This window comes from Pelodiscus sinensis, chromosome 1, assembly GCF_049634645.1.
Source record: "Pelodiscus sinensis isolate JC-2024 chromosome 1, ASM4963464v1, whole genome shotgun sequence".
Taxonomy (NCBI): Eukaryota; Metazoa; Chordata; order Testudines; family Trionychidae; genus Pelodiscus; species Pelodiscus sinensis.
The window spans coordinates 174,069,493-174,213,671 of record NC_134711.1 but is presented as its reverse complement, the minus strand read 5'-3'; the positions used below and the strand labels follow the sequence as shown (position 1 = coordinate 174,213,671).

At 41.1% G+C, this 144,179-nt stretch overlaps 1 long non-coding RNA gene across 1 annotated transcript; it reads left to right on the top strand.

The window, feature by feature from the left end:
• The first annotated feature begins 64,977 nt into the window (after positions 1–64,977).
• LOC142826931 (uncharacterized) lies at positions 64,978–127,422 on the top strand. Its single transcript, XR_012901210.1, has 4 exons — positions 64,978–65,047; positions 81,382–81,462; positions 83,172–83,282; positions 126,921–127,422. It is a non-coding gene; the product is annotated as an uncharacterized LOC142826931 (long non-coding RNA).
• The last annotated feature ends 16,757 nt before the right edge of the window (positions 127,423–144,179 follow it).

The window sequence follows — 144,179 nt, the reverse complement described above, 5'->3', positions numbered from 1 at the left end:
ACCCGTCCATCCCCCGGAAGGGGAAAGCTTAGAGGCTACGGTTGTCACTGCCGGAGGGAAGTGACCTAAAAGGCGACGTGGCGACGAGAGCCACCCGCTACAAATGACATTGTTGAAGATTTACCTGACTCAGAGACAAGAGGACAAAATAGGCTGACAATTTTCAAAGATGCATTAACTATAACTCCTGTTAACAGACAACCAAAATCAAGTGAGTTCATTGCTAAGGAAAGGTACTTGCAGACTTATCTTGAACCTGAAAACAAGGAACTTAAATAGATGAAGTTGGCCATAGAGTGAGTTACTGAGTCTGTCCAAGAGAAGATGGTGCTAGAGATGGGAAGGGAGCCCAGTAAAGCCTGAGGCAGTGATTAGCCTTGCCTCCCCTCCCTACCACCTTTTTTAGGGCAAACACACTGCAGCCCCTGATATGAGCTTTGGATGTCGGCTCCCTGTCAGTGCCCTACAGTTGGACTTGAGGAGAAATGCTAAAGACAAGTAGTAATTAGACTTAGAAAGGACATTGGAAGTGAGTTCAGCTCCTGCAGGGAACATTGAACATGCCCAGGAATGAGGGTTGTTCCAGGACAAGAGATGAAAAGGGACTGATGGCTGAGCTCAAACTGAGAGCCAGCTTACTACTGGCTTACTTTGTTTACAACTGCCTAATTGGTGCTGCTGAGTCAGCATCTCTTTCTCCTGTGTGAGTTCGTGCAGAAAGAGTTGTGACATGGGTCTGAAATGTCCTCAGATGATGACATATGAGTTTCTGATAATTGCCAGCTAGTTCTTCATTTCCCTCAGTGAAGCCTAGGAACAAGAGGGAACAGTTCTGATTTTTCTTGTTGTGTACAGGGAAATCATAGAATCATAGAGTTTGAAGAGACCTCAGGAGGGCATCAAGTCCTACCACCTACTAAAAGCAGGACCAATCCCAATTAAATCATCGTAGCCAGGACTTTCTCAAGCTCTTGGGATGAAGATTCCCTTTTTCTTTAACATTCCTGTGTGATGAAAAGCCTGCCTGTAGATGGTTACGGTATATACACACAGGCAATTAAAAAAAATACTCTTACTGGAAGGTTACAACTGTCTTATTATTCAGAAAAATAACACACAAGAACCTCCAACAGAAGGTGACAATAGATTACTGCCTGAGTCAGCAAGGTACAACTCATCTTATTTTTTCTTTAAACTGTTTTCCCACCTCTACACTGACTCATATCACATGCTTTGCTACAGGATCCTAGCTCAGAAGAAAAGGCAGGACTAAAAACTCTCTCTCCCCACGTGCTACTGCTCATTTCAACACGACTCTTAATGTACCACAGTCAAACAGGTTACTTCTCTCCCATATAGATGGGGAACCCTCCATGTGAATGCAGGAGCCTTCTTTCTGATTAACAGATCCAGAGCATTTTTTTTTCTAAGTAACTACAAACCTTATTAGAGGAAAAGTCTAAACAGTAGTGTTTTGAAAATATATATATATGTTGCTTTACAGAATTCTTAGAAAAAAATCATTCATGGGACTGGAAAACCAAAAACTATTCTGCCATAAAAAAAACCCAAATGGTCTGATAGCACTACATAGACTAACAAAACATGTAGATGGGATCATGAGCTTTCGTAGGCACAGCCCACTTCTTCAGATGACCAGAGTTGTGAGTTTAGGATGCGCAGACCCAAAATAAATAGGAGCAGGGGGGAGGAAAAAAATGAGGGGGGGGAGAGACAAGGAGCAGAGGGTATGGAAAATGAAAGGGAAAAACAGGAAGGTAGAGCTGAGAGTCAGTAAGTATGTGAAGACTGGGTAGTTAAAACGAAGCAGATAAGACTCAAAGTCAATTGATAGTATCCTTCCTGACATATGAATCTACATAAAGAGCTGTTTGCACCTTCATTGACTGTTAGGTAGAAAGTGTCCACACCATCCTTCATCACAATTGAATCCATTACCATGAGAATTGAATTTGTGGATGAATTCTAATTTCAATGCTTCTCTCTGCATCTGGCTAGTAGAATTGGTTTGTGACAACACAGCCACTTTAAGATCTTTTAAACAGTGATTAGGAAGATTAAAGTGTTCCCCAACAGGTTTCTAGTAAATGTAGTTATTATGAGGGATGAGTTCACATCCTAACTGAAGGTTTGCTATTAAACTGCAGGTCACCATTTAGATGTATGAGACCTTTTTTCCTGACAACATGTCTTGGGAATAGTGTAGGGGAAAACTGGATGGAATATTGAAATGTTTTATTCTAGGTACAGTAACAAATGTTGAGCATATGTAGAAGAAATCATTGGAATGGGCTGGAGAACAATGTTGGCAGGATGAGATGTCTGGGTCATTAAGATAATAACAGAATCCCATTTAGAATCAATTTTTTTAACGGGCTGTATTTTATTTTGCTGTTGAGTCAAACTGCATTTCTTCTGTAGTATAGTGTATATCGATTTAACACACCCATATAAACATTGGGGTTTATTCTTACTTCTAAGCCTGGGGATTTGTTTTCTCCACATGGCCGACAATGCAAATTAATTCCCACTATACATTTAATTTTTTTGTCAATCTGTATATTTACTACGATCTAGCAAATTATAAAATGAACCACAGTCCTATCAAGTCTACTATCTATAATGGGAGCAACGGAGATTTTTGTAAAGTCTGTATAATGTTTATATTTCAGAAAACAATTATATTTAAGATCTATAATTTTCCATTGTATATATTTTACATTAACCTAGATAAATCTTAAGAAGCACATTATGAGCTTTTAGGAAAGAAATTCACCTGATTTTCTCTGAAATTTCTTTTTCCCTTCTTGGCTAAATTACCAAAATGCCATGATTACTTTGTATGTGATACAAGATATTTAAATTACGTTGTTCTTACTTATAATGTAAAACAGCACGAATTATTATTGAAGATTAGTAATGAATAAGCCTACAAATGACTTGCAAAGGTTAGAGATGAGTTAAACTTAATGTTTTGTTAGTTACACATTGTATCTGCCTCATTGACTTCTCAGTGTGTCTGCTAATGAACTACATGATATTCTAGCAGACCCTGAGGCAGAAGCTGGGAGGAGTAACAATCTTATGAATAAATGTTATTAAAATCATTACATGACATGTTAGCCTGCCATGATGTTAATTTGTTTGGGAAGGAAATTAAGCTATGAAGGCAAGGGAGTGTTGAAGTGTTTCAGCAAATGTTGTAAAGAACAAAATCTGAATTGAAGGACAAATGGCTGTCAGAAAATAGATGTAGTCAGTAATCATTCATTGTACAGAATGCTCAGTTTTCAGCTTGTATTTTGTTGAAAAACATTTGGGGTATGTCTACACTACAAAGTTAATTCGAACTAACAGCCTTTAGTTCGAATTAACTTTAATAGCGGTTACACATGCAAACCGCTAATTCAAATTTAATTTGAACTAGCGGAGCGCTTAATTCGAATTAGGTAAACCTCATTCTACAAGGACTAACGCTTAGTTTGAATTAATTAGTTCGAATTAAGGGCTATGTAGCCACTTAATTTGAACTAGTTGGAGGCTAGCCCTTCCTAGGTTACCCTGGTGGCCACTCTGGTCCAAACCAGGGAAACTTTTCTGCCCCCCTCCCGGCCCCGGAACCCTTAAAGGGGCACAATCTGGCTACAGTGCCTGTGCTAGTTGTAAGCCTGCCAGCACCCAGGCAGCAGACCCTGCACCTGGCACGGCATGAACCAGCCACCCACTGCCACCCAGCCCTCCGCCTCTTCCCAGGACCAGGCTGGCAGCTCCCAGGAGCCTTCCTGGGGCCGCAAGAGGTGGCTGAAGAGCCAATGGGGATACACTGCTGAAATTCGAATTTTATTTAGAAGCCTTGCTTGCTCTCTTTGAAAAAGAATTCTAAGTTAAGGGCTGAAGAGAGTAGCTGCAGTAAGCAGAATTACCATGACTATAAGAATTATTGGACATAGGAGTGAACTGAGCCTTGAAGTACAGATCAGCATAGATTGTGAGTAAAGGGAAAAGGTGTATTTAGTCACAATTGAGGTATTTTCTTTGTTTTGGTTGTTTGGTTAAACTTCTTTGTGTGAATCTACGCCTTCTCTCCACCATTCACTAGCTAAGAGCTTACCCAGACATACTCTCTGTGTTTTGTTTTACTCAGTTGCTCTGTAACACTTAGCAACTAAGTGTGCTTTATCAAGTATATCTTTTTGTTAATGAAATCATCTTTTTAAAGCAATGATTCGAGTCTTGTGTCCTTGAAAGTCTTGTGTCTGTGTGTGTGTGTTTGCATGTGTGTATGCATGCCTCAGACAAAGAAGTGAGCTACCAGAGACTGCAGTTTATTTTCTCTTTGATTTTTCAAGCTCTCTTGATGAAAGAGCCTGGGTACCCCTGCGGAAGGAATTCAAGTGTTCCTGCCTGGTTTTTTAAGGCTTAAATCACTTTGTTTTTCTAAGAGCTAGTGCGTCTGTGACTCAGGGAAATTTTTGTAAAGAGTCTATGGAAGCAAGGTATTTAAGGTCTCTTGTGGGCCCCCATCTTCTGCACTCTGAGTGGAGAACAACCCTGGCAATACCTCTTGAAGTTTGATGTGGCCTAAAAAGCCCTTTTTATAGCTCTAAACATTTGTTGGAACTTTGCACAACTTGCTGTAGTATTTCTCAACTATTCCTTCTTCTTCTCCCAGGACCAGAAACTATGGACAATGAGCACTGCAAAGTAGGAATGGTTTATGTCAAATGGCATAGGCTCTATGTATTGTAAATTATTTCTTTACCGTTGGGAAAAATTAAAGAAAAAAACCTTGTTTGAAACAGATTGGCATATTATTGATATTCCACAATGCCCCTTTATGGAGCAGAATGATGGAAATCTAGGATGGCAAGTGCCAGCAGCAGATATTCAGAGTTCACTGGAAATTCTAAGTAGAGAAAATCCAATTGAGAATACCAAATGTACTAGAAAGATGATCTTCTATATATTAAGACTGCTTTAAGGATGCCACATCAAGGCTGTGTCTAGACTACAGACACAAGTAGCCTTTTTTCAAAAAAACTTCACCTGCGTCTAGACTACAGCTGCGTTCTTTTGAAATTAAATCAAAAGAACGTGGCTTTTCTTTTGACGGCGGTACTCCTCATTTCACGAGGAAGAACACCTTTTTTCGAAAGTGCTCTTTCGAAAAAAGGTGTTCTTGAATGCAAACAGGGCTTTTTTGACAGAGAACATCCAGACTGCCTGGGTGCTCTCTTTGGAAAAAGCAGATTTCGAAAGTACCGCTTGCAGTCTAGACGCTCTTTTTCGAAAGAGGCTTTTTCAAAAGTATCTTTCGAAAAAGCCTCTTTCAAAAGAGGCTTGCAGTCTAGACATAGCCCAAGTGATAAACTGGACACCATTTGGGAAGGGAAAAAGAAGTTGATCTAAAAAAACACTATGTAGAAAAATAAAGAAAAGTCAGCTCTAGCAACAGGACATTTAGCAGCCTGAACAAACCTGCACAAATCTGAAATAAAGGGCACAGTCTGGTGGACATGCTGTATAGTAAATGTGTGGGAGGATAAACAAGCTGCGATGTTGGGGCAAAATAATTTATACCTAAATATCTAAGGGCTCAAACCTACCAAGTATTGTGTGAGCTACTGATTTGCTCTACTTAGAATTTCCAGTGAACTCTGAAGATCTGCTGCTGGCACTTACCATCATCATTCTGACCCATTGTGATATTCTGAGCTAGAGTAGGTGCATAAAATACATGGACATATGTATGGTTATTTTATGGTCCTTGCAATTCCCTTATATATATATGTTACAGTCCTGAAGTGTCTGTATACATTTTATTAGTCTACCATCTTGGTTAGCTCTGTAGTCTTCATCTGTACATTTATCTAGTGTATAAGGCACCACTTGCACATACTTCTACAGGTTGAACCTCTCTATTCTGGCACCTTTGGGACCTGACTGGTGCTGAACAAGAGAATTTGCTGAAATACGGGAGGTCAATATGTCTAGCAGAATTACAAACACTTCCTCTCCTTAGTAGGCTCTTAAAAGATATTTGGGGTAAATTAGAGCTAAATATCAGCATAGAACACTCAGGGTATGTCTACACTACCACCCTAGTTCGAACTAGGGTGGTAATGTAGGCAACCGGAGTTGCAAATGAAGCCCGGGATTTGAATTTCCCAGCCTTCATTTGCATCTCGCCGGGCGCTGCCATTTTTAAATGTCCGCTACTGCGGACTCCATGCCGCGCGGCTACACGTGGCACGGAGTCCGCACTAGCGGACATTTAAAAATGGCGGCGCCCGGAGAGATGTAAATGAAGCCCGGGAAATTCAAATCCCGGGCTTCATTTGCAATTCCGGTTGCCTACATTACCACCCTAGTTCGAACTAGGGTGGTAGTGTAGACATACTCTCAGAGACAGAACTGAAATCATTCCAGACTATGCATGTTGGCGGATTAGAGGGGTTCAGGCTGTATTATTAACTTTCACTTGCCATATGTTTCTTGAGAGCAGCATAAACTGTTAGCACTTTTAGCTTCCAAGACTCCAGGAGTGGGTGGGTGAGATTCTGTGGCCTGCATGGTGCAGGGGGGTCAGACTAGATGATCATAATGGTCCCTTCTGACCTTAAAGTCTATGAGTCTATGAGTCCATCAATGTATGATAATACTTCTGTCATCTGAAGAGGTGGTCTGTGCCCACGAAAGCTCATGATACCATCCACATGTTTTGTTAGTCTTTAAAGTGCTACTAGACTATTTGTTGTTGTTTTTAAAGTTTTTCCTGCTACAGACTAACTCGGCTACCCCGCTGAAGCTATGCATCTTCTTGTGAGGTCTACCTAGAATTTAGGCATAGCAGTGCTCTAAATGCTTACATTGTATCTGTTTTTGCAGCTGCTGTACACTTTCCTCAAGAGAAGAGTCAGTACTTGTCTCTAAGGCTACGTATAGACTGCAAGCCTCTTTCAAAAGAGGCTTTTTTGAAAGATACTTTAAAAAAAGCCTCTTTCAAAAAAGAGCATCTAGACTACAACCAATACTTTTGAAAAAGCAATTCGCTTTTTTGAAAGAGAGCACCCAGGCAGTCTGGATGCTCTCTTTTGAGAAAGCCCTATTTGCATTCAAGAATACCTTTTTTCGAAAGAGCACTTTCAAAAAAAGGTGTTCTTCCTCATAAAATGAGATTTACCACGGTTGAAAAAACCACTGTGTTCTTTCAATTTAATTTTGAAAGAACTTGGTGGCAGTCTAGATGTAGGGGAAGGTTTTTCCAAAAAAGGCCATTTTTTTTTCAAAAAAACCCCTGTAGTCTAGACACATCCTAAATGTTTATCACTGGTTCTAGGTATGTTTTTAGTTAGATCAATGGATGAGCTACTTAATGCTTAATGTTGTATTGATTACAGAATTCCTTATAAATCATGTCACTTACTTAATAAAGCTTTATTCTATAACAAAAAAATAACTATCTAGTTCCTTTAACTATTTAAGTAGAGTGTTAATATATTATTAGTTGCATTTAATATGATTTTATACGGTAAAATATCTAGTAATGATTGGGTTTCAAGATTAAGGTACACTACTTAATATGCTGAAGCTAATTAGCTGTGGTTGTAAAATCTTACATGATTATTTCAGAACCATGGGTATTGAACATTGTTTGGAAAAACTGTGGAGAAATGTGAAATTTACCTGCTTTTAGGGGTTATTAACAATTAAATCCACCTCATGTTGCTGAAGATTCTACAAAAAAAGGCTGATAAAGCTCTCCCTATGCATTATCAACAAAAACAAAAACAGCCCCTCATACCAGACCAGTTTTTACATTGGCCAACTCTTACTGAGTTTCTCATGTGAGGTTCTGTGTCTGACTAATGTACCATTTCAAATTTCTCCATTGGTTCATCAGAACCAAAAGTAGGACTATGCCTCAACCTTAATGTGGCAACAGAATTCAGAAAGGAAGGAAATGGTTCATATAGTAAATTTGGGCTATAATTTTTATTAAGGCTTTCAATAAATCACATTTATCTCAAGCATTTAACAAAAATCAAATTAACCAGATTTTAAAAGTTGCAGTTAATCACATGTTTACTTGCACCGTGAATAATAGAATAGCACGTTACATTTATTTTAAATATTTGGGGATGTTTTTCTATATTTTCAGATATTTTGATGTTAATTACAACATAGACTAGAAATTATACACTGCTTTTATTATTTTTATTACATATATTTGCACTCTAAAGAAGTTCACCTCATACAAATAGGACAGAGAAATCTCTTTATTGTAAAAATGCCATGTACAAATATAGATTTTTTTATTACATAATGGCACTTAAACAAAATAGAGTGAAACTTTAGAACCTAGAGGTCCTCTCAGGCCTACTTCTTTAGACACACAAGAAGACAAGCTAGCTTGTTTGCATTTACCAGAGCTAATGCTTCTTACTTCTAATTTACAATACTAAGAGGGATAGCCTTGATAGTCTGTAACTTTAAAAACAATGAGTAGTCCTGTAGCACTTCGTCAGGTGAGTTCTGCCCACCAAAACATATATTTTTGTTAGTCTCTAAGGGTACGTCTAAACAGCAGTGCTATTTCAGAATAACTGATGTTATTCCTAAATAACATAGTCCACGGCTACACTACAAGCACTTAAAACTGCGATTAATCACAACTATGTTTAGTCTTGTGATTAATAATGATTATTTGTAATCATTTGACAGCCCTAAAGAATATATGATCCACCACATACAATAACAATAGTTCCCAATGACTAGGTTACTGTGTGTGCAAGAAAGTGTCAGTGTTCTTCTGCTGACCAACTTTGTTTTCATTTGCTCAAACCAACAATTAAGCACCTACTGGCATACTGTGGGAGGTGCAGTTCAATATTTGTATTTAAAATTAAAAGGAAGTGAAAGAAACTCGTTGGAGTGATAGGAAATAAGGAAGATATGATAGAGAAAATTATGTAGAAGACACCCTTGGAATGACTAAGCTTAGAAAGGACCACTAGCATGAGATTTATATTGGGGTGGTTTTATTCAATTTCCAATAAAATAAACTTCAGAAAAGGTTTTTTTTTTTCTAAAAGATATGCTGTAGTTCCAAAAATAACTAACATAGGGATGTTATATAGCCTATGATAGGTAGTAGATGATCAGAGGAGAGGATCACGGTGATTCTGATCTAATGGTCTGACTCTATGATTTTGGACACTAAGACTAGGTCTATAGGGCAGAAAAATTCAATGCAAGATACCCAAATCCAGCTACATAAATTGTGTCACTGGAGTCGAAGTATCTTGCATTTATTTTCTGGGGTGGCCCTACAGATAGAGGTCAATGAGAGAAACTCTCTCTTCAACTTCTCTTACTTCCTGGAAGTATAGATCTGCCCAAACGCTGTATGTTGTGTGACACATAGGATAGAAATCCAAAGGAGACATTGGAGCTAGATTAAAATGATTTTCTATTTGCTTGTTTTACCCCAGATTGATCAGAGAGTTTAGATAGAGTTTAGATACTCAGATTTCTCTGCGAGGCTATGTCTAGATGACAGGCTTCCTTCGGAAGAAACTTCTTCCGAAAGAGAGTGTCCACACTGCAAAAGTGCATCAGAAACGCAATCTGCTTTTTTGAAACAGAGTATCCAGACTGAATGGACACTCTCTCGCATGTAACACTGATCTACAATTTTTTGATGTCATCTGCTTCAGAGATAAAATGTGCTACTTATTATGTATTTTGATGTGCAGAATTCAAATATGACAATTAAAACAACTGATTGGCTACTGTTTCCAAGATATTTAAGTTTTTACATTTTAGGTCTATGTATATTGTGTAGATAGTAGAGTTTTAATCATAAATTGTAAACCTAGGTCTTTTCATGTGTTTATGGTTGTTTTACTTGATAATATTTTACCTGTCCTGTTTATGTAACACTTTAAAAATCAGCAAAAGGGTTATATAAATAAAATTTATTATGAAACAAAAGGTAAAAAACTATTCTGTACATAGTTTAGTCCTATTCAGTGTCTTCTCGGTGCTTCTTGGCTTGTCTCTTGTATTCATTAAATGGAGCATTTCTTGTCACTGTCCAGCAATAGTCTGCAAGCATTGATGGGCTCCATTTGCCCTGATAGAGCTTCTCCATTGTTGCAATGTCCTGGTGAAATCGCTCGCCATGCTCATCACTCACTGCTCCACAGTTCAGTGGAAAAAAATCTAGATGAGAGTGCAAAAAATGTATCTTTAGTGACATGTTGCAACCAAGGCTTTTGTATGCCTTGAGGAGGTTTTCCACCAACAACCTGTTGTTGTCTGCCTGGTTGTTTCTGAGAAAATGTATTGCCACTAACTGGAAGGCTTTTCCTTGCCACGCAGTGCATGGTCAAATGCATCATCTCGAAGAAGTTCACAAATCTGAGGACCAACAAAGACACCTTTCTTTATCTTAGCTTCACTTAACCTTGGAAATTTTCCATGGAGGTACTTGAAAGCTGCTTGTGTTTTGTCCATGGCCTTGACAAAGTTCTTCATCAGACCCAGCTTGATGTGTAAGGGTGGGAACAAAATCTTCCTTGATTCAACAAGTGGTGGATGCTGAACACTTTTCCTCCCAGGCTCCAATGACTGTCGGAGTGGCCAATCTATATGTAGTGGGAATCTCTTGCATGACTATCCCATTTGCAGAGAAAACAGCAGTACTTTGTGTATCCAGTCTGCAGACCAAGCAAGAGAGCAACAACCTACAAATTGCCACAAAGCTGCCACTGGTGTTGGTCATAGTTTATGCACCTCAAAAGTTGTTTCAGGTTTCCTTCATATGGACTGCATGACCAACTTGAATTGATGGCAAAACATTGTCATTATGCAGCAAAACATCCATGACCTCTAGGAATAACATGATGCAATTCATATCATGTATGAGGCAATACCAGCTTCAGATTGCATCATTCATTGTTTTGCCTAAAAAGCAAGTACCGGCCAAACCCAGTCATAGATTTATTCATAGATCCAGTCAAAGATGTATTTTAGTCATTTCTGGTTTAAATTGAGATCCCTTCCCTTTATCCTCTGCCATTCACAAGTCGAGGGTCGCATATACTGTCCCAATAGCATATCTTGAAAACTAGAGCCAATCGACAATTTTAAGCATCATTTTCATTCTCAGTGACCCAGAATTAGTAAAGTTTGACTACATTTATTTCAGAAGCATTTTGGCTGTAGAGCAGTGTAAGCTGAGATTTCTATGGATGGAATGGCCACCAGGGCACCTGTGCTTTTTCCTCTTCCCTCTTTTTCCAAAAGTACTCCCTCTTCCCCATCCACAAATGCCTTTTTCCGAAAGAGCTCTTTCTCAAAAAGGCCTCTTCCTCCTGGAATGAGGATTACCAATGCTGGAAAACCCCCTCTATTCTTTCGATTTTCTTGTGGAATAATGCAATGGCAGTGCTTTACATTCCTCAAGTTTTGTCAGAAAAATGGCTGTAGACATACCCTGAAGGAAAAATGAAATTTAAGGGGGAGAAAAAAAAACAAACCCTTCTGGCTCATGGCTGAAACTGAACTGAAATCAAGGATAATTTCAAGTATGTTAGCAGATCAGAACAATGAGATATAAACCTTTGCTTCTAACCAGAATAGTAGAATGAAATAATTCATTGCTCTGAAAGGATTTAGCACTATTTCTTGATATTTTCTTATTATTGTCATTGCAGCAACATCTAGTTTTATAGCATTCCTAAAGCAATTATAGTCATAACAGCATGTCTGAATGTACAAATATGTAAAGGTGAGACATTGCGTAAAGCTAGCCACAAATAATAGCATTGAAGTACTTCTACTTACACCAGAATTACATTGATAACATAATTGTCAGGACTAAAATGGAACAAAACTAAATTGATAACCATTTCAATGAAACTGAGTGTTATGAGTAAATACATAACATAGTATTACAGAGGGAGCTGGTAATGACCCTACTTTTTATTATAAAGGATTCTCACTCCTTTTCTTTGAGACACTCACAATATTTTTCAACATATATTTGTTGCTCAGCAAAAGGATAACAGACAGGCTATGAAGTTCCCTATTTTTTGTCCCATTAAATTCTGTTGAGGTAGGGGCATTTCAAAGTGGGGATACATCTCACAACACTGCAGAGGTTTCAGACAACACTATACCTATAAGGCAGTCTTAGCCTGCTGAGATTTCAGTAACTTAGATCCCTAGGACTGTCTAAATCATGCCAGGGTTCTCTTCAGCCCCAAGTGCGATCCAGAACCAGGAAGCACAAGGGTGATTTATAGCCTGCCTCCACTGTTTTGCAAGTTCAGCTCTTCACTTCTTTCACCCAATGATACACTCCTTTTTAAAGCTCTTAAGAGGTGAAGGCATAAGAAAGGAAAAATGGGAGCTTTGTTGTTGTTTTCCCTTCATTTAACAGGTTAAAAAAATGCTACAAACAGAAGGGAGCAGGAAAGAATTAAAAGTCCAGGATTGGCACTGGCTTTCAAAACAAGCCAACGGCAACATTTCTACTGAGAAAATGAAGTTGTCCTTTCTATCTTACATCAGAATGCTGAGCTGACATCAGAACTGAAAAGATTGTCAGGAAATCTGGAAAGAGAAGGAAGTCAGCATCAAAATGTACCAAATTTTAAAATTAAGCTGTATAAGCATCACATGGTAAAGTTTACAAAAGCGGCGAGGAGTCCTGTGGCACCTTATAGACTAACTGAAGTGTTAGAGCATAAGATTTCATGGGCAAAGACTCACTTCGTCAGATGCAGCGCACGAAAGCTTATGCTCCAACACTTCAGTTAGTCTATAAGGTGCCACAGGACTCCTCGCCGCTTTTGCAGATTCAGACTAACGCGACTACCCCTCTGATACGTGGCAGAGTTTGGCCTTCAGTATTAATGGTCTTTCTGAATCATAGAACAACAAATGAGAACTGCAGAAACTCTGATTTGATTTCTGCTATGTTTCTTTATTTGCTGTGAAATGCTCCAGTTCACTGGTGGAGTTTATCAAATAATAATAATCATACACCTGAGGACTTCATGCGTTGTTTCATTAACAGTTCTGTTTTTCCTCCTTTTCCCCCTCAGTTTGCCTTACCACAATAAAATGAATTCTTTAAGGAAGATTGATGGGAGCCTAGTGGGAGAAATAGTTTTGAAAGCAAAACAAAAACTTTCCCTTTGTTTGCCTAGTGAGAGATGAGCATGGCAGACAGGTACATGTTTTGTTTATTTCTGTGTTGTTTGGAAGCTGTTCTGTTCCACTGACATAGCTGTTGTGGTTCACAAAGAGCCGTTAAGGGCTACTGGGAAAAATAGAAAAAAAATATGGCATTTAGAATAATTAGTTTAGTTGTGATTAGTCTGTATCTGCACAAAGAGGAATATCTGTTATTATACATGTTCTTTCTGATAATCTTTATAGAACAGCTACATCTTGGTAATATAATGCTTCTAAGTTTTAATTTTAAAAAGCCATTTCATGATATCCTTGGATTTGTAGCTGATGATATTGGTTTTTAAATTAAATACCGTTGATCCATGACCAGTGATATCTGATACAAGTCCATTAATTTGTATTACATTTCCAAAGCAAGTCCTGACATTAGCCTTTCTGTCCACTATCCCTTTTTTCTGAAATGATGCCCACATTCTTTATCAAACATGAAATGTAATAGTGAGTGTAACGATATGTAGCTTGGAAAGGAAATTTCCATATAATCTTAAAAGAAAGGGTGTTAATGTCTCCAAATCTACTTGATCTAGAGTATCTTACTTGATACTGACTGTAGATTCTTACAACGAATGTCAAGTGACTTGAAATTCGCTGTAAGAGAAAATAGATATTTATACAGAAATCTTATAATAGCTGACAATAGCTATCACATTGTAATTCTTTTTTCATTCATACATCATAGAAATGTACAATTGGAAGGAGCCTCAGTAAGTCAGCTAGTCCAGTCTCCTGTACTGAGGCAGGAAGGCAGGATTAAGTATTATCTACACCATCCCTGACAGGTGTTTGTCTAACCTATTCTTAAAAAGCCCCAGTGAGGGAGATACCACAGATTCCCTGGGTAATTTGTTCCAGTGCTTGGCTACCCTTACAGTTAGAAAGCTTTTTTCCCCCTAATTTCTTCCCTAAATCTCCATTGCTGCAATTTAAACCCATTATGTCTTGTCCCATCCTCCATGGTTAAGGAGAATAATGTATTACCTTTGTCTTTCTATTAACCTTTTACATATTTGAAGACAGTTATTTTGACCCTGCTCAGTTTTCTCTTCTCCAGATTAAACAAACCCGGTGTTTTCAGTCTTTCCTAATGGGGCATCTTTCATCATTTTTGTTACTCTTGTCTGGACTTCCTCTAATTTGTCTACATCTTTCCCGAAGTGTGGTGCTCAGAACTGACCATAATACTCTGTCTGAGGCCTTATTAGTGCTGAGTAGCATGGAAGAATTGCTACTTGTCTCTTACTTATAATTCTTCTATCAATACATCCCAGAATATGGTTTGCTTTTTAGCGACAGTTTTACACTGTTGACTCGAATTTAGTTTGTGATTCAATGTGACCCTCAGATCCTTTTCTGCAGGGCTCCTTTCTAGGCTGCCGTTTCCCATTTTGTATTTGTGCAATTGGTTATTCCTTATAAGCATAGTACTTTGCATTTGTTCTTATTTATTTCAAATAACTTTACAAAGGTGGCCTGAGAATTGTAGTTCTCAAGACTAAAAACTGAGGGTTGTTTCACTGACTGCTTTTAGCTGACCATCACCAATGACTCCTGGAGAATTGTGAGCTGACTGCTCTTACTGTGACCCAGTAATCTTAACATGACTATGTTTTAATAGATTTTTTTTAATATATTGATTCCTATTCTGTTTCCTTTTCGCTGCTCACAGTCTGTGTCAAAATGAACAAACTATGCAGTAACGACTTTCTGTGTAGACCAATCTGAGTGTGTTGAGGACAGGGTTGGCAACAGATTTTGCTGGGTCCTGGACGGTGGTGGGGGGCTCAGATCCAGGTCCCCTGGAAAGGATAAGGCCTCAGGCAGAAGGTTAGGATTTGAGGTAGTTCAGTACTACACAGTATGGGGCTCTGGTGGTGAATTTAAAAGGCCCAGAATCACAAGGCAACTGCTTTCTTTGCCTCCCCTCTCCTTTCTCTCCCTCAGAGAGGAGGGGAAAGTACTTGGATTCCGTGCATGCCTCTTACTCCTGGCTGGTGAAGGGAGGGGGCAGAGGAGAAATTCATGGAATCCAAGTATTTTCCCCTCGCTCCCTGATAGTCAGGGGAATGAGAAGAAAAGCAAGCCACATTGAAGTATGCATGTATGCTGCTCTTCCCCTTTTTCCATCCGCTTTCCCAGAATGGTGCCATTGCTTCACAGAAGCAAAAGGGACCAGGAATGGAAGACAACTGTAGGAGGAAAGGGAATTAGAACAGGATGAGAGACACAGAAAGGATAAAGACATGAATAGATAAAGGAAAACCTAGAAAAATGACCAAAAATTTAAGGGGATAATGGCGAAGGAGAAACAATCAATGAAAGTGTGTCATAAATAGGATAAAGTAATGAAAGGCAATTAAGACACACCCTCTATGTTAGAAAAAAATATTTGTTAACAAATAAGTGCACTGCATTTTATATTTTCAAAGCATTGCTTGTGCTCATACCATCTCAGGTTTATTCAAATCAATGTTAATCAATTTTATTTATTATGTGAAAAATGGGCCATTATAGGTACACTTTTTTGTACTTTCATAGAATCAAAGAACTGGTAGGGACCTCAAGAGATTTAGGTCCAGTCCTCTACACTTACCACAGGACCAAGAGCCATCTAGGTCATCCCTGATAGATGTTTATCTAAATTTGCTCTTAAATATCCCCAGTGATAAAAATTCCACAAACTTCCTAGGCAATTTATTTCAGTTCTTATCCACCCTGGCAGCTAGGAAGTTTTTCCTAATGTCCAACCTAAACTACTCTTGCTGCAATTTAAGTCCCGGACTCAGGACAGGGGGAAGGGCTGGCCCAGAGTGGTGGTGTCTGCGCAGCTTGCCTGCTGATTTTTCCCTCACCTGGAACTGTTCCTTGAGACACGCTGGCGTGATGGGGACTCTGCAACCTGCTCACTGACTTCTTCCCAGGGATGTCCTGGGACCAGCGGGTGCCACACTGTCCACCCACCAGCTTCTTTCTGGGCCATCTGACCCAGGAAGCAGCTCCACCCTGAGGGATGCCCCAGTGTGGCAAAGGACATGCTACCTAGGTCGTGGCTGCTTCCTGTGGTAGGCTAGAGTGTTGGGGCCATACTGCCAGCCAGCAGCTGCTCCCTGGGGCTGGAGTACTTGAAGCCCCACTGTGGTCATGCTGGAGTATGACTATTTCCTGTGCTTGCTGCCCCCTGTAGTCATTCATGAATATAACTGTCTCTGCTATCATACCTCTCCCTTTCTGTTTGATGAGAAATGATCACATTCTATGCACATCCCACTGTCCTGGAACTACCAAACCCTTGACCTTGCTTTAAATTAGGATAAGAAGAAGCTCCATGCCACATTTGGTTGTCCTAGCTCTTACCATTTAGGAAGAGTTCTTGAACAATGGATTCACAGTTAGATGGATATAAATACAGACTCAGATATATAGTAGATGTTCTTAACTTTAAGTACCCTTTGAAATCAATGGCAGTAGCTACCTGATTCAAATTAAGCAGGTGCCTAAGTGTTTGCAGGACTGAAGTGTATCAGGCCATAGTCCCAGATACCTCTTTTCTAATAAAGAACATTAAGAAGATTATTGTCACATCTATCCTGTGCCATGTTCTTTGTCTTCTTAACTCAATTATTTAAAGCCTTATTCTTTAAACTTCTTGATCATCACAAGTCTTAATTGATTAATAGCACCAAGTTCTGCAACCTTCAGCCCAATGTTAAACTTTGTACATTTCATATCATATCCATAAACTCTTTGTCCTTTTCCAAGTTCATCAATGTTTGATTTATCACTTAAAACAAAATTCTAAAGACTCCATTCCAACACACACTGCATACTTAAAAAGCATTTCAGGGTTATAAATCATCTTCACTCTACATGTTTTTAAAGTTTCTGCATATTTCTATTTCAGTATGCTATCCTTGGAATAAATTGTCACCAATGTACCACACAACTTCTTTCTTTGAAGATTACTAATTTGACAGTAGATTCATCCTGTATATTTGTTTACTTTAGGCATTCAAAATAACCATAAGGGATGCCATGACAGTGGGATAGCTTCTACTGATTACTATGTGACTTTTTTTTAATTCTGAGCAAAGAAGATAAATTACTGGTTTCATTTCCTCTTATGCATAATTGGAATATCTTTTGCAAAAATGTTATGCAAAAATTTGCATAATTGGAAATATCTTTTGCAAATTAAGGAGGTACTGTAGATTAACAACAGTTCCTTTTTTTCTAAAATGCTAGTACTTTGTGTAGTTTCAGATATTGATCACTGAGAGATCCAAATCCACAAAGGGACCACACTTGCACCCAAATTGAAGTGTGTAAGCAGTTGTGTAGTGGTCAGCAAAAGCAGTTAAACTTATCTTACTGATGTTTTAGGCCAGGGCCAGGCATGATAGGCATGCAGGATATGTGCTATCTGTTAAAAAGTGGTTAATTTGTAATTATAGTAACCTGTGAAGACAAGCAACACTGTGCATGGGAATTGCTCACCTTCAGATACCAAACTCAGATTTGTTGACGAAATATTTTGTTTCTTCCCCCAGAATAAAAGCATGTGTGATTGCTGAAGCTTCATTTTCTACCAAATGAATGTGCATAATGTAAAGTTGTAATGAATGTCATATTCTTTGAATTGTCCACAAATGTATCAATCTACATAGTCAGTAGCATGGAATGGCTCATTGTGGTTTATTCAGGCCACAATTTCCATGACTGATCATTCTTGTTGAGCATAATCAACTAATATATCTTGTGCATTGCACTTGTAGTGGTCATGCAGCCAGGAGTGTCCAAAAGCTTTATTCTTTAAATGACAAATGAGTAAACACTGTATGCCCAAAATGAGAACTGAATTAACAATGCTTATCCATGTTTACCCTTGTGTACTTTACTGTGCTGACATCCCGGGTTTGGATACCATTGTGTTCCTCAGAAGCCATACTTTAACCCTAACCTTAACCCTAACCTTGATATCCAATCCTGAGGGTGCCTGAACTCATTTGGTGCCTAAGTGTCTGTCTCTGAGCATGTGCGATGCTACCTAACTCTAAGCATCTGGATACCTATATCATACTTAGTCCCCAGTGTTGCAGGGCCGAATGATGGATGAAGCTGGTGGAGTGGTAAGAGGTGATTTATTTGGTTACAGCATCCAGACCACTCATTCCCCTCCACCTCATGACCAACAAAGTGAGCCCTGAGTTATGGTTACAGCATCTTTTATCCCTACCCTTCTCTTGGTACCCACCCTATCCCTTTCTTTCTAAATCATCCTTTTGTTTCCTAATATGGTGAGGCTACCTTTCCCCGGACCCTACCTATTGATTCCTTAGATGGTGCATTTTGAAGCCTTATTTTACTGGCAGCATATTGGGTAACTGAATGGCCTAATTTATGGTAAGGCCCCAAATTAGGGAACTTTGTGGCTTAATTTATGAGAGGACTCTACTCCTGAGGCAATCCTTGTATTGCCCTTTTTCCTGTTACACAAAGCCCCCTACCCCATGCAGCTGAGGGTCGTCTTGCTTCCAAGATGTGTTTCTGCAAAGAATTATGAAGGCAGGCTCTTATGTCTAGATCCTGCTTTCAGCTCCCTGTAGGCCAGATCCAGCACTGAGACCCCCTTTATTCCTGCACTCACATCCAGCATAATGTTCATTCTAGGGGAAGATGGGTTTTCCTCCATCTGTCTTCACTACAGGGCATGATCTGGTATATGTTCTCAAAGCATGACCAAACTCCTGGGTGCAGAAAGAGGTAAATGACTGCCCTTTCACGTTGTGGTTAGGTAATTCACACTGGATATGGGTGTTCAATTTCCCTGTATGCCTGATGGGAAGGGAATTGAACTGGGAATTCCCACTGCACAGGTAAGTGCCCTGACAACTAGATTAGGGGACATTATGATCTGTGTCTTCCTTGATCTCTTTTGTTGAAGTCATTCCACTGGACAATGAGGCTTTTGTGGATCTCATTCCAGGCATCCATCCCTCTCCATTTATTGTAAGGCTCCACTCTAACTTTTGAATTCTTATGATTCTCAAGAGGCTTAAAATTGGACATTGAAGAGTCTGATTACTTATTGTACCCAGTCCTGAGTACAGCTTCTTTAAAAAGTTGAATTTATTAAAGCAATACAGGCAGTCCACGGGTTACGTACAAGATAGGGACTGTAGGTTTGTTCTTAAGTTGAATTTGTATGTAAGTTGGAACTGGTACATATTGTAGGGGAAACTCTAGCCAAACATTTCTCCAGAGCTCAGTTTTATTCTCCCACACCTCACTTCCCTCAGTGCTTTATTCTCAAGCTGAGGTGTCTGCTGAGAAAAGCCGCTCCGCATCTCCCTGGTCTGCTGGGGGGGGGGGGCGGGGGTGCTAGCTTCGCGTCTCCCTGGTCTGCTGGGGGGAAGCAGCTAGTGCGGGGTTGCCTCACCTCATTTGTAAGTAGGGATCAGATGTAAGTCGGATCCATGTAACCCGGGGACTGCCTGTAGTAAACTTTAGTGGTCTTCTAATATATAGTCATATTAATGTAAGGGAAATAAAACATTCATTTCAAGTTTTATCATTGCCAGTGGTTTTTATTGCAATCAATGTCAGTAAGTTTGACTTCCATATTTTTTGCTTTTGGTAAACTTTGTAGTTAAAAAAATCCAAATGGTTCACTAGTAGATAATTGCTTGAGAATTCTTTTATTTTGCTTTTTTTTTTAATGGCAAATAGTACCACGAGCATTTCCCTGATAAGTTTAGTACACTGAGAAATAGAAACAAGTGTAACACAAAACATCTTTGAATAAACAGAATATCTTCTATCACTCTGCTGATGTCATATTTGTAATTCAAAATGTTTTAGCAAGACTGTTAACCAAAATATTCATTTTAAAATCTTAATATTAAATTCATAATATGGAGGCAATATGATCACTGAATTTTATGTGAAAGATAATTTGATATGAAAGATACTTGTACAACTGGTCAAGTGGTATAGAAGCAAATTCATGAATATTCTTTCAAATATCAAAATTAATTTGATGTAATTGGTTTTCTACCCTTTTTATTCCATGGATATATTTCCCAACAGGTGCTATTTATTATACCATCTCTGAAATAAACAAACAAAAATAGTAATATTGTTGAAAAGTGAATTTCATTTTCTTAATTCTGAATATTCCTGCTGGCAGGCCTGATTCTTTGAATTATATCCATACAGTCAGAAAACAGAACATATCATGTAACGAGGGTTAACAGATGAATTTAGAAAGTTGAGGATTCACAGTAAATAGCTAATGAACAAACTAAATGCCACATATCGTTTGATGATGTTTGACATTGTTTGCTATTTCTACCTTTAACAAATAAATTTAAACAATTACCATTTGTTAGGCAATTCACACGCAGAAAAAGAAAAGAAATAATTAAAGGAAAAAATGAATTCATCCATATACATTCAAGTTCTTAACACTTCTCTCTAGGACTTGATATATACAGAACTTTATTTATATTGCAATTGTTATTATACTTCTCATTTGGTATTTTTTTAATTGTTCAGAAAAAAAACTTTTAAAGTAGATTGGTTTTGCTTATTAATGATTTCCTATAATATAAGTTATTGCTTTATTATAAAGATGGGCCTGAGGTACAAAGTTCAGATCTGTTATGAAGTAACCCCATATTTTAGGGCTTGGGGGTTAGCTCTATTAATTTTTGTCATTAGATATTTATTGAGCATGTCACAGATATGCATTGAGGAATACTCAAAAGTATTAGCATTTCATTTTTAATTCAATTGTATATAAAAAGCTTAGGGCAAAGTCCTACTCTTACTGATTGGTGCTTTCATAGGGTAAAATTATACAAAGGAGTCTGTATTGGTGTGAAAAAAAGCAATATGAACCTCTGCTTACACTGTGCTTTGACCACACTTCAAGTATGTAGATGACATCTCCTTGAGGGTAATCGTTATCTGAGGGTGAGGGCAGACTGTATTGGTCCGTATTGGGGTCTCTTTTGTGACCAAACTTATCTAACATATATCCAAATGACCTGGAGAAAGAGGTAATCAATGAGGTGGTAAAATTTGCAGATGATAAAGAATTGCTCAGGATAGTAAAGGCTACAGCAGACTGTGAAGACGTTCAAAAGGATTTCATAAAACGGTGTGACTGGGTGACAAAATGGCAGATGAAATTCATTGTTGATAAATTAAAAGTAATGCACACCAGAAAACATAACCACAACTGCACATATAAAATGATGAAATCTAAATTAGCTGATACCATGAGAGAGAGAGAAAGAGAGAGATATCTTGGAGTCATTGTGGATATTTCTCTGACAACATCTACTCACTGTACAGTGTCAGTCATCAAAACAAATAGAATGTTTGGAGTCATTAAGAAAGGGATAGATAATAATATAGGAAATACCATATTACCTCTATATAAATTCTTCATACACCCACATCTTGAATATTTGTGGCCTCATCTCAAAGATACATTGCAATTGGAAATGCTTCAGAAAAGGACTACAAAAATGATTACAGCTGCCATATAAGAAGGGGTTAATAAGACATGGACTTTTCATCTTGGAAAAGAGATGACTAAGGGGACATGGTAGAGGTGTATAAAGTTATGAACAGTGTGGATAAAGTTAGGAAAAGTTATTTACTCCTTCCCATAACACAAAAACTAGGGGTCACCAAATGAAATTAACTGGCAGCAGGTTTAAAACAAACAAAAGGAAGTATGAACAAGAGGATGTGAAGGCCTGGACTTTAACAGGGTTATAAACCAACTAGAATAAATTCATGGAGGATAGGTCCGTCAATAGCTATTAGCTAGAATGGGCAAGAATGGTTTCCTTAGCCTCCGTTTTGTCAGGGATAGAAATAGGTGATAATTATCTGTTCTGTTCATTCCCTCTGGGGCACCTGGCACTTGCCACTAGTCTGACCCAATATGGCTATTTTTATATTCTTATAAGAAGCAGGTGGGCTAAGCCTCTCCAAAGAGGATGTGTCAACCCTCTTTGGGGGCATGCTGGACATGTCTTTTAGAATTAGAAAATGTGCCTTAATCTAACTAGTGAGACTTTATGTATAGACCAGGACTGAACCTCAGTGCATGTCTACACTGTAGTCAGAGATATGACTGTGGTACACAATAGTAATGAAGCTGTGGCTGCACATGGTACACAAGTCTATCTGAAACCCTAGGTTTGTACTGAAGTGACTAGTCTACACTACCACTTGCGCTTCATTGCTATTGCTATTAGACGTAGACATAAGCATTGTAGACATAAGCTGAAAGCCAAAACCTCACAATAATTTGTTTAAATAACTATAGTTTTTACAACATAAAGTTTGCAAATCAACAAACATAGTTATCTTGAAGAAAAGCATTAGTGACCTCCCCAAAAGGCATGCCTAATACTAAAGGAATTGCAGTGCAACATATGGTCTAAGAGATAAGAGATAAGATAAGAGATACTAATACAGATAATTATACTTGATTAAAACCATCCCAAACAAATCAGAGGTCGTGAACCACTTTTGCTGCAACGGACTGTAAACCTGATATCTTTAAATTTTAAATAAACAATACAAGTTAACACAAAAGGGCTTATCACTAACATACAAGTCTTTGAACAGTAAAATCAACAGATGAGGAGCAAAAAGCAAAGTACATGTTCTGACCTGGGACAAAGAGATAGCTACAATATTAACACAAGCAGTCAATTTGGCAGATGGCTGCATCATCTTAGATAAGCACAAGAGAATCATTTCAAAATTCTGTGTCAGTGGTATCTGATCTCTTCCTCACTTCTGAAGATTTATGAGAGTGTCACTACACATGTCATTTGTACAATGTTAGTATTCATAAGAATATGAAGGAAACAGTTTAATTCCTTGATTTCACTGCTACAGTTCTGACCATTGTTCAAGATCTCCTCTTACACCACAGTAGTAACTGCAATAGGTCTCCCATTTAGTTCTACAGGTTTTCTCCTGGGATTACTGGATGAGCAGAGTTCTACAACATCAAAAATGTAAAATGACTTCTGAACTTCCATAGGTGGATCAAGTTGCTATAGCAACACCAAAAGAAAAAGCCATACAAATCCAATAATAAGACGTGGGTCATACTAGTCAGGAAAAGAACCAATGTACCTTAAATGAGAGGTAGAAAGAAGAATATCTAACATGGATTCTCCTGTTTTGATTTGGAGATATTCAACCAGGATATTCTAGCCTCACCTGCGTCAAATGTGCCCCATAAATCACTTATATAAGAAATTGTATGTGAAGTTGCTCATCAGCAACTGACATTGTCAGAATAAAAGTCTTCTGAGGAGTCACTTGCAGTAACTCTTTTTTTCCTGCTTTCTAGACTTGTTTTTTCTTTAGACAGAAGATATGCAAATGTGTGCCAAATTTGCATATCTTCTTTCTAAAGTGAAAGCAAGTGTAGACGTACCCTCAGTGATGGAATGGGATAGAAGGCAAGTGCAGCCAACTGTTACAAGGCTTTCTATCCAGTATGCAGACCTAACAGAGGGCATATGCTTCAGAGGGCTAGCCGAGTTAGTCAATAACTGGAAAAACTTCAAAAAAAACAAAAACAAAACAAAACTAATAGTCTTGCAGAGTCTTAAAGCCTAACAAAACTTGTAGATGGTATCATGAGCTTTCATGGGCACAATTCACTTCTTCCAACAATGGTTATTGCTATTCAAATGATTTCAGGATTTCGAATGCAAAGGTTGCATATTCCTAAGCGTGTGACTGCAAACGTATTATACTCCGAGAACTGAAGTTACAGCTCAAAAGTCATTCTTTTTTAACCTTATGAGGCTTACTCCCATTGGCTGCGTCTAGACTGGCATGATTTTGAGGAAATACTTTTAACGGAAAAGTTTTTCCATTAAAAGTATTTCCGCAAAAGCGCATCTAGATTGGCACGGATGCTTTTGCGCAAAAAGTGCTTTTGCGCAAAAGCATCTGTGGCCAGTCTAGACACGATTTTGCGCAAGAAAGCCCTGATCGCGATTTTAGCCACTGGACCTCTTGCGCAAGAATTCTTGTGCAAGAGGACGTTTCCCCAAGCGGGAGCATGAAAGTATTTGCGCAAGAAGCACTGATTTTGTACATTACAAAGTCAGTGCTCTTGCGCAAATTCAAGCAGCCAGTGTCAACAGCTGGCAAGTTTTTGTGCAAAAGCAACTGCTTTTGCAAAAAATCTTGACAGTCTAGACACACCGATTGACTGAATGTGCTTTCTGACTTTAAGATCTCAGAGGGTCCAATTCTGATTTAACCTATACTAGATGTACACGAGTGTATCTCAGGGCTTGTCTTCACTGCATGGTGGAGTGAAGCTGCAGCATTTGCTCCACAGGCGGTCAATTTATCATTTAGATGCAATAAATTAACTTCCAGGTGCTCTCCTGTTGACTTTGGTACTCCACCAGAACAAGAAAATTATTTACAGTTGATAGGAGAGAAGCCCCAACTGACCTTGCCACATGGAAAACACTATAGTAAGTATGTTGACGGAACTAGCATAGCTTAGAACTTAGATCAATGCGCAGGTGAGGAAGGCACAATGTGTACAATAAGGTCTCAGCTGACTGCTAATGAGTTAATATTTTCAGCAGTGTATGTGAGATCAGAATCAAATCCATACTTTATTTATTATTTTATTTATTTATTCATTTAAATATTTTTACCCCGCCTTTCTATTTAAAATGTTCAAGGTGGCTTATAAGAACAAACAAACACAAAAATACAAATATATATAAAAATTTAAAATATGAGAATTTAAAATATGAGACCTCAGAGGGACACACCCAGCTAAAAACATGTAGAGAGGAGGAACACACACATTCAGAAAACACACATACATAATTTCCATCAGAAAACTTAGTTTCAGTAGTTCAAAATAAAAAATTCTCTCCTCCAAATGGGAATTGTCTGCAGGAAGTGTCTGACCTTTCTACTGGTTCACTTTTTTCTCTTATTTTATTTTGCTTTTAGTTTGCTTCTCAAGAAAATTGGAAGTGAACATACAGGATTTATTTTCCAAGTAATTGGTGCCCTAGTGGGCTAAATTTATGTTATTGAATCTATTTCAAGAAAATTACTTCTCTTGGGAAAAATAAGGCAAGTTTCAAAGATAGAAAATATATTTTCATGTTAAATATCATCATTAATATTAAAATATGGGTAGGTATATAAATCAGTTGCTCTTGCACATTCATCCATCTACAATTATTAAAATTTTATAAAAATGCATTCCGGATGTTAGTCAATCAAGGACAATCTACATAAACCCCTCAAATCTCCATTAAATATTGCTTTTTCTATATTCAACATTACATAAATGTTCACAGCATACTGTATGTTGGAAGAACATTCAAAATATTCACATTTAACAGCTGCTAGATCTACATGTTGGACAAGCATGAACCAAATTCTATCAGGCACATATTCTCTATTCCAGAAAAACCAGAGCCAGCAACAGAAGTAGATAACATCTGGATTTTGCTGCCTGACAAGTATTCTAGAGCTGACACGCATCAGTTCTTTACAGTGACTTACATGGTGGACAAAATTTTTATACTATAATGGGGCTTATGCACGGATTTATTTCTGGTCAGCCAAATTATCTGCAAGAAATTTGATTGTATATTTAGGATGTTAAATATGCATTTTAACAAGGTATAGATTAAATGCAATATTAGTCAGTACTACTTCCTATCTATAAAATTCTTTTCAAATATTCAACCTTAAAATGATTTTAGTGGTCTTATTTTCACCTAAATTCTGAATGGTGTGAGTTTTTAAAGAGAGGTACTAAATGAAAAATGTAAAAAAATGGGGGAAAAAAGTGCACTTTGCCAAAATCTTTCCACCTGAAAATTCCATACAAATAGTATAAATCTTCACACACTCATATATTTCTTCTTATGATTCAATCCTCACTTAAAGTGTGTGTATTTAATTAAGGTGAATTAAATATGGACATCTTCAACTCATGCACATTGCCTTAAGATCCTACAATCTTTATTTACAGAAACTAGAATGAAAAGGTTCAGGGGTTCTTGCTTGCTGTTCATTCCTCTAATCAATATACCTTCTTCGACAGTAATGTCTTACTGTCCTTGCCCACTTTTTTGTTTCCCATATTTTTAAAATATTTATATTTCATTAGCCTTTAAATGAACTGGCAAATTTTAGATTAATTTCAAATTACTTCAGGACCACTCTGCTGTTAGTAGAAGAAACAAATAGCTCTGTTCATTGTACACTCATTGTTCTAAAATGTAATTTGAACAAAGAAATATAGCAGCATTTCCCATTTTGCATTCCCTGGAGACTTTTCAGTGACCATTAATCATACAGGGTATGTCTATACTAGCTTGTTAGTTCGAGCTAGGTGGGGTAATTAGGGAAAGCGGAGTTGCAAATGAAGCCCAGGATTTAAATATCCCAGGCTTCATTTGTATGTTCCTGGGCTCCGCCATTTTTAAATCCCCCTTAGTCCGAACTCCGTGCCTGCGGCTACACATGGCATGGAGTAGGTTGTTTGAATTAGGATCTTTAATTCGAACTACTTACTCCATGCCGTGTGTAGCCATGGGCACAGAGTTAAGACTAAAGGGGATTTAAAAATGGCGGTGCCCAGGAACATGCAAATGAAGCCTGGGATATTTAAATTCCGGGCTACATTTGCAACGCCGCTTGCCCTAATTACCCTACCTAACTCAAACTAATGAGCTAGTGTAGATGTACCCACACTGTGGAAGCAATTGCCTTTAAACTTACCTGGTTTCATAGGTCACATTGAGATCTAGCATACCCCTCATATATGCACAAAATTATATCAGCTATTTTCTCATAAAATGGATCCTCACAATATGTAGGATGGATAACGCTTTTGTAGGGAGCAGGGTTAACATACAGTTAACCCAAAAACATTTAAAGAGAACTTGTTGAAATGTCGCAAAACATTTGCTTTTGTACAAACATCAAGAAGAAGACATTTTAGCTCAAAATATATTTATTTGGATAGCCCTTAAAAAACTGAAATGGGGAAAATTGTAAGTTACATTACAAATTGCTGAGAAATTGCAGGTGTGCTTCTGAAAATTGGAATGTGCTTTCCATGCAAAATATGCTTTTAGGGCTTATCTATAATGGTACTTTATTGTACAATGAACCAGGGTGTCAAGAAACAGTGTATCATCTTGTCGTGAAGAAGCACCCCTGATGGACACTGATACAGCACAATGAAATCCCCAGAGTCCACTGTCTACTGTGCTAAGCTGCTTTCTCTCTAGGACTTACTTTCATGTAGTATTATCAACATGGGAATTGATTGTGTGGTAAGCTGGTACCGTATATTGTAGATTAACGTGTTGGCTTGCACACAGTAATGGTCGTATGTTCCTAATTTTAGGCATTCAAGTTTTAACATTTTGGACATAACGAATATGAGAAATATAGACATTGGCATCACAAAATGGAGTAATGGTAGAAGAAAGCTTAATTTCAACCCTAACTTTATCTTGCAGTACTCTTCCATGAGGGATTCATTGATTTCAATAATGCAGCAGTCCCATATTGAGCACAGAAACTGGAGGTAAGCTTGTGTAAGTGTGTCTTAACTCACGCACCTAGGGTACCTGCACACTGAAACACTCTTTCAAAATAACTAGCACAATTCCAAAATAACTTAGTCCATATCTACACAGAAGGTAGTTATTTCGAAATAGTATCAAACTATAGTCAAGCTGGAGGACTTCTTACTCCAACTCCTATAACCTTCATTGTACAAGGAATAAGGGAAGTTGGAGGAAGAGTACTCTATTTAAAAATAAATGATGTGTAGAAGCTCCCTATTTTGAAATAGGTTATTTCAAAATAAGATACACAATTGACGTAGGTCAATTTGCATAGCTTATTTCAGGTTAAGCCCTGCAGTGTAGACACTCCCCTACTGTGGTTCATGGCACTTAGATCACTGACAGCAAGCAATAACAACAGGGGAGCTCTACAGGCTAAGCTCGGGGCCAGCTGGCTTTATAGCTTAAGCAGTAGAAGCTCCTACATTAAGCTCCAGGTTCAAATCTGTCCCATAGTGGTTACATTTCCACAGTCCAGAGTTAGGGAATGTTGGTCAGTGGTGTATTTGCATGTGGGAGAGTGAAGGGGGAAGAAGATATTAATTTTGCACTCCCATTACCAGTGTTGTATAAATGGTTTAGTAGAATACTTCACTCTGGTACCTTCTTCAAGCACCATTTTAAATAAAAAGTGTGTCTATAAATAATTTTTATCACATAAAAGCATAAAAGAAGATGACAGGTTTTTTTCTCCAGCCTGAAGGGGGTGGGGAACCATGGGTTAAGGTCACTTTTTTTTCTATTTTCTATTCTAGTCCAGAATGCCTTTCATTTTGCAGCCCAGCAATCCATTCAGTTAAGTGTTCACTTTGTTGGTATAAAAAATCAGAGACTTCAACATTCAGAATCAAACACTGGACCCCTGCTCAAAGCCTGAGCAATTTGGCTTTGCAAAGTGGATCACAGTGGCTATGGGGGAGTGGGGATGGAAGAAAAAATGCTTCTTCCCAGAACAGAGAATTTCAGAAGCCATTCCACAGCTGCTTCTATGGAAACAAGGATTCATAAGTATCTAGAGGTATGGCTAGAGTGTGTTTTTTTTGGGGGATAATGGAAATATCCCCAAAACACTCCACACTGTCCAGGGAATGTGTATGCTTTTCCACTTTATTTTGCGGAAGAAAAAATGCACTCTTTCAGAAGCCCCTGTATTCCTCGTTCCCCAAGGAAGAAGGGGGCTTTCAAAAGAGGGTTTTTTTCGGCCAGTCTAGACAGGCCAAATTTTGGAAAAGCCTCTTCCAACAAAAATATCGGAAAAAGATATGCAAAATGCAGAGCACATTTTTGTATCTTTTTCTGATAGATCCTCACAGTCTCGACGTACTCTTGCTGACAGTCTCATCCATACCCTTCTGTACTAAGATTGTCTTGAGTGAGGAAAGAATCCTGCATCCATGTAACCTCAATGTAACATTCCCCTGCAGCATGGTAGAAGTTTGGCCTTTTCACTACTTTCTCTTCCACTCTTCTGCTCTTGCATAATCCAAGATCCAGTTGGGGAATCCAAGTATAAGTGGGAAGGAGTCAAAAAGCCCATGGAGATTTCCTTAATTCAGTCTTTTTTTTATTAACATATTTTAAGTCACAAGAGTAGAAGATCAGAAGAATATTCAGTATAGAACATTCTATACAATATTGAGATAAAAAATATTTATTTATTGAAAATAAATGGGAAACAAAATAAAAATCCAGTGATTTTCACATACTACTGAAACTTAACAGTTCAATCACAGGAAAGCAGTCATGTCAGAAGATTTTGTGTAAGTTTTGGAAATAATACAAAACTGAGCTACAAAAGCTGAGTGTTTGGGGTTAATGAATATTATGAATAGGACTTCAAAAATGCAAAGACAAACAAAAATAACTTAATAATGACAGTAATTCTGGTGAAAGGAAAGTATAATTCATTTTAGAAAATGGAATTCTCTCTGTCTTCTGACACTATGGTTCTGTTCATGGAAACCACACTCCTGTTGTTTCACTCTGGTGTAGTTTGGACTGTAAGCTCAGCGTCTATGATCCTGATCCAATAATTGGTTCCAGTCAGAGACAGAAGGCACCAGTGTGAATCCAGTTGCAAGACTAGGTTCTTAGTCCAAAATATTTATGTAAACAACAGGGGTTACATACTAAATGGGATAGTCAGGAGACCTCTCCTTATTGTTCTATAAATAACTAACACAAGCAAGTTGTTGATTTTAACCTAGGACCTGATTCATTTTCCAGTAAAAACAACAGAAAGATGCCCATTGACTTCAGCTGGATTTGGTTGAGTCCCTTAGTTCCTAGGGGCCATTTCTTCAAATACTACAAATCCAAGCAAGATTTTTTTACTTGAAAATGCTCAAGGGAGGAATGCCTGCAATACTGAGGTCTAGAATGAGATGTATAGCTAGAGCTAAGTGTGATATACAAGTTTCATCCTAGCTTAGAGCTGATAGCCTATGAAATTCATGCCCCCAAACAATTCAGACAACATAGACTCAAAATAGAATATGGAAGACTCAATGAAGTTATAAGAAAGCTGAGTGAAGGAAAACAGCACTTAAAAGATGAGAGCTAAGACTAATGCTATTTTTGACATACTAAGCATAATTTCTGTTCAACTGCTAATAAAATGAATCACATTACTATTACACTTGCAACACCACATTTAATATTGTAGTTGCATGCATTTTCTCTAGAAACCTTTATTTTCCTGGATTTATAACTTCATTGTGTACTTCTGATGCACAAGTTGTCAAAACATTGGTAGAAAATTTTTTGGTATTGTTGGGGATTGTGACGGGATGGGCGGCCTCCACCCCGCAGAGGCAGACCTGCCCCGCACTGACCCCGCGGTCGCGCTTGTGCTCCTGGGGGCAGACCAGTAAGTGCGGGCGGCGGGCGGCCCCTGTACTGCCTCTACCGCTCAGCTGAGAGGCGGGAGCCAGAGAGACGTGCCGGTTGGCGCCCCGAGAGAGGGTGGAGCTATGCGCCGGCCGTGATGTGGGCAGCCAGTGACGTCACGCCAGGGGTATGCCGGCGTGGGATTTTAAACTCGAGAGTAGGACGCCCGAAGGAGAAGGAGGCAACCCGGGAGTAGGAAGCCCAAGGAGGGAAACTCCCGGGAGGGAAGTCGCCCAGGGGGAGCCAGTCCCACTGGAACAGCAGCACGACCAGAGGAGGACTCGGGCGTAGGAAGTAGCCCAGGGTGGGGCTTGGAGCTGGTGAGCCGGTATGTTTCGGGCAGTAGCCCTGCCGGCTGGACAGGACCTACTGAGCCTGTTTTTAGGGTCCTGGGCTGGTGTCAGCTGACGGTCAGGGCAGTGAGTGGTGTGTGTGTGTTTTATACACCCGAGACTTCAACTGCTGAGACCGGGGTCCTTTCGCAGCGGGCAACCCGGAGAAGGTTGACGGGCACCCCAAGAAGTTTACAGGGAGAGCTTATTACATCTCAGATTTCAGATTCTAAGATACAGGATCCCTTCACAGTGGGCAGTCTAGGGAAGACTGAGAGATGCCCCAATGGATCTGTCACCTGGGAGTGACATGATCCAAAATGCCCAAGCTCTTCCTATACCTGTCCCTTATGACCAGCTGAAGTTCTTTTAAATTGTGCTTGGTTCTGTTACAGCAACTGAAGGAGTCAGGTTAAAGCTTAAACAGTTACTATTTTATTGTTACAGGGTAAACTTAGCTGTTAAATGCTACTACTGTGTTACAGATAACACAGCCACTACAAAGGACAGGACAGAAATTACACTGATAAGTCACTTACAGGTACCATGAAACCCTTTTGGTTCTCTGAGCTCTTATTAAATGCATGTAAAATAGACACCTAGCAGGTATATATTCTCACCCCTGTGTTCCAGACTTTGCGTGGCCAGCGTCTTTCTCTCAATCCCCCGGGAAGAAGTAGGACAAGATTGGGCGTCCCACAGACCTCGGGAGACAATCAATATCTGCCAGCAGATGTAGATGACTGGAGCTCACATGGGGTGGGCTACTAAACCCCTCTTTATACCCCTTGGGTCATGTAGGCTTCTTTCTGGTCTCAAGTAGCCAATTAGGAAAAATGGTTTTGAATGCCAAGTTTCCCACGAAGGGTGCAAAGCATTATTCACACCTGGGAAAATACAGACAATGGGCACCTCTGATATGTGATGGGCGAAGATTCCTCTCCTGGGACAGTGCAGGCGTGTCAATTACTGGTACTAGTCATCAGGATGGCGGGAGGCCCTGAGTCATCAGCTAGCCCATTTACTGTCTGGTTTCTGTTTATGGTAGAGTCAGGGACAGGCAGCACACCTGCGTTCCCAGGGCATCTCGGGGGGGGGGGAGGAACAAGATGGGGTTCATGACTGGCTACTGCTGGGGCCCGTGAGAGAGGGTGGGTTCAGGCCCCCCTACCCCCACGTCCTGGCGATAACAGCCAAACCAAGTGTCAGGCGCCAGGGGAGAGCAAACGAAGAGTACCGAAGACTGACCCTAGGTATGGAAACGTAAGGGGGTGCTAAGCATGCATCTGACTGGGGCGGGCTGGAACCCCACTCCTACAGGTGGTAGAGAATGTGGGCATGATCCAAAACCCCTAAGAACTCAAGGGGGTGTTAAAAAAAAGAAACTTGGAAAAGAGGAGGAAAAAGAGGCTCACAAAGGGGGAGCTGGCCAGGGCCGATACCCCAGAAAGGTGTGAGGAGCGAACACACCAGACAATGGAGGTCGCGGACGTGTTCAAGTGGCTGACCGAGAACCAACGGCAGCAGCAGCAACAGCAAATGGCCCTCCTGCAGCAGCTGTCCACCCAGCAGCAGGACCAGCAGAGACAGCTCCTGAAGGACCTATTGGAGCAGTACCAGGTGCAGCAGGAGCGATGGGTGACACAGTGGGGAACCCTGGGATGGGGGCAGCCCTTGACGCTGGGAGGGGAGGCGGCTGAAGGGGGGCCCCTGGCTCAGTTGCCGCTGTGACTAGACAAGACGGGGCCTTCAGGAGCTGTTTTGATCACCTTTGCAAGGGTGGCCACCGCTGTTAGGTGGCCAGAACAACACTGGGCCACACTTCTGGCTCCTTATCTTACGGACCCAGCTCAGTTGGCCTATTGGAGCTTAGATCAGCATGACGCCCTACATTATTTCAAAGTAAAAGAGGCCATATTGGACCAACTGGGAATAACCCCAGAGACATGCCGGCAATGATTCTGGCAGGAAAAATACACTACTGGGGCACGTCCTCTTCAAGCTACCAGCAATTCTTAAACTATGTGTTGGACCCTGAAGTAGAATGTGACTCCCTTTTCATGGAGCTGCCAGAGTCAGCATTAGACTTGTTGGGACCTGAGGCTGAAATGGAAGCCAAAGCTCCAACCCTACCTTGGGAGCCTGGACTTGGGTTCTGACCCATTCTCCCATTACTTGGGGCAGTAGGACTAGGGCTTAGGCTCCAGCACACCACACCTGGGTCATACAGTAATTTTGCTGTTGGAAGGGGGTCACAGTGCAATAAAGTTTGAGAATCTCTAAACAATGCAAATTGCAAATTCCTGTCAGCAACCCCTCAGAAACAACAAGAGGCATCTATCCTCAGGAAGGCACAATGATTTCCTGAGCTCCCCAATGTATTGGGACCCTAGATTCCTTTCTGCAATATTTCTTCCTAGACACAGAGGGGAGCCGTGTTAATCTGTAAGGGTATTTCTACACAGCACTGACCCCGTAGTCGCGCTTGTGCTCCTGGGGGAAGACCGGGAAGTGCGGGCGGCATGTGGCCCCTGTACTGCCGCCACCACTCAGCTGAGAGGCGGGAGGGCAGGGGCCAGAGAGACACACCGGCCGGCACCCCGAGAGAGGGAGGAGCTACACACCAGCTGTGATGTGGGCAGCCGGTGACGTCACACCGAGGGGATGCCGGCACGGTATTTTAAACCTGGGAGTAGGATGCCCGGGGGAGGAGGAGGCAACCTGGGAGTAGGACGCTCGGGAGAGGAGGAGACAACCCAAGAGAAGGATGCCCGAGGAGGGAAACTCCCGGCAGCACGTCTACAAATAAAGAGCATGTCTACACTGCAAGCTATTATTTTGAAATTATTGTGAGCTGGAGGATTTCTTACTCTGACTTCTGTAACCCTCATTTTATGAGGAGTAAGGGAAGTCAAAGGAAGAGTGCTCTTCCTTCGACTTCCTGCTGCGTAGATCGAGCCAAATGCCAAATTAAGCTCTTTCAACTTCAGATACACAATTAACATAGCTGAAGTTGCATAGCTTAATTTGAGTTTTGCCCTGCTGTGTAGACATGCCATAAACTTAAAAAACTTAAAAAACAATGAATGATCTTGCAGCATCTTAGAGACCATTTACATTTTTTGTTAATCTCTAAGGTGCTGCAGGACCATTCATTTTTTAAGGTTCTTCATAGACACTCATTTCTCATTCTGTATGTTGAATAGGGGTGGCCCGTGGCTATAGGCGGACTCGGCCGCCGTCTAGGGCGCTGCTGCCCGGGTTGCCTGATGATGACATCACTGGGGCAAGCAGGGCACCCACTGATGATGTCAGACCATTGACGGCCCTGCAGGCGGGAGCACCGATCGCATGTTCCACCTGGGACGCCAGCTGCCGCAGCAGGCCTCAGGCCACTCCTGACGTTGAAACCGATTGTTCCTCCTTAAGTAGAATACTTTGTATTTGGTTTGCCCATATCAAACTTCATCCTATTTAACTCAGATCATTTCTCCAGTTTGTCCAGATCATTTTGAATTATGACCCTATCTTCTTGCAAACCCTCCCAGCTTTGTATCATCTGCAAACTTTATGAGCATACTCTCTATGCCATCATCTAAATTGTTGATGAAGATATTGAACAGAACCAATCCCAGAACTGATCCCTGTGGAAGCAAAGGGCACTTGGTCCCTTATATGCATGGCAACACGATTGTCAACACCATCAGCTGAGGAGACTGCAAGTGATATCAGGGCTTCTAGCAGATCATTTTCCTGAAGAGACAATCAGAAAAGTTGAGAGAGGGCATCTTTGCCTTACACTCCTATACAAATGGAAGCCTAGTGACTTATCACCATTAACCCAACCTTTTTCTTTTGGGCTACGTCTACACTGGCTTGATTTTCTGAAAATGCTTTTAATGGAAAACTTTTCCATTAAAAGCATTTTTGGAAAAGCACATCTAGATTGGCAGGATGCTTTTCCACAAAAGCACTTTTTGCAGAAAAGTGTCCATGGCCAATCTAGACGTGGTTTTCCGCAAAAAACCCCGATAACCATTTTCGCGATCGGGGTTTTTTTGCAGAAAACACTACTGTGCTGTTTACACTGGCCTTTTTGCGCATAAGTCTTTCGGAAAAAGACTTTTGCCCAAATGGGAGCAGCATAGTATTTCCGGAAAATCACTGACGATCTTACATGAGATCATCAGAGCTTTTCCGGAAATTCAAGCGGCCAGTGTAGACAGCTGGCAAGTTTTTCCGCAAAATCAGATGATTTTGTGGAAAAACTTGCCAGTCTAGACATAGCCTTGGTGAATATGCAAAAGCCCTTGATCAGTCTTTTAAAATAGAGATCCCTGTCTTTTGATGTTTATATTTGTACATATTCTGTCACTATTTCCATGACTTTAATCTATCTGTATCCTTTTTATTTTATGTATTTATTTATTTGGTAAAATGCAGTTGTTTTCCTCTTAATGTGCTTTTCTCTTTTAATGCTGATAAGATTCTATGAAGCAAAGTATTTCTGAAATAACAAAATGATGTTAGCATCCACAGCTTCATAATTCAGCAGCAACACAATCACTTCATGAGACTGTGGGAAATGAATCACTTTAATATATATGATTCATTTCACGTATTGGTTTTTAGAGATCTCACATTGCAGAAAAATAAGTTGATACAATATGGAAAGATGGTGTTTACTATTTGTCTCAAAGTATGTGGCTGCCTCAAAGGAATAAAACCAGAGCAATTTACAAGACTTGATTGTATTCACAAGCAAAGATCTCACAAAAATATTACTAGTTGGAGAAGGTAGTTGTTTTAAGATGTGGTTTACCATGAGAATTCAATATTACATAATGCCACAGAATAGTTTTGAGGGGAGTTATAATATTTCTCTCAGAGTATATCAGTCATATTTTGTTTATTATGGTATCTTTCTATACATATTGCCAAGTAATAGACACACAATTCATAGCTAATTGTCAGAAGGTGGGGGTATATATACTTATTTATATAAAAAAAATTACCCTGGAATTATTCTGTAGCTGCAACTGCTTAGCCTTCAGAAAAAGACCTAGAAAATACCCCAGGAACAACCAGGATTTTTATCACCAGCATTTGCCCGTCCAACTGAGCATAAAAAAAAGAACAAGGAACTATGGGGACATAAATACAAAGTTTAAAGGGTGTCACATACTTGTTTAACTGAGTTGATGAGAAGGAAAATAACACTTTAAGGAAATAGTTGAACTATATTTGTCCAGTGATCTGTGTCTTCATGTGTTTGAAAGAGGATGCCACTGCTTAACAAACACATGGCTAACCTATCTCCTTAACTAGTACATATTTTGCTTTCATGATTGTCAGCTATACTTCTGAAATGATAATTGCACTCCTGTCTTTCCTTTCCCATACCAAGTTAAAATGGAACAGATTTTTTTTCTTGATATTGACTACCTATTATCAGACTTATGAGCAATGACACAAGCACAGATGAAGCTTTTGAGCCTGTCTGCATATTCTTTTGTAGAAACAAAATTGCCCACTACTTTTTATAATAGAGAGCAATGGAAAAACCTGAATAGATGTAGATTTTCAGTTTATATAAGATGTCAAGCATTCAGCTATGATCTGATATTTACCCAACATATTTGAACTTTTTAGGAACCTTCTCCATATACAACTTACCAACAACAATGCAAACTCCCCAGCTCTTTGATGCTTGGGGAGAGAAAAAAACATCTCCCTTCTTTTCTGATGGCATATTTTTGCAAACAGCATTCCATTTTCCCACACAGAGGAGGCTGAATAACCCACTTCCTAAATCTAGAGTTTCCTTTCCTACACCTGTTCATCTGTTATAGGTGCTGGCAGTCTAATGGCAAGTGATAATTGGTCTACAGGGCACATCTACACAGCAGAGCTAAAGCCAAAATAAGCTACGCAACTTGAGTTACATCAATTGCGTAGTTAAAGTCGAAACAGCTTATTTTGGCTTTTGGTGCTGTCTGCACAGCAGGAAGTCCAAGGTAGATCACTCTTCCTCCAACTTCCCCTACTCCTCATTAAATGAGAGTTACAGGAGTCAGACTAAGAAGTCCTCCCACTCAACATTATCTCAACATTATGTTGAAATAACTGCTTGCTGTGTAGACGTGGGCTATGTTATTTTGGAATGACATCAGTTATTCTGAAATAATGCTGCTGTATAGACATAGCCACACAGATTTCTCTAATAGGCTCAGCCCTTTTAACTTTCCCTAAATATGGAAGGTGATTGTGAGAGGATCTCTCTAAGCAGAAGAGTCTAAGGTTAGTAGGCTCTCTTGTGGGCTAATAAATCTAAATCTGTATAAAACACCTACTCCCACTTCCCGTTTATAGTGCAAGATAGAAAAAGTCTATATGAAGGGGTAGTGTTAAAAAAAGACCCATAAAGAAGTTTGAATCATGAAGGCAGCTGGTGGTGATGGTGGTGGTGGTGGAGGGTGTTCTCAAAAGTTAAATGACTGTTAAATGCACATCCTATTAGATTGGTTAGCCTATCGCCTGGATGTCAGCTTGTCTGTATCGTGTCTTGTGTTTTAGACTGAGAGTTTTTTGGAGCAGAAATAGTTAATTATGCATTTACACACTGCCTAGTGCAAAGGGGCTCATCGTGGCTGTGATCTTCAGGTGTTACTGTAATATAAATCTTTAACATCTGTTCAAAGTCAATAGGAATTAGGCACTTAGCTAATTTTCTATACTGGAAAATTTCCCCTCTTAGAATCAGACACTTAGAAGTGGACAATGAAGCTGGCAGTGATTTTGATCCCACTAGGGTGTTTCATGCCTTCAGCTCTTAATGAAGTGAATGGGAATTGAGTATGTTCAGTGCCTCACAGGATTTGTGCTAATTGAAGGTACGTCTACACTACAGTGTTATTTCAAAATATCTTATTTCGAAATAATTAATTTGAAATAAGATATTTTGAAATAATGCATCTACACACAAAATGCATTTCGAACTAGTCCACTGAGTGGATGCTGAATCGCATTTAAGGCCGGCCGGAACCAGGTCCGGCAGGGCATTGGGTCAGGAGTTATTTTGTATGGCTGCTGCCTGAGGCTATCTGAGGCCTGTGCCCCTCCCCCGCCTCACCACCCCCAACTGGTTCTCAGTTTTCCATGCTTGTTTGCCTACCTTGATGAGGGAGAGTAAAGCATTTTTGTCTCTGTGTGCTCTGGTTGTCCTCACTTGGGTGTTCTGGTTGTCCTCACTTGGGACTTCACAGCACTCTTCAACACGGAGCCTGAGCTGCCCCTGGGCACTCTGGTGCTTCTCTTGTACATGTTGCTGCGAGCCTGGCTGCACTTTCTGCAGGCTGCCATCTGGGAGGTCCATCAGGGGGCTGTCAGTATCCAGGGGGCCCTGTGGGAGAGCTCCCACCTTGAGGAGCACTAACAGTCTCCCTGATCTGCCCCACTGGGGGCTTGTGCTTCATTCTTTCTTCACATCCTTCCACTTACCCCTCCCTAACCCCCCTTCCTGATGTCAAATAAAATACATGTATTTTCATGAGCATAAACTCTCTTTATTTAACAACATGGGGGGGGGGGAATGAGTCTGGTGAGACTGGGGATAGTAGGCTGGAGAAGAGAGGAGAAAGGGTGGGAGAGGGGAGGAGGAAACCTGGGAAGAGGGAGCTAGAAGGGGGAAGCAAGGGAAAGAAGTGGGAGGGGAAGCTCAGGGCTCAGGGTTGAGGGTCTCACCGGCCCAACTGTCTCCCAGCACCGCGGGTATGGGGGTCTCGGCATCCCCAGGGGGATGGGGAGAGAATGAAGGGAGGGGAGGGGACAGAAGGTATGGAGGATGTGGAGGGAGAAATTGGAGGGGGAGAAGGAGTGGGAAGAGGAGCAGTAGCTGGGGAGGCAGCAGGCGCTGGAGTGGCAGGAGGCAGCACACCCTGCACCAGGGTCTGCAGGTGTTGGCAGATGGCATGGCCCTGGGCAAGCTGCTCCCACCAGAGCTTCAGGTCTTCTTGCACCCAGTGCTGGAGGGTGCAGTGCAGGGCTCGCAGTGTCCCCAGGTGCTGCTGTCGGTACCCCTCCACTGCACGGGTGGTCGTGTGGAGTCTTAAGGTGCAGGAGCATGTCTAGAGTGATGTGGTGTCTCTGTATGCACAGCTGGTGCAGCTGTGGAGAAACAAGAGAAGTGGTCAGTTATTCCTGGGGACACAGTGGGTGAAGCCCAGCCCCCCTCTGCAAGGTGAGGATGACCATTCACTGCACATCAGAGCTGATGTGCTTGCACAGAGGCCATGTTCAGAATGTCCTTCTATCCCCAGGAGTGTGAACTGCCATGAGACCGCACCCTTGCCCCTTTGCTGTATATAGTGTGGGTGAGGTAGAGGGGAGATTTCCCCTGCCTCTGTGTAGAGTGGCCTTGTGGAGGGAGGGCATCTTGCTGTGTCTCACCCAGAATTCAGGAGAATGTTATGCGACTTCACACACACACACATGTGGCTAATAGGATAAGGCCCCTGTGTGGCAGCCAGCTGGGCCCACATGACCAGGGGTGTCATGGCACATGCTCGCACATGCACAGGTTGTTGCATGGTCCATGGACAGCAAGGTCCACGTGTGCAGTCCCTGGTTTCCATCCCCCTCCTCTCCCTGCATAAGGGGACAGTGATGGCATTCACCTTTTGTTGCCTCCCTGGCTTCGGATGACACCGAGGACAGGTCCACTGGGGTGGCTCGGGGATCCTGGTTGCTCAGCACACTCCGTCTGGTCGGCTGAGGCTCCTGGCTCTCTTCCTCCTCCTCCTCGATGCCCTGGTCAGGGCCCTCTGCCCCACGGTTGATGACCACCTGGGGGGTACAGACCATCCCGCCCCCCCAGGATGAGGTCCAGGGCATTGACATAGGGGCATCTTGGTGTGTGTGCCCCTGGTTGGGAGCTGCCCTCTGTGGCCCTGGCATATGCCTGCCGAAGCTTTTTTATTTTCATCCGCACCTGCTCGTGGGTGCGGATATGGCCTTTGCTGGCCACGCTGGCAGCTATTCTGTCATAGATAGCTGCATTCCTCCATCTAGTGTGGAGATCATGGACATTGGAGGATTCCCCCAAACCTAAATGAGGTCCATGATCTCCGCACTGGACCAGGAAGGTGCCCACCTTTTCTGGGCCCTGGCAGGCTCCTGGGAGCTGGCAGACTGCTCCTGGTGAGTGATGGAGCTCTGGCTGCCGGTGGCTTGCTGGCTCATATTGGGGCCACAGGGTCAGGGGCAGAATAGACTGTTTGTCGGGCTTTCATGTTTGGCACTGGCACAGGCACTGTAGTCAGACTATACCTCTTTAAGGACTCTGAGGAGGGTGGGAGGGAGAGGAGTTTTCTTGATTGAGGCCAAAGTGGTCAGCAGGGCACCCTGGGAAGGGCTGGAGGCCCTCTATTTTGAAATAAGCATCTACACAGCGCTTATTTTGAAATAGCAATTTCAAGATTGGCATTATTCCTCGTGGAATGAGGTTTACCAATTTCAAAATAAGCCCTCCGCTATTTCGAATAAATTTACAGCTGTTATTTTGAAATAAATTTGCTGTGTAGACTTACCCTTAGCGAATTACATAACCCTACTTTCTGGAGTGAAAATAAGTGCTGTTCACTTTTTTAAATTATTTTTTAAAAGGTAAACTAATTATTCATGAGAAACAATTAAGCTGTCTCCCCCCATTTTAACAATAGTACTAGTAAGCTTTACTTAATGCACCAAATCTGCTAATATCTCAGATTATTTTGTACTGACTTTAATTGAAAAATAATTCTTCCCTGACTTGTTTTGTTTTAGGTTCATTGTATAAGTCCATCTGTAGGAGTCTAAATCCAAGTGTAGGAGCAATTAGTATTTAAATGCATATATTTTACAAAAAAAATCCATGTTGATATGATAGTCTTGATGTGTTTGGGGAAAATATTCACAATGCTGTGGCCATTCAACCCAACTTCACAGAAGATCATTTCCATGAATAAGACTTTGCACTATGGGGGGAAAACAAATGTCAAACCTGAGTGCTTTCTTGTGTGGGGGAAGAGCAGCTGTCTCTATCCCTGATTTGTTTTCTGCTTCCTCTATTGGAAGAAACCAATGGGTGTGGCTCCTCTTAGGAATGACTTGAAGACCAAAGATTGAGGGGAGTCAATTTACCTTAGAGTGGGACAAAGGGAGGGCTCCTGAAAATGAATGAATAGTCGAAGGGGTGTGTTTTTTGCAAGTTGGAGTGGGGATTGGTGGGTTATGGAAACTGTTCCATTGTACAAGTGTGGCTTCTGGGCAAGGGATCATAATCTGAAAAATCTTGATCTGTCTTAGGTTTGGCTTTTAGCCACTTGAATGTATTTCAAAAAAATCTCTTTTCTCTTCTTGTGCTTTTAGCATTTGGGTTGCTGAGGATGTCTCCTGTACTGATTTGTGAAACTTGCATTTTAATATCTGAAAAATAAAATAAATTCTTATAGAAGGGTAAATCCTATGTTGTAGTCACTTTTGGGGTCAGTATTGTCTATTTGCATACATTAAGAAGAACTAATCTCAAAGGGTACATCTACACGTGCACCCTAATTTGAACTAGGGATGCAATTGTAGATGACCAAAATTGCTAATGAAGCGGCAATTTAAATATCCCGTGCTTCATTAGCATGATCTTGCCAGTGCGTTACTCCGTATGCAGCTGTTTCGAAAGTGAAAGTGCTCACCGGAATGCATTAGTGTGAACCAAATCCTCAAAAAATGAGGAGTAACGTCAGTTCGAACAAAGGGGTTTGGTTCGAACTAACGCATCCTGGCACGAGCGGAGTAACGTGCCGGCAAGATCATGCTAATGAAGTGCGGGATATTTAAATCCCCACTTCATTAGCAATTTTGGTCACCTACATTTGCATCCCTAGTTTGAACTAGGGTGCAAGTGTATACGTACACTTAGAAACGGTATCAGGCTCAGATCTTAAAATGCAGCTAATGATTGACTTGACTGGAGCTTTTTGCACAGCTGAAGAGGATTCCACCCAGACAACCAAGTCAGACAGTCCTATCAACCCCAAAGGATCAGAGATATTACCTTCTAGGTCAATAACTATTTCGAAGCTCATCCCAAATACTGCTCTAACAATACAAGTTTGCATTTCAAAGTTCTATTCTCACCTAACTTAACAGTCCAACTATCATTTACATACCTTCCCAACATGTCTTTAAAAGGGGACCCCGGGTCATTCAGCCTCTGTGCTGGTTAAACTTTTCTAGCCATCTGCCATATTTTAATCAGATGTCTAATATTTCAGTGAGATAATATCAAAAGTCCATTGTCGGTCTTCAGTTTGGTTGGATCGTTGTGCAGCTGAGGTGAACACAGAAACAAAGGTCCACTTTCGGCTACACCTATAGTTGATATTAGAGGTATAATAGCAACTGGGTCTATCGGTACATCTACACTGCACAGCTATTTTGGGATAGTGGAGGTATCTTGAAATAGCTACACTGTACCTACACAAGCCTCCCAGTATTTTGAAGTATTTTTTTAAATAACAGATGTGCTATTTCGCCATCCCAGTAAATCTTGTTGTACGAGGGATAAGGATGGCTTGAAATAGAGCGTTATTTCAAAATTTGGTGCTGAGTAGAGGTGCCAAATTTCAAAATAAGCCATTTTGAAATAGATTCAAAATAAGATACACAATTTGTGTAGCGCAAATTGCATATCTTATTTCAAGTTTAAGGTGCTGTGTGGATGTATCCATATACATGAGCTGGCATTAGGTTTCATCAAGATAATGTGCTAAAAATAATATTGCAGCCAGTATAGCATGGGCAGTGGCTGGCTAGAAGTGCTGTTAAAAGTATGTGTGGGTTTGTGAGCCAACCCCATATCACACAACTAAGGGTATGTCTACACTACCACCCTAGTTCGAACTAGGGTGGTAATGTAGTCAACCGGAGTTGCAAATGAAGCCCGGGATTTGAATTTCCCGGGCTTCATTTGCATGTTGCTGGGCGCTGCCATTTTTAAATGTCCGCTAGTTCAGACTCCATGCCCGCGGCTACACGCGGCACGAACTAGGTAGTTCGGACTAGGCTTCCTATTCCGAACTACCTGTACTCCTCGTTCCATGTTCCATGAGGAGTACAGATAGTTCGGAATAGAAAGCCTAGTCCGAACTACCTAGTTCATGCCGCATGTAGCCGCGGGGCACAGAGTCCGAACTAGCGGACATTTAAAAATGGTGGCGCCCGGCAACATGCAAATGAAGCCAGGGAAATTCAAATCCCGGGCTTCATTTGCAACTCCGGTTGACTACATTACCACCCTAGTTCGAAGTAGGGTGGTAGTGTAGACATACCCTAAGTGTGTAGTTGAATCAGTCCTAAATATAACAGCCTGAGCTCTTATCATTCATTTTGTTCCTTGACAGATCAAAACTCTTTCAAAGAGTTTATTCAGATCCTTGTCCTTTCATGGACTCCATACAGGGGAATCCTTACACAGAGAACTGGTGACTTCAGTGAGCCTCCAGGAAAGCTTTGGAGCCAAGATGTGCAAAAGAACTGATTTGATTGGTTTGGTGGATGGTTTTGAACGAAAAAAGTGGGGTCAAATTGAATATTTTGTTCAACTTAAAATATTATGTTTATTTTTTTTTAAAGTTTAAAATAGTGAGGCACAATTCAACCCCCAAAGTTCTTTGTGAATCAAAAAAAAATGAAATGTTTTATTTTGAAAATATCAGAATGAAACATTTTGACTCAGAAATGTGTTTGACTGAAACAAGTGGGTGGGTTTAACACATCCAGGAAATGTCTTGGTAGACCCAAGTCTTTCTGGTGAGAAACATTTTCTATCATGATGGAGGAATCTTCCTGTGCTTCTCATTACAGGAAGAGAAGCCAATGTAATGGTCTGATACCTGTCATTTAAATGAAGGGTTTGTCATTTTCTATATGTTATAGGACAGCATCACATACTGATTTCATCATTTAGCAGTAGTATAAAAAGGTCAATAAATTCAGTTATAAAATTAGATTAGAGATGTGGTATCACAAGAGAGTGATTATGTGGCTCTGAAAGCATGGCTAACAGTAATATTAGCTTTGATGGGGTGGAACAGTTTCCTGCAAGTGTAGCAATGCATGAAAGTAAAGAATGTAGAGATGGTATCTGAGGCCAATGTAAAATTATCATGTTGGAACCTAGACGATTTTCCTATAGAACAAATTTGTAAGAGATCTTTACTGCTTTAAAATGATCAACGTCCTAGATAGTCAACTGAAAGAAACTACATTAAAATAACTTTTCCAGAGACATTTTGACATGAATGGTATGCATGAATTCACTATTTAGCAGAATCTATATGAGTTAGATGCCTATATCCATGTATACCACAATGTAAACTTATCTCAGAACACCTGAATAAACCATCAGAAGGAAAAAAAAATATTGTGAATGTTCCTAGTTTCCCCTTAATTTTCCATGAAGTTCCTCATTCCTTGTGGCTGCTTGCTTATCTTAGACCCCTACATTTCTGCACGTCTGGCTGACTAGATGAGCAAAGCATGCTTTGATAACTTAAAAAGCAATGAATAGTCCTGAAGTTATTTCAATTCTGTATTTACTTGTATTTGCTGTTTTCACCAGACTCCAAATTTGCCTTTAAAGTAGCTTTCTCCTGTATTAATCAGTGACGATTATCTGCTGAATCTATAATTATCGTTTTTAGATCCATGGTGACAAATTTGTGTGTCTGTCCCTTTTTGGGGACGGGGGGGGGGCGGAGGCAAGAAGAGCATGTCAGACTGCTTAAGTGATCCTCTACCATTATTGAACAGAGATAAATTTTAATCCACTGCAGAAAGGAAAAGGAACATTTGTGTGATAGAGTAGATATCAGCATAGTGAGAAAGAGAGATAACAGTTAAAAAAGCTGCCTGCAGGGGTTTTGTGATTCCAAGTCACCTGGAACTAGAGAAGCATTTGAAGTTTGTCCCTTAATTAAAGCAACAGCATGTGACAATTCAGCCTCCAAGAAGCCTACATTTGAATTTTATCTGACAAATGAACCAAAAGGTTTGCTTTTGCTGTTGCCGTGGTAGAGGGAAGGCAGGGATGGCTTGAGGAATTGCTGCATACTTAAACAGATTTGAGCGATTCAAGGTTAGAATTATCAAAGTGAGTCTAGTTCACCCAACCTGTTTTTCAGTCTGCTGTAATATCCGTGATTCTAAGACTCGTTTTTTTCTCAAAACCACTAGCAGGTTATTAGAGTTGTAGTGACTTCATGGTTTCTATTAAATTTCATAACAAGTATAGAGATCTGTTTTCAAAATCATTCATCTCTCTTTGAGGTCTCAATGCAATATGACAGCTCCCAGCTGCAAAAAGACTATTAGTTTCCAGCCTTCCATAGCCAGCATATATTTTAATCACATCAACTGTAGCCATCCAAATAACTTCAAGAAATCTATCTTTCATCTAGTCTCTCTACCAGAAGAATCAGACTTTAAATTCAAAGTCAGTGAATTGTGATGGGCTACAAAAATAATTAACTAAAAATGCTAGAGATCATTACATTTTTAAAATATCACCTCATTTAAGACTGAGAGTACAGTTTTAATAAACTACAAGAATCTAAAGCCCACCAATTTTGATCAGTCTCTGTTTCTGCTACTAAAAATAAGAAACTAAATATTTGGGACACATTGCAGACTCTATTAGTTCCCTTTGGCTATGTCTAGACTGCAAGCCTCTTTCGAAAAAGAGCGTCTAGACTGCAAGCAGTACTTTCGAAAAAGCAAGCTGCTTTTTCGAAAGAAAGCAGCGAGTGAGTCTGGATGCTCTCTTTCTAAAAAGCCCTGTTGGCATTTAAGAACACCTTTTTTTGAAAGAGCACTTTCGAAAAAAGGCGTTCTTCCTTGTGAAATGAGGTTTACCGCCGTCGAAAGAAAAGCCGCGTTCTTTCGATTTAATTTTGAAAGAACGCGGCTGCAGTCTAGACTCAGGTGAAGTTTTTTCGAAAAAAGGCTACTTTTTTCGAAAAAACCCCTGAGTCTGGACACAGCCTTTGTGACTATCTGGATTTCTTTGCTGGTGCATTAGCTGCTGAATTATGTTCCCATAAAAAGTGATAATTTGAAAGGTGTGTAAATGATACCTTTAATGTTATATAGAAGCATCAAAGCTGCTACAGCTACTTACCTACAGCAGGATTCATCTGCTCTCTTGCTTTTGTTGGTTAGCATGTAGGAAATGAAGGAATATCTAATGACATTCCAATATAAATAGGACCAGAATAAACAGTGCACCTAGATTCTAAGTATTGTTATTTGACAGGATAGTATCACAGCACTAATTTAATCATGAGTTCCTTTATTACATCCAAAGGCTGAATAGGATTTATACAATTATTCCAAACATGACTAAAAAGCCTAAATAATAAGCACTTTACTACTTCATCTTCCACATACACTTAATCTTTTCCAGACTTTACTACAATTCAACAAACTACCTACAGGGACCACTTCATCTCCCTTCAGAAGAAAAAGGACAATAAACTATCCAAACTGCTACATGCCTCAGGATCTCTCATTCCAGATACTTTCAACCCACCCAACAACATCATCAACCTATCTAAACACTCTCTTAGCCCAGCAGAGGATTCTGTCCTATTACCCCCACTAATATGATCCAGTTCTGTGGGGATCTGGAATCCTATTTTCGCTGCCTCCGCCTGAAGGAATACTTCCAACACACTGATATACAAAACACTGACCTTACTGTTCCCCCACACCAATCCTACAAAAGGAAGGCTTCTATATGGACCCCCCACTACTGGCCATAACGGAAGTCTTGATTTCTACATCGACTGCTTCCGCAAACGTGCTTGAGCTGGTATTGTCAGCAAACAACACCATATAACACACAACCTCAGTCATGCAGAACGCAATGCTATACACAGCCTCAAAAATAATCCTGACATCATAATCAAAGAAGCCTACAAAGAAGACGCTGTAGTCATCATGAACAGGACAGATTATGAACAGGAGACAAACAGACAACTCAGCAATACCAGATTCTACAAGCCTCTCTCCTATGGCCCCACTAAGGAATAACAAAAAAACACTGAAAAAACTGTTCATGAAGCTCCCTGATGCTGCCCAGGAACAAATTTACACTAACCCCCCCCCCCCCCAAATCTTGATCAGGATCTTTCTATCTGCTACCCAAATACACAAACCTGGAAATCCCAGACGGCCCATCAGCTCAAGCATTGGTACACTTACCACAGGCTTATTTGGTTATGTTGACTCTTTCCTTAGACCCTATACTACCAGCACCCTCAGCTACCTCCACGACACCACTGACTTCCTGAGGAAATTTCAAAGCATCAATAATCTACCTGTAAATATCATCCTGGCCAATATAGACGTAGAAGCCCTTTACACCAACATTCCACATGAAGATGTATTACAGGCTATCAGGAACACCATCCCTGATAAAAGCACTGCAAACCTGATTGCAGAACTCTGCGACTTTGTCCTCACCCACAACTACTTCCATTTTGAAAACAATTTGTATCTCCCAAGTCAGCAGCACAGCCCTGGGCACCCGCATGGCACCACAATATGCCAACATCTTTATGGCTGACCTTGAATAATGTTTCCTCAGTTGTGGCTCCCTAACTCCCCTACTTTACTTATGCTACATCATATGGGCATCTTCATCATATGAACTCACGGAAAAGGGACTTTTGAAGAATTTCACAAAGATTTTAACAACTTCCACTCCACCATCAACCTCAGCCTGGACTAGTCTACATAAGAAATCCACTTCCTGAACACTACAGTACAATTAAATAATGGAAACATTTCTACCGCCCTATACTGGAAACCCACCGACCACTACACCTAGCTTCATGCCTCCAGCTTCTATCCCAGACACATTTCTCAATCTATTGTATACAGCCAACCCCTAAAATACAATCAGATTTGCTCTGATCCCACAAAGAACAAACACCTACAGGATCATTTAGAGAATTCCTAAAACTGAAATACCCACCTGGAGAAGTGAAAAAACAGATTATCAGAGCCAAAAAAGTACCCAGACATGAACTACTTCAAGACAGACCCAAAAGAGAAAATAACAGAATTCCACTTATTACATATAGTCCACAACTCAAACCCCTCCAATGCATTATACACAATGTGCATCCCATCTTGGATAATGATGCCTCACTCTCAGAGGCTGTGGGGGAAAAGCCTATTTTTGCTTACAGACAAGTTCCCAACCTGAAACAAATTCTTTCCGGTAACTATGCTACACAACCACATCATAAGCATGAAGGAACCCAGCCCTGCATTCAGCCGCGGTGCCAACTCTGCCCACATATCTATACAAGTGAATTCATTACTGGAGCCAACAACATAAGCTACCAAATCAGGAGATCATTCAAGTGCAAATCCAGTAATTTGATCTCTGCCATCAAATGCCAGCAATGCCTTACTGCTATATAAATTAGACAAACTGGACAGTCCCTATAGGAAAGAATCAATGGACACAAATCAGATATCCGTAATGGGAACATACAGAAACCTGTGGGGAACACTGAAATCTACCTAATAACTCTTTAAAAGATCTCCAGGCGGCTGACTTGTCACAAACCAATTCTACAAGCCAGATACACAGAAAGGTGTTGGAATTACAATTCATCCACAAATTCAATTCTTACACTGATCATCATCTCCTCAATGGGACAGTGGCTGGCTGGGACATTACCAACTTAGCATTCAATGAAAGTGCCAACAGCTCTCTGTGTGGATACTTGTGTCAGTTCCCTTTGATCCTTATCTGCTTCCTTTTAACTATCCAATGCTTATAGGCACTAGAGGTATGTCTACACTACAGAGTTAATTCAAAATAACAGACGTTATTTCGAGTTAACTATAATAGCTGTCTACATACAAACCGCTATTTTGAAATAAATTCGAAACAGCAGAGCCCTTATTTTGAATTAGGTAAACCTCATTCTACGAGGAATAATGCCTAATTCTAAATATCTAATTCGAAATAAGTGCTGTGTAGACACTTATTTTGAATTAGGGGTCCTCCAGCTCTTCCCAGTCCCCCTTGGTAGCCACTCTGGGCCAAACCAGGAAAACTCCTCTCCTCTCCCCAAGCCCCGGGGCTCTTAAAGGGGTAGACTCTGGCCAGAGGGCACTTGTCAGAGCCAGGCCTGCCAGCAGTCTCTGTCCCTGACCCAGTGGCCCCAGGATGAGCCAGGCAACCAGTGGCAGCCAGCTCTCCCCCGCCCAGTCTCCCAGCACCCAGGGGCCAGCCAGGGGCCATAGACAGCACGCGCCCTCGTGGACTAGTGCGGAGATCATGGACCTCATTGAGGTTTGGGGGGAGGCCCCCAACATCCATGATTTTTGCACTCGGTAGAGGAAAGAGGCCATCTACGGCTGCATAGCGGCCACCATTGCCCAAAAGGAACACAGGCGCACCCAGGAGCAGGTGTGACTGAAAGACAAAGAGCTGTGGCAGGGTACACCAGGGCCACCAGGGGTGGCACCGCAGCAGGGGCTGCCACCTGCTCCTACTTCCCCGTTCTCAACCAACTCCTGGGGGATAGGGTGGTCCACGCCAGCCTGGGAGGCAGAGAGCCCCGGAGGGCCCCGACTTGGGTGCACCAGAGGGGCCAACGCCAGCTGTTCTGGCTCCGGAGTCAGCAGAGTCGTCCAGGGAGACCATACCGGCTAAGTGCCAGAACTGTCTCCTGCCCGGCGGGGAGTCGAGGAGGGAGACCAGGGACCGCGCGCATGCCTCCCACAGATCATGCAGCCACCTGTGCATGTGCGAGCATGTGCCATGCCACCCTTGGGCAGGTGGCTTCAGCTACGTGACACCCAGGGGACGTGGCCCAATAGACACATGCAGGTGTGAAGAGACCTGACACACTCCCGACCCCGGGGTGGGACCCAGCAGAACGCTCTCCCTTCACATGCCCCCTCTACACAGAGGCAGAGGACATCTCCCCCTGCCCCAGCCACACTATACACAGCACAGGGGCATGGGTGTGGTCTTGGGGCAGCTCACAGTCCTGGGGAGAGCCAGACATCCTGACCATGACCTCTGTGCAAACACATCGGCTCTGACAGTGCAGGGCATGGTTGCCCTCACGCCGAGGAGGGGGGAGGGAGGGAGCTGGGCATCATCCACTGCATCCCCAGGGAGAACTGACCACTTCTCTTCTTTCCCTATAGCTGTACCAGCTGCTCGTGCAGGGTGCACTACCCCGCCTGAGACATGCTCCCGCACCAGCGGCCTGCTCCGGACCACCAGCATGCAGCAGGAGTACTGGGACCGGCACCTGAGGGCCCTGTGAGCCTGCACCACACCATCCAGGCCTGGATGCTGGAGGACCTGCAGCTCCACCAGGAGCAGCTTGCTCAGGACCGAGCGCTGAACTCGAACCTGCAGAGCATGGTGCCTCGTGCCAGTCCTGCACCCTCTGCCACCCCAACTACTGTCCCTCCTCCCACTGCTTCCTCCTCAACCTCCACACCCTTCTCCTCAATGTCCACACACCCCACCTCATCCTCTGCACCCTCCTCCCCATCCCCCTGGGGATGCTGAGGCCCCCTCCCCTGCCGTGCTTGGAGGCTGTAGGCCCAGCGAGTCATCCACTCCTGAGCCCTGAGCTTCCCCTCCCCCTTGCTTCCCCCTTCCAGCTCCCTCCTTCCATTTTTCCCCCCTCCACTCTCCCACCCTCTCTCCTGCCCTCTCCCGCTTCCTTTCCCCCATCTCCCCAGAGTTTCATTCCCCCTCCCCAGTTGTGTTAAATAAACCCAGTTTATATTTTTGAAAATATGTGTCTTTTATTTGACATCAGGAAGGGGGGGCTAGGGAAGGGTAAGTGGAAGGATGAGAGGGAGGAATGGGGCACGAGCCCCCGGTGGGGAGGACTGGTGTGGCTCTGAGGGCTCCTCGGGGTGGACGCTCTTCTGCAGGGCCTCCTGGATCCTGACAGCCCCTCAATGGTCCTCCCAGATGGCAGCCTCCAGACAGTGCAGCCAGGCTGCTGGCAACGTGTCCATGAGATGCAGAACAGTCCCCGGGGGCAGGTCTGGTTCCATGTTGCAGAGTGCCATGGTGTCCCAAGTGACTCAGAGACACAAATGCTTTGCTATCCCTTAGTGAGGTAGACCAGAAAGCATAGAAACCTGAGAACTGTCTGTCGGGGATGGGGGGTCGGGTCCCTTTAAGCACAGACCTTGGCTAGTCTGAGGCAACAGCCCCAACACTAAGTCCAACCCTGATGCCCTTTTGGCCCTGGTTCTGGCCAGCCTTACCTTAGATTCAGGGTCCACTCAGTGTGGACGTGCTATTTTGAATTAGAAAACACTATTTTGAATTAGTTTTTGGGTCTAGATGCTTTATTTTGAATTAGCTTATTTCGAATTAACTAATTTGAAATAAGTTAATTCGAAATAATGCTGTAGTGTAGACATACCCTAGCTCTGCCTACTTGTTTTTCCCTTTGGGTATGTCTACATTACAAAGTTAATTTGAAATAGCAGCAGTTATTTCGAATTAACTTTAATAGCGTCTACACAGGCAAACCACTATTTTGAATTAAATTCAAAATAGTGGAGCCCTTATTTCAAATTTGGTAAACCTCATTCTACGAGGAGTAACACCAAATTTGAAATAGCTATTTTGAATTAAGTGCTGTGTAGACACTTAATTCGAAATAGGGGGCCTCCAGCGGTTCCCAGGGAGCCCTGGTGGCCACTCTGGGCACAACCAGGAAAACTTATTCTCCTCTCCCCCAGCCCCAGAGCCATTAAAGGGGTAGACCCTGGCCACAGTGCCAGCCCAGAGCAGCATCGGCCACTGGGGTGCCCAAAACATGAGCCAGCAAGCCACTGGCAGCCAGCCCTCCACCGCTCCCCAGGAGCAGTCTGCCAGCTCACAGGAGCCTGACAGGGGCTGGAGAAGGTGGGTGCCTTTCTGGTCCAGGGTGGAGATCATGGACCTTATTCAGGTTTGGGGGGGTGCCCCCAACGTCCATGCTCTCCGCACTAGACAGAGGAATGCGGCCATCTATGGCAGGATAGCTGCCAGACTGGTCACCAAAGGTCACACGCAAACCCAGGAGCAGGTTAGCATGAAAGTCAAGTTGGTCTGGCAAGACCCCCAATCCTGAGCTTCCCCTCCCCTCCCCCTTCTTCTCCTTGCTTCCCCCTTCCAGCTCCCTCCTCCCCAGTTTCCCCCTACCCTCTCCCATCCTCTCTTCTCCTCTCCCACCTCCTTTTCCCAGTCTCCTCAGAGGACCCCCCCCCCCAGTTTGGTTTAATAAACCCAGTTTCTATTTTTGAACATACATGTCTTTTATTTAACATCAGGAAGTGGGGCTAAGGAGGGGCAAGTGGAAGGATGTGAGGGAGGAATGGGGCACGAGTCCCCAGTGGGGAGGACTGGGGAAGCTCTGAGGGCTCCTCAGGGTGGACGATTTCCCTCAGGGCCTCCTGGATCCTGACAGCCCCCCAATAGATCCCCCGGATGGTAGCCTGCAGCAAGTGCAGCTGGGCTGATGGCAACAACCCCATGAGATGCATTGGCATGCCCAGGGGCAGTTCTGGCTCCATGTGTCCGAGTGCTGTGGTATCCTGAGTGTGGGCACTCCGGGCACTCCAAGACAGGACTGCTTTGCTGTCCCTCATTGAGGTAGACAAGCAAGCGGGGAACGCTGAGAACTGTCTGTCCAGGGTGGGTTTAGAGTCCCTTTAAGCACAGAGCTCAGTTAGCCTCAGGCAGCAGCCCCACACACTAAGTCCTAACCTGATGCCCTGCCAGCAGCAGCCCAGCTCTGCCCCGGGCTTCCTGCAGTCAGCCACTGATCAGTTTCAGCAGCGGCTAAATCAAGGACGCCTGGGGCAGAGCAGCTGGGGTGCTGCCGGGTTGGTCCCATAGCGCCCTCCTTGGTGCTGCAGGAACAACCTGGCAGTACCCCAGCTGCTCTGTCCTAGGCATCCCCAAGAGCAGCTGGGGTGCTGCTGGGTTGGTCTCGCAGTGCCAAAGGGCGGCGCTACTGGACCAACCAGGCAGCACCCCAGCTGCTCTGTCCCAGGTGTCCCCGATTCAGCCGCTGATGCAGCTGACCAGCAGCGGCTGAATCGGGGACGCCTGGGGCAGAGCCAGACTATCGGAAGGGGGGGCTATGAGAGGTCTGGGGTGGCACCCCACCCTAGGCCCCCTCATAGCCCCCCCTTCTGATAGTCCGGCATAGCTGATAATCCGGCACCCCCTGGGTCCTAAAGGTGCTGGATTATCGGAAGTTTACTGTAGCACTGTAGTACAGATATACCTTTTGATATTTTCATTCTTTCTGTTCCTTGTTTGCCGACCCCTTCTCTTTTTCCTTCCCTTCTCTCCCTTCTCCCCTATTTATTTTGGGCGTGCATATCCTAAACTCATAACTCTGGTCATCTGAAGAAGTGGACTGTGCCCACGAAAGCTCATTATACCATCTACATGTTTTGTTAGTCTATAAAGTGCTACCAGACCTTTTGTTGTTTTTTAAGTTTATTCTATACAGACTAACTTGGCTACCCTCTGAAGCTTCACTTCACTACTGTCAGAGTAACAAAGCATATTTAAGCATTTGATTGAGAAACTTGGAAATGGGCTAAAACCCTTTATTAACTGGCTAAAACCCTATAAGAATTTACTACTTCTACCCTTTAACAAAAAAGTAATTTTATTGTCAAATACTGAATGTATTTGAGACAGTTCACTCTTATTTCCAGTCTTTATTCAGATAAGATTTACCATCTCCATTCTTCCCAAGGCCTATCCTTCCTTCCTTCACACTGACTAACACATTTTCCTTTGGGCCTATGTTCATATAAGCTTTATTTTTTAGGTAATTCTGGTATGGGATGGAGAGATTCATGCTGACTCTTTTTAAACCAGATTTGTAGTCTTATTTAAAACTATCCATGACACTCCCTATTAGGGGCTTGGATCCTCCCAAGGCCATTGCTTTTGGTCTTATAGCTCATTCTTTTGAGGTCTTCCTTCTTGATGGTCAGGGCCTTTCTTTACAAATGGATATATTTCCTTAACTAAGTTTAGATTACCATTTTTTTTTACTTTCACATTTATTCTACAGCCTGGAAGTGTCTACTCCTGAACATATTGCTTCTTGAACATGAACACAAATTTGTATGTGGAAGGAGGTTTGGGGGGCATTGGTATTGTTGGATGTATTCCACTGCAATTTCCACTGCTGTTAATTTAGTTAATGTGCTTCAAGACCTCATAATTTTCAATGTAAATACATTGAGCACCAAAATGGCTTCCCACAGAAATAAACTGTGCTGTCACCATATGTTTGCTGTTCACTGTGGCAGTAAAATAGCTGAGGCAATACTGATACATATTAAATAGTGGGATTTTTTTCATTCTGTTCTTTAATTTTTTTTGCCTGATACAAACCAATTATCTTTCATCAGCAAATGCATTTGTGCTGGTATTTCCTCGATGTTCATTGAAATTGGAGCACTGAATAGCCTGTAAAAGAGTGACAACCACCTTCCTGTAGACAGTGGTATATTTCTGGTCCATGTTCCTAAAAGACTCTCGTTGCCAAGTCTATCTCACTACATAGCATTCATATCCAAAATCTGAAATTTCTCCATTTCTTCAAAAGTTTTGGGAAAGCATTATTGTGACTTACAGTGGATACTGACCATTCAGTGTTTGGCTTTAAGAACAGAGTCCATTTGCATCAATCACTAATATGTGATTTGATTTTCCGTGCAAGATGAATAAAGACAGTTTTAATAATTAAAAGCATAACAAAAGCATTTCTTCACTCTGAGTATTGAAAGGAGTGAGTATTCTGGCATTTCTCTGACAGCTGAAATCTTCTTTCAGTCACTAGAAAGTCTCCTCTTACAGTATATCTAAAGGAAAAGGTATAATTGCTTCTCCTTTCTTTTTGTTCTCTGTTCTGTCAATAGTACTAGAATAGATACTGTAACTCTTGTTCGATTCCTTGTCTTCCCCCTTCCACTAAGATAATGTTTCATTCACACTCTCCAACTTCTCATCCTCCTCCAATTCATCTCATTTCCACTTTCCAGCAGGACTAGCAAGAAAAATGCAATTCAGATTCCAGACAGCACAAGTTGTTAGATCAATCATCCCATCCCACAGGCTTCCTCGTGAGTTTTAATGTGTCATCGCTGTGACTTACAAGATTGTAATTTCTATTAAATGTATTGGAGTTTTTTTGCAGCTCCTTCTCCAGCAACAAGTTAATTTGCTTTCCAAGTGTTGGTAGTTACAGGAAAACTATGAGGGATGCTTTCTTGCAGCACCAATGCTTAAAAGTTCTTCTTTCCTTAGTTATGTTAAATCTCTCTATTTTGTTTCCTGTGATCATCCACTGTCCTGGATGCTTAGTGCGTGACTGAAGTTAACTGGCTACCTCTCATTTTTTTTCAAGATGCTTCTTTCCTTGCTAACTGCAGTACCCCAAAAAGCCACAAAGGAAAAGACAATCAAGTGACATTTGAGATAAATATGAATAGCCCTAGTGCAAAACAAAAGTGTGTACAGTTGCATAAAATAAAAAACCAAACTTCTGAAATTAAGCATTGAGGTCAGCATATATTGACTCCCTCAAACACCAAGAATTATGCATTAGGTTGGCCTTCTGGTCAGAATACAGGAGGTATATCCATGAGGAGAGAAATTATAAGGTACTCAATCTCTTATGGGCTGCTAGTTAAAAGGAAATCATCAGTTGCTTTGAGAGTAATCAGGCTGATGAGCTCAACCAAATGATCCTCTCTCATTTGCCAGCTGAAGAAAATAAAAGTGTAATACATGCAAGAGCACTTTCAAGTGACTGATGATGATGTATTCTATTAGGCAGATAGTTTGAGAGTCATGATGAAAGACCCCTACATAAAACACATTAAGAGATTAGAGAAGACCATCATTGCTACCTTTTTTAAATCCGCTGTGGTAAAGACTCTTAGCTACAATGAGCTTGTATAGCATCTAAGTAAAACTACAACTGACTCAGTGTTTACGGTTCAAGCCATAAAGAAATAAAGGAACCTGAAGTTCACGTTCAGAAAAAACATATAGTGATAATTATGTCGAAAGTGTAAAACATTTGTTGTGAGGGAAAAGTGGACATTTTATTGATTGGTGTTAGTGAACACTGAAAACTATCAACCCTCAAATCAAAAGGATGTAATTTTTCAGAGGTCTTATTATAATCAGCTCCCTTTACAACTCCTTTAGAATATATTACACTCATTTTCATCTTCAGATCAGTTTTGTTAGGAATGGATTCCTGGTGGCAGAATGTAATAAATGCTATAGGGTGAACTTGATATCCTTACAGTTTGAGTGCTGGATATTTATTTGCAATAATGGTATTATTTCCACAAATGATTCTAAGCACTTGTCTCGCTGCCAGTCACCAGGTTTGACACAAGTCGAGGAGAGAAGCAAATGGAAAAAACTGTTGTTTTTTTTAACTGAAACCAATGCACTTAGAAGGTACTTTTCATGTACTTTAAGACATGCTGCTACTATTTGAAATTAAGAATAATTTCTGATTCACTGCTGAAGTTTTTACCCTAAAATTATTTACAATGTTCCCTCATACTTTTCATTAGATGTAGCCATGAAAGAAAGTGATGAGACCAGTACTTTCTTTCTGACATTTTTTTCTACTTCCACAGCATCATTTCTTTCTTTATTGTCTATCCCCATGTCTTACTGCCAAAGCCCACTCCAGAGGGCTCATTGAAGCTGATACAGAAGTTGTCAACTAACCTTGGCTCTCCTATAGCTTTTAATGTGGGATGGTATGACCTAGTTCATTAGTGCTCAAAGTTTATTCTTCTCTTCTTCTTTCCATGGATAAATTGCATTAATAGGTAAAAGGCATTATTTTCCTAATCATGTTTTCCATGTCTGTATTGCAATCATACTTGTTCATGGAATGTTACAGGATCATGAATATAAGAAGAGAAGATCCACCAGAAAAATTCCACCATTACTGTGTGGCACCCCCAGTAAAAAAAATTGTGCTCATTTAGCTTATTGTGGTGTCACTACTGCATTTTTATATCTTTTGCCCAATAGCATGAAATGGAGGCAACATTTAGTATACAAATGTTATATTGTATACATTTTAGAGATATTTACAGTTTGATCAAGAACTCCTAAATGGTAAGCGCTAGGAATACCAAATTTGGTATTCAGTTCTTCTTATCATAGAACACTAGAACTGGAAGGGAACTCAAGAGGTCATCAAGTCCAGCACCCTGTCCTCATGGCAGGACCAAGCACTGTCTAGCTCATCCCTGATACATGTCTGTCTAACCTGCTCTTGAAAATATCTCCAGTGATGGAGATTCCACAACTCCCTAGGCAATTTATTCCAGTGCTTAACCACTTATCAGTTTTTCCTGATACCTGAACTAAACCTCTCTTGCAGCAATGTAAGCCCATTGCTTCTTGTTCTATCCTGAGAGGCCAAGGAGAACAATTTTTCTCCCTCCTCCTTGCTGTACCCTTTCAAACACTTAAAAACTGTTATCAGGTTCCCTCTCAGTCTTCCCTTTTCTAAGCTAAACGAGCCCAATTCTTTCAGTTTTCCCTCATAGCTAATGTTTTAAAGACCTTTAATCATTTTTGTTGCTCTTCTCTGGACCTTCTTCAATTTCTCCACATCTTTCTTGAAATGTGGTGCACAGAACTGGACACAATACTCCAACTGAGGCCTAATCAGTGCTGAGTAGAGTGGAAGAATGACTTCTCGTCTCTTGCTCACAACACCCCAATTAATGCATCCCAGAATCATGTTTGCTTTTTTTGCAAGAATGTCACTGTTAACTCATGATTAACTTGTTGTCCACTGTGACCCTTACATCTTTCAGCAGTACTCCTTCATACAAAATATTGAACAGAAACGGTCTCAAAACAGAACCCTGCTTAACCCCACTTGTTATGCCCTTCCAGCAGGATTGTGAACCGTTAATAATAACTACTCTCTGAGAATGGTCATCCAGCCAGTTATGCACACACTTTATAGTAGCCCCGTCTAGATTATATTTCCCTAGTTTATTGATAAGAAGATCATGTGAGACCGTGTCAAATGCCTTGCTAAAGTCTAAGTTTACTCCGTACACCGCTTCTCCCTTATTCACAAGACTTATTATCCTATTAAAGAAAGCTATCAAGTTGGTTTAATATGATCTGTTCTTTACAAATCTATGCTGGCTGTTACCTATCTCCTTATTTTATCCCAGATGTTTGCAGATGAATTGCTTAATTACTTGCTCCATTATCTTTCCTGGCACAGAAGTTAAACTGACTGGTCTATAGTTTCCTGGGTTATTCTTATTTCCCTTTTTTATAGATGGGCACTGTGTTGGTCCTTTTCCAGTCTTCTGGAATCTCTCTTGACTTCCATGATTTTTCAAAGATGATAGCTAAAAGCTCAGATACCTCTTCTATCAGCTCCTTGGCTGTGTCTACACTGGGCAACTTATTCCGGAAAATCAGCCGCTTTTCTGGAATAAGCTGCGAGCTGTCTACACTGGCCCTTAAATTTCCGGAAAAGCAACGATGCTCTACTGTATAAAATCAGCCGCTATTCTGGAAAAACTATTTTGCTCCCGCTCGGGCGTAAGTCCTTATTCCAGAACACTGTTCCAGAAAAGGGCCAGTGTAGACAGCCCAGTAGTCTTTTCCGGAAAAAAGCCCCAATCACAAAAATGACGCTCGGGGCTCTTTTCCGGAAAAGCGCGTCTACATTGGCCATGGACGCTTTTCCGGAAAAAGGGCTTTTCCGGAAAAGCAGCCTGCCAATGTAGACGCTCCTTTTCCGGAAATACTTATAACGAAAACTATTCTGGTTTAAGCATTTCCGGAAATCTATGCCAGTTTAGACACAGCCCTTGAGTATTCTAGGATGCATTTAATCAGTCCCTGGTGACTTGCAGACATCTAACTTTTCTAAGTAATTTTTAACTTGTTCTTTTATTTTAACTTCTAAACCTACCCTATTTCCACTAGCATTCACTATGTTAGGCATCCTGCCGCCATCCTTCTTGACAGAAACCTAAACAAAGAAGTCATCAAGCACCTCTGCCATTTCCAAATTTCCTGTTATTGTTTCTCCCTCTTCACTGAGCATATGGGCCTACCCTGTCTTTGGTCTTCCTCTTGCTCCAAATATACTTATAGAACATATTCTTGTTACTCCTTATGTCTCTAACTAGATTTAGCTCTTTATCATGATTTAAAGCAATTAAGGGTTTGGTTGTGCCAGGAAAATGGGATTGCTCTTCATAAAACAAACAGAAAAGAGACAATCACCAAATCAAGTATTGTTCTCAAAATGGGATAACTCAGGGTATGTCTACACTACAAAGTTAATTTGAACTAATGGACGTTAGTTCGAATTAACTTTCATAGGTGCTACACTAGCGCTCCGCTAGTTCGAACTTAATTCGAACTAGCGGAGTGCTTAGTTCGAACTAGGTAAACCTCATTCTACGAGGACTGAGCCTAGTTCGAACTTACTAGTTCGAATTAAGGGGTGTGTAGCCCCTTAATTTGAACTAGTGGGAGGCTAGCCCTCCCCAGCTTTCCCTGGTGGCCACTCTGGCCAACACCAGGGAAACTCTATTGCCCCCCTCCCGGCCCTGGACCCCTTAAAGGGGATGGGCTGGCTACGATGCCCGTGCCCGGTGCAAGCCTGCCAGCACCCAGCTAGCAGACCCTGCACCTGGCATGGCTCGAGCCAGCCACCCGATGCCCTCCAGCCCTTTCCCTCTTCCCGGGACCAGGCTGGCGGCTCCTGGGAGCTTGCCCGGGACTGCAAGAGGCGGGCACCCGCCTGGTCTAGTGTGGACATCGTGGACGTTGTTCACGACCTCCGCACTAGGCACAGGAAAATGGCCGGCTAGGGCAGAAGAGCTGCCAGCCTGGCCACTCAGGAGCAGGTGTGCAAGAGAATCAAGGGGGTCCACGGAGACCCCCGACCCTGAGCTTAGAATGGCCGTACTGGGTCAGACCAAAGGTCCATCTAGCCCAGTAGCCTGTCTGCCGACAGTGGCCAACCCTAGGTACCCTGGAGGGGATGGACCGAAGACAGTGACCAAGCCATTTGTCTCGTGCCATCCGTCTCCAGCCTTCCACAAACCTTTGGCAGGGACACCACTCCTTCCCCCTGGCTAATACCACTCCATGGACCCAACCTCCATGACTTGATCTCACTTCCCTTTAAACTCTGTTCTAGTTGTCGCCTTCACAGACTCCTGCAGCAAGGAGTTCCACAGGTTGACTCTTTGCTTTGTGAAGAAGAACTTTCTGTTACTAGTTTGAAGCCTGCTACCCGTTCCTTTCCTTTGGTGTCCTCTAGTCCTTCTTTATGGGAACTACTGAAGAACTTTTCTGTATGCACCCTCTCCACCCAACTCCTGCTTTTAGAGACCTCTATTCTGTCCCCCCTCGGTCTCCTCTTTTCTAAGCTGAAAAGTCCCAGTCTCTTTAGCCTCTGTTCATATCGGACCTGTTCCCAACCCCTGATCATTTTAGTTGCCCTCCCCTCTCCCAGGCTCTCTCTTCCCCTCTCCCTCCTCCTTTTCCCAGTCTCCCCCAGTTTTGTTCAATAAAGACAGATTCCATTTTTGAACACAATTGTCTTTTATTTTGTACATCAAGAAGAGGGGCTAGGGAAGGGTAAGTGGAAGGAGGTGAGGGAGGAATGGGGCACAAGCCCCCGATGGGGAGGACTGGGCTGGCTCTGCAGGCTTCTGGGGGTGGAAGCTCTCCTGCAGCCCCCCAATTGTCCCCTCTCCCCAGTGCAGCCGGGCTGATAGCCGAGTGCTGTGATGTGCCCAGTGTGGGCACTCTGGGCACTCCAAGCCAGGGCTGCTTTGCAAGCGGGGCACCCCTGAGAACTGTCTGTCCGGGGTGGGGGTCGGGACCCTTTAAGAACAGCCCTCGGCTAGCTTGAGACAGCAGCTCCACACTCTAAGTCCTCCTCTGATGCCCTTCCGGCCTTGCTTCCGGCCATCCTTAAGCCCGGTTCAGGGTCCACTTAATGTGGACATGCTAGTTCGAATTAGCAAAATGCTAATTCGAACTAGTTTTTTAGTCTGGATCCATTAGTTCGAATTAACTTTGTAGTGTAGACATGCCCTCAGTGAATGTTGAAAGAGACTGAAGCAAAATGAACCAAAAAAATAGGATGAACCTGGAATAGTATTGCTTCTCAATAACTTTACAGAAAAGAGATAGAACAGAGCAATGTTGAGTAGTGCTCTATTTTGGCACAGCTAAATCAATGCTTAAGGTTTGAAAACTAGAAGAAAATGTTATTGGAAACCAAATTGACTCTAGCCCTTTTTTATATATATAATATTACAATGGGTTTATAGGTATGAAATAAAAAGATATACTTGATGGAATTCCCATATAAAAATTTTACTAAAAATAAATAAAAATTTTAACATACGTTTTAAAAAAAATGCTAAATAAAAATTAAATTAATCAAAATAACACTTTTTTTGAAAAATACAATTATGTAAATAAAGCATGTATATATTCCTTGTATTTAAAAACAAAAACAAACAAACAAACAAACAAAAACCTTGATTTAAAGACCCAAGCAATGCTAGGTAAATATGCTAGTTAATTATATTTTAAATCTAAAACTTAATTCATTGTTCCTCTTTCTAATATGTAATATTTTCCCCTTCAACACTAGCATCTGCCATATAACTTAAAAATAGAAGAAAAAGTACTACAAGGTATATTAGTGTAGATTGATTTCAGTTATTTTAGCTCAAATTAGATTTATGCCACTCTTTTTCTTTTTAAACCTGAGAAAACTTCACAAACTCAGCTCCAATCAGTGTAATTTTAGTGACCAGATCCTACCATCATTGAAGGGAATGGGAGTTGCCAACTGACAAATACAGGTTGGTGAGGCGCTCTTGGGACCTGAGTGGTCATGAACTATGGAGTTCGCTGGACAATGGGGAGGTCAAGGCTCCTCTCTCAGGTATGGAGTCTCTGGGGCATGGGCTTTCCTCCCCACTGCTGGCCCCATGGGTCAGCCTCCTTGGGCTGGGATTCCCTCCACTCGCCTCTGATCCCTCTTTGCCAAGGTTGCTAGTCAAGCCAGGGCTTCCCACTAGATCTGCTGCTGCTGGGGTTCTGACCTGGGGCCAGGGCTTTCATAGAATCATAGAATAATAGGACTGGAAGGGACCTCGAGAGGTCATCGAGTCCAGCCCCCCGCCCTCAAGGCAGGATCAAGCTCCGTCTACACCATCCCTGACAGATGTCTATCTAACCTGTTCTTAAATATCTCCAGAGAGGGAGATTCTACCACCTCCCTTGGCAATTTATTCCAATATTTGACCACCCTGACAGTTAGGAATTTTTTCCTAATGTCCAATCTAAACCTCCCCTGCTGCACTTTAAGCCCATTACTCCTTGTCCTGTCCTCAGAAACCAAGAGGAACAAATTTTCGCCTTCCTCCTTGTGACACCCTTTTAGATATTTGAAAACCGCTATCATGTCCCCCCTTAATCTTCTTTTTTCCAAACTAAACAAGCCCAGTTCATGAAGCCTGGCTTCATAGGTCATGTTCTCTAGACCTTTAATCATTCTTGTCGCTCTTCTCTGTACCCTTTCCTCTGGCCACCACTGGTCCTGCTTCAGCCAGGGATCTTCCTGCCAGCCACCACTGCCTACTTCTGCTGGGGTTCTGGCTGAAGATTCCCTGCACCCACTGCTGGCTCAGATGTCACCTGGTTTCCCAGCCTGGACCAAGGATTCCTCCCAGATGGCACTGGCCCCGCTACCGCCAGGGTTCCTGGCCAGGACTGGGGATTCCTTTCAGCTGCCACAGGGGCTCCCTGGCCTAGGGCTCTCCAATGCTAAACTCCCCACCCACCACAGGAACAGCACCTGCCAGCCAAGCTGGGTCTCCCCAGCACCTGTAGGACTCCCAGCTGACTCATGAACCTTGCTTCCATGGCTCTCTTGTCCAGCAACATCCATGGTCCTTCCTTCTGGACCATGGATGTTGCTGAACCAGAGATTCCTGGATTTGGGAGGTTCAACCTGTACTGTGTTCTTAATTGGATATTGGCAAAGTTGTGGAGCATGTTAACTACATCATTCTGATTAGATGCAGGCATGCTCAGTCTCTTTCATTTTGTCATTTGCCTAACCAAGGAATATAATCTTATTTAAACACCTTTGAATAATCTGCAGAGATGACTATAGGCTTCTGAAATCATAAATTTCCTTTCAGTCTTCTAAGCTAAGAGCTAGTGGCATTATGAATTGTATACAAAGCCTGATGGGCTGATTTTGTTCCCATAAGTCATATGACCTCCACATGTAAAAACTCTAGTCATTTAAGGTATACAACAGAGATGATATTTTATATCTTTGCAGAATATTTCTATCCAAAGTAATCATACGATTACCTACTATCTTGAGCTTCGCAATCTCAGATGTATTTATTCTCGCAACCTTCTTGTGAGGTAGAGAAGTGTTATACCCATTTATGTTTTCTTTTTTATTGATAGTATTTATCAGTTTGCCACATTCTGTGCCAGTAAAAAAAAAAAAAAAAAGATTGCATTTTAGAATTAAATATTATAAATAACAAGTCATATTTTTTCCAGTTGACCTCTAGATATTACTTCCACTTCACATATTTACTTCTACAGTGCTATATCAGGACTGTCATACATGCTGGTTACAATTTCCAGTGACTCTTACATTGTTATCTTATAGCATCTTCACCTCTGTCTCTTAGCTGTGTTGCTTGAACACAAACAGATATATATACATTTAACATGAAGACAAGTTTACTTTGCTGTCATCTTGTATATCAGCAGAACTAAACTGTCCCATGTCATCTTCCTGCAAGAATGAGTACACAGTTGGTTCTTTTTGCTTATTATTTTTTAGAAGCTGGAAATCAGAACATGTTTCAAGCTAAATAGGTTATAATTAAATTTTATTTTAATGGGTTGTTTTAGTTTTTTGTTGCTGTTGTGGAATTAGCCTGAATTTGCACTGCCTCCAAGAATAGTATACTTTATACACTTGAACCCCTTTAATTCAGCAACCTAGGAAACAGGGTATGTCAGATTAAAGAATTTGCCATGCCACAGAGGATGCTGTTGGATCTAGGCATGAGGGGGACATGAGCTTATCCAGCACCCCCCTCCTGAGGGCACATGTGGCTGCATGTTCCCAGCCACTCCCAGGCACCGTCTCTCATCACTATGGGAGTGGCAGGAAAAAGCAGTGGTGGATACAGTACCCCAAAAAGTTACTTGAGTTAAAGTACTGCTACTTTGAAAAAAAATGTAACTAAGTAAAAGTCAAAGTATCTGTGATGGGGTGAAGCAACCCCGTCCCTGGCCAGCGCCGCAAGCCGCGGGCACCGGCGGGGAAACCGTTGCCGCTACCAGGGGGGACGAGGTGAAGCAACCCCATCCCAGTTCAGTGCCGCAAGCCACGGGCGGCGGTGGGGAATCCGCTGCCTTGGGCAGGGCTGCACTGGCACGGCAGGGAGACAGAGCCCGGGCTCGTCATCAGAACGCGCCCGGAATGGACGATGACGTCACCGGCATGCGCGGGTGCAAGGGGGAGGGGCACCCGGAAGTGAGGGGGGAAGCGAGCGTCTGCGGGGAGCCGGAGGATAAAAAAGACGAGCCAGCGGAAGGAGGGGGGAGGAGAGATGGAGAGCCAGGTACGGAGGAGGAAGCCTGGTGGGCGGGTGTAGGCTGGTAATCGACCGGCGGAGTGGAAGCGACCCAGGGCGGGCCACGGAACCCAAGAGCAGGTGTGTTTGGGGGTCGTCACCCTGCCTGCTGCCATCAGGAGTGCGACTCCTGACGTTAGGGCCCTGGGTCGGGGTCCGGAGAGAGGGTGGCCCAGACCCCCCACTCCGCCCCGGTGGGCTCTAAGTACTGGACAAACTGCCCGAAGGGGTACACGAAAGGGAAAAGGGGTGGGGGACATACCGTGACAGGGGGACATATCGTGACAGTATCCTTTTGGAAAACTACTTGAGTAAAAGTACAAAAGTATTGTATCTTAATAGTACCCAAGTATCCAGAAGTAAAAAATAGCCATCCTATGGAAATCTATGGTTAACCACCCGAGTTATGATAAGGCACCATTATTTTTCATACACACAATGTGCATTTATATATATGCATGTATATTTGTGTGTGTGTGTGTGTGTGTGTGTGTGTGTGTGTGTGTGTGTGTGTGTGTGTGTGTGAAACAAGAATAGCTGTTGATGAAGATAATGATCCTTCTGGAAAACTGTAGATTAGGAGTGGGGAAACCTTTTTTGGGTTGGGACCTACAGAAAAATCAGGTGGGGTCACACACAAGTGAGAGGCAACGCCTCCCAAAAACAAACAAAACCCCCTCACTGATTTAGCCCTGAAATCTGGCCAATAGGAGCAGCAGGGAAACTCTCACGAGCAGTTTCCAGCACCACATTCCCCCAGCCGGGGGAAACTTTGAGAAGCAGCACGTGGCCCTGTGCTTCTTCTCCCCCACACACTGGAACCAGCCCATGAGGCTCAGGGTTCCCCACTCCTGCGTACAGGGCTGGCCTTAGGGAAAATGGCATCCTAGGCAAACTTGCATTTTGGCACCCCGGCTTTCCCTACCCTGGGCATGGTGCCCCCCACATTTCCCTTGGAAACTGCTCAGTCCCTTGCTCCCCTTAGTACAGGGCTATTGTCTCTCCCCCTTGCAAAGGGAGGTGTCATAGGTTGTCATAGTCCTTGACCAAGCCTCCCTTTAAGAGCTACATGGGGAATGGATTATTGTAGCTTAAATCAGGGTTGGAGGACCTAAGGCCTGGGGTCTGGATGTGGTCCCTGGCATGCCTGGATTTGGTCCTTGAAGCTCAGGGCTTCCGCTCTCCCCCTCCACTCCTAGGACTGGGACCCTCTGCACCAACGTTCTGCCATCCCCCCATGGGGCTGGAGCACACAAAATGTTCAAGCCTGGGCTCCCCAAAGCTCTAGTATGTGAGGGGAATGTCTTTCTTCTTCTCAGCTGAGGGCCACATCAGTGAGGGTTCTGGGTTGTTTTTTTCCCTTCTCACTTGTGTGTGGCCCCCGACTGATTTTTCTGTGGGTCGGTGGCCCCTGACCCAAAAAAGTTTCCCCAGCCCTGGATTAAATATTTTCCCTCGGATATGACACACAGAAAGCACCTGCTGATTTTGAATCATATCAGTGAAATGAAATAGTGGGTAAAAAATCCTACGTGGGTAACTCGCCCTTCAGTGGGTTCTTCCTTGAGCTACTCTGAAGAAGCACTTGCAGCTCCCTTGCTGCACAGCCCTTGTCCTTTATGCCTGGTGGTTGGCCTCCTGCTCATGGCGAGCTCCCTGCTATCAGTAGGGGGCTGCATCTTGTGCATGTGGCCCTCCTGAAGCCCTCTGGCCACTCCTGACTTGCCAGGGGTGCCGGTTCAGATTGTGGTGGGGTTTGAGAAGGCAACTTTAACAATTCCAGAAGATACTTAGGCACCTGAAATCTGTAGGGATTTGAGTTTTGTGATTGTTTTGTTTTGTTTGTTTCTTTGCAAATATCTTAGAAATTAGCTGATTTCACAGAAATCAGAAATATTTCCATCAGTAATAATTACAGTAATAATTACTGTAATTACACAGAAATCCTGAAATATTTCCATCAGTAATAATTATTTACAGATAGGGAAATCAAGAAAAATGCTTCCTGAGCACTTGTTAGAGTTAAAATTCAATTATACAAACTTCTGAACTGGGCTCATCACAAATGGATGAGTGAATGAATATTAAATCAACAAATCATGTCTGGTGTTACGATAATTATTTTGTATATCTGGACATGTATCCTAACTGTGATGTGGTGGTTTTTGCTGTTTTGTGGTAGACATATTGGTGCCTGGATGAGAGTTACAAGGTGAGTGAAGTAATATTTTTAATTAGACCGAATATGGTTGGTGACAGAGACAATCTTTGGAACTCCTCAGAGCTCTTCTTCAGCTCTGTGAAGCTCAAAGGGCCTAATCTCTCACCAACCAAAACTGTTCCAAAATAATTTTAAAAAAAAGATATTACTTCACCCACCTTGTCTCTTTGTTTGGGTTTTAACAGCTTTAAAGATTGAACTCTTTGCATCTCCACTTTGTCATTACAAAATTATTGGATCTCTATAATTTTCCAATAACTGTGAAAATTATAAAAAGATGAAAAGCTTAAAACGTTTCACAAAGTTATAAAACATAAAGAGTACATTCCACCAAGACTTTTTATAAGCCAGAGCAGCAGAGGTGGAGCATTGCACAGGAGATGGGAGGATGGGAAAGAGCCTATGTTCTCACTGAGTTCCTCTGAGTTTAAGTGCCTCATTGAAACTGCAAGTCACAACAATCACAGCCTATCTTCAGATTCTCACACTAGGAACCCCAATGACTTCCAGGGCATGAAGAAGTTTTTCAGGTTAAGATGGGAGCAAAGAAAATTTCCTTATTCTTAACCTTAATGAAAGAACAACACTGCTCAGAAACAGCTTCAACAAGGCCCCCTGACCTGAGAAATTTCAGTGTATTGATAAATACAACTTGTAGTGAAAACATAAACAAAACCTGAGGCTGTGGATAGATCATTAAGAATTGAATGGAAGGTAAATGTGTTTCAGCCATCCCACCAGACATCACCCACTGTGACTCATTTCCCTAGGGGGCACATGGGAGAGCTGATTTCAGTAACACTCATCTCCTCTGCACCCACCTGCCTCACATTGGGGAAGCAGCAGCAGCAGCAGCAACTCCTCCCCTCCCCCATCCACCCCAAAAAAGTGAGCAAAACTTCTGAGCCAGCCAGGGAAGCAGGAGGACAAGACCAACTGCTCATGGGAGAGCAATTTAAAGGTCTCCACCCCAACAACTCAAGTGTTATACCCCCTCCCAAGCCAGTAGCCCAGTTCTCTTCAGTTGCCCTATGGGACTCTTAGGGGGAAAGGGGAAAAAGGAGGGGTGACCCACACCTGCTCCACACTGGCACATACCCAGATAGCAGGGTTGCTCCAAATCCCAGCCAGACAGCGCACAGAGGGAAGTTGTGCACACAAACACAATTCTTCAATCTCCACCAAACTCAGCTGCCCACCCCTAGCCTCTTCCAGCATAACCTGCCCCACCCTCTTGCCTAGGACTTCTAGGGGGGGCCCTCCCTGCCCTGGGAACCCACCCTGCTGCTGCTCCCACCAGAACAGAGGAGTTACCTGACACAAGTAAGTGCCTCTGTCCTCCCTGATATTGGCTGAGGTGACTGTTGGGTTTCCCCTCTATGTAGCTGGCTGGCCCCAGGTAAGGTCACATGATATTATTCAAAGTAGTGAATAACTAAGTGTTTCCAGAAATTGTAGTGTAGTAAAATGTATGATATTTTCTAAAAGAAACCCTACTTGAGTAAAAGTCTAAGTATCACAAAAATGAATTACTTGAATAAAGTACAAATACTGAAAAAATGTACTTGAGTAGTGTAACGAAGTATTTCTACTTACCGGTAATTACTTTCCACCTCTGGGGAAAAGCTTCATTGGAAATGCATCACTACAGTGCCATTTCCCTCATTGGCAGGGGGCTTGTGGCAGCATGCAGACCTGCTTCCTCCTCCTGCCAGGGTCTGCACCATGGATGTTCCCAGATTAGGGACACCCAGAATAGGGAAATTCATATGTGCCATTTATCTTGTGGTGGAATAGCTTTTTTTTTTTTTTTTTTTTTTTTTGAGCAGCCTACTTGACTTTCTTAAAAAGTTAAGAAATTCTGGTACTCAGCTGCAATGCTTTCAAGATTAGTTTGCATAAATATCTAATTATAATCTCCTAATGTATAAAGTTAATCTCTTCCTGTTTTAAAGTGTAAATAACACAGGTACTGCATATCACAATGGCTCATCACCTTGATAACAATTTAAAATTCAAATAAATGAAATATAATTAGATAATGAATACTCTAAAAGTGCAATGCATTCGGCTTAACATGTTCCTTGCAGAATGCCATTAGCATTCATATTATTATCCAATAAAAGTGTCATCTGTAATGTAGGACCATTAGGGTAACAATTAGAGTCTAATCCAGTAAACAGCTCAATATGTTTATTTATAATTGCTAAGTAATGAGATTTAGTTGACCATATAATATTATTACAGAATAAATTGAAATTTCTGGGCAATTAAAGTAGAACATAAAGCATTCATTGAATCTATCGGATACCTGTACAATTTCAGTCTGAAGAGCAATTTATCATGGTTTTTATGACCATTCTTATCCTTTGAATATGACTAAAAAGGTATCTTAAAATAAATGTTCACAACAGAATAATTTAAAAGTGTACATTTAACTATCAAATTGTCAAAACAGAATTTTGTAGTAACATTTTTAGTAACATAGTACTCAAATGACATTGATATTTTGCATTTGTAAAAGAATGAAAACCAGTCCCTGTCTTTTGTTGACCTTTCAATAATATAACCAACTTGCATGGATCAATTAAGCTCTTTCTTCAGCACAAGTAAAAACTGTCACGGGTCTTTTTGTTTAGTTGTCTTGGAGTTAAATGTGACTTGGAATATCCATACATCTTTTTTTAATATTCCACTCATCATTAGCTTATAATTGAATATTTTATGGACATTTCATAGATTTCAATTCCCCTTTGAGTTAGCCATATGATCATCTTTCTCAGACAAGATTAACTAAGGCAAATATCCATCTTGTCCTCTGTACCAAGTGGATGCTATGAATCATGAAACAATGTGCATAGCTTCTGAAGGAGGGTAGAGATTGAACCAATGAAAGAGCTCCTTCTGTTATCAAGTGAAAATGCCATGAGCTATGAAATGAGGAGCTTGTCTACCTTGCCAATGTGCTTGGCATTCCTGGCAGTTGATTGAATGAAGAAAGTAGAAAAAAAACTATCAGAAAAAGGATAGCCAGTGTGCAGTGTGAATGAATACCCACAGTGAGTGAATGGGCCTTGAAGCTGAGCAGAAAAAACCCTTCAAATCAGCAGAAAAAAAGTCGAACATCTTGCCTAAAGAAAGGGAGGAAATACAGCATTTTTCCATACATTTGAGCTCCAAGTTATATATATTTTTGTCATTCCTCACCTTCCACATACCTTGCTCCTTATGTGCTTCTCTGGTAATCAGTAGGTATGGAATAGGCACGAATCCTGATTCTTCCAGATGGTACTATTGATCCTATAAGATTCCAGGGTGTCTTAAATAGTTTTTCCTACTGATGAAGATGAGAATTGCAATTGCCATGCCCTGGGGTATTCAGAAATTGCTCCATCCCCACTCCACTTGGGACTCATGGCGTGAATATGAAACAAGTGGCTACATATTCCTCTAGGTGCATGAAGTAGGATCAGCACATGAGGCCTGTAGAAATTCATACATTCCTCCAGCATGCTGGTGGGCTACAGCTACAGGACACATTTCAGAGAGAGCTTCATTGCGCTTTTTCCGGAGTGATGCCGACCTGTGTTTACCCTTTGCTCTAACAGGTGTAGCTGATCGCAACCATAGGAATTAATGCCTTTTAGTTTAAGGAAAGACTGATCTAAGATTTATATAGTGAATGAACTCTGACACTGTGCCCTCCTCACCCCAGAGACCTCCTGTGTTAACATTTCTTTCAAGAACAGAGATGTATAAAGGTCTATTAGCATAAAACTACAGAAATTACAGTCTTAAGAAAAAACAAGTTCTTGGCCACATCATATTGGTGATGTATAAATGAAGATAGACAAATCTGGACGAAAAATACATCATAACATTAAATTATGTTATGTCACTTTTAAATATATGTATTTCCTGTGAGAACAATACCAACAATGTTTATTTGTATAAACAGTATTTACATATTTGTGTACTAAATTGTTTATTTAAAAAAGAGTACAAATAATAATGCTCTTTGAGGATGAGGGGAAAGTGTGTTCCTGAATTATCTTTTTATTTACATTGTATAAGTTAAGAGACCATCTCAGTCTCATGGGTTTCTGAATTTAGGTTCACCCTAGCATCCAACAGACACACAAGGCATTTATCCTGGACTTTACCAGAAGAGTACCCATGCTTACAAGTCCTCAACCGTGGTTATTTCTTTGCACAGTACTGATTACACAGTGATTAGTAATAAAAAAACAAACAAACAAACCACCTTTGTCATTTTGACTTAATTTTTGATGCTTAATTAACGAATAGAAGGCAGCAGAAATAAAAATTAATTTATTATATTTCACTGAGTCAAGATTCTGGCTTCACTGCTGCCTCATAGATACTCAACATTGCATGGGTCTTTTGCCCACATAGTTCCTTGTTCTTTGAAATTGTTCTTTGGGGGTTTTTTTCTTCCTGTCTGTTCATGTTTTTCCAGTCTTTATACTCTAACATGTATTAATCGTATTTAAAAAAATTTAACTTGTGAATTAAGCACACTACAATAGCTAGTTCTGGAATGTGTGTTTATTCTGCTTTCAACAATTAATAGGTTTATACATATTAAAGGAGATTTTAATATTTATTTATTTTACCACAGACCAACAGCTATGGTCCCTGTGGCTGTGAATTGACAGAAAGTACCGAAAATAAATGGCCAGTTGATGTTAGTAATTTTTACCACTCACTGTCCCCCCTCAGGTCCATCATGCTTTCAGACAGAGGGCTGGGTCTCTTTACTTTGAGATGGGATATGAGAGTGTTTGTTTCTATGTGTCTGTTTTACTATCTTCCTGTGACTCCAGCTTCTCCATCTAAACACTGACCCTACCATCTCATCTCCACACACTCAACACTATTTCTCACCCTCATTCACCTACTGACCTCGTTTTCCATCTCCTCAGCTTTGCTAATTTAATCCACCCCATTAGCTCACTGAAATATGACCCCTAGTAACTCAAATATGTCTAAGCCCTCATTCCCTGTGCTTCCTATTTAACTGCCAGATCCACACACTTAAGCTCTGGACCTAACCCTTTCAACATTTCCAGGTCCATAAGCCCTCTTCCCATTACTTTATTGCTGAGCCTGGAAAAACAGCAGAGAGTTGGAGGGAGATTGTGCATGTGATCCCACTTAGCCCCATAGTCCTGCATGCATTTCAGTATTTTAGCCTGTAATTATTGCTGCTCAGGAAGTATTGTTCGATTTTAAAAAAAAATTATGTAGAAAACATTGACAAATATTTTTCATTGAAATCACAATACAAAATGTAGTTGTTTTTCATTTTTAAAAATCCCAAATCTGAAAAATAAAACATTTTGCCTGAACAATTGTAGATTTTATTTCTGTTTGAGGTTGTGGGGAGTTTGATGGAAATAAGGTTGACAATGGACATTTGTTTGGATTTCTAAACATTGTTTGAATTAATATTCACTCATCTCTGCTTATAATCTCTGCATTGAGTCACCTATTTGTTTTGTCTATGGTGTACGTGCTGTAGAACCAGAAGTTTTCTCAGTGGTGCCTGCACATAATTCAGTTGGGAAGACTGGAGCTTCTCCAGCTATGCAAAGAGTTGTATGGTGGTGGCAGGTGATGCTTCACTTTGCAGTACATCAGCCATGCTTCATAATTGTGATGTTATGAGCTTGAGTGATCTTATGGTATGAGTTTTTCAGTCATACTCCTGATATAATTAAACCACTATAGGTACACTACTACACATTCCTCATGCGTATGCTCTTATGAAATAAGAAGGTCTTTTTCCATAACTTAATTTAAAATTATTCCAAAGAAACATAAGCTAACTTGAAAAAAGATATTCTTACACTAGTGTACAGGTTCACAAGGAGAGTTACATGTAGTTTTTGTAGATAAAAAAATGTGGGGGAGGGGCTCAGGGCTTTTTGTGTACACTTTAATAACTTATATATTATGCATTATCATTATCGGATGTACGGTTGTGATAAGCAATCTCTTTCTAATATTCTCTTGTGAACTTAAGGTAGTTTTGTTTCAAATGGCAGTATAACAAATTGCACTAGAGAAACTTTAGTGTGCATCAAAAGGGTCCACACAGATTAACTAATGAGTAACACATTAGTGTGCTTTAGAAATCACACCTTTGTAGTCAGCTTTACTGCTCCATATAGATAAACCCTAAGAAGCAAGTAATCATTTACAATATTTATTGGATAGATTCCAGTTTCATTTATCCACCTGTATCAGGGTGCTTTATTGGTGTTTATTTGATAAAATCAGGTTGCACTTACAGCTTGCTAATATTTACTAAAGTTCCAGGTTATATTAGAAAATAGAACTTCTTTGGAAGCACTTTATTAGTTGATATACAGCACTACATGTCGGAATATTCATAATGAAATGTTAGCTATAGCATCTAAACTATAATTTTCAGTTCAACACCTCACCTCCAGCAGATGTTTCACAGTATAAGATTAATATAAGGCATATCACGTGACTAAGCTCCAGTTTGATATGTGTAGGCCCATAGCAATAGCAAGATATTGTAAAATAACTTTCTCAGTTTCACACGCTAGCCATCTTTCATATGCAGTCATTTCATAAAGACTCGGCTGATGAGTATCACTTGCTATTTGCTCTTCCTGTATCACATTCCATAATGATAAATGTGTTTTGAACCAAATGATATTGGGATGTATAGAAAGAAAAATTACTTGTGTACAAATGGTAGTGAAAGTTCTGTCAAGGGAAAATGTGACTTCAAGAATGTACTCATTGATATTCAAACAAGGAAAAATGCTGAAGGTGATGGTGTCAGCTTAATTTCTTTCCCTGTTTTAAGCCTGAAGAACTGATGTTCGCCTTTGGAGCTTTCAGTAATGTGCACAGATTAATTCTACAGTAGGCCTCTGCTGTAGGGTAATATATTTATTGAGCAGATTAACTCCTTAGAAGCATGAGACTCACTCCAAGTTTCATTTTAATTTGGCATGCACATCTCTGTGATTGAATTGCCAAGGTGATTTCTAGGATCAGTCCCTTAAAATTTCAAAATAACCCACTGGTAAACAAGATTCTATTTAATGGGTCAGAAGATAAGTTTTAGTAGACACTATAGCTGTCTACTCTGCCAACCACCCCCTATATATTTTCCCCTACCTATGTTTTAGAAACATTGTCCATAAACATTTAAAGTAGATCATTCTATTGTTATGAACAAAATAGCTCGTGTTTATTTTTAATTCCAGGCTTTTGGAAACCTGATATTCTCCAAAGATACAATTCCCAGGAAAAAAATAGTTTTTTATTTCAACAGAATGTGCCTAAGATGTTATGACTAAGGGTACATCTACACTGCAAGCTTCTTTTGGAATAAGCTTTTCTGGAATATCTTCCAGAAAAGCTTATTTCGAAATAAAGCATCCACACTACAGGGAAACCTCAAAATCTCGACTTAGAGCACCAGGAGGCACTGAGGAGGAATAACTTTAGAATGGCCCTGATGACGAGCTATTTCAACATAGCAGTAGTGGAGCATCCACACACACCCTCTTCCAAAAAACTTTTTCAGTTCAGGTGTCATTCCTCATGGGATGAGGTTTGCCAACACTGGAAAAAGCCCTCTGTTATTTTGGTTTTCTTTCAAAATAATACAATTTCTGTGTGAATGGTAGTATTGTTTTTCCAGAATAATGGCCATTATTCTGGAAAAATGGTGAAGTGTAGACATACCCAAAGTCTGCTAAGACTCTGAAAACCTAAAATCACGCACATTTTTAAACTTCCCTGATGAAGAAAGTTAAAACAAAGGTAATCCCAAATGCTAAAAATTTAATTTCTCTTCTGATGAATTTTCTCGCCTTCTGAACTAAGCTATTCTGAAGATGGACCATGGCAAGTTTAATAGAGAGGTGCCATGGAATGTTACACTGTCTCCATGGACAGTGCTCCACCCCTTCTCCAAGGCCTCACTCTGTTCACTCTATCCCCTTTTGTTCCCATCCTCACTCACTTTCACCAGGCTGGTGTGGGGCATTAGCCTATCAAAGAGATAGTAAGGTCAGGAAGATAGCATGGGTTAGCCTGTGCTTGTATGTTCAGCCTGATGTAGTGGATAGCATGTAGATGTGCTGCCTCAGGAGGAGACTGCAAAAAAGTACAGGCAGTCCCCGGGTTACATACAAGATAGGGACTGTAGGTTTGTTCTTAAGTTGAATTTTATGTAAGTCGGAACTGGTACATATTGTAGGGGAAACTCTAGCCAAAATTTCTCCAGAGCTCAGTTTTATTCTCCCACACCTCACTTCCCTCAGTCCTTTATTCTCAAGCTGAGGTGTCTGCTGAGAAAAGCCGCTCCACATCTCCCTGGTCTGCTGGGGCGGGGGGGGGGGGGAGGGTGCTAGCTTCGCGTCTCCCTGGTCTGCGGGGGAGGGGGGGGCGCTAGCTTTGCGTCTCCCTGGTCTGCTGGGGGGAAGCAGCTAGTGCGGGGTTGCCTCACCCCATTTGTAAGTAGGGATCCGATGTAAGTCGGATCCATGTAACCCGGGGACTGCCTGTACTGGCCCTGAGGTGCAGCATCCATACTGCTATTTTCATTATGCTAGCTCAAGTCCTGCTAGTGTAAGCCTGTCCACCTGGGATGGGAGGTACCTTCCTAGCTGTAATATAGACATACCCTGAGGTACAGTTGGTATCCTCTTTCCCCTTCATCTGTAGGCATGGGAAGGAAGTTTTTACTCCTTTTCAGGGGGAGTCACATATCTTCTCCCTGCTAATGCTTGTTCAGCTCTGCTAGCTAATATGTAGAGTACAGTGGTGTCCTGGTTCCATGAATTCTTCACTCACTCATGAAGGCACTCATCTTCTGCTTCATCTTACTCCCTCTCTCTCCCTACCCCCACACACCTGGATCTGTAATTTGCTCAGTCCCAATAATAATTCAAAAGTTGGTGGTTCTTGCTAACCCTGCTCCCTTACATTAATGCTAAGGATAAAATATCACATAGAACTGTGACTAAGATCACAGGCCTTAATTTAAAGTTCCATCCTTTCATCACTAAAATAAGACTTTGTCACGTAGAGATCTTCTAGCTGATGAATATTGTAAATAAAAATTCATTGCTGATTTTCATTATCCCACTACAAACAGGCTGTCACTGCCCACAAAATCCTTTAATTGATTGGACACTGAGAACTTGCATATTGTGCATGTATGTACATCTTATTCTAAGCTTTGTTTGAATATTATCATTTTCCAGAATGTCTAAGAGCTAAGAGCCAGCAATTCTTTCTCCATCAACATTTAATGAATAAGGATTGAGAAGTAAGCAATGAAGAATTAACACCTATTTTATGAAGAAAGATTTAAATTTCACTTTTAGATATAATCAACAGCATTCATACTTTTTTTCTATTCTATTAATCATCTAATGTGATTGGAATAGTCTGAAGAATTACATTCCAAACTAAAAATGTATAGATTTCATTGTGTATATTCAATTCAGCTTTTTTTGTTTGCTGTTGGGTTTCCCCCCCTCTTCTGTTGCTGCCCTAATACTAGTTAGTTGTCCAATACTGGTTTAGCTTTTGAAATTAGTATATAGTTAAATCTGTCTTGAAATCAACTGTGCCATGTTTTTTGCTGGAAATATTTATAAAATATGGTATGTATGTAAAACATTTGGAAAAGTTTTGTCAGCTACTAGAAATGTCACAGAGCTATGTCAATATGTGCAACTGTAAAAACAGAGAAACCTTTTAAATAATCACCATTTGCAGAGTAATCCTTAATTCAAAAAATATTTCACAGTAGCACAGCATCCTATTTCCTAACAAATATTTTATGCATTTCATTAAGACCATTAAAACTAATCCTTTGTTTAGATAAGCTCTTCAGTTTTGCAAAATAGCTTCCAAGCTACTGAGAACTCCATCTCATCATCCATTTTCAGGTACTAGTGTTTTTATATGGTAACCAATAATTCTCTCTTTATTCCAATTGTGTTGGATTTGGAACAGTCCTGTAATAATCCATTGACGCAGCATGACTGCCTGAGTTGGCTCCAGATAGTCACCTATCAAATGACACTTAAACAACCAAAGCTTTGATACAGGGTCTGCTGAGACAGGACGCCCTCATCAATAGTCACTGACTGGGGCCTGTTTGAAAAGATAAATAGGCAGAGGGTGCCAATTAACAGAGTGGAGATACAGCTGAGAGGCCAATTGGGTAGAAGTAAACCCAGCACCTGGGAGACATATGGTGCTGAAAAAGAAGTGCTGAAGGCAAGCAGGAGTGAGGGAATGAAGTAGGATTGCCAATGACTGCTGCTGCTGCTAGTAATAATACTCCAAATACTATGCTCCAAAAGCAAGAGTGGGGGACTGGATATCAGTTGTAAATAAGACTTCAGGTTGTGGCCTGCTGACGGGATCTAATAAATCACAGAGATGGTTAAGAACACCTCGACTTGTGGTGGCCAGTAACTGAAGTACGAAAAGACTCTCAAGGAATCACCCTGTGACAAGCACAGTAACAGAATGGATCACTTTTATTCTTTGTTCTCCAGACAGTCTACAAATGTGGTTGTAACTGAGGACCCATAAAATACCTCCACAAAAATCCACCCTGACCTGTTTAGATTACCTACAGGAAATAGCAAAACCTACATGTTTAAAAATCCTCTTTAATGCTTTGTTCCCACTGTTAATTAAACAGTCTTTCAGTTGTAAGAAGACTGTCTGCTCACTATATTCACCACTGTCATAAATGCTTGAATAGAGGACCCAGAGGTGCCCGATCTCTGTCAGACCTGCAGTGTAAGAACTGCACAGGATGCTGTAGCTCAGACACCAGTCTGAGTGGAAGTCTGAGGGAGATTCTCCTCAGGATTAGTGAAGTACCACACCTGACACTAAAAAGGATGCCCGCGAAGAGGAATAGATGCAACTAATGCCTCCTCATCCTAACAGTACTGGAAATTTAGACAGACAGGCAGGAATCAGCATCCTGGAGGCACATGGAGTTACAGAAAGGATAAATTCTTTTTGTAATAGTAACCCATAAGCAACAGAGAAAAGAAAACACTGCTTCTGGAGTATATTTAAATTTATAGAATAATCCCTTAAGGTACTTCACAGATCAAAGGAAAGGAGAAAATAAAACTAGAAAGTGAAATGGATTTTATTATCTAAACTGACTGAAGTGTGTATAAATCATCAAACTGGTAAAAAAAAATCCATTTTTTACACTATTAACTTTTGATAATCTAATCTGTGAAGGACATAAAGTTTTTATTTTTGTTTTTTATCTCACTTTGTTTCTTTAGAGCTCAATTGGAAAGCTATTAGCTTTGGTTCCATTCTACTAGATTTGATTCTGACTCAAGGTAGAAAAGTTAAACCAAGGGTTCATTATTTCTGTAGCCCTTCTGAGCAAGGATTATGAGAGGACAAGAACACGTCAGCTTGTTATGACATTGCACAATAAAAATAGTATGTATTGTATTATTTCACTATACTATCATTAAAATTGACATTGTACCACACTCAAGAAATGGTATTGTCTCAGGAATTTCAGTACTTCACTTTAACACTTGCAACTTTTTAAGCTGTGTATGTAATAAGGAAGAAGGAAGAAATATGCAATATTCAAGCTGTAAGGGAAAGACAAAGAGTAATCAAATATCCAAGTCTAAAGGCAGCAATAAATCAGAAGAAAGTGCCATTAAAATTCTTGCCATAACCGCTGTTCAAGACCTGAAAGTGTCTTTTCTGCTTTACTATAGTCTAAGGATTACTTTAAACTATGAATGCATCTTAAAGGATGATAGGAAACATGGCTCTATTGGACCTCAAAAATCTATAAAGATTGTTTTCTTTATTACTGTGAGGAACTCTGTATCTTTCCACTGAAAGGTTTTTAATGGCTGATAAACTACAAACCTTGCATGAATGTGTAATATCAACAGGAAGAACTGAACCTGGGATCTCTGGAGCATAATGCATGAGCTAAAAGCCAGCTGGCTCTGATAAGTCTATAGAGCACACACATTCACACTCTCTCTCTATACCTAGTATAAGTGCCACTACATGGGACCACCCTCAGAAGCTGTGTGGGTTACGCATGCATGCTCCCCACTCTTTTTTATTTAATACTTTTATTTTACAAAATGCAGATTATAGGCAAGATACTGACTTTTGCAATCGAGAACACACTGAAGGGCATGCAGGGTGCTTTGCTTTCAGAAAGAGATCCAAATAGATTCTATTTGGGGTTACTTGGCAATTTCATGGAATGTTTGATCTGACCCTTTGCAATGAGCAATGTATATGCATCACATACCTAATGTAATCTCGCCCTATCCATTCCTGATGTCTTTTGACTAGCTAATATCTACAAGGGCACATTGAGGGATCATTGCCCATATTCATCTGTGGATCTATTCCTTCCCTTCTGTGGCCTGCTCTCTTTGCTCCATTGATTTCCACACAGCATGATATGATCTGCCCCTAAATGTATTTAATCATGCTTCTGGATACCCATAATGGGATATGTGCCATGTGACTGAATATAAAGTTATGGTGTCTGTCACAGGGTTAAGACTGTTATCTGATGTGCTGATCATGTCACTGAGCCTGCCAAGCTGCCCAATGGGAATACCATTCCATTCTATCCTTCTGGGAAAGAAGCTCTGGTCTCCCACAGCCAAGGGACAGAATTGGGGTTACAGCCCCCCAGCAGAGTAACAGACAACGAGAACAGCTTAGCTTTGGGAGGGCTCAGCTATAGTGACATGACACAGCACCCAGGAGCACAGCTCCCCAAAAGGACTAAAATCCCAAATGGGCTATGTCTACACTACCAGGTTATTTTGAAATAAATTATTTCAAAATGATAACTCCTAAAATAACTGTTTTGAAATAAGCTTATTCCTCTTCACAAGTAGGAGTTATTATTTCAAAATAACAAGCCCCTTATTTCAAAATAACAGGCTTGGTAGTATGGACACTTGCCTTATCATTATGAAATTTCAAAATAACTCCCCAATGTAGAAATGCCCTTACTCTCTATAAGTCATGTTCCCTCAGCTTTCCAGTCTGAATTTGTTCAACTTCAAATTAATGGTAAAATATCCACTTCAATGTGGGCATTTCTAAATATCTTGGACAAAGGAAAGCTTTTCCCTCTAAGGAAAAAGAAGTGTACTTTAGTAGACTTCAGGGAATAAGCAGTCCAATTGGAAGGTGAGGCAAAATCCAAAGAAGTATACAGAAGTGTTCAGAGTTCCAAAGGAAGTTCTAAAAGTCAAGGGAAAAAGCAATAAGATGGTCAGGAACATGTTCAGTTTCCTAAAATTAAATATGCTGTATAAATATTGCTTTGGCTCACTGTTATTGAAGTAGATTTAGCATAAAATAAGTGCTTATTTAACTTAAATAACTTCTTGTAAAAAGCACATTTAAGTTTCAAGAAGGATTATGAAATAAGTTCAAAGGTTTTAAAATCAATATTTCCTATCTAGTTCTCTTTGTTTACTGCCTACAGTATTCCTCACCATTGACTCTTTCCATGTATTAATTCAATAAACGTTTGATCTTAAAAGAGAGAGAGAGAATCCAAATGTCTTTTGAAGCCTTGTTCACTAACTTTATAAAATACCTACTGGGGACAAATATCTGTAGTAGCCACATATTTCAACAATTGTTTTACAGGATTACTTTCCCCCCCAAGTTACTGCATGAGTGTTTAACTTGTAAGGTGTTGGTTTTTGTTTTTGTTTTTTTGTTTTTTCCTTTTTGATCTAAAAAAAAATTAGGTGCTATGTTTGCAAAGAGTGAAAAGGATTTGAAAAGTACAACTTTTCCCTTCTGTTTTTCTTTCATGTATTTACTTCCCTAGTTGCAATCAAGATAGTGTTGTTCCACACATTAGTTGCAACATGCAGAGAGATGTGCTTCTTTTCACAAGTGGGATATGTGTGTGCTGATCTAAAAAGTTCAGATGGTATCACCTGGTGCTTGTTCTTTAGTTCTTGTAACTCTACAGCTGCTATCTTCACTGTTTTTTATACAGAAAAGGATCGAGAGGAGTTCCTTGAAATTGTGGAAGCCCATTTCTGGTTTCTCAAACTGACTGTATAATGACTTCCAAAAGGTCAGGAAGCTTTATATACTGGAACTGATTTGTTTCCTTTTTGTGAATGTAATGTGTGAAGATGGAGGCAGAATAGATCATCTGTGCCCAGAATACCTTAATGTTTAATATGTACATTTCATGCAGAATAGTTTTAAATATAGATGATAGTTAATTATTCTGTTTTTGATATTTAGGCCCTATAAGCACAAAATTTCCTTTAGAAGTTAGCTAGCTGGTTATCCATTTATCTTTATTTCAGTTGATATAAAACTGTTCATTGGCTTAAAAAAAACTATTCACATAACTAAATTACCCAGAAATCCCTATTTGTTTTGACTGAGAAACCAAAAGACTATAGGAATCCCTCTCAAGTATAATAAACAAAAGTTTGTATGCCTTTGGGAATCAAATCCTATGTAAAAGAGATAAAAGATGGAGATATGCAGATGAAGAACAATAGAAACAAAATAGAGAAAGAAAAGCAAATGGCAGTAAAATAATTTCTAAAGAAAACAACTTACACATTATACAAGATCTTATGTTATGTCATAGGGGCTGTGTGAAATGTCATGCCGCATTGTGCAAACTGCACTAAAAATGTTGCATTTCATTATGGGAAAAAATAGTGCCTCAGAACTTTTCTGCAGTGGAGAAAACTATACAAATAATAACCCTTCAAAGATATTCCAGCAGTTCCAAACTGATTATATACAACTCTGAGCCATTTTAATATGGGACTATCAGCTTTAGCAGCATCCAGAAAAGTCATTAAACAATCAGTTTTTTCTGAAATATGTATTTCTTTTCACTTTCATACCGATGTATGCATTTTAAAATGTCCTTTGTGCAGGTGAATTAACACCAGGTGACAATACTTCAATATGTTAACTATCCAACACAATGTCTCAGATAACTTTACCCATAGGAAATAGAGTCTCTCTGATTGTATTTGACTTCAGTTGTCTTCATGTCTAGTTTTGTTTGAAATATTATCTAGCTTTAGGCTTGGTTAAGATATTTTGAGATTGTCTAATTAGCATTGTGACCCTAAAATCAAGATTCTGTCCTGGTTTGCTAAAAAAAAGTATGTGGAGAATGTTGGCATCCTCTTTCCCATGCCCCATTGCCTCAGTATACATGTACAGAATATCCCCATTAGTACTTCATAGTCCCAAGAGGGGGCTCTCAACTGGGAGTATAGTCTGTGTTTATAGAGTTCTCCCTTCAAGCAGCAAGAAAGAGAGAGTGTGTGTGTGTGGAGGAGGGGGTCACATTGATGCTTCAAAGAGAAGCACTAAGAAGAGCTGCATTGTGGTACTCAACTATCCAACCATCCTTTCTTCTATGACCAAGACAATAATTATCATTACTTACTACTGCAAACCTAATGGCTGCCATCAGGATTATATACCCCATTGAATTTATGTTTTTATAAACATGTATGAAGAAACAGCCTGTGCCTGCCCAAAAAAACTAACAATCTAATGACAAGCATTCAGTACTGAAGGAGATTGGGTCTGGAGGGCAAGGATTATAATAAAAAATACCCTTGTAATTATGTAGTTTAACTATTGGGCATCTTAATGGTTCCAGGTTACCTGGAAAACATCAGGATGGCTTAGGAAACGTCTGGTTAGCTGCTCTATTTAATGGCATCATTGCCCTGGGTTTTTATAGGCTGTTTTCCTCCCCACTTCCAATTACCCTCCTATACCCTCTATACCCAGGGGCAGCATCAGGCCATTTATATGCAAGACTTATGCTACGTGGAAGAATTTTCACCTTGAAAGCAGCAGCCTCCAATATTCAATAGAGCAACAACCAGATTCTGCTCTAAGGTATTCTGATAAATACACGTACAATCTGTTTTTTTCCCCTTTAGATTTAACAAGCTTAAATGTCAATAGATTTGTTTAATCTCACCAAGCCAAAGTGTGTGTCTATCATAAGTGCTCATTTAATTATCAGTCTGTATCATTAAATGTTATTTTAAGTTTATTCCATATGTGAAGAATGCAAAGGCAGGCACAGACACTTTAGAATTGTCACATATGACAAAATGATATTAGAGAATGACATTCCTTTCTTTAAAACACACCCATTCCTCCTGCCCAGCCAAAATATGCAAATCACTGTGTTATATTTGAGTACCAACAGTATTTACTATGCTTTCTTGTGCAGTTCCCATCAATTCTAGGTCTAGGATAAAACTTGTCCTACTATGCATACATAAAACAAATTGTGTTAGCTTATAATTTGAGGAAATGGTAAGTCCGCTAATTTTATTTTAAGGGTTTGAAGCTTACTTTCTGCCTACAGTTTTATGGTGAATCATTAAGTCATTATTTTTTTAGACCACTGTATTAGCTATAGAACATTTATTTCTGTATAAAAGGAGTGCTATAAAAATACTAGATATGTCTTAGCAAGTGAGTGTGTTTCCTCTAAACATATCATGTTTCTTCAGTGAAATGGAAAACACTTTTACACTACTTGATCTTTTTTGACTATTCGCTGTGGCCCATTTGATTTCTCAACATCTTTTCTTTTTAGACGAATGTCAGCTCTCAAGTGTCCACTAGTTCTTTTTATCTGATGTGGCCTCTTTGAAACCCACAACCATGTCTAGGTTATCAAATCTGCTTTAAAATCTGCCATTCATCTGTTCAGTTTAATGCATGCTCAGTAGGGAGTTGCTATATTGTCTAAAGGCTATGCTACACTTCAACTTAGAAAATGAGAAAAGAAAGGCAGGGAGGCCCAGGCTAACTATACCATTAACTTTCTCTTAGCCTACAATATATCAATAAAGCATTAGACCTAATCATATTTTATATAACTGGTCTACCACGGCAAATAGTAATCAGATATTTATTCAGAAAGAACACTGTTTAGTCCTTTGAGTATTTGCTATTCTCCCCACTTTTATACATGATTTGTAATGATTACCATTCATCTTATGCACTCTCTTCACTTTTAAAACTCTTCATGCTGTGAAGGATAGGGATTGGGGATGGGGGAGGTGAACTTTTTACCTGCAAACTGCAAGATAAGGTTCTTCACTTATCCCGCTGAACATCAAGTATAAACGGATTAATGTTGCCTGTTCTGTCAGCGAATATTTTTAGAGCTATGAATATATTAATGAGTGATGAAAACTGGCCTTTTTCAGTGCTATTGACTGGATCCACTTTACACTTATTAATACCTAATTAAGTCTTAGTGCAGTAAAGTTTGCCTTCAATTTATAGGCACCTTGATTTCATCCTAAATCTGAAAAAAGGGGTGGGGTTAAATACCATGGGAATATAAGATTCAAAGTTAATTAATTGCCTGTATATATTAAGGAAAATCAGTATTAGTTAGGATTCCTACAAAACAGTTAAGCTACTTCAGGAAGGACATGTAGCAGGAATATCACATACAACAGAAACACGGTAATATTAATGTCTGATATATTATGAAGGACATTCTGTAAGTTCAGTAATGAGTGCAGTTTTGAATGCAGATGAACTGGAATTGAGATACATATTTTCACGGATTTGTTGCATTGCTGAATTATCTGCTTATCTCCACAGGACTCTGTAAACATGGGAGGCTAAAGTTGAAAATCAGTTTATTGACTATTGAATATTTTTCACAAGCCTTCACCCCAGAACCAAATGCATTATTCATTTTTTAAATAAAATGAAGTGGCTTTCTTGAGGTTTTTTTTTAAATTCAGTTAGAACTAATATATCTATATTCTTCATTATCCTTTTGCCATTTTGTTTTTGTTCAGTGTAACTTCTTGATTTGATTTTAATGTTTTTTTCAATGATCTTTTGTGCCCCATTTTTGCAACTGGGAGTCATGGTAGTGATAACTGATATGGCATAAAACTAAACACTTTTTGGAAAGATATATATTATCAAATGGGTTATGAATTGCAACCTGGTTTATTTTTGTCTTTGAAAAGTCAAAAATGAGTGAGAGAAAAATGAACTAACCCTAAAACTCTGAATGCTTACACCTAAATAGGGATGCTGACAGAATTGCCAGGCCCCTGCACAGATGGGCCTTCAGAAGGGACGGAGTCCCTTCCTGCACCACCTGAGGCTCTGGTGGTGATTTAAACACCCGGGGCTTTGGCTGCTCCTGCTATAGCATCAGTGTAGTCCGGGAGCCCCGGGTCCTTTTCAATCACCAGGTCCTAGACCAGCTCCTGCTTTTGCCTGTCTCCCTACCCCACATTGGCAGCCCTATTGTGCCTATTGACTTTGTTAACTTCACATTATATTTTCTAAAACTTGGTCAGACACCTTATGAGGCAGAAAGATGGTCCAATGGTTGGAGCATTAGCCTAGGTGACTCAAGAGCCCAGAGGTTAGGCCCTTGCTCTGCTGTAGGCCTTTCTCTTAGCCTCTTTGTGTCTCACTTCCCTTTCTGTGAGATAGGAAAAAATAATAGTACTTCCCTGCCTCACCGGGATATTGGAAGGATAAATACAATAGATTGTGGCATGTTCAGATAGTATCCCCATATGAGCACCTAAAATAAATAGCTGGAATAAACCTTAATACATTTTCTATCTTCAAATCAATAGTCTTTTTTCTTTTTTATTCATATTTGGGTGGGGAAAGCAACCAACTTAATTGCATTTTAGTCATTCGTATGGCCATGTAAAGCAAGCAAAGTCCCACTAATATAAGAACATTCTGATATACAAACCATAAAAAACTTTCATTACTATTGATAATTCTAATTCCCAAATTCTCTCTCAGCCTTCCCTTAGGAATGTGTTCAGGAAAGTTTCTCTCCTTTTTCTGGTCACATTAGCGAAGCACTCTTGCTAGTCATTAGTAATAAGAACTTTGTCCTTTTTCCCTGGTATTCATGGCACTCCTTTCTGTATAGTTCATAACTTTTTCCCTTCTGCTGATAAAAGCACATTCTCAGTCTGTTTGATTTAAGTATAGCCTTTGACACAGTAGACCTTTCCACTCTCCTGGATCAATGTCATAGTTATGCTGAAATCTGGTTTCCTTTTGTCATGATTCCCATAAGGCTTGATTCTTAACAATGAACTTTTCTGTGGTCTTGGTCTCAGACAACTAACCACTGTCACTGTCACTTTTAGGCTGATGGAATTCCTCTGTAAGTGTCCTTTGAGACCTAAAAAATCTTGCTATTTTTTCTACCTATCCTCATCAAAGAGCTTATGACTTCCTCTTCTCCTGCCATTGAATGACTCAAAGTGAAGTGTTCCTTTTGGACAAGTGTTCCTTTTGAATCTCTTTCCTCCTGTTTCAGCTCTTCCATTTTGTCTTCAGTGTCTGTTAAAACTGACTTTTGAGGAACAAGGGGGCGTCATCTATATTTTCTCAATTTTTGTGGAAGAGGATGAGAACAGCTTAGAGAATGGATTGGAGACTAGAAAATTGATTTCAGGAATCAAAGATGGGGAAAATAAACAGGCAATGACTAGATGGGAAGCTTTGAGAGGTATGAGTATGAACCAGGAAATACCTGAGAATGATTTGATTCTGGGTGAAGAATTAGTGGTGTCAGGGTCTGCGTTTAGAGATGTGGGTGAAGGGTTATGTGGGTGAGGGGGCAGGGAATGCTGGTAATGTCAGAGAATGGACTAACAGAGGGCAGACAGATGGGCAGAACACTGCAGAAGCTGCACTGGCACAAATAAAGGCAGAAGCTGGATTGTAATATTGGTCATGGGACTGGGGAAGGAAATATTCACAAGCAAGAAACATGGTGGTGCAGATAACTTTTGACATGACTCATGGAACGTATCCTGATAGATTAAATCCCACAGGTCTCCTGCCCACATTCATGGGGGGCGTAGGGGTAGCAGAAGGGTGAAGAGGTAATCTGCAAACCTGTTGTCTCAACAGGGTAAGGAAATGGAAACTGGGAGAACATTATATTGAATCAGCTCATTCCTTCTGCTGCAGCCTTTCTTCCATCTCATTCTATGGCCAGTTCATTTTCAGTACAGATTCAAGCCTTCCTTCCCCTGCCCTCCACACACACAGTGCTGAACTTAAATGTATGAAACACTTTAGGAGGCTATGCGACCAATTTCCTGTGCATGGTGCTCATTAGAGCTAAGAACTGTCTGGTCAGAGAAGGCTGAAGAAGTTTCCTAGACTACCAACCTGTTCTTATATGCCAGTACTCCTTAATTAGCCCCAAATTAGCCTTATTTGCCCTGATCCTAAACTTTGAAAAATAAATATGATTAGACTCTCACTGGTAAGATGGAACATGAGCATGGTGCTTCCTAGAGAAGTAGGGTAGTTGAGTGTGTAGGGGCATTGGACTAAAAGTAAAGGGACCTGGATTCTAATCCTGGCTTTGCCATTGACCTGTTGTGTGAAGTTACTTCACCTCTCTGCCTTTTGATTTTTCCCATCCTTTATCTGTCTCTTGTATAAATGGTCAGCTCTTAAGAACAAAGGCTCTCTCTTAACACAGTTTTTTCAGTGCTTACTTCAATGGGTGCCGTGATCTTCATGGGAGCCTCTGGGTAGCTATCACAGTATAAATAATAACAATAAACATTCCTGAGTACTTCTGTGGAAGTCCTCCCGTGGATCTAATAATGTGCATCAGCACTATGCTTGGTACTGTTTGCAATACTGATTTTTCTTGCATAATGTAGTCATCCAGAGCTGCACTCTTTCTGCTACCAAAATTCCTGCTGATTTCCATGTCCAAAGAATGCAAGATGAGCATGAATGGAACCAATTGGCTTCTGCATTTTTCAAATTTTGATTTATGTAACTTCCCTCTTTCTCATATCTCAAAAGAATTTATTTATTTTTTTAAATAAATGGTGCACTGTAATCACATTGGTCTGTGAAATGCATAAACTTTAATACATTTTCTTTAGAACATTTAAATAACATTAAGATTTTTATTTCCATTTAATTTGAGTCCGTTATAGTTTAAAATAATGTCCTTTGTTATACTAAATTATTAACAGTTAAAGAAAGAAAACATTCCAGATCATGGTTTACATATTAAAGAGTTATTCCAAAAATATTGTAATATTTCTCTCAACAGTATCTTTCCTATTCTGTGTGCTGCAAACCTTTTCCAACGAGCAATTAGATTATTAGTGCTCTTTAAGAAGAAAATGGAAGCAAGAATCTGTTTAGTTTATTTTTATTGCTTTCTCAAAGAAGTACTTTGCTATGCTTAACAAAAATATTATCTCCCTATCTCCTTCATCATGATAGCCTCTAATAAAATTCAGCTTAAGTGCCAAACTAAAAAGACCTCAACAAAGGAACTTCTTTGCATTTGTGTGACATATATCTGGGGATAAGTAACTTAGGGGAAATATCTCACAAAACACTATTTTCCATGATTATTTTGCTTTTCAAAATAACTTTGACTCAGTCACATTTGGGAATTTTCATTATTCAATAAGATACTTCAAGGAGTTCAACATGAGCACTATTATCTTCCAAGTAGAATTAGAGTCAATACTACATATGCAGACTATATCTTATCTGACAGGGTACCAGAGAGTAAAAGATATTGATTTGAAGGAATGCTTGGGGGAGTGACATTTGCAGTACAATGGATTAAGTTTAATGAGAGGGCTTACTATTTGTCAATAGAAGGCTTAACCATAGTCCCATGTTGCTTAAGCATTATTGTTAAAATAAAGTAGATTAAATGATTTATTGAACACTTACAAATGTCTTCAGGAGGATAAACTTTTCTCTCCATGATGTAAAATTGTCAATATCCTCAATAAACATTTTACATTTCTTTAAAAGAAACTGGCAGTAGCAAAACACTCCATTTAAAAGAAGACTTTATAAAGCAGTTCTATTTACTATAGTCATATTGGCAAAAGTGTACAATATTTTAAAAGAAAAAATACATGACCAAAATATTCATTATCTACATAAAATGTGAACATTTTAACATTGTCACAACTTCTTCAGTAGTAAGTATATTGAAATAAGCATAGTTTGGGTCACCGAGCCATAAAAAGAATGACTATTACGCCATGACTGTGTTATAGGACCATTTCATCTTTCCAAGCGTCTGGTATCAGACTATTTCTAGTGTGACAATTCCCAAGTTCCTATTAAATGTCCACCAAATACATAGTACTCTCAGAGTATGTCTACACGGCTTGCTTATTTTGAAATAAACTATTTCAGAATTTATTTTTCACGATAGCTTATTTTGAAATAGCGCATCTACACACAAGAAGTGCATGGAAATAGCACTTAGCTATTTTGAAATAGAGCATCCACACTGATTGGATGCTACTTCGCATTTAAGGCCACCCAGAACCAGTTCAGGCAGAGCATCAGGTCAGCAGTTACTTCCTGCAGCTGCTGCCTGAGGCTATCTGAAACACGAGCTTAAAAGGACCCCCCTGGATAGCCGTTTCTCCAGTTTTTCTCCTGTTTGCCTACCTCTCTGAAGAAAAGCAAACCATTTTCACTGCATGCTTTGCTTGCCCTGTTTTTAGACACCACAGCACTCCCAGCTATGGAGTTGAAGCTGCCTCTGCGCACATGACGGCCCCTATCTGTTGTGCTGTTGTGTTTCTACAGCAGTTTCTGCAGGCTGCCTTTTAGGCCCTTCAGGAACATGACCCCCAGTTGCTTGAGGCGATCATAAACCTCTGTCTGAGAGCACCTAACCTCAAGATGATTCTTACCAACAACCACAGGACATACCACACTAATACCACACTAATACTGTCACATGTCTCTTGTGGCACCTGGCAGGTTCCTGGGAGTGCCATCAGAGTGCTCCCTGGGAGCAGGGGAGTGCTCCTGGTGGCTCAGGGGTCTGCCATGGTGGCCCGCTGAGTCACTGTGTCAGCTGTGGTGTGGCTGGAGGCCGTCAGAGCCACCTTTCTGCCAAGCCCTTTCCCTTGGGTCTGCAGCTTTAAGGGATTCAGGGGAATGGGAACTATGGAGTCTTGAGGAGTGTGGATGGAGTGGCCAGAAGGGTACCTGTGGGATTTCTTGGAGGCCACCAAATTTGGAATAACTCTATCCACACACGCCCTATTCCTTGTGGAATGAGGTTTACAGAAGTCGAAATTAGGCATCCGTTATTTCAAATTTATGTTGAAATAATGGAATATCTGTGTTTTATTTTAGTAACTCCTTCCCATTAAAATGTTTTCTTAATCTTTAAGAAGCCCTCTAACATTATCAGGATAACTCATTAATTTCAAATCTGTAATGCTTTATTCAGTAGTAAACTTTTTCCCAAGGCAACAGAATAATAAATCATGAATAATAAGTCTTTAATGAAAACACATAAGTAATATAGGCTACAGTCTTGTTGTAATATTAACAGCGAGAAGTGCTACGTACTGTTATGTTTAAATTATGCAGATCATTTCCATCTAGCATAATACAACTGATAAAATTGTTCTCTATTACCTTAAGTATGTCTTTTTGACATAAAAGGAGCTATGTTAACACTTAGCTGATTAATTTAGCTAATTAATATTGTGTGGGTTGTTTCAAATCACTGGTTAAAAATAGCAAATAGCTTTATTAAAATTGATATTCATGTAAAAATAATCCCTTTAGGTGTCAGATGTGACTACTTAAAACTAAAGAATTGTTTGTTTTAGATGTATGTGTGAATTATTTTAATAATGTCTGAGTCCAGAACACTGATTTTTGGGGGGTTTTTGTTGTTGTTGTTTAAAAATATAATATCCTTTAAATACAGCTTTAGGTATCAATATGTTTCAATCTCTATAGAGTTTATTGTTCTTTCCTTCTTTCATTGCATGTTTCTAGGCTGTGCCAAAAGAATTTCTATAAGCTTTTGGTTCTTGCCAACTCAGCATCTCCTCTTTTGACAAATCAATCACTAAGCAGTCAACTCCTTTTCCGTCCAGTTCTGGGCACCACATTTCAAGAAAGATGTGGAAAAATTGGAGAAGGTCCAGAGAAGAGCAACAAGAACGATTAAAGATCCATGAGAGAAGACTGAAAGAACTGGGCATGTTTAGGTTAGAAAAGAGAAGACTGAGAGGGACATGATAGCAGTTTTCATGTCTCTAAAATGGTGTTAGAAGGAGAAGGGAGAAAAATTGTATTCCTTGGCCTCTCAGAACAGGACAAGGAACAATGGACTTAAAGGCAGGTTTACATTGGACAGTAGGAAAAACTTCCTAACTATCAGGGTGGTTAAGCACTGGAATAAATAGCCTAGGGAGGCTGTAGAATCTCTATCACTGGACATATTTAAGAGCACCTGTCAGTGATAGAGCACCTCTTGAAATCCCTTCCAGTTTTGTGATTTTATGATTCCTTTTGCTTTTCTATTATTTTCTATTATTTGTTTTGTTTAAAATCGAGTCAGGTAAGTTACTTAATGCCCTACAAAAACGTAGTAAATTTATTATTTACTAAATAGAGGAGTCAATTGAATCCAGGTTAAATGAGACAAAGGATGTTTTCATTATAACATACCCCAGCATAAACACCTGACCAAAAAAAAATACATTTTAACTTCACCAATCAGCTTACTGTCCAGACATCTGGTGAAGCAATTTTACTATCTTATTTACAGACACTAAAAAGTCTGTAAATACAAACTTTCTTTCCAGAATTCCTGTATCTCAAACATTTTATTTTGACCTGGTAGAATGGAACATTTTATATGGGTACAACTGAGGGCATGTCTAGACTGCCCGCGGCTTTCGAAATAAGATTGCAAATTTGGTCCGGGATTTAAATATCCCACGCTTGATTTGCATCTTCCTGGCCAGGCGCCATTTTGGAAATTTACAAGCCCGGAATAACTGCCCGCATCTACACGCGGCGGTGAAACGGGCGTTCAAAATAAAGCCCTATTTCAAACTACCTATTAAACCTCACTGCAGGAGGAATAACAGGTAGTTTGAACTAGGGCTTTATTTACCAGGTAGACGCGGACAGTTATTCCGGGCTTATAAATTTCAAAAATGGCACCCAGCCGGGAAGATGCAAATCATGCGCAGGATATTTAAATCCCGGGCTTGATTTGCAATTCCGAATTCCTACATTTGCAGCCCTATTCTGAAATAGGCTGCAAGTGTAGACATACCCTAGTGGAATTATTTTGTATTTCTCCTTCTAAAACTTTATCCTATTTACTCAAGATAATTTCTTCACTTTGTCCAAATCATTTTGCAGTTTAATCATATTTTGCAGAATTTTCACCCTTTCCCAACTTGGTTGCACATTATTTATCAGTCAGGGATAGAGATGTATCCCTGGGGTACATAGAGGTTTTCCATGGGATATATTAACTCATCTAGATATGACCAATTTTATACAGGCTACATAAAAAGCACCAGGGAAGTCAGTATAAACTAAATTTTATAGTATGCTATACACTGAAATGTGAATACAATCTTTATATTCTGATTTATTTTTTTATAATTATATGGTAAGACTGAGATGATAAGTATGCACTTTTTTCAATAAAAGTTTTCTGTGACACTTTTGTATGGTTATGTCTGTTTTTTGTAAGCAAGTATTTTTTAAGTTAGGTGATACTTGAGGATTCAAGTGTGCTGAGGTATGCAAGACAAATCAGACTAATGAAAGCAATGGAGTGGTCTGGAGAGGAAGAGAATCACCGATCTAAATCACTGATGAAGAATATTGAACAGAACCATACCAGGACCGATCCATATGGGAACTCACTTGATGGATCACTGTGTGAAACAATGGTTCCCTATATGAAGGGCTAATAACTACTATGTGGAAACAGTTTTCCACCTAGTTATGCATCCACCCAACAATAGCTCCATCCAGATTTTATTTTCCTAGTTTGTTTATGATATGGTCATGCAAGACAGTATCATAAGCCTTATTAAAGTCACAACATACCCCATCTATTGCTTCCCCCTATGCATGGCTACGGCTAGACTGCACACCTTTTTCAACAGAGGCTTTGTCGACAGTATCCGTCGACAAAGCCTCTGTCAAAAAAGAGAATCTAGATTACATTATGCGGATCGAAAAATTGATCCGCTTTTTCAAAAAAGAGCATCCAGACTGCCGGATGCTCTGTCGAAAAAAGAAGGCACCCAGAAGTGCTTCTGGCAGGGCATGGGGGCAGCCTTTATTTCCAGGTGCTGCTGCATGTCCTTTGCAGAGACGCGTGCTTAAAGGGATCCCCCTGGACAGCCATTGCTCTGCTCCTGCTTCTGGCTTGCCTACCTCCTAGAAGGAAAGCAAAGCTGCTGCAATTCTTGCTCTGGTTGCCCTGCTTCCTCGGACACCACATCACTTTATTTTCTGGGTTTTTTTCTGCTTTTCACCTTTTATTTGGCCATGGAGCCTGAGCTGCCCCTGGGTAGGCGATGGCCCCATGCTGCCATACTGCAGCTTCTGCTGCATCTTCATGACTCGGTCATGAATCTCCTGCCCCATATGGACCTGGACCGCACTGAGGAGACCCTCCTCTGGGATGCAGGAGCTATGCCCTTGCCCGCAAACTTTTTTGGGGACAGGCAGATTTGGAGGCACGCAACGAGTTCGGACTGGTGTGACTGGCTATGCAGCTCTGGGATGACGACCACTGGCTCCACAACTTCTGGATGCAGAAGTCCACATTCCTGGAGCTGTGTGTCTGGCTTGCCCCTGCTCTGGAACACCAGGACACCCACCTGTGTCCCGCCATTCCCCTGCAGAAGCGGGTCGCACTTGCCCCGTGGAAGCAGGACACCCACCTGTGGCCCGCCATTCCCCTGCAGAAGCAGGTCACAATTGCCCTGTGGAAGTTGGCCACCCCCAACAGCTACTGCTCCATGGGACACCAGTTTGGCGTGGGGAGGTCTACCATCGGGGCCGTCTTGATGGAGGTAAGTCACTTTCGGGGGACAGGCCCTGCTGAGTGGGGGGGGGGTTGAGAAAGGGCAAAGGGTAGTGGGGGATGGAATGGCACTTGGAGGCAACTCCTGCACTGATGCAGGGGAGGGAGGAGTTCTGACAAGGAGAGGGGTGGGTTGAGGGGGGTCTCCCCCCCAAGCGCTTAGGTAACCTGTGTAACTCCCTGGTTTCTGTCTGCCTGTTTGTCTCGTGCTGCAGGTGGTGAGGGCCATCAATGCGGAGTTGCTGAAGAGGCTCGTCCATCTCGGGGACCTGGACAACATCATTTCCAGGTTTGCCACCTTTGGATTCCCAAACTGCAGAGGAGCCCTCAATGGGACACACATCGCAATCCGCGCACTGCCTCATTGAACAGCCCAATTTATAAACTGGAAGGGCTACTATTAGATGGTGCTGCAGGCCCTGGTCGACCACCGGAGACACTTTATGGACATTTGTGTTGGGTGGTCGGGGTGGGCACATGATGCCCGCATATTCCAGAACTCCTATCTGTACCACAGGTTGCAGGCAGGAACATTTTTCCCCCCGCGGCACCTTGCACTCAGGGATGTGCAGATGCCGGTGTGCATAGTGGCCGACATGGCCTACCCACTGATGCCGTGGCTCATGAAGTCCTACACCAGCCACCTGGATGCGAGCATGGAGCTTTTCAACACGCATCTTAGCCAGGCTCACAACCAGGTGGAATGCGCCTTTGGCAGGCTGAAAGGGAGGTTCCGTTCCCTCCTCACATGGCTGGAGATGGGTGAATGCAACATCCTGGAGATGATGGCCGCATGTTGTGCCCTACATAACCTGGTGGAGAGGAAAGGGGATGCCTTCCTGCCGGGGTGGGGGACAGATGCTGATGATGAGGACAGGCCATTTCAGCAGCCATGGACGTCTGCTATCCTCCAGGCTCACCAGGCTGGTGTCCAAATCCGAGAGGCCCTGAGGGAGAGATTCTCAGAAGGAGCCCACTGACTCTCCCCAGGGCCTCCCCCATGGGGGGTTTGGCATGGCTTGCCTTGGGTGGTAGGGAACTGAAAACCTGGACGGGGGAGGGGGGTTCAAGTAGGCTGCTGCTTCCCTGATCACAAGGTCCTGCCACCTTCCTGTGTCCTTGCATAGCCACAGCCTTGGGATCGGGGGGAGCAAGACCTAGTCCTGGCCTGGGCAGGAGGTGGGGGCAGCTGTTGGGCCTGTGAGGGCTCCAGAGCAGGCAGGGCTGGAGGGCAGGAAGGCTGGGGATGTGGGGGAAAGGGGGCACTGGATGGGCTGGGGGAGCTGGAGGAGCAGGGGACTGGCATGCAGGAGGAGCGATGCCTGTGACAGCAAAGGCAAGGCAAAGAGCTGCCTCATTGTCATACAGATGGTAGTGCACTGCTGGACCAGTTTGTCTAGCGGCTTGGTGCGCCACTCAACCTCTGCCTCCATCCTCTGCTGGAGGGTCCTATTGAGGTCCTGCAGGGCCACAATGTGATCCCTCAACAGATCTGTGTAAACACACCAATGCCTGCAGGTGCCACAGGTCCTGGATGGTGGTGGGGCAGTGTCAGCCGACGGTCAGGGCAGTGAGTCCCTTAAGACCGGCTGAAGTTCTTTTAAATTGTGCTTGGTTCTGTTACAGCAACTGAAGGAGTCAGGTTAAAGCTTAAACAGTTACTATTTATTGTTACAGGGTAAACTTAGTTGTTAAATGCTACTGCTATGTTACAGATAACACAGCCACTACAAAGGACAGGACAGAAATTACACTAATAAGTCACTTACAGGTACCATGAAACCCTTTTGGTTCTCTGAGCTCTTATTAAATGCATGCAAAATAGACACATAGCAGGTATATATTCTCACCCCTGCGTTCCAGACTTGGCATGGCCAGCGTCTTTCTCTCAATCCCTCGGGAAGAAGTAGGGCGAGGTTGGGCGTCCCACAGACCTCGGGAGACAATCAATACCTGCCAGCAGGTATAGATGATTGGAGCTCAAATGGGGTGGGCAGCGGAACCTCTTTTATACCCCTTGTGTCATGTAGGCTTCTTCCTGATCTCAAATGGCCAATTAGGAAAAATGGCTTTGAACACCAAGTTTCCCACGAAGGGTGCAAAGCATAATTTACACCTGGGAAAATGCAGCACCTCTGGTATGTGATGGGCGAAGATTCCTCTCCTGGGACAGTGCAGGCGTGTCAATTACTGGTACTAGCCATCAGGGCGACGGGAGGCCCCGGGTCATCAGCTAGCCCATTTACTGTCTGGTTTCTGTTTATGGTAGAGTCAGGGACAGGCAGCAAACCTGTGTTCCCAGGGCACCAAAGGCTGACTGCCTTTCTCTTGCTCTCTGGGGGGGGGGGGGGAAACAAGATGGGGCTCGTGGAAAAACAAGATGGGGTTTTTGTGTCTGGCTACATTCCACCCCCTTGACACGCCTCACTATGTCCCAGAACGCAAGATGGCGGTGATGCTAGCACCCTTTGCCCTCCTTGGAGGAAGCTAAAATCGCCCTATCAGCAGGGTCTGATCAGATAATTTGGATCAAGGGATTGATTAGGATCGCTTCCCAACGCCATATACCAGATTTGTGCAGAGGAGGTAGCAGTGTACACAAAATGCCTAACAATACATAGAAGCATGCAGTAAGCAATTACAACAAGTAAAATGGTTAATATAGTATTTACAATAGAGTGAAGGAAGGGAGTTAACGAAAGTCCTAGGTGTTGGGCTAGACCATCTAGCCATGAGGCTTTACATTTTTAGTTACAGCATGTCTTATCCCATACCGTTTGTTGCCACTTCCCTTGCCTCCCCCCTTGACCTCCCCCCAGAGTTATTTAGAGGATTGCGGTAGTCACTGTCATTGAACCATACCGGTCCCCATCGAAAGATGTCACTTTGTTTCACCAGTCATTTGGGCTGAGAGGGACAAACTCGATTCCCAGTGCAGTAGAGGAGTCAAGTAAGGTGTTCTGTTACAGCAGTAGCAGTTGGGATGAGGAAGAAGACCATGGCGAGTTGGAGTACCATGTCTCATTTCAATAGTCTGTAACTAACAACAGTGGTTGCAAGCACTACAGCAAGCGGTATATATATACAAAAAGTTCATGGTGGTTTCCCGGATTCACACCAGCATTGGGAGGGATTCATCCCACTGGAGCACTGTTCAGGGATATTGCCTCAGTTTCCTGTGATAAAACATAAGGTTCGCTGGTCTTGGATACAATCCAAGCCTCAGTAATGGTTATTGGTGTTAGCCCAGCATCTGCAGTTGTCCAGACTCCTTTTCCCTTATAGGAGTACAGTACATGGGTTTGTGTCCCCAAATTGGGGTGTTGGGACAAGGGCTATTAAGTGGTTTAGTCCCATGATCGTAGACAACCCTGTTGTCCATCGGGTTGGGTAAGCAAAACCAATTTTTGAAACAATTTTTACTCCAGTTAAAACATACTTCCACCCTTGCTTACTGGTGGGTAGTGTACCAATATAATTTACTTGCCAGGTTGCCCATAGTATTTTTCCATCTCTTAGCCTGGCAAATCATTGCCTTTCTGTTATATGTTTTCTGAGTTCAGCACATAGGGTGCAAGCTTGTACCAGATTTCTGGCTTGTTTGTGGGTGATAGGCCACCCCCTGGCATGTGCCTGCCGCACCAACTTATCGCTCTCTGTGTGCCCCAAGGTTTCATGTAGCCAAATGTACAGGTGTTCCCAATCCACCTGGGCAGCAAGAATTTGTACTGCTGCATCTGCTAGGTTATTTAGCTATGCAGTCAGGGTGTTATTCTTTTGGTGAGCTGCCACATGACCTATGCTTAAGGCATTTTGGGTTACATACTGGTATATCCATTTCCAATATTCCAATCTCCAAACAGGCTTTCCTATTTCCCAGTTATTATTCTTCCAATTAGTTATCCACTGGGTGGCTCCAGCCCATACAGCATAGGAGTTAGTGTAGATGGTACTGGCCCCTGCCTCACAAGCTAATTGATTGCTGCCAGCTCTGCAAGCTGAGCTGTTCCTTCTATGTTTGTGGACAGGGGTGCAGTGGATGTGTCTGCTGAAACAGCAACAGCCTTCCCTGTCCACTTTCCTTTGAAATAACCAGGCAGCCTGTATTTACATATAATGTTGAATTTAAAAGCAAGCTAAACGTGTTATCAACTCAGCCTTGAAAGAGACAGTTAAGTTTCAAAGCTTGAATTTCTAAACTAATAATTTGGTTTCTAGAAAGTTAAATTTAACCTTAAAAGTTGAATGCCCAACACAAGTACTAACTAATTTGTGCCTTGTCTGTTTGCAATTTTAAGCAAGAGGACATTATCCAAAACAAAATAAAACTAGTTCATTTGAAACCCACAAAATAGAGTTACAATATATAGAGCTCATTCTTTATGCAGTTAACCAATTAAGTTTCAGTAGAATCCTTAATTTTCCTTTGCAGATTTAACAAAGGGGTCCATAGACAAAATGTTTACATTTGATTGTTTCTTTGCCTACATGATTTGCACAGTGCTTAAGGAAGAGGCTGCAAAGAAACAAGGTGTCATTTTTAAAACAAAATTTCCCTTCACATATTACTACCATTGCTTAATTCCTTCCACACTCCCATGGAGTCCACCTTTTATCTTCACATTCTCTTAAATCACTTGCTTTGTCCTTTCAAAGAAAATGTTTCTCATTCCTAGTAACTTTCCAATGTTTGCTCTACTTTCCTTATTCCTTCAACTATGCCTATAGGGCTCCAAACTTTTTGCCTTCCCCTTCTTATGGTCCATCCTAATTCCTGCTAAATGACTTTACAATGACACATGTTTGTCTACTATTAATTTGGTAAGGAGGGTGAGCTTGTTCACTAAGCCTCATACCTCCTGGTCTTTTTCTTAAACATATTCCTGAGGGAAGGAAAACAAAAAATAAATCTGAGAGTTGCTTTAACTCTCAGCACCCATCCTTAAGGGAATCTAGCTTTGTCTGGGTACTGAGGGACATGCATTTCTACCTCTCTATGTCTGCAGCAGAGGTATCAGCCAATTTTGAAGAACACCTCATTACAGGGTTTCCATAGAAGTTAAGCTGCAGCTGTTTCCCTCTTCATTGGAGTTGAGGGTTTACATATCCACAAGTAATTAGCCAATTTGTCTTGTAGGTCTGAAATTGTATGGATAGCAATTAACACTTGATCAGACCAAGGGCTATGCCCGAACCTTTGCAAGATTTTGTTCAAAAGGGGTAACATCTTTTACAAATGCCAATTGTCTCAGTCTTCTCTCTGCCTTCTTAAAAGACTGCTTACATTTAAACCTTTTCTAGTATACCCAACCTCCTATTTCTTTCTTTCTTTCTGGAGGGCTACAATTTGAACTTTCTGATCTCAGCTAGTTTGCTGATAATACTTAGCTATTACCTGCAAAGCTTCTTTGTGCTGCCAGCTAGGGCATTTGCACCACAAAGGAAATCACAACCTGGTGTGGTTCCTGGAGCTCTCACAGCATTTTAGTCTTGTTTGCAGTTTTTACTCATTCTATAGTTTACAGGAAAATGTGCAATCTTTGTTTACAACACTACTTAGCCACATTAAACTTTGCATATAGTGTAACTCTTTCTTTATGCTTAGTTTTCCTGTACCTTCATTAAACAACTTGGACTAAAATGGTCTTACCAAACCAATTTGTTTTAAACCTACAAACAAGATTACTGGACCTTGAAAACTTCATATTATTTACACTATATATATATATATATATATATATATATATATATATATATATATATATCTACACACAGATACACATACATTCTCTCTGAACCTTTCTTACACTATTTCTACATAGCTGTACAACAATTACATTCCCTTTTATTCATTGGGGTAGTTCAGTTCCAATAGAACTCCCTCCCTTTAGAGTTCTTTTAGCAGTATCTATAATCAAATGTTAAGATTTGAGTCAAATTTGCCTGGATTATTTACAGACATTCCTTTGGAAAAAGGGCCCATTTTTCCTTCAGAATGACTGTAAAGAAACCACAGTTTTCTATCTACACCATTTTAGCATTTGCACAACTGCTCAATTCTCTCCATTCTCTGCAGAGTTTAAATTCTCTGTGTTTTTCTTTTCTTAAAACACTTTCTTATCTCTAAAATAAAAACTGGCCTTGTTTCAGATATTACTCTTGCAAGTATGTTTTAAGGGTTTAGATTCCCAGTACTTACTGCCTTTTTCTCAGTTCTATCACAAGGCTTTCAATCTTATCTGTTACCTGCCTGCTTGTTTGGGCCTGATCCTGTTTTCCATTTCTGCCTGCTTGTCTGGGCCTGATCCTGTTTTTCTTGCTAAATGGAAAGTGGCTCCTTTCCACAGACTCAGGCTTTGCCCCATTCTTTAGCTTGCAGGCAGTTCTATACTTACAGAACTGTACCCACAACTCCTCAGGATTTCCCCAATCCTTTTCTAACATTTCTTTATCCCATTTTGGGTTGCCCCAACTTTCCTGGGCAAACCCTTTCTCTATACCACTAAAATCCATGTCTATCATGACAGGCTTCATGTTGCTGTATGTGAACCAATAGCACAATCCTGCCGACTATGCCAATTCTGTCAGCCGACGGTCAGGGCAGTGAGTCCCTTAAGACCGGCTGAAGTTCTTTTAAATTGTGCTTGGTTCTGTTACAGCAACTGAAGGAGTCAGGTTAAAGCTTAAACAGTTACTATTTATTGTTACAGGGTAAACTTAGTTGTTAAATGCTACTGCTATGTTACAGATAACACAGCCACTACAAAGGACAGGACAGAAATTACACTAATAAGTCACTTACAGGTACCATGAAACCCTTTTGGTTCTCTGAGCTCTTATTAAATGCATGCAAAATAGACACATAGCAGGTATATATTCTCACCCCTGCGTTCCAGACTTGGCATGGCCAGCGTCTTTCTCTCAATCCCTCGGGAAGAAGTAGGGCGAGGTTGGGCGTCCCACAGACCTCGGGAGACAATCAATACCTGCCAGCAGGTATAGATGATTGGAGCTCAAATGGGGTGGGCAGCGGAACCTCTTTTATACCCCTTGTGTCATGTAGGCTTCTTCCTGATCTCAAATGGCCAATTAGGAAAAATGGCTTTGAACACCAAGTTTCCCACGAAGGGTGCAAAGCATAATTTACACCTGGGAAAATGCAGCACCTCTGGTATGTGATGGGCGAAGATTCCTCTCCTGGGACAGTGCAGGCGTGTCAATTACTGGTACTAGCCATCAGGGCGACGGGAGGCCCCGGGTCATCAGCTAGCCCATTTACTGTCTGGTTTCTGTTTATGGTAGAGTCAGGGACAGGCAGCAAACCTGTGTTCCCAGGGCACCAAAGGCTGACTGCCTTTCTCTTGCTCTCTGGGGGGGGGGGGGGGGGGGGGGAAACAAGATGGGGCTCGTGGAAAAACAAGATGGGGTTTTTGTGTCTGGCTACAGGCAGGTGGTGGGGCAGTCCTGTCTTGGAGTGCCCTGAGTGCCCACACTCGGCACATGACAGCACTCGGCCATCAACCCGGCTGCACTTGTCACAGGCTGCCATCCGGGGGGAAGGGTCAATTGGGGGGCTGTCAGGATCCAGGAGGCCCTGCAGGAGAGCTTCCATCCCGAAGAGCCCACAGAGCCACCCCAGTCCTCCCCATCGGGGGCTCGTGCCCCATTCCTCCCTCACCTCCTTCCACTTACCTCTCCCTAGCCCCCCTTCCTGATGTAAAAAAATAAAGGACACGTGTGTTCAAAAATAGAAACTCTCTTTATTTAACAAAACTGGGGGTGGTTAACCTCTGGGGAGACTGGGAAAAGTAGGTGGGAGAGGGGAAGAGAGAGGGTGGGAGAGGGGAGAGGGAAACCTGTGAGGAGGGAGCTGGAAGGGGGAAGCCAGAGGAAGAAGGAGGAGGGTAAGTATAAAACTATGGTACGCCATATCTTCAGTACTGTGTACAGATGTGGTCTCCTCAACTCAAAAAAGATAATTTAGCCTTGGAAAGGGTTCAGAAAAGGGCAACTACAATGATTAGGGGTTTGGAACAGATCCCATATGAAGAGAGGCTAAAGAGACTGGGACTTTTCAGCTTAGAAAAGAGGAGACTGAGGGGGGATATGATAGAGGTCTATAAAACCATGAGTGGTATGGAGAGGGTGAATAAAGAAAAGTTCTTCATTAGTTCCCATAATATAAGGACTAGAGGACACCAAATGAAATGAATGGACAGCAGGTTTAAAACAAATAAGCAAAAGTTCTTCTTCACACAGCACATAGTAAACCTGTGGAACTCCTTGCCACATGAGGCTGTGAAGGCTAAAACTATAACAGAGTTTAAAGAGAAGTTAGATAAAGTCATGGAGGTTGGGTCCATGGAGTGCTATTAGCCAGGGGGTAGGAACAGTGTCCCTGGCCTCTGTTTATGGAAGGCTGGAGATGGATGGCACGAGACAAATCGCTTGGTCATTGTCTTTGGTCCTCCAGGGTACCTGGTGTTGGCCACTGTCAGCAGACAGGCTACTGGGCTAGATGGACCTTTGGTCTGACCCAGTACGGCCGTTCTTATGTTCTTTTGTTCTAAGCTCAGGGCTCAGGGTCGGGGGTCTCACTAGACCAACTTGATTTTCATGCAAACCTCCTTCTGGGTTCGCACGTGGCCTTTGGTGGCCAGACTAGCAGCTATCCTGCCCTAGACGACCGCATTCCTGTGCCTAGTGTGGAGGTTGTGGACGTTGGAGGCCTCCCCCCAAACCTCAATGAGGTCCACGATCTCCGTACTAGACCTGGCGGGCGCCCGCCTCTTGCAGTCCTGGGCAGGCTCCTGGGAGCCGCCAGCCTGGTCCTGGGAAGAGGTGGAGGGCTGGGTGGCAGTGGGAAGCTGGCTCATGCCGTGCCAGGTACAGGGTCTGCTGGCTGGGTGCTGGCAGGCTTGCAACTGGCACGAGCACTGTAGCCAGAGCATGCTACTTTAAGGGCTCCGGGGCTGGGAAGGGGGCAGAAAAGTTTCCCTGGTTTGTTCCAGAGTGGCCACCAGGGCAAGCTGGGGAGGGCTAGCCTCCAACTAGTTTGAATTAAGTGGCTACACAGCCCTTAATCTGAACTACTTAATTTGAACTAGGCGTTAGTCCTTGTAGAATGAGGTTTATCTAGTTTGAATTAAGCGCTCCGCTAGTTTGATTTAAATTTGAACTAGTGGTTTGCATGTATAGCCGCAATTAAAGTTAATTCAAAATAACGGCTGTTAGTTCGAATTAACTTTGTAGTGTAGACATACCCGAGGAGATAATCACTGTCCGTGTGCACCCCTGCTGTCCCTGAGGGCATGTCGTGGCTGTCAGGGGCTCTTCTTTGGACAGGAGACTCAGGGATGTTACATGTGACACTGTGTGTGAGTTGGGCAGTGGTCTGAAAGCTTCACAGGGGCCCCACAGTGGCAATGGGGCTAGCTGGCCTCCCCATACTGCCAACCCACCCATGTCAGCCGTCACCTGATGTTCCCTCCCTGATGTCCATGGACACCTGGGAGGCCTCTGGAATCTGGATCCCTGCTGCCTCCTCTTCCTCCTCCTCCTGGTGCAGCTCTCTTGCCTCTCCTACCTGGTCTTCCTCCCTCAGGAGGGGTCAGTCCACAATGGTGGGGTAACCCAGACTCCACCACACGCAGTGGAGTCTGGGCTTCCCCACTGCACAGGATCTGCTCCAACTCCTCAGAGTAAGGGCAGGTCTCGGGGGCTGCCCCAGCGCAGGAGCTCTGGTGTCAGGCCCTGGCATATCCCTGCCGCAGCTCCTTTGCCTTGGCCCTGACTTGTGATATGGTGCAGAGGTGATGCCCTTTGGTGGCCAGTCCCTGGCCAGGTGCTCATAAATGTCCACATTCTGCGGTGTGTTTGCAGGGCCTGCAGGGCTTCTTCCTGGGACCAGAGCTCCAGAAGGTTTTTGATTTCTATCCCTGACTAGGCTGGTGCCTGCCTTTTGTGCCCCTGAGTGGGTCCACATCTCTGTCCCTGAGGCTGGGACATGGCTGGCATGGGTGCTCTGGCTAGCTGCCAGACAGCAAGGCCTGTCTGGGTGCCTGTGCCTTTAATAGGCTGTGGCCAGGAACCACAGAGGTGCTGTACCTGTAAAAACTAGACAGTCCACCAGGGCTTCTTCCTGGAGGCCTTTTCTATTGACAGAACTGGCTCCTTGTATCCACACACACCTTTTGTTGACAGATCTCTGTCGACAAAGGTGTTGTTCCTTGTAAAAGAAGGCTTACCGCTGTCGACAAAATTGACGTGTTCTGTCGACTTACTGTCGACGGAACGCGGCGGTAGTGTAGCCACAGGTATAGTTTTGCCGACAAAAGGCCACTTTTGTCAGCAAAGCCTTGTAGTCTAGATACACCCCTCAGGACTTGTCACTCCATAAAAGGAACCTATTAGGCTAGTTTGACATGATTTGTGCTTGACAAATACATTCTATATGATACTTATCACTTTATCTTCTAAGAATTTACAAATCATTTATTTATTCCATTATCATTCCAAATGCAGAAAGTTAAGCTGACTGGTCTATAATTCCTTGGGTTGAGCTTATTTCTCTTTTTATATATTGGCACCATCTTTGCCCTTTTACAGTCCTTTAGAATGAATCTTGCCTTCCAAGACTTTTTGAAGATAATTGCTAATGGCTCAGATATATCCTCAGTCAGCTCTATGAGTATTCTAGGATGTATTTAATCAGGCCCTGGTGACCTGAAGATCTCTAACTTGTCTGAGTAATTTCTAACTTGTTCTCTCCCTATTCCAGCCACAGATCCTGCCTCATTTTTACTGGCTTTCACTATGTTAGACACTCAAGCACTACTTCACTTTCTGGGGAAAACTTATTTGTTTCAAAGTCATTTAGCACATCTGCCATTTCCATCCTTCCCCCTCTCCCCTGTAAGAGGCCTTTAATCTTCCTTTTATTCTAATATATTTTTTGAATGTTTTCTTTTTACCCTTTCTGTCACTGGCTAGCTTATTCTTGCTTTGTGACTTGTCAAAGTTTATCTCCACATAAGTGTGGTGATTGATTATATTCATCTTTTGTAATTTGACCTAGTTTTCACTTTTTTCGTAGGACTCAATTTTTTGATATTCAGATAATGGAAGATCTCCTGGTTAAACCAGGGTAGACTCTTGCCATACTTCTTATCTTTCCTGTGCAGTGGAATAGTTTACTCTTGTGCCCTTGATAAACTGTAAACTCTCTTGTAATGTTTTTCCCCTTTAGGCTTGCTTCCCAAGGAATCTTATGTACTGACTCCCTAAGTTTGCTAAAGTTTGCCTTATTGAAATCTAAAAGTCAATGCTCCCTTCTAGCTGTCAACCCACCCAGCAATAAAAGACCCATGGCATGGCCACAGCTGGCTTAGGTCATCTGACATGAGCTAAAATGGCAGTGTGGCTTTAAAATGGCAGTGTAGGTGTGACTCACAGACTCCTAAGAGGGAGTTGGCTCTTGAAGCCCAAGCTCTGGCCCAAGCATGAATGTCTGCAATGCTATTTTAAGACTTGCAAGCCTAAGACAGTTGACCTGGGCTCTAAGACTTGGTGCCACAGATTTTTTATTGCAGCATAGATACCTTTGTGTTGTACCACCCACACTTTTTTGGAGACTGCTGCTAGAAAATGATCCACTGCTTACCGGAGTCCAAGATTTCTGACAAATTTCAAGGATGGCCAATATCTGTTCATATTTTTTCCTTTTGAAAAATGATTCATGACTGTGCCACTTTGCAATGCAATGACTTGGGTAGGTTGAAACATCTTGAGTTAACATCTTTATTACTCTTCTACACCCTTGAAAGTCTGATATTGTATTTTCCTCAACATAATGATTAGGGACTACTTTTGGCCAATCTTAAGTAGGCAAAACTTTTCAGCCTAATTTGCATTTTAACTGGCTAAGGGTCATTATTCATCTGTTTGAGAGTATATGCTAAACCTATTGAGGACTGAAGTGCATTCTTTCTGTACTCAGAATAAAACAGATTGAGAACTTACAGCACAAAATCATGGGAGTCATGAAACCAGATAGTATTTAACCAATTGCAGCCATGTTACATAGCCAGATCACAGCTTAGTGCCTTGTGGAATTGAACCTATTAATTCTCAATTTTTCTCTGCTGAGATTGTCCAGAGAGGCTCCAATTGCATCTGAAATGTTTTTGAGCTTGAGCCGTCTTTTAGGAGAGAGGCCACTAAAATCAATTCATGAAAGCTGCAAAACAGCCATCTGTTGGTTATTAGGTGGTAAACTGAAACTGACACGAACATCAAAGGGCTCTGTGTCCTAATGCCATCCATTTCTCCATATAAATGTATTAATATGTACAGCCATATGTTAGCTGGTGGCTGGGGTAGTGAGTGGCCTGTGAGCCCTATCACACACCCTAGTCTTCGACTGCTAGGACAGAGTCCCTTTGCAGCTGGCAGCCAGGGAGGCTGACGGGCGCCCCAAGAGTCTGCCCCATGGAGGCGGCATGACCCAACGCTCAGCTCTTACTGCGTTTACCCCTGACTGGCTATGATTCTTTTAATTGTTTCTGGTTCTGTTACAGCAACAGGAGGAGTCAGGTTAAAGCTTAAACAGTTACTATTTTATTGTTACAAGGCAAGCTTAGCTGTTAAATGTTGCTGCTGTGTTACAGATAACACAGCCACTGCAAAAGGACAAGACAGAAATTACAATAAAAAGTCACTTACAGGTACCATGAAACCCTTTGGTTCTCTGAGCTCTTATTAAATCCACACAAAAACAGACACCTAGCGGGTATATTCTCACCCCTGCGATCTTTACTCCAGCAAAGGCAGCGTTTCTCTCAATTCCAATGGGAAGCAGTCAGATGAGATAAAGGCGTCCTTAAAATCTCGGGATTCCAAGACCACCTGACCAGAAGGTATATGGGTGGATCTCCAATTAGCGTGGGGCACAGGGCCCCACTTTATACTCCTGTGGTCACACAGACGCTTCTCTTGTCATTATAATGCCAATTAAGTTGGAACGTCTTTTGTGATGCCCATTCCCCCAGGGGGTCCAAAGCTCAATTTGCACCCGTGAGGTGGAGGTAACTAAATCATTAGAGCCAGACATCCTTTTTCTGATGGGGCAGCAGATTCCTCTTCTGGGACGGTGTGTAGGCATATCAATACTGGTACCAGACAAAGGTAGCCCAAGGCCCCTGACCGCCTGCTGGACCAATTGTCGCTGTTATCTGGTTCCTGTCTAGCATCAACGGCCATTGTTATTCCAGCACCTCTGGAGGCCCTGGAGCCTTTGAAGACAGAGTTTCGCTCTCAAGGATTTCTCTTTCCCAAGGATGTCGGGGTGGGGGAGGATAGGAGGGTCGGTTCTGTCTGGCTACACCATATAATCTCTCCATGAAAATATGCTCCTCTTTCATGTCTATGTAATCCAACTACATAAAGACTTCACTGTGGAAGCTACACATTAAGGCTACGTCTACACTGGCATGATTTTAACGGAAAAGTTTTCTGTTAAAAGCATTTTCGAAAAAGCAAGTCTAGATTGGCAGGATGCTTTTCCGCAAAAAAAAAAAAACTGGGCTTTTTTGCGGAAAACACTACTGTGCTGTTTACACTGGCCCTTTTGCGCAAAAGTCTTTCGGAAAAAGACTTTTGCCCAAATGGGAGCAGTATAGTATTTCCGGAAAAGCACTGACGATCTTACATGAGATCATCAGTGCTTTTCCGGAAATTCAAGCGGCCAGTGTAGACAGCTGGCAAGTTTTTCCACAAAATTAGATGATTTTGCGGAAAAACTTGCCAGTCTAGACACAGCCGAATAGCATAGAGAGCATTGGAGGCTGGATTGCCATCTTGCTAAATTCAGACGAATTGAATCAGCAACACTGCAAACATTATCCCAAACAGGAATTCGGTCGTCTTCAGTCTGAGCTAATCCTGAGCAACACACATGAGCACATTAGCTGCATAACCCAAGGATGATTGTGGGTTTGGGCTTGGGCTATTCTGCACTCTACAGTCACTGCTGGCTGGTGTAAAGTACGGGACTGTGCCTCACTGTAACTTTTTCAATTACTTAGGCCTGCAGAGGCCTAGGAAAGGGCTAGAAGGGAACAATTGTTTTTATCCATTGAGTAGCTGGCCTTTGTGCAGAAGTCTAATAGAGTGGGAGTGGCTCTCTGTGAACCCTCTTGTTCATATCTGTGTTGGGGCCAGTCACAACTTGATTTATATAATTATATAATAATTCTGAGGGTGGAAGTGTTTCTGTGCATTATATAAAATCAGTTTTAACAGTCTAACCTATCTACATCTTCAGATCTTGCTTTTCATATATGTCCTTAATCCAAGCCATGTTTAGCTAGCTTGTGCAAAAATCAAGACAACAGGTTGAAAATGGAGTCTTGCATTAGGTTATCTTAGTCATTTCCTTTTGAAGTAAACATCAAGTAATAGCTGACTGCTGATATTTTATTTGGAAATGTAATGAAAAGAACAAGAGACAGGATTCCAAGCTCAAACAGAGCATGATTATAAATACTTGGTTCTTGTTTTTCCTTTAGTTTTCATGGACCAGTTTAAACATTGTACAGAAAGTATAATAGAACTGTCAGAAGCATAGTTTGGGGGACTTTTAAAGATTGACTGATTTTAAGACTTTAAGTTTTATCATCCAGTTTTCCAGGTTTTACAGGTAAAACACTTTTCAGTTCTACAGAACACCATTTACATGACCAATAAGTCACCATTCAGATCATCTTGCTAGTCTTGATATTGACTGACCCAAAATACCGTTTTTGTCCAAATTAAACAAAGTCCAGTCTGATTTAGAGAAATTATTACTTCATCTGGTTTCTGCATAATTTGAGAACATACTTCTACAGACGGCAGAGGAAATATTAGGGTTGTGGGCCTGTATCAAAGCAGAAGAGGCAAGGATAGGTATCTATGCTTCCTTTACATTTTGAAATACTAGGATCAGCTTGCCATAATACTGAAGACTTACAAATATTTCAAAAGAAAAAATGCTTAAAATAGTGTCTTTCTGAGTATTTATCTGCATTTCAGCACCTGGACATATTGTCATTAGAAAAAGTTAAATTCCATAAAGTACCAATAAATGTGTACCTATCCAAACAAAACCAGTGCTACATTTCTACAGCATGTTGTTGGTTTCATCAAAGATTAAATCATCTATCAGGTTTTTGTACGAGTGTTATCTCTTCAATTAACTTTTGCTTTCTAACTACTCTCCCTTAAATTCTTGTATGCCCATACACTCTGCTGTGTTCATTCCCTGATACTTTTGAAGCAGTTTGAAATTACATTATGGTGGAACTGTATTCTGTTTAAACAGTATCCCTAATAAGAAGGTGTGAATGACTCAGGCAAGGTAATTATCTGAAGTATCCTGGCTAATCAGCAATAATAGAATGTAGTACTCTGGCTGGGGCATTGCCTTTCAAAAGTTTAGTGTTAGTGAGGAATGTAAGACCACTCCTAAACCATAGACTTAGTGGACCAGCTGGGGTGAATACTTTACACCGGAAAAAAACTGCTCTGCAGATGCAAACTCTTCAAAATGCTTTCCTCTGTCCAGGACCTTCCCTAGGCCTATGCGAAATATGTAGGTGCTTAGAGCACCCAAAAATTTGGGGCAACAAATTTTTGGTTGTCCCTATGCAGCCATGAGTGTTAGTATGGCCGACATTAGCTCTGACGACCTCTGACGGTTTCTCTCTGGTTCCTCCTCTCAGAAGCCCTCTCCTGCCCATGTCAGAGCTTCTCCCTGCTCCCTTCCTCCTCCTCCACATGTGCCTCTTGGCCAGCAGCCAAGGACACCCTTGCCTCTGTCCAATAGCATCATCTCTCTTGCTTAAATTCTGTTTTAAACAGTTGTTCTTCATCCATGTGTTGATTTAGTTTAAGCACTAGGCCATCTTGGTTGTGTGACTGAATGTGTTGAAGGATGGGTAGAGCTCTGAGTCATCTGTATTTAGATGGCACTTTACTCCATGCTATCACAACATTTCACAGTATTTCACCCATTAATTGCATGTAGATGTTGAAAAGAACCAGAAAGAGAATTGATCCTTCAGAGATTCCGCAAGGAAGAGATCTAGAGGTCATCACTACTTTTTGGGTGCTTTCCTCCAGGAAGGACTCAAACCATTTGTAACCCTTTTCTGCCAGGTAGGACCGGCAGCAGCCAGGATCAAATTCTGGAGTCCAGTGCTATATGCTGGGTACAAGATGTGGTCTGGGGCAAGAGAAGAAGCATTAAACCATATTTGTACGTCTGGAAAATTGTGTGAGATCGATGTAGACAGAGGCCCTTTCATAAGTTGGAGCATTTCTCGATTTCTGTAACTTAGAGAAGCTGCTCTTGGTCCAAAGGAGCTGTTCTGGAAGACCAGGATCAGTGGAGCTCTGGCCACACACTCTCATTCTTCAGATATTACCTTACACTTTTGCGGGGAAGTGGATCAGATGACTGAGGAGATACTATAAGGAATTTATAGAACCCATGTATGTGCTATTTGTAGAGGGATTCCTTAAAGGGACAGAGGAATCTGGTTTCAGTGATTCTTTGCATCTGTAGGGCAGTAGAAAACAGTCATAGCAGGACTTATAATCTGACTTTTAGTCTTCTCAATTTTACTATTGGTCGCACTTCTCAGTGAGAACTATTTTTTCTAAAAACAAAACAAAAACACAACAGCTTAATTTTCCAACATTAAATTAATAAAATCCTTTCAGAATAAAATAACTTATTCTGATTAAAAGAAAAAGTTGGATATTAAATGATTTCTCTGAGCACACTTTTCTATATGAGAGGATTTCCAGCAGAGTAGCAACATGTCAGGAGAGGGATCCCTCTACAAAAGAGTGTCTTTCAAGTTACACTATTTACTTATCTTTTTTTGATATTGAGATGCTTTAACCTCTTGCCGCCACACTGCTGACTGCCTTTGGCCAATGTATCATTACTACACTAACTTTATTTTAAGTCTGTTCTGTCTTCCCTCCATTTTTTTATTGCCTCTTGCATTTCCAATGTCTTCTGACTTTTCTCCTCCTTCATCTCTGAACCCCTTTGAAATTTAGTTTTTTCTAATCTACTGTTCTGCTTCTCCCCAACCTACTGTTCTGCTTCTTCTTGGCAATTTCTTCAAAAGCATAATTGACAGTATCAAGTAGCAACTTTTTTCTTCTCCATTCTCTCTGCTTCCATTTAAAGAATTTTCTGCTTCTGTCTGCATCAAGCTCCTCAAATGATCGCTACTTTATGCCTTATTTCTCCCTCTCTGTCCAGTCTCTCATTGCTAGTTATGTCTTTGACATCAGCATCTGAATATCTCCAACTGGGTCTTTCTAAAGTAGATCATCCCATATTACCATATAATCATTTTCTACTCCCTTCTTCCCATGGCCACTTGACCATCATGTCTTTATGCTGATTTACAATGCCATTTTTAATTCTTCCGTCTTTTTCTTTCTATACCCCCAAATCCAAATTCTTACTGGTTTTGTCTAGACAATCTCAAACACATTAGCTCAAAAGGGAGATAGCTTTGCTTGAATGAAAACCCCACTTATTATCATTGTAAATACAATTTAATGCTGTGATGAGATCCCCAGGATTCATCCTGGACAATGGGAAAGCCACATCCAAACCCACCTGCCTGGATTGTCTCTCATACTGATGCTATTGTTAACCTACCAGCCTCTGAAAGGGATTGCACTTAAACAGCCATCAACAGGCTGAGACACACCCAACTGAGTAACATCAATGACCTTCTAGTCCAGTGTTTCTTAAACTGTGTTCTGGGGAACACTGGTGTGCTGCAAGGCAGTCAGAGGTGTGCCGCTGAGAACAACAGAGTTCAAAATGGCTGCCCTTAAAAGGGAAGGCGCCTTTTTTTTCTCAATTACTTTCCCCCCCGACAAAAAAATCCTTGCTGTTCCTCATGAAAAAATATTGTTTGGTGTTCCTCGGTCTTAAAAAGTTTAAGAAACACTGTTCTAGTCACTCATGAACATCACACAAGGAAACAACAATAAACTTTCCAAGCACTTTAGACAAACTCACTAGTAAGGATAAAATATGAAAATAAGTATATTACCTACAGAATTATTTTAAGTGATTATAAATGTTACTATTAGAAAATAAAAAGTAAACATTCTAACATTAAAATGGTAAGCTAAGCAAGAACTGAAACAAAGAGCTTTGCTCTCTGGATGTTGCAAGGAAGTCACCATTCTTTAATACACAGAATGACTTTCCTTCTCCGCCTGGGACTGGTCTTCTTAGTTCAAGTCTTTGTCTACCCAGAAATTCTTGTTGCTTTCAGCATAGTGTGTGGTTGGGGTGGGGAAGAGATGGTCTCATGATTCTCCTATTCCACATTTTATACTCTTAGTCTATGTCTCTGGAAAGAAACTGGACATATTGGAAATTTCTAACCTCTAATCAGGACAAAAAAATGAAATCTCAAATTTTTTGCAAGGCTGCAACAATGATCGATTCAGATCAGTCAGATTGCTTTGACTAAATAACTGGAAAATGTTTTGTTTCATTTCATACTACTTTTTTTTTACTGTAAGCATTTCATATTCCAAAGCAAAATGTTGTTTTGAATTGGGAAACTGGAATTTTTCCCTTTGAAAATGATGAAATAGGACAGCACATTTTTTTTCATTTTTTATCTGATTTTTGTTTTCAAAAACAATTCTTTCCTATGAATAGAATGAGGGAAAATGTTTCACCCAAAAATTCCCAATCAGATCTTTTCACTAGGCACTTTTTAACCATGTTTTTCCTGTTTAAAGTAACCATGCTTTTTACAGCTTAACAAAATTCTGGGAAAAATATTCTTGCCAAAAAGCTTGCAGACTCTCCTTTTCAGACTTTCTCATTTGTGTTTTGCTGCCATAGGCACTCTGAAAAAGGAACCACAAAAATAATATTTTCATAGATCTCAGTCATGCAGAGGGATAAAAGTTCTGTCAGTTCCTAGTATTGTAAAGTTAATTCTGGCTTCAAAAGTTGGCCCTATCCTTACCAAAAAGAACAAAAACAGCTAGTCTTTATAAAAGAAAAGAAAATCACACACTTTTTGTCCAAAGAGATGCTTTGCTTTATTTTAGGAATATATCCCCTCTCCCCTTATAGGAAAGTCCTATTACTTTAATTGAGAATATTTCTGCTGTAGAATTAAATGACTGAAAAGACATATAGAAAGGTCTTTGTTCAATTCTATAGCTTCTTAGTGTGATTTCTATAGCTCTTTAGTGTCCTATGACAGTTTTTAGTAAAGTTGGAAGCTAAGCTAGCACAACAGGTACACTATAGATAGATATCCCATATGACGTTCTAATGTGACTATGGTTGCAGGAGGGTCCACAGTGAGATTGCTTAATCAGGGGCAAAGAATGGATCGGACCGTCCTCCAAACTAGTGGCTATTCTAATAATTAGATTCACCAAGCCAGCAACATAACAGTTTCTTCAGTACCTTTCTGGTTACCCAAAATCCAAAAATACAGTTCCTTAAAGCAACCCCGTTCTGGACTCCACAGTCAGCCATGTCAAATATAGTAAGGATTATTTCAAATCTTATTCACTGTGTATACATTTCTACCAATTAAAATGGACTGGTCACTTGAGCCACCAAATAAATGAATATTTCAAATCTAACCCAAATGCATGGTGACAGGCTATTCTTATGAACTAAACTAAGATTTATTAAAAGAAAAGAAGGAGTTATTGTGGTTAAATATACATACAGATGTGACTAATGTTCTTAGGTCAATTTCATAGCAGAGATGATTAGCTGCTGATCTGTAGGAAGTTCTTCCAGAATCAATGTCAGAGGCTGTAATTCAATAAGCAGTTCCTGTTTAGGGTTTGTTTGTTAGTTCAAATTCTTTCTGCTACTTCTCATAAGTAATTCAGACTGAGCTGGAAATATCAGTCTGGTGACTCACCATCAAGTTTAAATAGATCTGAGAAAAGAGGGTGGAGCCCCAGAAATCTTATATGGATCTCTTTAAGGCTGTGATAGCCTCTTGACTGTAGTCAACACAGCAGTAATTCACCGGATGAAGAATATGTAATATACATTGTGGCTTTGAAGTCAATTCAGTCAATTCCATTTCCTACGCCTATACATTTAAGTAGTTGAATTGATTAGCATAAGGTAATTCATTTAAGCAGTTCATAGGTAGTTTATTGCAAACTTCAAAGGAAAATAAAGATAATTATATTATTACACCGCATTTCATCCAAATGTTAATATTACCTTTTTATCACTCAATTCATAAAATATTGTAATAGACAGGAACCAAAGTTTAGCATCTACAAACTAACCTGGATATATTGTTAATCTATAACAAGATTTAAATAAAAGCTGACAAATATAATCAGTATCTGACATAGTTTTGTTGACCATTTATATACTTTTCTAATGTATCTTTAAAAGTTGGATTTGTGTAATTTAGTCTGCTAGTTGCTTAACCCTCAATGACTCAGTGACACATGCATATTTATTTTTATTATTTTTGTCTATATTTCCCACACATCCTGTTTATTTTTATTTTTCAGTGTTTCTGGATTTGTTTTCACTCTGCTTACTCTTTGCTTCACTTTTTTTTGTCATCTTTCCTAAGCAAAAGTGTAATATTTGCCATATCAGTTAAACCTTCAAATTTATGGGATCTGATCCATCCTTACTGCAGTACCAGTAAATTCAAACCTGAATCTGGTACATGGTTTTTTGTTTTGATAAATAGGCAAGAAAATTTAGCAATCCTTATGGCAGAAAACTGTCTTGATGAAGAATATTATGATAAATATAACAACCTGATGGTCTCATTTCTGTTAAACTATGTCATTCACTTATTTGCTTTTGTTTCATATAAACTAGTATGCAATTATGAAGTCAGAAAAATTGGCATAAAACCTCAAGCAGAAACATTTGGTTTAAAATAATGAATCTACCATATCCAAGCTAACTTATTTCCTATATAATGGACAATCTGGCCAAATTTGGTTGGTAATAGAAAACATCAAATTTGTGGCTTTCAAATTTTACCACAATGACTATTATAAAACATTGCTGGAGATTTTCTGGGTAGAGTTGATCATACAACAAGAATTTCCATCTACCAGGAAATTCTAATACTTTGTTTTAATTCCAAATCAGAATGAAATATTAAACATGGGCAAGATTTTTCATAGAGCAGAAATTGTATATATGTCCATGTATACAAAGAGAGATAGATTTGGAAACATCACAATGCTTCTTTTCAATAATATTGAAACCTTATGATATACAACTGTAAATATAACATACATATATTAAAAGTAATTAGTGGGTTGTGCCCAAGCTCACTATGCTCGCCAACCTCCCTCTATCTGGCTGCTTTCGCTTTCACAGACAGAGAGCTGAGAGTCTGATGACATCATTCTGTTGCCCATCAGGAAAAACTTGTATATATATCTATATCTATATAGATATATAGATAGATATATATAGATATATATATAGAAAGAGAGGTTAAAACTAGTATATCATAAAAGTTGAAATGAAACTTTAAAGTTGAAACACAATATTTTGTCCATGTTAAAATGAACCTTTTTTTTTAACATTTACAAAACAAAATTACAAAGTTGAAAAAAATTGTATCGATACTTTACAATGGTAAACATTTTTACATGAATCTTCTTCCCCTCTTATGGAAAACTGCCAATCTTTTCAACCAGTTGTAGTTATCCTCTGCTTTCTTTTGGACTGTCCTTGCTGTTGGTATGCTCTGGGAAGATCACCAGTTACATTCTTCAGTAGCTTTGCAGCAAACAGTGAAGAGGCAGCTCCATGAATTTGTTGTTCATTTTCTTGGGGCTCAAAGTATGTAAAGCAGGACTAGGAGCCTTGCATTGGTTTTACACTGGTTTAACTCCACTCTCTTTGGTGGCGTATTTGTTCCTGATTTACACGAAGGAAAGAATGTAATCAGGCATTAGGAGACAGTGCTATAAATGTCCTTGCAAGGTAGACAGTGTGAATAAAGTTGATAATTGCTGGCTGGTCTCCCAATTTTAAACCAGGAAGCTCTCAGGAACCTGGGACACTACAGTTGCCTGGCAACAACTGTAGTTAGATGGCTAAATTCATAAACACTATGCTTGACAGAGAAGTAGTATTTTAAAGGAAACTAATGGAAACTTATCAAATTTATTCAATTGGCTTTCTGACTGATCAGATCTCCAGCTTAATTTGGTTGCAATTAACAAAACAAAGTACTAAAAACTAAATTGAACAACTCTTCCTATTAAAACCTCACAACCTTTTCAGTAAAAATATGCATGATATTTTTATTAGCATTCAGTTTGATGGACTTTAAGTCTGAGTTTTACCATTTAATCTGAAATAGTCAATTCACATTAATAGCTGAGTTACTTTGTATGGTTAAGAGTAGTCTTTGGGAATAATTGCTATTTAGGTTTATTAAGCATTCACTTAATAGCTGCTAAATTACATAAAGATCATAATAGGCATTTAATGGCTGCTTTTTAAAGGGAACTATAAATTGCTTTGGATTAAAAGTAACTGTAGGTTTATAAAACTGTCATTATATGTCTATTAAGACCATTTAACTTAAGTGTTCCATAATTAGAGAAGAAACAGAATTTAAATTGCACATTTGCAAACTGCTATCTGGGATTTCCAAATACAGTTTTCATTTTACCCACTAAAAGAAAGAGATTTTTTAACCTAATATACTGCCAAACCTTATATGATTAGGTAGGGTAACAGTCACATGAAACAATGCATCTTTTTCTGTGTGATGAGATCTAAATAATAATTTCAGCAAAGACAATATATGGAGTTGATGACCTTCTTCATTAACTATTAAACGTGCTTCTGGATGAGAGCTATTTAGCCCAAGGTATTGACAATGATATAGAGCCTTACACCTCCAGATTGTTAACTCAATTCAGGCTTTGGTTAGAATGACAATTAGAAAGCCATTCGCTGACTGTTCAGCTTCAGTCCAGTTCCCTGCCCTCTCACTCCTGTATAAGAGTGTGTGTGTGTGTAATGGCTGAATTATAAAAAAAATCATACTAATTGTTTTTATTACTGACAGTCTCAGCAGAAGATGCTGAAGATTTTTTTTAAAGGAAAATTAAAACTACTTTATTACTCATAGGGATGCTCCTTACTGGAATTACACGGAAGTCTGCCCTGTATCTATCTGTGCCCTGCCTTTTCAATAAATAAAAGATTTTAGCCCTTTACTATTCATGCTAAGAAAAAATATTTAACCATTTTCAACAGAAAGTTTTAAGTAATACATTTTTGTGTGTGAAAAAAGTGTTAGCTTTACATTGAAATTATGATTTTTAGTTAAAAAAATCCCTAAACCTTGAAGCTGTTCAAGTTTCAGAAATGTGCTGTCTCATAGAAGCCCCCATCTACACTGAGAAGTTAAATTGGTATAGCGACATTAGTTAGGGGAATAAAAAATCAACATACTTGACTAATGTTTCTATGCAAAACCCACAGCGAGCAATCTATATTGATAGAAGATGGCTTCTGTCAACACAGCTAACCACATTGGAGGATGCTGTGTTAAACAATGACCAAACAAATCTTGTGTCCATATAGGCTGTCTACACTACAGGGCTAGGGTAACATATCTATGTTGTTGTAGTCTCAGCAATGCAAACACAGCCTTCAATCTAGTTCCTCTCTATGGCAGGATTCTTTACCCTTTCCCTTGATGCACTGCAATGGCTTGATAAGAGGAGAGATAATATTGCATCATGGGAAAACACACAGAAAGCCTGGACTAGAGAGGAAAAAGGATAGGTGATGTAATTTAACAATTCAATTTAAATTTTCAGTTTTCATCAAAAAGTAGTTTATTTATTGCCAAAATGTTAACATTCTCAGAGGAATTCTCTCCCTCTCCTCAGGCCACTTCCCTCTTCTCCCCGCCCCCCTCAGCTGCCAGGGCTTGTTCCCTCCTCCCCTCCAGTGCTGCAGCCACAGGCTGGGAGGGAGGAAAGGGTTTGGGGCACGGGGATACATAATGGTATGCTGGAAGGCAAGATGGCATCCCTGTTGGTTACTCCTTTGGTCATTCTCACTATTGCATCCCTCGGAACTGCATCCTTTAGTCATTATGGAAAAACTGTCCTTTTCCTGGGACTTCCATTTGTTTTGGCACAATCAAACACATTTCCTTGCTATATGTTAGGAGAAGAGGAAATTTGGTGGTCCTAGCTCTAACCATTTAGGAGGAGTTCTTGAACAAACGGACTTGCAGAGAGACAGACAGACAGACAGATGCACTCTAATATATATATATCTATAAAGAGACTTTGTTCAGCTTGGACACCATAATGCTTATTCTTTATTTTTATGCCATCACATCATCTTCAGTGTTCATGTTTATTAATGCATTTTCCTTACGTTTATTTTTCAATATTCATTGTTTTGTTCAAAGTCTTTTACCACACCCATCATTGTAGCATGTGACTGCCTTCCAGAGGTGAGTTAAGTGATGTGACTAGCATCTGCTCATGTGGTTCTCTTTCAGTTTTCAGGGTTTGTTTGTTTTTTCTTTCAATTTTGATTTGCAAATTTAAGAATTTTTAAATAAAAAATTGTTGAGGCTTAATCTGGCTTTTGACTCCAACTTAAAAAGTTCAAACCAACCTACCAAATACTGAGTCAGAACAGTGCATTTGTTGCATGATTCTTGATACCCTTGTCTAACTGCTAGGCCAGTCCGTATCAAAAGTTCATCTGCCAATGTTGTTTGTTTCTTCTTTAAATACATATACCTTTGAGACTGACAAATTCAGGTGGCATCATCAGTGACTAAATGTGTTGATGATGCATTTTCTAGTTGTCTAAAGTTTCATTTGATCACTGTGATATCACTCAGCTGGCCCTATTTTTCATTGTGTGGTTTTATTTCCTTTTCCCATCATCAGAGGCTACTGCACTGGAAATTCCGGGCCCACATTTTTTATTGTTTTTATTTTTCATTTTTACTTTCATTAACAAAGATCAATGATCTTGTCTGCCTGAACCACAAAGGCAGAAGAGGAAGAAACCTATCTATTGCAAGATTGTCAAGCAATAAACTCCTACAACACACACTCATCTCCCCGTTCTGCCAATGATCTGGATGCAAAGCAGAATCCCAATCAAAGGGATTGCCTGTCCAAGTGGTCTAGGCATGTCTTCAGTATAGTCTCTAAACTATACTCTTAGTGGAGGCAGAGATGTATGCCAGGATTCTGTGAAGGAGAACTGGAGGAGCAAACTGAAGGAACAGAGATATGGAAACATGGAGGAGATGAGGGAAAGGGGAAAATTAGAACTAATGGCAGTCTGCAATGACAAAAGGGGGGAAAGAAACAGATCAAAAAACAGAAGTGGGAAAGGGAGCAATGAGAGCAGAGTAAGGGAGGAGCAAAAGAGCTGAGGGATAAAAACAAAAGGAAGGAAAAATAAATACGAGAGGAAAATGAGAAAAGAGAAGAGAAACCAGTTGGAAAGCTAGCCAGGTGGTTAGATGAGAAAAAAGTGTGCTATCAAGTCTGTCAAGGAAAGAAACCAGACAAGAAGAGAACCTGCCCATGGAAATGAGCAGCTGAATTCCTATTCCTATATCAATGTGAAAGGGCATAGCTTGGCTTATGCAGAAATGCAGGCAGATCAAAGATGGACGCTACTTCTCTTTTTTTAGCAGAGGGAGTGGAACTATACTAACAGTTAACAGTGCCATATGCTCTCATCAAAAGACAGTTGGAAAATCTGTTTCTTTTTCTACTTTGCCTTTTGGAGAATTGCCAGCAAGGTCTGTTAGTATCTTGTTAAAACTGGAGAACGGATATTGCTACTGAGTAAGAGCTGTCTTCGTTCCCTCCTTGTGTAAGTGCCCTGGCTCAGAACCTAGGGTTGTGTGTGGTCAGAGTAATTGAGTAGTGTATATTAACTTATATCCCACATTTATTAATAAGACCATTATTCCTATAGCTGAACTTGTGGTGTAGGTATAAGTGCAAACATGAAATGAAAATCCTGTTTTCCATTTCCCTGTTCCATATAATAGCTGTGTACTTATGCTTCATAAAGGAAGCCAACATGTACTTGATATTGGATGACTAGCTATTTATTCCATTAAAGGTATTTGGAATGTTCTTAGTTTATTAATTGATGAAACATTAAAGCAGTGTTTCTCAAAGTAGTATGCAAACCCACTCTGAGAAAGCTGCTACTGGGCCACTCCGGTTTGTGTTTTTAATGGCCCTGCAGCCATGGAGTCTCATAGTTCCCATTGGCTCCAGTTTGCTGTTTGCAGCCAAGGAGAGCCATAGAAAGCCATGACCTGGGTCATGATGATTCCCATGGCTCCCCTTGGCTGCAAACAGCGAACCGGAGCCAATGGGAGCCTTGCGGCTCCATGGCTGCGGAGCTGGTAAGTAAACAAACCAGAGAGGACTAGTAGCAGCTTTCTCAGACTGGGCACGCGGACCACTTTGAGAAACACTACATTAAAGCAATATCTTTTCCCATCTGATTTAAAACATACTTAGCTTCCAAAGTGTGTAAGGATGTGTCTAGACTGCAGGGTTTTTTTTTTTTAAAGTAGTCTTTTTTGTGAAAAAACTTTACCTGTCTCTAGTCTGCTGCCGCATTCTTTCAAAATTAAATTGAAAGAACGCGGCAGTTTTTTTGACCACGGAAAACCTCACTGTACAAGGAATAACGCCTTTTTTCGAAAGTGCTCTTTTGAAAAAAGGCGTTATTGAACACAAACAGTGCTTTTTTGAAAAAGAGCATCCGGATTGCCTTGGTGCTCTCTTTCAAAAAAGCAGCTCTCTTTTTCAAAAATACTGGTTGCTGCCTAGACACTCTCTTTTGAAAGAAGCTCTTTCGAAAGAGGCTTATAGTCTAGACGTAGCCTAAATGTGTATGGCCTTTCTTCACTTCAGTTGCTAAAGATGTCTAGCTACAACAGAAAGTGAAGAGAAATAAAACAAACAGCAAAGTGAGTTACACTGATGAATGCCAGTAATATGATGACGTGGGTTTTACCCAGGAAAGCTTGTGATAGTATATATTTTTGTTAGTTTATAAGGTGCCACAAGATTACTCAGTTTTTAAAAAAGAAAGGATAAGAAGAATCCAGGGTGCAGATAAGCTCAAAATTGTAACAGAAGGAATTCTTCCTTTGGAAATGGTGAGTTTCCCAGGACTCATCTGTGAGTCTTTAAGATACTAGTTTGCAATAAGAAATTTACATTTGCACTCTACCTCGGCTATGTCTAAACTACATTCCTCTTCTGAAAGAGGAATGTAAATGAGCCCGATTGAAAATGCAAATGCTTTACAAATCTTGCTCTTCATTTCTATAATTGTGTGTGTGTGCTTTTTTGAAAAAGGGTTTTTGAAAAAGACATCGCAGTCTACACGGGGTTCTTTCGGAAAAAAAACCCTTCTTCGAAAAAACACATACACCTCATTTTTTCAGGAGTATGGGTTCTTTTTTGGAAGAAGAATATAGTTTAGATGTGCCCCTGCAGTATAATAAAATTTACTAACACCTTTTAAACCACCTGCATTACAAAAAGAAACACTGCACATGATTAAGAAAGTTATTTCTTCCATGAGTTCAGCATTATTTTCCACAATCGTATACTGTACAGCCTTACTAACTCCTTCATCACATTTGTTGCTGAGATGAAGCATGGTTTGTGACAAATACTTTTAAATGCATCAAGGAAGTACCATCTTATTACAACCATAAAAAAATGGAAGAAGGCTTCCTTTTAAAATTGAAATCCATCAAACTCCACATTTATAAAAAAAGTGGTAAGTTTCACTGGGTTCAAATAAAAATAATATATTGCATTGGACTTAAGCTTCTAAGTAATCAACTTTACATATTCTAGCACAAACATTAAAGTAATAGAAAGGGAAGATCAGGAAAGAAGAAGAATCAGAAAAAGAAGCTGTCCTTTTTCAGTATTTTATTTTCTGACAGAATTTGTTTTCTTTCCTCTCCTTTACAGAATTCTGTGAATGTATTCCTTTAAAAAATTCTTCATCTTTCTGGAAATAAAACATTCCCCTATATATATGCAAGCATGGAGTATAGGTTTTAAAATTTGGAATATGTTACCACTCATTGGATCTCAAACTTTAACAATTCTTCAATTTGTTGGAGTATGACAACAAACATTTAATAGGACTGGAAAAGAAAACATCATGGAGTGAAATCCAGGTCCCATTAATCAATGGCAAAACTCATACATGTATTAACTTCAATGGATGCAGATTTCACTAATATTGTTTTCTGAGACCAAAGACTGGTATGAGCCTGAAAACATTCTGGAATGTTCTCTGTCTTCATTTGTGGATATTCTTACATGTGAACATTCTTACTTCTTTGCAAAGCTCTTATTAGAATCTGTCTCTTCATAGAATCATAGAGTTGGAAGAGACCTCAGGAGGTCGTCAAGTACAGCCCCCTGACCAAGGCAGTTCCAATCCCAACTAACCAGAAAGGGCTTTGTCAAGCCGAGACTTAAAAACCTCTAGGGATGGAGATTCCACCCCCCTAGGTCACCCATTCCAGTGCTTCACCAGCCTCCTAGTGAAACAGTTTTTCCTAATCTCCTCCTCCACTGTAACTTGAGACCATTGCTCCTTGTTCTGCCATTCGTCAGCCTTTCTCCATCCTCATTGGAACCTCCCTTCTGGAAGCTGAAGGCTGCTATCAAATCCCCCCTCACTCTTCTCTTCTGAAGACTAATCAAACTCAAATCCCTCAGTCTTTCCTCATAGGTCATGTGCTCCAGCCACCTAATCATTTTGGTTGCCCTCCACTAGACCTCTGAAATGCGTCCATATCCTTTCTGTAGTGGGGGCCCCAGACCTAGACACAATAATCCAGATGTGGCCTCACCAGAGCCGAATAAAGGGGAATAATCACTTCTTTAGATCTGCTAGCAATGCTCCGCCTATTGCAACCTAATATGCCATTAACCTTCCTGGCTACAAGGGCAGACTGTTGACTCATATCCAGCTTCTCATCCATTGTAATCCCCAGGTCCTTTCCTGCAGAATTGCTACTTAGCTAGTCGGTCCCCAGCCTGTAACAGTGCTTAGGATTCTTCCATCCCAAGTGCAGGACTCTGCACTTATCCTTGTTGAACCTTGTCAGATTTCTTTTGGCCTAATCCTCTAATCTGTCTAGGTCACTCTGGACCCTATCCCTGCCCTCCAGTGTATCTACCTCTCCCCCTAGCTTAGTGTCTTCTGCAAACTTGATGAGGGTACAATCCATCCCCTCATCCAGGTCATTAATAAAGATGTCGAACAAAACCCTAGAACCAATCCTTGGAGCACTCCACTAGAAACCGACCGCCAACCTGACATTGAGCCGTTGATCACTACCCATTTGGCCCTACAGTCTATCCAACTTTCTATCCATCCATTTATCCAATCCATAGTCCCTTAACTTGCTGGCAAGAATATTGTGGGAGACTGTATCAAAAGCATTGCTAACAGAAAAGTGAGAAAAGTCAAGGTATATCACATCCACTGATTTTCCCATATCCACAGAGCTAGTTACCTCCTCATAGAAGCTAATCAGATTGGTCAGGCGTGACATGCCTTTCGTGAATCCATGTTGACTATTCCTGATCACTTTCCCCTCTTCCAAGTGCTTCAAAATGGATTCCTTGAGGATCATCTCCATGATTTATCCGGGAACTGAGGTAAGGCTGACTGTTCTGTAGTTCTCCTGCAATCAGGGATATTTTTCTATGACTAAGGAATAATTCAGCACAATTCAGGATTTGTCCTATATTATTACATCTTCTATTTGTTTTGTTGCTTGTTTTTATTGTTGGTGAAAGGAAATATATTTGATGTGTTTAAAATATTGGAAGCTAACCATGCAATTCAGTTTTTGGAATGGAGTAAAGCAAAATTAAAAGGGAAAGACATGAGAAAAGAAATAAAGGATAAACTGTGTCCAATCATGACAAAAACAGAAACACTCTGGTGTCCTGTCTGTGGTGAAATTCACTGTACTGCAGAGGGACAACACAGGTTTAATACAGCACCTCAGTTCTAGTTAACAACTTCAAAACTTGACAGATATGTGACATGAATGATGCCCTAGGAAGGCATGAGCACCATCGAAGGGCAAATTTTATCCTGTATGGATTCCTAATTTTTTAAGGCCAGCCCAGATCATTATGATCTTCTAGTCCAGGGGTAATGTCACGTTATTAGATTGTGAGGGGAGCAGCCGGGTCACTGCTGCACCCATGGGGGGGGGGGGGGTTGTTGGTCCCAAAAGTAGTATAAAGGGGGCCATGCGAGATGTTGAATAGAAGCTTACTGTCTGCTAATTTTATATATGCTATTCATGTAAATGTATAATGTCTGCTTGTGAAGTTATAAGTTATGTATTTTGTGCAAGTATTAAATATTTCTCTGTGTGTGGTTGAGCAATGGACAGGCTCAGCCTATGGACATGCTAATTAGTGAGGCTCTGTGGGACAATAGCACTCAATGGACCAAGGACACACCTCGGGAATGAGGAATGACACCTAAGGGCTACCAGCAGGGAACACAGGGATAGGCCACTGGCCAGGTGACCTGCTGCAGCCAAGAAGAGACCAGGAAGGAGGTATAAATTTGCCATGTGGTCGTCTTCATCTTGTACTCAGTTCAGGCCTTCATCCCAGAGGCAGTAGTGCAGGGATTGAAGAGCCTGAAAGAACTGTGGACCCATCCTGACCTAGGATGTGCAACAAGGACTTCTAAGCCTGCAGCTATAACATCTCTGTTAGAGCCTGCATTGAGAACTGGGAGTTTCGATGCATGTAATGTATGATACTTTAGCAACCTCACTCTCATGCTTTTCTTTATTGTAGTAATAAACCTTTAGATGGTAGATTCTAAAGGATTGGCTCAGTGTGATTTGTGGGTAAGATCCAGAGGGTAAATTGACTGGGGATCTGTGGCTGGTTTCTTGGAACCGGACAGAACTTGTTCGGGGAAGGTGTGATTGGGTTCTAGACTCCTCACCTGTGTATGAGGCCCGGGGCCATCTGGGGCGCGGATATTGCTGGGGTGTTGGAGGGGTTTTGCTCGTGAGCTTCAGGCAGGCAGCTGAAGCACTCTGTGGGACTAGTTTGTGGCCTGTTTGGAAAGGTATCCAGTCTGGGGGCTGTAAGGAGCCCCGAATTTGAGCAATTTGCCCTGAGTGGATGCCCTCAGCTGTGCCCAGACTGGGCCCGGTCTGTCACAGGTGGGCAAGGGCCAAACATTTTGTGGAGGAAGTGTGGGGTCTGAGATGGAGGTTGGGTGCAGAAGGGCACACGGGGTAAGGGACGGGGGTGCAGGCGGTGGTGTGAGGTCTGAGAGGGAGTTTTGGTGAAGGAGGGCTTGTGACCTGGGTCAGGGGAATGTAGTGCAGGGTCTGGGAGGGTGTTTGGGTACAGGAGAGGGTTCTGGCTGGAGGGAGGGTGAAGGGGAGGACACAATATCTGGGAGGCAGTTGTGGTCTGGGGCAAGTGGGTTCAGAGGGTTTGGATGGTGACCTGATGGAGGGAGTTAGGGTGCAGGAGGGATGGGTGCCAGAGGCAGGCTCTGGTTTGGAGGAGATTCCTTGAGTGTTTCCCAGCCAGCAGCCCTGCAGCCGCCCCAAGGAAGGTTGGACTCCCTGCCTGCTGCAGCCCCACACAACTTGAAACTACAGGCTGCTCCCTCCATTTGACTCATCTCTGAGAGGGGGAAATTGGTTCTTCCAGCCGATAGGAGCTAAGGATTGGTTGTTTCCAGCCAATAGTAACTGAGGATTGGGCTGGAGATGAGGAGATCACATGAAGCCTTCCCTTGCCTGCAGAGCAGAGAGCCACATGGACTGTGCTTTAAACTGCGGCAGCTGCGTGCCTGACGGTCCCAGCAGGGTGGTCCGCTGGCCAGATCTGGTGGTTTGGCAGGTTGGATCTGGCCCACGGGCCATATTTTGCCCAGCCCTGATCTAGTCCAGCTTCTCCAAGATAAGTCATGGAATTTTCCTAGTTGCTGCTTCAAGCCCATGGCATCTGAATGAATCAGATGTTGTCTTACAGAAAGACATGAAATCTTGACTTACACACCTGCTATCATACTTGATGTTGGATCTTTTAATAAATTGTTTCAAAGGCTAATTATCCACACTTAACATTTTTCACTTTATTTCTGCTCTTCATTTGTCTATATTCATCCATTAGATCTCAGTATATCTTTCTCTGCTACATTAAAGAACCTTCTACTATCAGAAATCTTCCCCTGTATGGGTACGATCAGACCGACTGAATCAACCTTGTCTTGATTATGGCCTGGTCTACACTACTGTGGTAAGTCAACCTAAGTTATGCTACTCTAGCTATATGACTAACATATATGACTAACATAGCTTAGGTTGACTTATTGAGGTGTCTATATTGTGCTGCATCAACTAGATACATTCTTTCATCGACTTACCATACTCTTCTCATTCCAGTGGAGTACCAGAATTGACTGGAGAGTGCTCTGCTGTCAATATAGTGGGTCTTCATGACTGCCATTACATGGACTACTGCAGTATCAATTTCACCAACATCGATCTGGTAAGTGTAGACTTGTCCTATGTTAAATATAGAATGAGTTTCTTAAGTTTTTCACTGCCAGGAAGGCTTTTCAAATCATTTTCATAAGTCTCTTCTGAACCTTTCCTCTTTTTTTCAATGTTGCTTTTGAATTGTGGAAACCAGAACAGGATATTGTATTCTAGTAATGGTCTTTCTCATGCTGCATATACAGGCAATATCAGCTCCCTACTCCTACTTGATATTCCGCTGCTTATATAGTTAAGAATTGAATAATCAAGAAAAGCATTATCCTGGTATCTTATGTTCTATTGACTATCCATTATGACCACTGATTACTACTTACTGTCACTGCTTTCCAGGATACCATTACTACACATGCCTCCTATCATTAGCAGCCATCAGAATACCTATACTGTTCATTTAAACAAATCCACATTATGTTTAAACTAAAAACTGTTTCTTCAGAAAATAAATGATAGTTACATTGTTCATAATTTTTTTCATATATAAATATGTAACCATTTTGGTATTTCTAAATTATATGTTAGGTTGAAATTTTAATAGGAGATTATATTTGCCAGGTTTTGACTATATTCTTCTCTTATGGTTTATCTTTTGGTCAATTTTTCAGCATATGTCATAGAAATGTAAGTCTTTATAGACTTTAATTGCATGGATTTTATGGCTGCTGACAACAAAAGGATAAAAAGATTAATCCCTGCTGCACTTCATGAATGTACCAGGGCCTTTTAAATATTTCAATCTTGTACATTTTTTAAAAGGTTCATTTAAATGCACAGTAGCACATTTTGATTGACTGCCATTCATAGTTATTCTGTGGGCAAACAAAAGGAGGAAACATCAGTCAATGTATAGAAAAAAAACCCACTAATAATATTGCAAGAGCCAGTCTGACTAGAAGAAATAATTTAAGTCCTATAACTCTAATCAGAAAGTCAATGAGAGAAAGTCACATAGCTCAGCCACTGGGTGTACATCTACATAGAAACATTATTTTGAAATAACTAGTGTTATTTTTAAATAACTTAGTCCATGTCTACACAGCAGGCAGTTACTTTGAAATAATGTCAAAATACCGTCAAGCTGGAGGACTTCTTACTCCAACTTCTGTAACCCTCATTGTAAGAGGATTAAGGGAAGTTGGAGGAAAAGTGCTCTATTTCTAAATAAGTGCTGTGTAGATGCTGTTAGAGCATGAGTTCCTAAACTGGGGTGCATGCCCACTGGGGGGGCATGAAGAAATTCCAGGGGGGGGCATGAGACAACCCAGACCCCCATCAATTCCCCCCTCCCTCCAAGTTGTGCTACTATTTTTGTTTTTTGGCCCCATTCAGTTTGCTCAACAAGTTTTGCTACTATTGGAGGGGGAGGGTGTTTCTCAAAAATCAAAAAGGGAGTGTGATGCCGAAAAGTTTGGGAACCACTATGTTAGAAGGTCTCTAATGTTATAATGTTGATCTGTTCATAATATTTATAGTGCAATTGTTGTGTACAGAATTTGGGTAAGGTACACACTTAAAATGGCGATTGTCACCAGTGAATGAAAAACAAAATGGAGTTTGTGGACAGTTGAACTTTGGACTTTTCCCAACTTAAATGTTTGCACTTGTTACTAAAATTGCACATGGCACATTAGAGCTGTGCTCACAGCACGCTAGAACTATGCACCTCCCACACTACAACTGTGTTCACGACACTCAATCTTTGCACCCGACACAAGTGCCCGTTTCCTACCAAAGAAATATAAAAGTGACACACCCTGTGAGAATGCGCGCCTTTTGTCGGTGGTATGTGAGGACAGAGCCTGTCAGGCCTTGGGACTTATGCATCATCCATCACCTGTGCTGAAGGGTCAAGATCCAGAGACGTCTCTCTGCACCAGTCACCTCAGCCTGTCACTTCCAACTGCTGTGGTGAAAACCCAGTAAGGACTGTAACCTGTGCCACCATTTATCATCATCATCACGCTTTGGTTCCTGTGGCAAATGCCTGGGGATCTAGCCAACCAGCAAGGGAACACTTGCTGTTTCTCCCTAAGGGCTAACCGCAGCCTAAGGGTTGAGGTCGCAAGCATCGCTTTTACCTTCAGCGTTAATTTTGTAACGTATACCTACCTTGTTTGTACCGGGAATCTTTCTATCTTCTTTCTCTTCTGTTTTTGGGGAGGAGGTTGGGACTGTTGGTTGTTGTTTTGGATTTGTTTCATGCAACTGTCATCCTAAATTTCTACAATACATGTTGTTTAACTTTAATCTGGACTCTGAGTTTTCTTGTGAGGAAAAATCACTGGTGACAGATACGGTGTCAGGCGATCTCCCTTCTAGTAACCAGAGCATTTAACATCTTCGATCAGATCTTTATCCTAAATTCTAAATTAATTCAAAAGATTCTACTTGTTACTGAGACTCTGGGGTAACAGATGCTCTCAATTTCAAAATAAGCTACGCAATTGACGTAGTTCAATTTGTGAAGCTTCTTTCAAGTTAAACCCTGCTGTGTAGATGCACTGTAGGTGTGCCATGGCTTCATTGGGGATATGTTCCTGATAGCTTATAATCCACCTTTTTGTAAAATGTTGACGTGGAGAGCTTCTAGCTTCATGGTGGCCAAGATGCTGTTTTCAGGAAGATCAAAAATCTGTACTGTAGTTTCCTCAGCTACACACACACACACAAGGTGCACTGTAGGGAAGGTGAATGTCATATAACATCTAAGCCTTGTCTAAATTAAAAAATACAATGCTCCTCCAGTCTTTAATAATTTAGCACAATCAAGCTGACTTAGCTTGACTGAAAATCCCACTCATCAGTGTATACTTTGTTAAATGTGACCTACTAAAATAAAGGCAAAGGTGTTAAACTAAGTTTGAATGAGCATACTCAATTTGTAGGTGAAGGGACCTTTTTCCTAGTTGAGACCCGGTCTGATACGATGGCTACTGTGGAACTTTTAGTCAGAACATTAAATTAAATCAGTTATAAACTGTAGCATTGACAAGGTACAGACATTTGTTCCAAGTAGTAGCTAACGAAGTTGAACATTACAAGGAACAAAAGTTTATTTGCTAGAACAATTGCTTGTTTAGCATCTACACTGTAATTTAGTCATATTATTCACACGTTTTTAAAAATTTAAGTGTAGACATACCCTAACACAGCCTAGTTTTCTTCTCCCAGAAATACATGAACAAGAAAGAAGGAAGTACACTTTAGTAGACTGATCTAGCTTTAAAATACACGTAGCAATGCCAAAAGTAGCAGAAGATTACCAAGTACTTGCTAGTGAAAATCTACTTATCACATATTATATTAATAAACTGTTGCATTTATTATATCAATACTTAATTCTTATATAGTACAGCTCACCCATTGATTTCTAAGGCCTTTTAAAAGGACTCCCTTTCTTCCTTTTACAGATGCACTCAGATGCACACACACTCAGTAGGCCAGTAGCAGAGCCATGAATATGCATGACTTTGTTGCTCCTCCTAAATTCATTCAAAAATCTTTTGTAATATCTTGTCAACTCTGTTTACTGTTTGAAATCATATGCTTTGTTGGGTTCCTTTGCACAGTAGCTTTACTGGTTGCCACTAACAGAATCTCCCAACCAGTGTTCAGTAGTATAGAAATGGTGTAGAATAAGTAGGGCTTGACAAACCCTGGTGAGAGCTACTTGCCAGCCCCGCATCGCGCATGTGCCAGACCAGCACTGCGCATGCATGAAGCGCCGGTAAATGGGGCGCACAGAGTGACCGGCTGAAATCTACTCACCACGAGCAAGTAGATTCAGCCATTTGTCGAGCTCTGAGAATGAGTAATGTGGTACATAAGGACAATAAAATTAAAATATAAATTTCAAGCATTTAAAGGAACAATCTTTTCATAGTCAATGAAGTCTCCTCTAATTGTAGGTTTCAATTATTGCTATACTTGAAAGAATTTCACAGTATCTTTTTAGGCAAAACACCACATTTATTGACAATCTAACAATCTGTTCTACGCATATTCACACATATCCCCCATACACACACTCCATCTTTTGCTTAAAGTTACCAGATTGTTGCTCACATTAACTCACTGGCCAGGTGAGCTAAATGCAAGGGGGAGGATTGAGGGCTCCTCTCAGTCCAGACCAATGCTCTGATCTTGACAAGACCTAAAGATTTATGTAAGACACCCCATCTTTTATAGGACTTTGCTCCCATTCAGGTCTATACATTTTGTGGTGTCAGTTCTTAATCACCATCAGTTTGTGTAACATTTGCTTATCTTGAAGATGGTTTTTTTGTCATCTGGTATCAGTGCCTCCTTCCCAGTTTTTATGTAAAAGGAGTGCTTGCTCTTAACTCCAAGGCTGTCTATATGTCCTGCATGGGTCTGTCTTATTTTGGGCCCCGATGATGGCATCTTGGCACCCCTGAGTCTTCCAGCTCCTTCCTTCTCTTCTTCGACCATCTGAACTCGGAAACTGCTGAACCTTCAAGTTGTTCTTTTTCCTAGAAACTCACACTCAAAATTCATTCACTCCCTCCTCTCCAAGAACTACACAATTGTCACATGGGAAAAGAGTTACAATTATCCATACAAAAGGTATCAATCTACTTCAATCTGTTCCTCCCTGCTAACCAGGGAAGGGTGGCTGATGAAGTTATAGTTGTTTAACATTTATTCTCACACTACCCATTAAGCATATTATAAAATATTGTAACACTTTGTTGTTTATATTATTATTAATAATTATATTGCAAATGTCTATCATTAAAACATAGGATTAAATTTTTCCTATGATAATCCAGTGTCCAGTTTTTAAAATGCAATTTTGTAAAAAGTGTTTCACTGTCAAACAATAATATATCTTCTACCAGAGTATTCACAAAGGTTTTATTTTTTCAAATTGCAAATCAAAATGTTGGTTACCTGACAGACAGGTTAGAATTGTCTGTTGATGGTATTTTGAAACACCTAAAGATATACCACATTTTTTATTATTTTCTGGATTTCAGAAAGATATGGTTATATTCCTTTCAGATAAAAAGCTTTAAATATAAGCAGATGTTATCTCATCCCACAGGCCTGAGTTGAGTCCTGAGATTTAAATTTTTCTGTGGAAAATAAATGCATGGAATTACAAACATAATCCTGATTCCCTCCGTCAGTCAGATCTTTCATTAAGGACCTGATATAAGAGAAAAGAAACACATGAAAAATATAGTCCTTGGCTTCATGTCCAACAGGCTTCTTTTACCTCTGCAGATTAGCCTGGCTCTCAGATTGAGCCTGAAACTGAGAATTTTGAGAAGATTTGTCATCAAGAGACAAAAAAGAATGGAGGCTTCACTTCAGTAACAAGGATAATTATGCCTGGTTCATCACTATGCCTTCTAGAATTACTCTCCAAAGTCCATTGTGTTATTCATAGATAGGAAACCTCCTATGGACTGCTTCTCCTTTCCTCTCCTCAGTGCCAGTGCACTTTTCCTGCTGATTTCACATCTATATATCAAATGACTTCAAATATAAATAAGTATTCATTATTTTAGCTTACAATGCTTAATTATTATTGCAATGGAGAAATAAGTAAATAAGCGTGCCTTGGCAGAAAATATGTGTTGTGTTTTTAAATCTGTGCTGGTAAACAGTACTCTAATAGACTGTAGGAGCATATTACTAGTGTATATTTACTACATTTCAGCATGATATTAATAACCATTGTGTCGCCACCCTTCTATTGAGACCTAATGTGAGAATCTGTGGTGAAACAGAACATATGCATAAGTCAAAACTCTCTAGTCTAGCGCCCTTGAGACCTAACCAGTACTGAACCAGAGAATTTTTTGGACCATAGAAGGTCAATATTGTCTAGCAGCATTACCAACACTTCTGCTGCTTACTGGGCTCTTAAAAGACATTTGGGGTAAAATAGAGCTAAATAACAGTGCAGAACACCGAAGGAACATCTACACTGCACACTTATTTCAAAATAAGCTACTCCAGAAGAAATACTCTGAAATAGTTTATTTTGAAATAGCATATTTACACCACAGGGAAGCCTCAAAATTAATCTGAGACAGGCTTCCCTAATGTGGACATGCTACCTTGATTTAGAGCCCCAGGAGGCACTGGGGAACAATTAGTCTGAATGGCACTGGAGAGGAGCTATTTTGAAATAGCAGCAGTACAGTGTCCACACTACAGGGCTATGTCTACACTGGCCCCTTTTTCGGAAGGGGCATGCTAATTTTGAAAGTGGGAATAGGGAAATCCGCGGGGGATTTAAATATCCCCCGCGGATTTAAATAAACATGCCCGCCGCTTTTTTTCCGGCTTTGAAGTAGGAATAAGAGATCCTCCGGAACAGGGCTTTATTCCGGAGGATCGGGCCAGTCTAGACGCTTTTTTTCTGGCTTTTCCCCAAGCCGGAAAAAAAGCGGCGGACATGTTTATTTAAATCCGCGGGGGATATTTAAATCCCCCACGGATTTCTCTATTCCCACTTTCAAAATTAGCATGCCCCTTCCGAAGAAGGGGCCAGTGTAGACGTAGCCCCAGCTATTTCAAAATTGCTATTTTGGAATAGGTGTTATTCCTCATGGAATGAGGTTTACAGAAGCTGTCTGTTATTTTGAATTTCGAAATAACAGAATTTCTGTGTAGACACCCGCATTGTTATTTCAAAATAATGTCAGTTACACAGCACAAACTGTGCTGTGTAAATGCACCCACAGAGACAGGACTGGAGGATGTAAACAAATTTTATGGGACTGAGGGAAGTTGTCCACATCCATGATAAGTGGTCATCCAGCTAATTAAAATCATGCTGTACAGAAGATGTTGCTGAATCAAAGAGTTCCAGACAATAGAGGTTTAAACTGTACCTGAATAAAGATATACCTGTAACCCTCTTGCCAACTGGTATTAATATTATCTTGGGTTTCATACATTACATTTTGGTATATATATTAAATGGAGTATTTTTATCCATCCTAATGCATTTCCATATTTGTTAGTTATATAGATTAAAGCCATTACTCCCCTATCCTACATCCACCTCAGTTGGGTCTCCCCTTGCTAAGAGGTGTCTGTTGCAATAGAATTTGGTCTCTTAACATAACCCAGCATGTGGCCCTTCCCCTCCCCAATCCATTGAAATGCCCTCATCTATATTCTTTTTCTTAGCTAGATCACAAGGTTTCTTCTTTATTTTCATCCCACTTGAATGGGCTGCAGCTTACAACAGCAAAAACTCTTCCTCCTAAAATCATACTCCTGTCAGTTTTCCAGATTCATGTCCTATCTATTGACCAACGTTTCCATAGTGGGTCCCCTTTCTTCTTACTTACCCCTCTTTGTTGATGTTCCTCCAAATTCTGTCCCTCATCTTCTCCTCTGCATTTGGATTACCTTTTGATTCCAATTACACAACATAGCCAGAATTTCCCCAGCTTTATCTACTTTGTCTATAATGATAGATCATGTCCATCTGCTCTTTAAATTTCTTCACTCTCCACATCAAATTTAAGGGTGTTAATGTGGGGCTTAATGGAGCTCCTACTTGTATTGTTTCTTTTTTACTTCACCTTCATTCAATCCATCTCACAGAATTAACCACCTCATTTGTGTCCTTTTCCCCCTTTAATCTTTCCTCTGTTTTTCTGCCTTATGTCTGTAGTGGTTTTTCTGACTGATCTGGGGATACTCCCTTGTCATTTTGTTCTTCAGATCTTATCTTAAAAACATTTTTTCTTTAAAAACAACCAAAAAAACAAAACAGAACAAAAGACTAAAACCTAGTCTGTCCACCTATCCACTCTCTGGCTAAAAAGCATTCTTAGGAAAAGTTCTCAGAAATGCCAATATATATTTGTTCTGTTGCATGTGTGACATTTTCTAATCACCTCTAGTTCTAATTTTGGAAATATTTTTAAAGATTTGCCTTACAATCATACTGAAAGGTCAATGATCTCTTGTAGCTGGCAGTTTAGAAAAAAATCATGAGGGTGCTTTCCTCTTTCTCTGAATAAAACTTTACTGGACTTTTACATAAAGTGTTGATGTCTATAGCTGAGATGTGATGTTTCAAATCATCATACAATACATTTATTAAAATCTTTGTATAATTTATAGATATAACCATTTTTATTCCCTTGATAGCTTTGCTTTTTCTAGTGGTAGACTATCCAGGAGAATAATAGCTGTAATAATAGCTTTAAATTTCAGTGTATTTGCAAGGAAATACTTGAAATAAGCTATTAAATGACTCAATACTTCTGCTGTATTCCCAAACATTTAACAGCAGCTCATTGTTAAGTAGACTTAAGGTATTAACAAAAAATTGATGAGTTAGGAATAAACTCTAAGAGAAGAGATCCTGTTTATGGTCTATCAGAAAAAAAATTGTATCACAGAGAATTTTTCTGTGAAATCAAAGAATTATAATGAAGTTGCTAATATTTTCTTAGCTATAGGTGTGACTATCAGGAAAGTAAACAATTTCTTTTTGATTTTTTAAGTTACCTTTTATATTTGTTATGTAATTGGTTCTTGTTTCTATGATTTGCTTAAGCTAATACAAAATCTTTCTCTATTTTAGAAATCTGATCAATTTTTTGACTGATGATATCACAGGTTCAGTTATACCAGCCCATGATCTCCTCATCATATCTCTCTAGGCAGGGAGCCATGTTCCTCTCTGTTCTGATCAGAAAAATTTTGGCTGCAGTCTCCTGGACCCTCACACACATTATCTTAAGCAAATCTCAAAAACATTTACCCTCCACTCCTTGGTTTCTCTCCAAGGTTGAAGATAGTCTATCAGTAACCCAAAAAACTCTTTCAAAGCAGAGGCATGCTGCCTTACAGACAAAAACATGGAGGGAAATGTACAAAAAAATAAAAGAAATATGTGCATACTGAACAAACAAGAAGTCACCCACTGGGCCCATAGGGTCCTGCAGCTTTAAGTCTTACAAACCTCTCACTGGGGGTGCATTCCTTCCTGAGTCAAGTATGAGGTCCATTTGTTGAACCTGGAAGGAAGTCCTGTAACTCTAATCAAACCCATGGCTTAGTATGGACACTCTAAGGGTATGTCTACACTACAAAGTTAATTCGGACTAACAGACGTTTGTTCAAATTAACTTTGATAGGTGCTACACTAGTGCTCCGCTAGTTTGAACTTAATTCGAACTAGCGGAGCGCTTAGTTTGAAATAGGTAAACCTCATTCTATGAGGACTAAGCCTAGTTCGAACTTACTAGTTCAAATTAAGGGGTGTGTAGCCCCTTACTTCAAACTAGTGGGAGGCTAGCCCTCCCCAGCTTTCCCTGGTGGCCACTCTGCCCAACACCAGGGAAACTCTATTGCCCCCCTCCCGGCCCCGGACCCCTTAAAGGGGCACAGGCTGGCTACGATGCCCGTGCCAGGTGCAAGCCTGCCAGCACCCAGCTAGCAGACCCTGCACCTGGCACGGCTCGAGCCAGCCACCCGCTGCCCCCCAGCCCTCCCCCTCTTCCCGGGACCAAGCTGGCGGCTCCCGGGAGCTTGCCCGGGACAGCAAGAGGCGGGCACCTGCCTGGTCTAGTGCGGACATCGTGGACCTCGTCCACGACCTCCGCACTAGGCACAGGAAAGTGGCCATCTAGGGCACGAGAGCTGCCAGCCTGGCCACCCAGGAGCAGGTGTGCATAAAAATCAAGGTGGTCCACTGAGACCCCGACCCTGAGCCCTGAGCTTACAATGGCCGTACTGGGTCAGACCAAAGGTCCATCTAGCCCAGTAGCCTGCCTGCCGACAGTGGCCAACCCTAGGGACCCTGGAGGGGATCGACCAAAGACAGTGACCAAGCCATTTGTCTCGTGCCATCCCTCTCCAGACTTCCACAAACTTTGGGCAGGGGCACCACTCCTACCCCCTGGCTAATACCACTCCATGGACCCAACGTCCATGACTTGATCTCACTTCCCTTTAAACTCTGTTCTAGTTCTAGCCTTCACAGCATCCTGCTGCAAGGAGTTCCACAGGTTGACTCTTTGCTTTGTGAAGAACAACTTTCTGTTACTAGTTTGAAGCCTGCTGCCCATTCCTTTCCTTTGGTGTCCTCTAGTCCTTCTATTATGGGAACTAATGAAGAACTTTTCTTAATGCACTTTTCTTAATGAACTTTTATTGATGCACCCTCTCCACCTCACTCATGCTTTTATAGACCTCTATCCTATCCCCCCTCAGTCTCCTCTTTTCTAAACTGAAAAGTCCCAGTCTCTTTAGCCTCTCTTCATACGGGACCTCTTCCAAACCTCTGATCATTTTAGTTGCCCTCCCCTCTCCCACTCTCTCTCTTCCCCTCTCCCACCTCCTTTTCCCAGTCTCCCCGAGTTTTGTTCAATAAAGAGAGTTTCTATTTTTGACCACACGTTTTCTTTATTTTGTACATCAGGAAGGGAGGCTAGGGAAGGGTAAGTGGAAGGAGGTGAGGGAGGAATGGGGTACGCGCCCCCGATGGGGAGGACTGGGCTGGCTCTGCGGGCTTCTGGGGGTGGAACCTCTCCTGCATCCCCTCAATTGCCCCCCGCTCCCCAGAAGGCAGCCTGCAGCAAGTGCAGCCAGTCTGATGGCCGAGTGCTGTGATGTGCCCAGTGTGGGCACTCAAGGCACTCCAAGCCAGGACTGCTTTGCAAGTGGGGCACCCCCGAGAACTGTCTGTCCGGGGTGGGGGTCGGGACCCTTTAAGCACAGCCCTTGGCTAGCCTGAGACAGCAGCTCCATGCTCTATGTCCTCATCTAATTCCCTGCCGGCACTGCTTCCGGCCATCCTTAACCCCGGTTCAGGGTCCACTTAATGTGGACCTGCTAGGTCGAATTAGCAAAATGCTAATTTGAACTAGTTTTTTAGTCTGGATCCGTTAGTTCGAATTAGCTTAGTTCAAATTAACTAATTTGAACTAAGTTAGTTCGAATTAGCGCTGTAGTGTAGACTTACCCTAACAGACAAATTTTTCCCATTTTTTTCCTTCTCTTTCTCTCCCCACCACCTCTCTTTCTCTGATATTTATTTTGCAACCTGAACCTTTAACTTCATTCATCTTATGAAGTGGATTGTGCCAACAAAGCTCATGATACTATCTACATTTTTTGTAGAAATAACGTTGACCTGGAGGACTTTGAGCAGATGATGGAGCAAGGGTATGAAGTGGCTGAAGGGGAAAGTTTAGATATGCAGATGGAAGCAGGATCGGGGCCTCAGAGGGGGGACTGCTCGGTGAAGAAAATGGACAGTGGAAACATGTGACTAAGAGAACCAGGCAGAGGAAAAGATGGGTCAGTGAAGGAAAAAGAGAGCTCAAGAACAGGTATGTGGAGTTGGAGAACGAAGAAGGAGTACAGCAGGTAGATAATGAAGATGGAAAGATAAGGAAGAAGAGAAGAGTGGCTAGTCCCATAGATAAAGGGGAAGAGTTAATGGAGACAACACCAATAATGAGCATCAGGAGGATACAGGATGGGTTAAAAGGGATTTTAAGGGAAAACAGGAATGGAAGGACTTCCAGCCAGAGGAAGCAAGAGATAGACCAGAGAATCACACTGTCACTAGGAAAAGGCAGGTCTACGTGATTGGGGACTCCTTATTGAGAAGAATAGATAACCAGAGCTGATCCAGAGAATAGAAGGGTGTGCTGTCTGCCAGGTGCTAAGATACGGGATGTGGAACTGAGGTTGAAGATGATTATTAAGGGAGCAGGAAGGAATCCATTGATCATCCTTCATGTAGGAACAAATGATACGGCTAGATTCTCACTGGAACGAATTAAGGGAGACTATGCTAGGCTGGGGAGGACGCTCAAGGAAATTGAGGCTCAGGTGATCTTTAGTGGGATTCTGCCTGTTCCTAGAGAAGGACAACTAAGATATGACAGGATTATGATGATCAATAGATGGCTTAGGCAGTTGTGCTATAAGGGGGGCTTTGGGATGTATGGTCACTGGGAGGCATTTATGGACAGAGGACTGTTCTCTCGGGATGGACTTCACCTAAGTAGGGAGGAAATAGACTTCTAGGATGGAGGCTGGCTCAACTGATTAAGAGAGCTTTAAACAGGGAATTTGGGGGAGACGGTTGGGAGATGTCCAGGTAATCTGTACACTGGATTTTAACACTGAGAGGGAGGAAAACGAAGTAAGAAAGGATATAGCTGGGGTTAGGAGAATGTACATGAGGAAGGGTACGGTGGACACTAGTCTAATAGGTCATATTGGAGGTACAACGTCCTTGCCAAATTGGGTAAAGAAAGTGAGTGAGGCCAATGCGAGGAGCCTAGGTAACAAAATGGAGGAATTAGAGCTATTGGTCCAGGAAGTGAAACCAGATATTATAGGAATAACAGAAACATGGTGGAATACTAGGCATGACTGGACTACAGGTATTGAAGGGTATGTGCTTATTAGGAAAGACAGAAATAGGGGTAAAGGTGGTGGAGTCGCATTTCATATCAAAGATGAGGTAGATTGTAAAGAAATAAAAAGTGATGGAATGGAGAAGACAGAGTCTGTTTGGGCAAAAATCACATTGGGGAAGAAAACTATCAGATCCTCCCCTGGGATAGTGCTTGGGGTGTGTTATAGACCACCAGGATACAATTTGGATATGGATAGAGACCTCTTTAATGTTTTTAATGAAGTAAATACTCATGGAAACTGTGTAATCATGGGACATTTCAACTTTCCAGATATAGACTGGAGAACAAGTGCTAGTAATAATAATAGGGCTCAGATTTTCCTAGATGTGATAGCTGATGAATTCCTTCATCAAGTAGTTGCTGAACCAACAAGGGGGAATGCTATTTTAGATTTGGTTTTGGTGAGTAGCGAGGACCTCATAGATGAAATGGTTGTAGGAGACAACCTTGGCTCGAGTGATCATGAGCTAATTCAGTTCAAATTAAATTTAATTCAAATTTAAATCGAATTAAAAAATCTGGGACTAGGGTTTTTTATTTCAAAAGGGCTAACTTTAATAAATTAAGGAAATTAGTTAGGGAAGTTGATTAGACTAAAGAAATTATGGATCTTAAAGTGGAGGAGGCCTGGAATTATTTCAAGTTAAAGTTGCAGAAGCTGTCAGAAGCCTGTATCCCTAGAAAAGGGAAAAAATTTATAGGCAGGTGTGTTAGACCAAGCTGGATGAGCAAGCATCTCAGATAGGTGATTAAGAAAAAGCAGAAAGCATATAAGGAGTGGAAGATGGGAGGGATTAGTAAAGAAAGCTACCTTATCAAGGTTAGAGCATGTAGGGACAAAGTAAGAAAAGCTAAAATTCAGGTAGAGTTGGACCTTGCAAAGGGAATTAAAACCAATACTAAAAGGTTTTATAGCCATATAAATAGGAAAAAAACAAAAAAAGAAGAAGTAGGACCACTAATTACTAAGGATGGAGTGGAGGTTAAGGATAATCTAGGAATAGTCCAATATCTAAACAAACATTTTGCTTCAGTCTTTAATGAGGCCAGTGAAGACCTTAGGGATAATGGTAACATAACAAATGGGACTAAGGATATGGAGGTAAATATTACCATATCCGAGGTAAAAGCCAAACTTGAACAGCTTAATGGGAGTAAATCAGGGGCCCAGATAATATTCATCATCCAAGAATATTAAAGGAACTGGCACATGAAATTGCAAGTCCGTTAGCAAAAATGTTCCACGAGGCGTACAGATAGTTCGGAATAACTACGTAGTTCGAACTATCTAGCCCATGCCGCGTGTAGCCGCGCGGCACGGGGTTCGCACTAGCCGGCTTTTAAAAATGGCGGAGCCGGCTTTATGCTAATGAAGCCCGGGAAATTCAAATCCCGGGCTTCATTAGCAAGTTCGGTATGCATACATTACCCCGCTAGTTCGAACTAGCGGGGTAGTGTAGACATACCCTTAGAGGGATAAATACCAGGGAGGGAGAGGAATTAATTAAGCTTAATACCAATGTGGACACAAGAACAAATGAATATAAGATGGCTAGTAGGAAGTTTCGACTTGAGATTAGATGAACGTTTCTAACCATTAGAGGAGTGAAGTTCTGGAACGGCCTTCCAAGGGAAGTAGTCGGGGCAAAAGATCTAGCTGGCTTCAAGATTAAACTAGATGGGTTTATGAAGGGGATGGTTTGATGAGATAACATGATCTTGGTAATTAATTGACCATTCATTATCAGTGGTAAATAGGTCAATGGAGGGATGATAGGAGTTACTATAGAGAACTTTCTGGGTGTCTGGCTGGTGAGTCTTGCCCACATGCTCAGGGTTTAGCTGATTGCCATATTTAGGGTCGGGAAGGAATTTTCCTCCAGGGTAGATTGGCTTTTTGCCTTCCTCTGTAGCATGGGGTACAGATCACAGCTGGAGGATTCTCTGCATCTTGGGGTCTTCAAACTATTTGAAGGCTTCAATATCTGAGATATAAGTGAGAGGATTATTCTAAGAGGGGGTGGGTGAGATTCTGTGGCCTTCATTGTGCAGGGGTCAGACTAGATTATCATAATGGTCCCTTCTGACCTTAAAGTCTATGAGTCTATGAGACTTCTTACTCTGGCTACGTCTAGACTGCAAGCCTCTTTCGAAAGAGGCTTTTTTGAAAGATACTTTCAAAAAAGCCTCTTTTGAAAAAGAGCATCTAGACTACAACCAGTACTTTCAAAAAAGCAAGCCGCTTTTTCGAAAGAGAGCACCCAGGCAGTCTGGATGATCTCTTTTGAAAAAGCACAGTTTGCATTACATAGCGCCTTTTTTTGAAAGAGCACTTTCAAAAAAAAACATTCTTCCTTGTAAAATGAGGTTTTCCGCAGGTGAAAAAACTGCCGCTTTCTTTTGATTTACTTTCGAAAAAACACGGCAGTAGTCGAGATGCAGGAGAAGTTTTTTTTTTAAAAAGGCTACTTTTTTCGAAAAAAAACATGTAGTCTAGACACACCCTCTGACTCCAGTAACCCCCATTGTATGAGAACTAAGGGAAGTTGATAGAAGAGGGCTCTTTCTCAGACTTCCTGCTGTGTAGACAGCGCCCAAAGCCGAAATAGGCTATTTTAACTTTAGCTATGCTATGTAAGTAACATAGCTCAAGCTGCCTAGCTTATTTTGGCTTTAGCCCTTCTGTGTGGACATGCTCTAACATATGTGGCCACAATACTCTATTCACCCTCTCCATCAGTGTTCCCTCTACGCTGAATGCTCAGGTGATTAATCAACCCCGCCAAGTCAGAGGCTCAGTGCATGGAGCTGACTGACTGGACAGGGCTGATTAAACACCAGTGAAGCTGTACTGCCATGCAGTTTAGAGGGATTACTGCTCCCCATCCCTGTAGTAGTCCAAGAGTTGAAGAGAAACCCACTCAAATCAGAAAAAAGGCACACATTTTTAAGACAGGTTGATTAGCTGCAGGAACAACCTACTAAGAAAAGTGGAAGATGCTTCATCTTTTCATGTCTTCAGATCAGGACTAGATTCCTTTCTGGGAAATATGCTTCAGGCAAGTTATTGGATTCAAAGCATGGTTACTGAATGGAATTTAATAGCCTGTGATACAGGAGGACAGACTAGATCTCTTCTGGCCTTAAATTCCATGATGCTATCAATTTGATCTGATGATTCAGGAATTTTCTTTAATAAGATCCTTCCCTTCTAGGAACTGTGATGTAATTGCTTCTGCACTAATCCTAGACATGAGGCTCCATGTGCAGGGATCCAATTGCAAGGTCAAGGCCTGAATTCTTAACATGAGAAGAGGGGTTTTCAATGGATACAGTTATTTTAAAATATGTTTAAAATGTTTTAAAAATGTTCCTAAGCACTCAAGGTCATCTTAGATTTATATTGACATAGTTAGAAAATATCTGTAGTCTCATGTGTCTCCAAAAGCTCATTATGAACATGTGAAAGTAACAAATCCGGAAAAAAATGTTTACTATTCATTCGGTTCTCATCACATTCATTTCTTTCTTTTATTACCTTATGCAGTGAACTATAATTTTTGTTGTTACAAGGTTAAAAATCTAGTATCTAAAGCAATGATAAATGAGATGGCATAAGATTTTTTTCCCCCAAGAAAGATATCTTTTCAGGCTATTGCTGGATGCTTAGACAACAGATGGTATCTAATAAGTTAAGCTCTAATTGCAATCAAGAGTGAGTGATGATCAAATTTAAAATTAAATTATCTTCACAGAAGTATCTTGATATCTTGTTTTTCTGGGGATTATATTTCTGCCTTGTAAAAGTACTAAGATTAATTAATGATGCTGAATGTGTGTGCTCTTCTGTTGAAAGACACTTTTAAATTCCATCTGCTGAGAACGATAAATTGTGGAGAAAGAAGGTTACTCTAACACTTCATGCATCTACTGTAAGAATATTTTTTTCATGTCTCAATCAAGTGGAGTAAAACCCTGTTGTGAGGTTAGTACCAGAATGGTAATATAAAATACATGCTTATACGCTTTATATCCTAAATCAGGTTGTGCAAAGAGGCAAAGTATACACACAATATGTAAACAATCCTCTCCCAGATTACAGAATCCTCTAAATTACGACCCAAACCACATGGATAGAGCCACAAGATGAGCTTCAAGACGTATAGTTGTCCATTGTTTTCCAAGCAGAGTGAGCTTTTTACTTTCCACTGTGTGAGAAAAGAGTAATGTATAGAACCAAAAGAGTTGTCTTATATGTTATCTGGTCCATCTTCTGACATAACGACATGATTTAGCTTTAGCTTTATCATTTGTTTTAGATGAAGTGGGAGAAAGCGGAATCCATATTGGCTTTGAATATCTTCAGCAATGGCAATTCTACAATCTCTTGCGTCAGATTGTTTCATTGGTTAACTGTGTTAAAGTACTATGCATTTTTCTTATTATTTAAAATACACATTCTCCTGTTGCAAATCAAGATCATTCATACTTTTTAACTCTACCCTTTCACTGATGTCATTGGCATGAACACAAAGGGAACTAGAACCAAGCTTAAATTCAAAGTCAGTTTAAGAGGTTTTCTTAAATCATTTACAAAAACAAAACCTTTATCTTTTTTAAAAAAAATAAAGTCCATTTATAATAATTATTGAACTTGCTGTACTTTCATGAGTAGAGGCAGCATCAGCAAGATTCCTGT